The sequence below is a fragment of the Carcharhinus amblyrhynchos genome, chromosome 13, assembly GCF_965287045.1.
Source record: "Carcharhinus amblyrhynchos chromosome 13, sCarAmb.v2.hapA, whole genome shotgun sequence".
In the NCBI taxonomy this organism is placed as follows: domain Eukaryota; kingdom Metazoa; phylum Chordata; class Chondrichthyes; order Carcharhiniformes; family Carcharhinidae; genus Carcharhinus; species Carcharhinus amblyrhynchos.
In genome coordinates, this window is record NC_137336.1 from 61,783,407 (window position 1) to 61,917,395 (window position 133,989).

A 133,989-nucleotide genomic window follows, 5' to 3' on the forward strand; every position below is an offset into this window, starting at 1 on the left:
GTGGGCCTTGTGCAGTGTCCTGGAGTTTTATGAGTTTTAGGACTCTTTTGAATTGTTGGGGAAGACTGATTGACAGGTTGGGGTCAGATGGCTCCTTCACAGATGAATCCAAGGATTCACTTTCAGTTTGGCTAGTTAGAAGATGTTGGACCCCAGACTGCAAGCAGTGTGTTTCTGGGTCTCTCCCTGGCATTGGGAATTTAGCTCTTAGTGGCTGGCTACCTAGTAACTGGAGGCAAGGATTGGTCCTCCCTCTTGAAGTTGTTTGCTGGCTAAAAGCTAGAGGCCAACAGTGGCTCTATCACTACCTTGAGATGTGCTGGGAGCTCCAGGGAAGTCGGAGTTTCAATTCTCCATCCAAAGGAGTAAGTCACAGCAGTTGTTGCAAAGCCACAAGGTCCAGTATCACGTGAGCAAACTCACATTCTATGCTAAGCCTGGAATGGGGGTGCATGTTCGTACAGATGATTGTGTTGGAACAATGCATTGAGCTGTTATCGTTTACACAATATCAAGGTTGTTTTTTCTTGCTTGTCATTGGTAAAAGTTATTGATAATTATCTTACTTTATGTAGCTGTATTCTTATTCTTTGTTTGATAAAAGCTCCCTGGTGGGTCTTTGAATCATACCTGGAGTGAAACATCCTATGCTTGCCCATCTCAAACTTCAAAGTGTAACACTTATGATCCAGGCTGATGCCTGGATTATAACAATTCCCTCAAGCACAAAGAAAACATTCATTATATTCCCAGGAATGGAATTCCAGAAAGAAATTGAGTTGGCATTGGCCAAAATTCTCTTGTCTTATCCGCTGTGGGAATAGTAATGGGTAAGACAGAAAATTTGGTGGACCATTCAAAGATCCGTTGAGCTCGGGCGGAAATTTCCGGTCTTGGGGCATGTGCGGCCTGAGAATCACACCCATCGTCTGACAAGGGCTGAGAGTTAAAATTTTCCATCAAGTTCAGAGAGCTCTTGGTATTCATCTTTAAGCAGAGGGGGGATGGGGAGGTGGTGGTGTTGAACAAGAGCTCTGCACAGTTTTGATGTAACCTTCTTGAGGTCAAGTCCAACATCCCATTAGCCCTTTCAGCTATAATTTGTACCTGCCCTTGGGCTTTTAGTGGTTTCTATAAATGGACACCTAAATTTCTCTACTCCTCCACAGCTCCTCACTTCACATCATTTAGAAAATAGTGTGCAGCAACCAGGTTATGCAGGTCAGTGTAAATCACATTCCTTTCCTCAGTAAGACAATACTACTTACTCTATTTGAAGGTGTGGGCAGTGTTAACAGAGGATGTCTGTGAGAGTAAGATTACTCTATCCCTACATTGTAATACTGTTACATCGTCAGCACTTTTCAACTGCTCTTCCAGAAGAAGGAATTTAGAAAAGGTATTACTTACAATGATTTCTGAGCATCCTCATGGATTTAAACTTAATATGCTGAGGCAAAAGGTGATTCATACGCTAATCATAAATTGTCACTTAGTAGCACAGTAGTTGAGTATTGCTGAAAAAAGAGACATGCTGTCAAAGTTTTTCATTTTATACTCATCAGAACAGATGCAAGAATTCTAAATTTCAAAGAAAGCAACAATTTATGCTGCACATAAGAGTGTTGATTGATTGATAAAATTTAAAAGCTTGGACAATATGTCCCTTTTTTCAGCATAAAATAATCATAAATTATTTTCCCCCTCCTGCCTGCAAACGCCTCCCCCCACTCCCAATACTAAATAATTGTTAGCTTCTCTAAGTACTGAAAAACAAAATGCTCACAGCCATTCTATGTGAAAATCTTTTGATCCAGAGCTGTAAAAATGCATATAAGCGAGAGCTAGGTACCAGAATCTTTTAGTTTCACATGCTCCACTCCAGTGAGAATGGAGAATTTGATACTCAGCCAAATCCCCGTTCGCCAGAGAGGGACTGAAGAGTCCCAGCTGCAGAAGAGGGCAGAGAATTCTGGCCATGATATAGCCTGAGGAAGGGTTTTTGAATAGAATTCTGGTTTCAGACGACCAAAGGCAGGCTCAGGAAAAAAAAGACATGAGATTTCAGGGACTGGAAATTCTGCTATGGGCTGTAAAATAAATTGTAGAAGATTTACTCTGCCTAAGTTAAATCAGCTAAATCATTGATGAGATTAAACATGGTTTATTCATTATTTTATGTTGTTCTACAAAGATAATTACTGATCAAAATAAAATAAGTCAGAACAAATAGTTGGTAAGAGGATTAACAATAAATGAGTACATGCTAATTTAGTTTCCTCGACTCATTTTCAATCTGCAAAGGGGATTGAAGAAGACATTTACTTTGTGTTTGTTCATTATTGGTCCTGAATTTTTGATGGGAATTTTTTGCCTCTCAGTAAATTATGTGCCTGTGGGATGAGAAGAAAGGTTTAGTCATGATGTCCCAGCCATCATCAATGTGGGCTGGCTTGATAGCCCATCTAGCTATATCCTACCTGACATTTTTTTATGTTTTTACATTAACTTGGTGTGAAGCAGCTGAATAATTTGCATCAAGCCTTGGTCCATCAACTATCAATTCTAGTTGTCACAGACAATAGATGGACAAAGGGACAGATATCAGCCAGGATTTTCCCCAAAAGTTCTAAAAATTGGTAAAAAAAAATTTCTAAAAATTGGTAAAAAAATTTTTACCAATCAGAGCGTAAGGGCCGGATCTGGGCGTAATATGGATCCAAGCCCGGAATCCTATGTGCAGCACACCCATGCGCTTCTTGCCGGCTCCAATCCAATCCTCATTGTGGGGCGGGGCTTAGTGCTGCCGGAACAATCGGAACTGCGCATGCGCAGGTCGAAAAAAATCTGAAACAGCGCGCCCGGGGGATGAAAGAGAAAAACAGCAGAGAGTGTGGGGGGTGGGGAGGATGAGCCGCGATCGGACTCCCCTGGGAGGCAGACCGCCCCCCCTCTCCCCCGGCAGACACCACCCCGGATCTGACCCCCCTGGGAGGCAGGCCCCCCTCGCGATTGGATCCTCCCTGGAATGCAGGACTCCCTGGCAGAGCGCCCCCCCCCCCACCGGATCAGACCCCCTCTGGAGGCAGGCCCCCTTCGGCAGAGCACACCCCCAACCTACCTCGATCGCTGCTCTGCCTCCACCATCCTTCTGACCTGCAGTCCTTTGAGAGCCTGCAGCACCTTCCTGGCCTTCCGCTGGCGTCTGCTGGAAGAGGGGGGCGGGCTCAGATGGATCGCTGGTTGGAGTGGGGGGCGGTGGAGGATGGGCTTGGGAGAATCTTGCAAACTGAAATTAAACTATAATGTCCTAGTGAGCAATTAGTGACCTGTATGTCCCTGTAATCATGAGCCAGGTGCTCAAATGTTCAGAGTCATGTGGTGAACTTGGGAGATTTGTCCCTGTGGTGGAACTTGGTTGGAAATAAGATTCAAGGAGATTACTAAATCTGAGAAATCAACCATAGTGGAAAGAAGTTTGTATTGGCAACTCTTCTTTCACATTCCATGGCAGATGTGCCCCTACTTATGAATGTGATTTGCATGGGCAACGTTGGGTGCAGCTAATCTGCCTCTGGAGCGGCCTTGGATCCTTTCTTTCATCTTGTTTTCATCTGAACATTGTGCAGAATTAGAGGAATTCCCTTTGGAAGATCATTCAAAGTATCTATCCCCCCCATCCGTATTTTGAAATATTTTCCCAAATTCTTGACTGTCGGGTTTTTAGTTCCTGTGATTATAATTTTGACATAGTGCCTGCCTGTGCTCCCTGTCGCTGCCCAAGGGGCAAGGTGTCAATGCCCCGAGGGCATCTTGGCACTGTGCAGTCTGCATGGGGATGTGCCAAATGGGTGCAGCCTATGGGGGCAGGGACCGGGGTGACCAGTGGGGGAGGAAGATCCCCTTGATACTGTGCCATTAGGATCGATAAGGACGGGATGGAGGCCGGCAATTGGGCCGGACTGGGGGTGAAGCTTTGCTGGGAGGGGTGAGAGGTCTGCCGGGGGGGTTCTGCCTGAAGGGATTGGCACTGTGGGGGTGGAACTGGAGATCAGGGCAGTCCAGGGAGGTCCGGATCAGGTAGGGGGAGGTCAGGAATATTCAGGGGGTCCACGATTGAGCTGTGGGGGTGGGGTTGGGTGTCCCGTGCTGGCCAACGATTGAGCCTCCTGGGTGGGAATGGGCCTGCCCCCTGAAATTTAATGATCTCTGTCCTGGTGGTCTTTGCATTGCACAAAGTGTGGGAGACTCTAGTGTGAACTCTCACTACATGAAATATCCCAGTTTTTCCGCAAATTCAACACTTAGAATTTTTTTGGGATAATTCTGCCTGAAAAGTTTCGACGTCATGCCTCTCCTTACTGCAACACTGGAAAACTTCTCCAGTGATAGGAATGTGTCAGGGAGACAGTCCAACACACCTCTCCATCAATTTACTAAATTCTCCAGTCCTCATTCTCACCATCTATTGCCCTGAGTGTCAAATTGAATCAGAACTGCAGCTTCGTTTGTTGATAAGAGAAAGGGTTTAACCATTTCCAGCAGTAGATTGTGTGAAATTGGAAACCAACCAAAGAACTGAATATACCAAGAACATGTGCTGAGCCACTGTTGAGTGACCCTGAGCTGCACTAGTTTCTCACCAGGCTGGAATATAAAGCTATCCACAAGAGCTGTTCAGATGCTGAGTAATTTGAGTTGAACATCTGAACGGCACAATTCAGGTCAAGTTCAATCAAGTAATGACAAAGTTTGTTATTGAGAATATCAACAGGATGTGACTTCACCACAGAAGGCTGCAGGCAACAGATATAGTTCATACATTTATTAATTCTACAGAGACTGTTGCAGCAATTAATAGCGTCAGTCAAACAAATTAACAAATTACCACCATTCAGTTGTTTATACATTAAAAAAACTTCAAAGTGTTGTTAATTTTGAGATTTCTGGTTGTGCTTTTTGTGAATCTTAAGCTTATTAACATTGAAACATAGAAACTAGGAGCAAGGGCGGGGCACTTGGCCCTTCAAGCCTGCTCCACCATTCAATATGATCGTGGCTGATCATCTTAATGCCATATTCCCATGCTCTCCTCATACCTGTTTGTACCTTTAAAATCAAAAACAAACCTGTTCTTTTCCTTTGATATATTCAGTGACAGCCTCCACCGCTATCTGTGGTACAGAATTAAACAGGTTCACTACCCTTTGAGCGAAGGAACTCTTCCTCAACTCAGTCCTAAATGCTCTGCTCTATATCCTGAGACTGTGCTTCCTGGTTCTAGAATCCCCAACCAGGAAAAACATCCTCCCTGCATTTAGTCTGACCTGCTCTGTTGGAATTTTATACGCTTCAATCAGATGTCCACTCAGCTTTCTAAACTCCAGTGAATACAGGCCCAATCTCTCCTCCTAGGACAGTTCTGTCAATCATGGTATCAGTTTTGTGAACTTCCCCTGCATTCCCTCTACAACAAGTATCCCCTTCCTTAGGGAGGGATGTCAGCACTGAGGAAGCTCCTTCAAGTTCACACACACAATGGACCCGGTTTTACCGTCAGGTTGCACCTGTTTTCGGGTGCGAAATCAGGCATGATCTACACCCACCTCCTCATCGGTTCCCCTTCACCAAAAATGAACATGATCGGGATCGCGCCTGAAATGGGCTTGACGGTCATTTAAATGCATTTGCATGCATTTCAATTGACTTCATGGGTCGCATGCCCAACTTCACCAGCATTTCCCCCCTTTACCACTTCATTTGCCAATCCAGAATTGGTGTGAAACAGACATGCTCCATAAAAGTCTGATTTGAGCACTCCATCAGTGAGGGTTAGTGAGGAGGTAAGTGTGTGGCGTCTGACAGCTCTCTATTCTTTGCGGGTGTCCTTTTGTTGCGGCCATTTCTTTCTCGGGTCGGTGTGCAAGTGTGTGGGGAGAGGGGGTGGAAGGAATGTTACTCAGCAGCATGTCTGATGCCCAACTTGCAGCACAGACCCGGGACTCAGCACTGACTTCGGGTCTTTGTGGATGCTGCTGGGTCCTAGTGCACTCAGCTCACTTCCAGCTGAAGGATGTGCACAAAGCCCCTGCAAGTTCCACTGCTGTAGCCTCTCACCTTTGCAAGGAGCAGTGATTTTGGAGAACATGTGGCTGGGGGAATTAGAGGCGGGGCTGTGATTGTGGGGAGCATATGGCTGGGGGAATTGTGGGGGCTGTGATTTTGGGGACCGTGTGGCTGGGGGAATTGGGGGGGCTGTGATTTTGGGGAGCATGTGACTGGGGGAATTGGGGGGGCTGTGATTGTGGGGAGCATGTGGCTGGGGGAATTGGGGGGGCTGTGATTGTGAGGAGCATGTGGCTGGGGGAATTGGGGGGGCTGTGATTTTGGGGAGCATGTGACTGGGGGAATTGGGGGGGCTGTGATTGTGGGGAGCATGTGGCTGGGGGAATTGGGGGGGCTGTGATTTTAGGGAGCATGTGGCTGGGGGAATTGGGGGGCTGTGATTGTGGGGAGGATGTGGCTGGGGGAATTGGCGGGGGGGGCTGTGATTGTGGGGAGTGTGTGACTGGGGGAATTGGGGGGGGGGCTGTGATTGTGGGGAGCATGTGACTGGGGGAATTGGGGGGCTGTGATTGTGGGGAGCATGTGGCTGGGGGAATTGGGGGGGCTGTGATTGTGGGGAGCATGTGGCTGGGGGAATTGGGGGGGCTGTGATTGTGGGGAGTGTGTGGCTGGGGGAATTGGGGGGACTGTGATTGTGGGGAGCGTGTGACTGGGGGAATTGGGGGGCTGTGATTGTGGGGACCATGTGGCTGGGGGAATTGGGGGGGCTGTGATTGTGGGGAGTATGTGGCTGGGGGAATTGGGGGGCTGTGATTGTGGGGAGCATGTGGCTGGGGGAATTGGGGGGGGCTGTGATTGTGGGGAGTGTGTGGCTGGGGGAATTGGGGGGGACTGTGATTGTGGGGAGCATGTGGCTGGGGGAATTGGGGGGGGCTGTGATTGTGGGGAGCGTGTGGCTGGGGGAATTGGGGGGGGCTGTGATTGTGGGGAGCGTGTGGCTGGGGGAATTGGGGGGGCTGTGATTGTGGGGAGTATGTGGCTGGGGGAATTGGGGTGCTGTGATTGTGGGGAGTGTGTGGCTGGGGGAATTGGGGTGCTGTGATTGTGGGGAGCGTGTGGCTGGGGGAATTGGGGGGGCTGTGATTGTGGGGAGCGTGTGGCTGGGGGAATTGGGGGGGGCTGTGATTGTGGGGAGTGTGTGGCTGGGGGAATTGGGGGGGCTGTGATTGTGGGGAGCGTGTGGCTGGGGGAATTGGGGTGCTGTGATTGTGGGGAGCGTGTGGCTGGGGGAATTGGGGGGGGCTGTGATTGTGGGGAGCATGTGGCTGGGGGAATTGGGGTGCTGTGATTGTGGGGAGCGTGTGGCTGGGGGAATTGGGGGGGCTGTGATTGTGGGGAGTATGTGGCTGGGGGAATTGGGGGGCTGTGATTGTGGGGAGTATGTGGCTGGGGGAATTGGGGGGGCTGTGATTGTGGGGAGCATGTGGCTGGGGGAATTGGGGGGGGCTGTGATTGTGGGGAGTGTGTGGCTGGGGGAATTGGGGGGCTGTGATTGTGGGGAGCATGTGGCTGGGGGAATTGGGGGGGCTGTGATTGTGGGGAGTGTGTGGCTGGGGGAATTGGGGGGACTGTGATTGTGGGGAGCGTGTGGCTGGGGGAATTGGGGGGCTGTGATTGTGGGGAGTATGTGGCTGGGGGAATTGGGGGGGGCTGTGATTGTGGGGAGTATGTGGCTGGGGGAATTGGGGGGGGCTGTGATTGTGGGGAGTATGTGGCTGGGGGAATTGGGGGGCTGTGATTGTGGGGAGCGTGTGGCTGGGGGAATTGGGGGGGGCTGTGATTGTGGGGAGTGTGTGGCTGGGGGAATTGGGAGGTGGCTGTCATTGTGGGGAGAAGGCGGGAGCAGAGACCCCGGCAGTTTCATGCACAAGTGTCATTTGAATAGATGTCGGACAATTTGTACCGTCAATGTCTCCGCCTCCAAAAGGGGACAGTGCAACACTTGGGCAACCTGTGGCATTTCCCAGTCAGCTGTGCATACCTGTGTCAAGCAGGTTACAGAAGCCTTGTATGTCCAGGCTGGGCAGTACATCAAATCTAACCTGGACCAGACCCATCAGGAAGCCCAGGTTCCTTGGAGGTCTCTTCAGCTGTATCCTCTGACGACTCGCCTGAGCTGTCCTGACCAGGATGGGTGGATGCTGTAGGTGGGGCTTGTAGTCCAGAAGGCCCCAGGGCATCTGGATCTATCCCTGCAGCACAGGACACAAGGTTAAGTACAAGGGAGGGAGAAGGATCCAGGATGCAGAACACGTGATTCAATTTCTCTATTGAACATAGAACAAAGCACAAAGAAAATTACATCACAGGAACAGGCCCTTTGGCCTTCCAAGCCTGTAGCAACCAGGCTGTCCATCTGATTTGTATCCCCCACCCTTCTGGGGACCATATGCCTCTATTCCTATCCCATTCACGTAGCCATAAATTCGCCCCTTAAAGGCCACTATCATATCTGCCTCCTTGACCTCCCTGGAGGCGAGTTCCAGGCACCCACTACCCTTTCTGCGCAAATAAACATGTCTTATTCATCTCCTTTTAACCTTACCCCTTGCATTCAAAACTCATGCCCGGAGAAATTGTCTCAAAGTGAGTGGAGGGGTGATAGGTGCTCGCATCTTGACTGCAGCCTGACCATTCTGTCACTGACAGATCAGCCTGCATCTCCCTTCCCGTGGTAGCTCCAGTGCCCACTCCTCAAAGGAGTTGAGGATCCAAAGAATTGGCTCATCACCCCGTGTCTTCGCCATCTCTTTGATGTTATGTTCATTCTTCTCCTGAGGAGACCCAACGAGCCATGAAAGAAATGATAGTGTGATTCTTGCTGAATATCAAGTGGTGGCCCTTAGAAGGCAAGCGCAGTGGGACTCTTGTGGGGGATAGGAAGGAAGTGCTTGGGGATCAGGGGCTAGAAACATGCAGGGTGGATGGGAGCATCTGGGGGAGATTTGGGGGAAGATATTAGATGGGGATAAGCACTCACCCTTGCTGCCCGGATGAGGCCATTGACCTTTTTGTGACACTGCTTCCCAGTTCGGGGGCCAATGCCTCCCAGGCCGCATTTCCATCAGCCCCCCTGGATCTGTGTCCTCCTGGGAGGAAGAGGGTGTCCCGTCTCACCTCTGATGCATCCTGTAGCTTGCCCAGGTCACCCTCAGAAAATTGGATGGGGGGGTGGTGGGATGGGAGGCTGGTCTTGGATAGAGCAGATGAGCTGCAGGCAGTTTGGCAGAGCGTGCAAGTTACAAGCAGTTTGCTTGTCAGCATTGAGGGGAAGGCGAGTGAGCACTTGCAAATGTGCTGATGGGATGGGGGACGTGGGGATGGGGGTGAAGGAGGGCACGGGGGGGTTGTTGGGGGTGGGGTGGATCAGTGCCTCAATGACTGGGCTCAGGGGAGAGAGAGGGAGGCGTCATACAGCCATTAGAGTCCAGAGGAGATGGTGCCTTGTGAGGGAGGGTACAGGAGGAGGGGGAATCACTGTGCCTGATACCGGTCAGCTGGAGGGGAGAGGATGGATCTCTCTGCCTGAGATTCCGCTGCCACTCTGCTTGAGATCAATGGGGGGAAATGGGGTCTGCTGCCTCTCTTCCTGAGGTCAGTGAGGGGACAGAAAAGTCCGCTGCTCTCTGCTTGAAATCAGTGTGTGTGTGAGGGGGTGGGGGGGAGGGTGGTGGAATGGGAGGTCCACTGCCATTCTGCCTGAGACCACTGGGAGAAAGGGGGATCCACTGCCACTCTGCCTGAGATCAGTGGGCGGAAGCGGGGGGGTCCTCTGCCACCCTGTCTGAGATCGGTCGGGGGGAGGGGAGGTCTGCTGCCTCTCTTCCTGAGGCCAGTGAGGGGGGAAGGGGAGTCCGCTGACGCTCTGTCTGAGATCAGCGAGGGGAAAGGGGCAAGGGACTGCGATCGGCCTGAGTGGCGGGTGAGGGGAATAAGAGGATCAGTAATGTTGTGCGGGTAGGGCAATGGGGGCCAGGGAGAGGCACTATCCAGCCCGGGAGGGATGTAGCAGGGGAGCAGCATGCTATCACTTTTTTTGCCTGTACATGCGCAGTTGGAGGCACCGATTGGAGCTGCAGGGTTTTGGGTGCGTTAAGCCCTGCCCACAGGCTTGTGCAGCACAATTCGTAATCGCTGATATGTTTGCAGGCAAAGTGTATATGGGGGTGCTTCAGAACGGGTCTAAAAGTCAGATCTGAAACACTCTCAGTTTCACGTCCTTCCAGCACTAAGAATCAAAGTGATAAAATAGGGCCCACACTTTCAGCATTAACACTCTCAAGGCAGATACATTGAATTCAAAGCAAAAATCCATCTACATTGTCTTCATCGAAATTCCCAAGGGCAGGCAAACTACAGGTTACGTACAGAGAAAGGTTCCCTCTATGTTGTCCAATCATGCTGTCTACGAGCCTTCCCACCCCAGATTTAATTGGGGCAAAGACGAGAGTCCCCAGCTGTCACTCTCCCACCAAATTAAATGCCCCCTCCTGCCTTCAAACCCACACCAGGGGAGAGCATTAAACTCTGCCCATTGCTTAAGGGGAAGTTACATTTTCTAATCATAGCACTTTGTTTAATAAACAAGGTACAATTCATGCTACAACATTTCATGATGAACTGTAAAGGAGGCAGAACAATTGGCTTACTTTTTAAACTCTTCCTGCCTGCAACCCATGGTTCACACTTCTTTGCAGCTGTGGTAAGACCCAACAGCTGCTGAAAGTCTGGTCACCCACAAGAAAATGAGAAAACTTACCTGGGCAGGGCTTTTAATGAGCCCAAAACAATGACACTTGTCTCCTTCATAGCACCGGGTTGGTTCCAACGTGCATTCCCTCCTCATCCCTTGTGGTAATGGACAAGGGCAGAAATGGAGGGTGGACCTCTGGTTTCCTCGACAGGCAGCCATTTTTTCCTGGCTTTGCCTCCATTTTGCTTCAATCAAGCTCATGAAAATCCAGCCCTCGGTGTCTCTTTTCTAGAAGTAAGGGAAAATGCCACCCTCTACTAGTCCAGGATATACGTGATTACAGTTCTTCTGACAGGTTGACTATCACCTCACAGCCAGAGGGCCAATTTTACATCACCATTGCTCTTTTCACTGTGAAAATGGCAATTAGTCATAATTGACAAAGGGCCAGAGGCTTCTCCGTCCATTAGAGAGAAACAATTGTTTAGATATTGCTTGAGAGGTACTAGCGTGAGGTAAAGGAGTGAGGTAAAGATACCTCTGTGCACAACCGCAGCTAGTGCAGGGATTGAACCAATGCCACTGCTAATATTCTACACCCTAGTCTAGTCATCTCATAGAAATCATAGAATCCCTACAGTGCAGTATGAGGCTCTGTGAGCCACATCTGGCCTGTGGGCCCTGAACTGGACAGACCATGGAGAGCCATTTAGCCCATCGAGTCTGCACTGACCACAATCCCACTCAGGCCCTACCCCCGTAACCCCACATATTTATCCTGCTAATCCCCCTGACACTGGGGTCAATTTATCCTGGCCAATCAACCTAACCCACGTATCTTTGGACTGTGGGAGGAAACTGGAGTACCCGGAGGAAACCCATGCAGATATGGGGAGAACATGCAAAATCCACACGGACAGTGACCCGAGGCTGGAATTGAACCCGGGTCCCTGGTGCTGTGAGGCAGCAGTGCTAATCATTGTGCCACCATGCTGCCCCTGAACTAACTGACCCCAAATGGCTGTGATAAAGAACTTGAAAATGAACTTCTTCCCATCCTGGGGGGCCTACGATTTATACAGTTTATGTATGGTAAAGTTGAAATAGACTTCAAAACTGCACCACTCCTTTCCTCTCTCAGTTTTCTCCTTCTCGCAGAACCCACTGACGTTTGTAACAAGCAGCCACATTTAGAATCAGCGAATCACTATTTCCATGCCTACTTCTCTACAGTCTTCAACAATGATGAAACTTCGTCCTTTGCCTGGTCCATTCAAAGTTAGGACAGCACTGAGTCATTTTAAACCAGACTGATTGTTACGTCAGCAAGTACAGCAGCCAGTTTATACATTGCAAACCTGCAATGGATCAAAGAAAAGCCTAATTATAGAATCATCAGTTGGCCATTTAGTTATTAAACTTGCCCAGCCAGTCAATGAGATTGTAGATGATCTGTGATCTAACTCCGTGTGCCTTTGTTCCAGTCAACACTACATCCCAGTCCTTGGCTCTACTCTGCTGGCCTGACTGTAAAGCTTCTGCTGTGTTCAATATGTCTGGCTGGTCACCTGATCTCCAATGGATAGAAGATCTCTATTTTCCTGTCAATCTCTTGCAGCAAGTCCTTTAGTGCTGTATTGGAGAAGCTTAAAGCATGGTCTCTCCCTGTTGCATGGCAATAGGTGGCATAGTTGTTAGCACTACTGTTTCACAGTGCTAGGGACCCTGGTACAATTCTGTGTAGAGATTGCATGTTTCTCCCCATGTCTGCATGGGTTTCCTCCAAAGTGTTCCAGTTTCCTCCCACAGTATAAAGATGTGCAGTTTAGGTGGATTGGCTATGCTAAATTATCCCTTAGTGTCAGGTGGATTAGCAGGGTAATTGCTTGGGGTTACGGGGATAAAGCCTTGGTGGGATTGTTGTCGGTGTGAGCTCAATGTGCCAAATAACCTCCTTCTGCACTGTAGGGAATCTATGATTATTCAGCATTCTTCCTGCTTACTTGCCATACCTGCTCAGCTAAAATGCACTGTCCTTTTAAGAGATGCTTAAGCTTAAAGGCGCTAAAGCATGGCCTGTCCATTCAGGGCCCACAGGCCATATCTGGCTCACAGAGCCTCCTGGTGTGGTCCCCAGAGACAGTTCTTAAAATTCCTGGAAATGAAGTGGACTATTCTGTAAAGAACAGTATCTCCCAATCACAAGGCGCTCCTTTCCTGTCTGGAAGAGAAGCAGTCTGCGAGAGGAGGATCAGTCGACACCAAGGACAGTGAGTGTCCCCGGCAAAGGAAACATTCAGGGAGGGGAGGGAGAGAGAAAAGGAGAGACTGGCTAAGGGGCCAGTGAGGGAAGATACTGCCTGATTAGGCAGGGGAGGAAGACACTGTTGGACTGGGCCAGGAGAGGCTAGGTGTGTTGGCAGGGAAAGAGGTTACATAGGAAGGGAGAAGGGGATTGTAGTGTTTGTGGGCAGGAGGGAGTGGTGTCGTGTTGGTCAGAGGGAAATACAGTTAGAGAGAGAGGGGCAGTGAGTGAGTGAATGTGGATGAATGAGTGAGTGTGAAAGAATGAGTGAGTGTGGGAGAATGAGTGAAAGTATGTCTGGTTCACCCTCACCCCCCACATGCCAACACATAGTCACACTCATTCAGACAATGGGCAATGGTGAGTGAGTGAGCATAAAAACATTGAGAGGGAACTGGACACATTCCCTGTCCCACTGAAATTCTATTGGTGATCTTTATTGATGTTTTAAAATTATCAATTTATTGCTCTGATGTGGCTTTATTCCTGCTCAGCAAGTTGTTTCTTTCCCTCATACTACAAATTTATTTTGAAATTCATGTTCAATGCGCCAAACCTTAACTTTCTGAAATTTGATCATCAGGCCCATGAGTGAGAAAAAATGGAACCGTGTGCCACCCGTCAGCACTCCCGCTGCGAAAAGGTTAGACAAGCCTCTGCTAGAATTTCCCAAACCTGATGTCACTGCTGGAGTATGCAGCCACTTAGCTTAGTTCATGCTATATGCACCTTACAATCATGGTAATGAACAAGTAAAACCAAGACTGTGGTTAATTGCGCATCATCATCTGTGGACTTGTTTTTGGGGATTATCCCTTTCCCTACTCTCTTTAGAATAATGCTGTGGGATCTTTATACCTATCTGGAAAAGCAGATGGGCCTGAATTTAATATAGTAATGAGGTGATCTAGTCAAGCCTTGGGACAAACCTTGAAACCTAAAGCATCCCGTGCAAGTAGAAGTGTTACCCGCTAATGCTAGCACTCTTGGAGTTGCTGGATCTCCTTAATGTAATAAGAAGGTAAGTAGTTGTCCTGACCACTTAACATTAAAACTTTTTGGTATGTTTTGTCACATGTGAAGGCCTCCCCCTCCCTCTGCAAATCCTAGCCTGAAGTACAACTCAGCCATTACTGTCAACACTCGACGACAACTGGTCTTAGATTGACAGCTCAGTTCAAGGCTCCCATGCTTGTCATTTCATTCTAAGTCCCCCATTGTTAAGACCTTCTGCCTGATGAAAATTTCACGGGGGGAGAGGGTGAGGTTAGGGTTAGGGCTAGTGGAGTTAAAAATGAGGCCAGTCACATTCCATTTCTGAGCAAAATAGCAGGATATCAGTTGGAATGCAGCCAAAATATACAGATCAGATCTGGGACCTGGCTGCAATATGAGCCGGAGTCCTGTGTGGAGGAGTGGTGATGTCCTCCCCATACAGGTCAGATCATAGAATCCCTACAATTCAGAAGGAGGCCATTTAGCCCATCAAGCCTGCACCAACAACAATCCCGCCCAGGCCCTATGCCCGTAACCCCACATATTTACCCTACTAATCCCTTGAAACAAAGGGGCAATTTACCATGGCCGATCAACCTAATCTGCACATCTTTGAAATGGGGAGGAAACTGGAGCATTCAGAGGAAACCAACACAGATACAGGGAGAATGTGCAAACTCCACACAGGCAGTCACCTGAGGCTGGAATCGAGCCCGGTTCCCTGGCACTGTGAGGCAGCTGTGCTAACCATGTGCCACCATGCCGCCCTATAGATCTGAGAGACCTGCTCAGAGAATCACCTCAGGTATTTTGAAAGATGTTTTAGGTTTCCTTGTGGCTTGGGACCCCTTTTCCATGAGCTACCCCGAATCAAAGTCAAAACCCTTTCACTTCTCTGATGGCCTTCTAATTCCCACATTCATCTAACTATCCAGTTGGACTCACCCATCTACTGGCCAGGTGATGGTTTCCACCATGTTTGCCCAGGAATCTGAGGAAATGTATTCTAATATGGCTCAATCATTAAGATACCCTGGCCTTCACCTTCAGATTCCCTTGGACTTGCTGCACAATGTGCCTCTTATACTCTCTATCTGACACACCACACCCCTACACAATCTGGTACCATTTAAATGAGAATGAACCACGAGAAGTTTTGTAAACATCTGACTCGGGTAGAGTGTCACAGCACTGCAAGCGTCCAGTCCCTTTTAACATGAAATGAAGTAAGGGTGGCTCATGGGGTGAGATCACCACTTCCTCCTGTGGTCTGTTGCTATGACAGTCCTTCCTGAGGAAGAGTGACAGCAGTAATCTGGGTACGAGGAATCGTTAGAGAACGATAACTTCTATAGATTTGCCTCTCTCTTTCCAACAAGTCTCTGTTGAATCTATCAAATGTTCTAGATGAAAGACATGGCAGGATTAACAAAAATTACCCTCAATGGGAGGATGGTGAGTAGTTTTCGACGTGTTGGATGGTTTGCAGTGTGTGTTTTTGAAGATTGTGCATTCATTGAATTATATATGTTTGTAATTTTAACAGAATGGGTATGCCTGTCACTGATCTTTATCTGTGTTCAGCTTAAATCAACTTGGCTGTTACCTTTCTTATGTTAATGCAGACAAAGATAGTATGATTTGCAATAGCGCTGACAGTCACAGGAATGAAAATGCACCTGTGTTGACTGCAAAGCTCTTGACAATTGAATAGTTCTATTTCTGGGAAAAGGGTTTTGGCAAAGATAGACTGACCGAACCTCCGGAATATGGTCGCCACAGATCTCAAGACTATGGTTTGCAGTGCAATTTTAGTGCTGGCTAATAACATTCCTCTGATCTTTTTCACAATACTTCAGCTAAACACTAACATTGCACAGCACAACTCAAAACAACATGAGGATGAAATTTCTTCTACGCTTGTAATTTGAGGCAGAAAAAAAATCGCAGGGAATGTTATGTGTCCTAATCCATCAAACAATTTGTGGTCTGTTATCACTGAAATAATCCGACAAATTGTTCTGTAAACACAGGGTAAATGATTCCACGTCGAGCTGACACTCCTATTGATATAGAGCAGCTCACCTTTATATGACATCTCTAATATGATTGATCAAATCCTGAACTTTGGTGCAGAAGTTGAAGGTTTCAAGTCAACTTTGTGTGAGGTGTTGTGTCATAGACTCATATTGCAAAACCATGGTGGCAAGCACTTCTGCAACATTGCATTTGCACAGATGTGTCTAATTCAAGTTACAAGACTGATGCTGGAAAAGATAGACACAGTGTGAAAATATTAATGCACTAACGACTGTGTAGCTGGCAGACGTACCTGCCTTGCAGTATGTACCAGTTCCTTTTACAACTCTATTCCTCGTGTTGAGATGATTTCCACTACTAGAGGTTTTGTTTTGTTCCTACGTGTTTGCCACAAGATTAAGGTTAGTGAATGACATTGAGGCATGAAGAGTGACATGGCCAATAGTCACCCAAAGCAGTGGGACATTGAGAGTGTGCAGTGCACCAAGAAGGCTGTCAGCCACTTGTGCGGCTCCTTAACCCTTTATACAGGATGCGGTCAGATCTTCTGAATGAAAGCTCAGAGTCTGTTAGCTGCTGATGATAGAATTGAGTAACTCAGAAGGTATTTGCATATTCCCCATCAGAGGAAACTGTTTCTCTGCATTTACCCAAGCATTTTAAAGACCCCAATATGATCTAACTTCTCAACTAGGACAAATTTCAGCAACTTGGTGTTATAGAACAAAGAGATCTAGGGGTACATGTTCATAGCTTCTTGAAAGTGGAGGCGCAGGTGGACAGAATGGTGAGGAAGGCATTTGGCATGCTTGGTTTCATTGGTCAGAATGTTGAATATATTAGTTGGGGCAACTTGTTGAAGTTGTACAAGACATTAGTAAGACCACACTTAGAATGCTGTGCACAGTTCTGGTCACTCTACTATAGCAAGGATATTATTAAACCAGAAAGAGTGCAGAAAAGATTTATTAGAATGCTACCAGGACTTGATGGTCTGAGTTATAAGGAGAGTCTGGATAGATTGGGACTTTTTTCCCTGGAGCATAGAAGGCTGAGGGGTAGTCTTTTAGAGGTCTATAAAATAATGAGGGGCATAGATAAAGTAGATAGTCAACATCTTTCCCCAAAGATTGTGGAGTCTAAAACTAGAGGGCATAGATGTAAGGTGAGAGGGGAGAGATGCAAAAGGATCCAGAGGGGCAGTTTTTCACTCAGAGGCTGGTGAGTGTCTGGAATGAGCTGCCAGAGGCAGTAGTAGAGGTGGGTACAATTTTGTTTTTTAAAAAACATTCAGACAGTTACATAGAAATATGAAAATATAGAAGATAGGAGTGGGAGGAGGCCATTTGGCTCTTCGAACCTGCTCTGCCATTTATTAAGATCATGGTTGATCATTCAACTCAATAGCCTAATCCTGCTTTCTCCCCATAACCTTTGATCCCATTCACCCCAGTGCTATATCCAGCTGCCTCTTGAACACATTCAATGTTTTGGCATCAACTACATCATGTGGTGATGAATTCCACAGGCTCACTACTCTTTGGGTGAAGAAATGGCTCCTCACCTCCATCCTAAATTGTCTACCCTGAATCCTCAGACTGTGACCCCTGGTTCTGGATTCCCCCATCAATAGTAACATCCTTCCTGCATCTGTACTGTCCGGACCTGTTAGAATTTTATAAATCTCAATGATATCTCTCCTCGTTTGTCTGAACTCCAGCAAAAACAATCCTAACCTCGTCAATCTCTCCTCATACATCAGTTCTGCCATCCCCAGAATCAGTCTGGTAAACCTTCGCTGCACTCCCTCGAGAGCAAGAACGTCCTTCCTCAGAAAAGGAGACCAAAACCGCAAACAATACGCTAGTTGTGGCCTCACCAAAGCCCTGTATATTTGCAGCAACACATCCCTGCTCCTGTACTCAAAACTTCTTGCAATGAAGGCCAACATCCCATTTGCCTTCTTTACCGCCTGCTGCACCTGCGAGCTTATCTTCTGTGACTGGTGCACAAGGACACCCAGGTCCCGCTACACAGTCCCCTCTCCCAATTTACAGCCATTCAGGTAGTAAACTGCCTTCTTCTTTTTGCTTCCAAACTGAATAATCTCACACTTATCCAAATTATACTGCATCTGCCATTGATTAGCCCACTCACCCAATTTGTCCAGATCATTCTGAAGGATCTCTGCATCCTTGTCACAATTCACTCTCTCAACTAACTTGGCATCATCTGCAAACTTTGAGACGTTCCATTTTGTTCCCTCATCCAAATCACTAATATATATTGTGAATAGTTGGGGTCCCAGCACCAATCCCTTGGCACCCCACTAGTTTCCACCTGCCAATTTGAAAAGCACCCATTAATTCCTACTCTTTGCTTCCTCTCTGCCAACCAATTTTCTATCCATCTCAATACACTTCCTCCAATCACATGCACTTTAATCTTGCACGATAATCTCTTATGCGGGACTTTGTCAAAAGCTCTCTGAAAGTCCAGATATCCCATATCTATATGTTCCCCCTTATCAACACTACTACTTACATCTTCAAAGAATTCCAATAGATTTGTCGTGCATGATTTCCCTTTCATAAGTCCATGCTGACTCTGTCTGACCCTGCCACTGCTTTTATATGTAAATGCTCTGCTATAATGTCCTTGATAATGGATTTGAGAATTTTCCCCACTACCATTGTTAAGTTTACTGGTCTATAATTCCCTGTTTTCTTTCTACGTTCCTTTTTGAATATTGGAGTGACATTAGCTACCTTCCAATCTGCAGGGACTGTTCCAGAACCTATAGAATCCTGGAAGGTGACCACCAATGCATCCATTATTTTTAGAACTACATTCTTAAGTACTCCGGGATGTCAATTATCAGGCCCTGGGGATTTATCTGCTTTCAATCCCATCAACTTTCCCAGTACCATTTCTCTACTAATATTGATCTCTCTCGGTTCTTCCCTCTCACTAAATCTTGCATTCTCCAACATTTCTGATATCTGTTTTTTTGTGAAGACACATCCAAAGTATGTATTCAGTTGCTCGGCCATTTCTTTGTCCACTCTTATACATTCCCTCATTTCTGTATGTAGGGGACCGACATTTGTCTTCATCAACCTCTTTCTCCTACATGGGTAAAATGGGTAAAGAGGGATATTGGGCCAAACAGGGGCAATTAGGACTAGCTTAGTCATAAAACCTGGGTGGCATGGACAAGTTGGGCTGACGGGCCTGTTTCCATGATGTAAAACTTTAATTTGTATGAATGTTCCAGGGTAATTGCAGTCCACAGAACCATAGAACTCTTACAATGCAAAAGGAGATAATTTGGCCCATTGAATCTGCACTGATTCTCCAAAAGAGAATTTCAACCAGGCCCACAGTGCACCCCCATCACCACCGCACCACACACACACACACACACACACACACACACACACACACACACACACACACACACACACACACACACACACACACACACACACACACACACACACACACACACACCATCCCCATAACCCATACATTTATTGTAGCTGATCCATCTAACCTACACATCTTATATGAATGAGGCAGGAAACTGGCACACCGGGAGGGAACCCAAATAGCCACAGGTCGAAAGTGCAAACTCCACACAGACATATATAAGAGTAATAGTTCTCTTCCATGTAACAAATAATGGGTGAGATTTTCCAGACCTTCTCACCAGTGGGATTTTTCAGTCCTGCCAAAGGAAACTCCTTGGCAGTGGGACAGGTGAACCATGCAATACGCCATAGATGTTGGCAGGGCTAGAAGATTCCCCTGATGGCCAATGGCAAGCTGATCCCACCACTGGAAAACACACCACGGTGGGAGAGTGGGGCTGAAAATCCCAGCCAATTAGCTAAAATGGTTCAACATTTCAAAATCTAATTGTCATTGGGTAAATAGAACTTAAGAAAAATCAATTTAATTATTTGATATGGGATCTGAGTGACATCAACCAGAGGTTAATTTCTGCTCAAAATGTAAGATCCTTGGTTAGAATCATAGAATCCCTTCAATGCAAAAGGAGGCCATTCGGCTCATCAAGTCTGCACCAGCCACAGTCTCACTCAGGCCCTATCCCCTCAACCCTATGCTTTTACCCTAGCTAGTTCCCCTGCAACTAAGGGATAATTTAGCATGGCCAATCCACCTAACCCACACATCTTTGGAGAGTGGGAAGAATCCAGAGCACCCAGAGGAAACCCACACAGACACGGGATTAAAATATATGTCCTCCATCCCATTTTCGTCCTCAGAAGATGGGCATAACTGGTAAGACTGGGATCCATCTGTTGTTGCCCTGAGAAAGTTATGTTACATCTTCTTCAGGGATCCCTGGTAGCATGATTTGATGTAGTGAAACTTGCTGAACCACTTTGGAGGGCGGCCTGGCCTATACAGTCCAACACCAGCTCAGTTGGTGGAAGAGAAATGGCTGTATTTCCTAGTTCAACTAGATGCAATGTAAATTCCACTGAGGTAATCATTTTCTGCTTAGACTGAAGCGCCTACACATCATCAAAAACAGGAACAATTAAATTTGAAATAAACCCCAAGTTGACATTGCTTTTCTTGTTTTGTGTGAAGTGTGGGAAATGACCATCCATATTCATTATACAGAGGGGAATCCCAAATGTAAAAAATTCCATCACAACAAATTAATGCGCAAGATAGCCGGTATCTCTCAGTCATTGTACTCTGTGTGGTTGAGTGGGAACATCTGACCTTTTACCATTGACTTCTATTCTTTGTCTACGCTCAATGCTTTGGGAAATTTCTACACTGCTGACTGATTGATGCATTAACTTCTAACTACTGTTATGACAAATCGCCCATATCGTTTAAAGTGGAAACAAATTTATGCTTTTGTTTCAGTGCTTATGTCTGTGTACATATTTACGTCTGTGTCCATGTGTGTCTGAGTACATGTCTATCACTACGTAATTGTGTCTCTGTATTCATGTGCATTTGTGTGTATCTGTGAATGTGCGCGGTGTATGTGTATATGTGTGTGTGTATATGAGTGTGTGTGTGTGTGTGTGTGTGAGATTGTCTCTGTATGCGTGTCTGTGTATATATATTATGTGCATCTTTATGTACCCTTGTGTTTTTGTGTCTGTGTGTGACTGAATGGATGCCTGTGTACCTGTGTGAGTCTGCATCTCTGTTGATGCTGCATTTGTGCTTGCCTGTGTCTGTGTGCATGTCTGTGACTTTGTGTATGCATGGGATTGTTGATTATCAGCGATAAGGCACATTGTGTTTGAAGTAAATATAGTAAAAACAGGCTGAGCTGCTTCATTATGAAAAGGAAAACACTTCTTAATGACTGTATATGATAACTTGCTATTAAATAAAACATTTCCTGAGCATGTTTTGGAAATATTCCATTTTGATGCAGTTCCAGACCATAAGGGAATAGAATTTAAACATTCATATATGAACACGAGTCCATAATGAATAAGAGTAGGAATAGGCTATCGAGACTCTGGAGCCTGCTCCACCACACACATGGCTGATTTGAACTTGGCTTCACTTTCCTGCTTCTTCTTGACTTATACTTTGTCCCATAATGTAGCTGCTATTATGGAGCCTGTAGACTATTCTCACCAGTGACTTATTTTCCAGAATATTTCTTGTCTCCATCCAAACTGATTCTGCACCTTGATCTTCCCAGCCTAGATTATTCCTCAATATTGTACACTGGACTCATCTTTTATGAACATAGCTACCACCTCATCTCTTTATCCTTTCTCCACAATGCCAAGTACTCCGGAATCTTCAGTTTCCAGCCTTGGTCACCTTGCAACCTGTAACGGCCATCAGACCAAACCTATTCTTTTCTACTTGTACTATCAATTTATCTATCTTGTAATGAATGCTACATGCATTTTGGACCTAATTTACAGGTGCTCACTTTTATGTGCATGATCTATCCCTTTCTATTACACTCTGGTTATGCCATTATACATACCACTGCCCTGCTCCATAGACTTGTCCTTCTCTTTAAGTTTCTATATTTCCCCTCACCAGGAAAACTCCCATCTCCCCATGCTATTTTGCTTAAAACTCTACCAACAGCATTAATTACTCATTTTGCCAGGGAACTGTTCCCAATATGCTTCAAATAAAGCCCATCGCAAAGGAAAATCGTAGAATCCATAGAATCCCCCAGTGCCAAAGGAAGCCATTTGGCCCATTGAGTCTGCACTGACCACAATCCCACCCAGGTCCTATCCCCACAATCCCATGGATTTACCCTAGCTAGTTCCCTTCACACAAAGATTTAACATTTAGCAATTTAACATGGCCAATCCACCTAACCTCCATATCTTTGGGATGTGGGTGGAAACCGGAGCACTTGGAGGAAACCCACGCAAACACAGGAGAATGTGCAGGCTCACGGACAGTGACCCAAGCCAGGAATCAAACCCGTCTCCCTGGTGCTGTAAGGCAGCATTGCTAACCACTGTGCCACCGTGTTGCCCAAAAAGCCTTCTCTTTCCTCAATCCTAGTGCTGTTTCCCCATGAATTGAAAACCATTATTCCCACAACAGTCTTTGAGCCACACATTACATTGAAAGACAGCTTTTGGCTCAACTAGTTCATGCTGAGTTCATGTTCCACCCAACCCACATTCCATCTTTCCTCATTTAAATCTCTCATTCACCATCTATTCAATTCTCCCTCTATGCTTGACCAGCTTCCTCTTAAATGCATCTATTCTATTTGCTTAACCAGTTCCTGTGATCATGAGTTCCGCATTTTTACATATTGGGTTAGGACAGAGCATGTCGATACTACACTTGATCTTGGCAAAAGGCCAGTGTTTTTTTTAAAATTCCAATTCAAGCCAATCAAAACCAATTCAGAGTCTCACCAATTGAGACATTCCCAATCCAAGCTGACAAGACAGGGCTCTCACCTCCTGTCTTGAGCTTGATCTACATGATCCAAGCTGATTGGAGTAGGCATAGCTCCTCCTCCAAGGCTTGATCTCATTTGCATCTTAGCCAAAAGGCCGAGATGCCGCTTTAAAAAATTGCTTCAAATGAAGCTAAAATATAACCTGATGACTTCAACCAAGTGCAGCATGTCCATACTACATTTGATCTTAGCCAAAAGGCCAAGAAGAAAGGCCAGAGTACTGTAATACTGGAGAAACTCCATTCATTTACTCTCTTAATTTGCATTCTATCCATTCAATATCAAGGTAATATTGAAACCCCTCATGGTTAATATTCCCTAATTTATCTTCATATTGCTTCCTCTGTCTCCCTTCCACTATTGGATGATTTGTAGGCTTCACCACTTAATGTGGTTGATCTTTTATTCTATTTTATTTCTATTCGTAAGAATTCTGAAGTCAGGATACATCAGCGGAGGCCATTGAGCGGGCTCTCCGTTGGGCACTACAGCCTCCGCACATCTCCGGTTCCAAGATTTTTGGAATCATTAGCTCCATGTTGGAAATTGGCGTGGAGCTGGTTTAAATATTTAAATTGCAATTTCAACGTAATTAGTGGACCCAGGACTGAAGTCTCCCGGCCCTCTAACATCTCCCACCATCAGCCAGAAGTAGTTCCCTCCAGCAGAGTTTACTCCTGCTCTGCACTAATGGGAAATGGGTGGCTCGACCCTGATAACCCTGAACAGAGCCATGCAGGCCTCCCCAGGAGCTCAGGGGTAAGGGAAGAGTGCCTCCTGGGCAGTGCCAACCTGGTCCCCTGACACTGCCCAAGGGGCAAATGGCCAGGCCTCAGGCAACATCAAGGGGTGAGCTCTATTGGGGGTGGGGAGTATTTGGGGTATAATCAGTGGTGATGGGGGGACCCATTGCCACTCTGCCAGAGGGAGGGAAGGGTTGATCGGGGCTGGCCATCCGGGAGCGGAGGCAGTCAAGGTTGGTGGGGAGTTGGGGGGATTGGTGGTAGTGTTGGGTAGATGAGGGCTGGTTGGGGGGGGGGGGGCGGGGTTGCTGGGGAGGAGAAGCATCGGGACTTGCCCAGAGAGGTCCAGAAGGCCACTGATTGGAGAGGTGGGAGGGTAGGAGGGGCAGCAAAATGGGGTCGCAGAGCTGGCCAATGATCAGGAGGTCGGCAGTGCGGGGCCACTGCGCCTGTACCGATCTGTCAGCATGGAGATCGGCACATGCGCAGTGGCCTACTCAGCACTATGCTGACGGCCTCTCCATTGGGAATAGGCCCTGCCCCCTGATTTTCAGAATGAATCATGTTAGGGCATTCAGCAGTACTCGGAATGTGGAAGTTTCATTCTGAAAATCATGCTAAAATAGTCAGCAGGAGTTATTCCAATGCTGCACTGAGAATTTTATCGGAGAATCACCCCTTCTATTTTTGTATTGCTTTGAGCTGCAGCCTCTTCATTACCCTGCCAATATTTATTCCTATTAAGTACACTTCCCTTTTACCCTCCCTCTCTCAGACCACTTCTTATGCAACTCTTCCCTCACTGTGTCAATTCCCTCACGCACCAAAGCCCCTGAGTTAAGTACGATCCGAGTATTGACAGACTGGATGTGAAGAGGATGCTTCCTCTTGTTGGAGAATCTAGAACTTAGGGTCACTTTTAAAAATGTGAGTTAAAAATAAGACATAGATGAGAATGTTTTGCTTTTAGTGGGTTATGAATCTCTGGAATTCTCTTCCTCAAAAGGCAACAGAAGCAGAATCTTTGAAACAAAAACAGAAAATGCTAGAAAATTTCAGCATTTGTGGGGAGAAAATAAAGCCAACGTTTCGAGTCTAGATGACCTTCATCAGAGCTGAGAGCAAAGAGAATCAGCGGAGGTTTATACTATGAGGATGGTCGGGGAGTGCAGGGGGTTGGGGTGGTGAGGTGGAATGGGACAAAGGGAATGTAAGTGAGGATACAGAAGGATGAGGAAGTGCTAAAACGTGTTCACTAAGTGATCAGAATGCACGAATGGCTGAAGAGAGGTACAGATGGTTAAGGGACTGCCTCAGGAATGTGGAGGTTGCCCTGAAAAGGTGGGAATGGGTGGCTGGCAGGCGAGAAGGAGAGAATGGAAAGTGGAAAAATGGAAGTGAGAAAGAAGGATGATAAAATGGAGAATGAGATGAAGCAAAATGAAACAGAATAATTGAAAATGGGATGAAGGTGGAGGGGAGAGTCCATGCTCTGAAGTTGTTGAACTCAATTTTGGTCCTGAAGACTATAAAGTGCCCAATCGGAAGATGAGGTGCTGTTCCTTCAGTTTGCGTTGGGGTTCGCTAGAACATTGAAAAAGGCCAAGGAAGGACATGTGGACAGGAGAGCAGGGTGCTGTGTTAAAGTGGCAAGCAACAGGAAGGTCTGAGTCCTGCTTGCGGACAGACCAAAGGTTTTAGCAAAGTATTTATTTAGTCTATGTTTTGTCTCTTCAATGTAGAGTAGACCACATTGGGAGCAGTGAGTGCAAGGAGGCGAGGTATATTGGCGAGCCAGATTGAAGGAGGTGTATATGAAGCACTGCTTCACTTGAACAGAGTGTTTAGGGCCTGGGACAGTGAGCAGGGAGGAGGTAAAAGGGTAGGTTTTGCATCTTCTACAATTGCATGGGAAGGTGCTGTGGGCAGGGGGTGAGGTGTTGGGTATGATAGAGGAGTGGGCCAGGGTGTACCTGAGAGAATGGCCCCTGCGGAATGTTGTCAGGGGCTGAGGGGAAGATGTGTTGAGTAGTGGCGTTGTGCTGGAGTTGGTGGAAATGGCGGAGGATGATCCTTTGAATGTGGAGGCTGGTGGGATGAAAAGTGAGGACAAGGGGGGACCCTATCCTGATTCTGGGAGAGGAGACGGTGAGAGCAGTGGCCTGGGGGATGGGTTGGACACAGTTGAGAGCCCTGTCAACCACAGTGGGTGGAAAAGCACGATTGAGGAAGAAGGAAGACACATCAACAGCACTATTTTGGAAAGTGGCATCGTCAGAACAGATGCAGGGGAGGTGAAGGAACTGAAAGAGTGGAATTGAGTCCTTACAGAATGTGGGGTGTGAAGAGCTGTAGTCATGATAGTTGTGGGAGTCAGTGTGCTTGTAATGGATACTAGTGGACAGTTTATCACTAGAAATGGAGACAGGGAGGTCAAAGGAGAGAAGAGGTGTCAGAGATGGAAGGTGAAGGTGATGGAGGGGTGGAAATTGGAAGCAAAATTGACAAATTTTTCCAGGTCCAGGTGAGAGCGTGAAGTGGCACTGAAATAGTCATCATTGTATAGATAAAGGAGTTGTAGGAGGGGGCCGGAACAGGGAATACTCCACATAATCCATAAAAAGATTGACATAGCTGGGACCCATGCAAGTGCCCAAAGTCACACCTTTTATTTGGAGGAAGTGAGACGAGTTAAAGGCAAAATTGTTGAATAAGGGAACCTGATCAGCCATATTGGATGAAAGTGATGGAGGATGGGGATTGTTCAGAACTCTGTTCAAGGAAGAAGCAAAAAGATTTGAGGCCATCCTGATGGGGAATGGAGGTGTAGGGGATTGGGCATCCATGGTGAAGAGGAGGCATTTTGGGCCAGGTTGTTGATATGGTGTGGGGCATCAGAAGAATTATGGATGTACGTGGAAAGGGACTGGACAAGAGGAGAGAGCATGGAGTCAAGATAGGAGGAAATGGGTGCACTGGGTCAGGAACAGACTGATACGATGGGCCTACCGGGGCAGTCCTGTTTGTGAATTTTGGGAAGAAAGTAGAAGTAGGCTGTCAAGGTTGAGAGACTATGAGTTTGGAGGTTGTGGAGGGAAGATCTCCAGAGGAGCTGAGGTCGTTGACAACAGTGGCTTGATGTTTGGTGGTCGGGTTGTGGTCCAGGGGAGGTAGGAGGAAGTGTCTGAGAGTTGACACTCAGCCTCTGCGAGTAGAGGTCTGGACACCAGACAACAGCATCACCCTTGTTGGTGGGTTTGATGACAAGATCAAGGTTGGTCCTAAGAGACCGAAGTGCAGCAAATTTGGAAGGCGGCAAGTTAGAGTGGTGAGAGGAGCGGAGAAATTCAGATGGCCAATGTCATGCCGACACTTCTCGATGAAAAGATTGAGAGCAGGTAAAAGGATAAAGGGAAGAGTCCAGGTGGACAAGGAATGCTGGAGGTGGGTAAAAGAATCTGCTGAACGGGGTGAAGACTCTTGCCCAAAGAAGTGAACATTGAGAAAAAGAGGAGTTCAGCATCATGTTGAGCCCAGAATTCATTTAGGTGAAGCCACAAGAGTACAAAGGCAAATCCTTTGCTGAGTATGGAATGCTCAGCCTCAGAGAGGAGAAGGTCAGAGGGTATGGTGAATAAGTGGTAAGGGCTGGAGCTGGAGAGAAGGGATCCAAGGGGCAGGAGGAGGCAGAGGGTCCTAGATGGGTCAGCGGATCAGCGGAGATTTATATTTTGGCGGGGGGGGGTGGTGGTGGAATGGGACAGAGTGGATGTAAATGAGGATACAAAAGGCAGAGAAGATATTATAAAGTGTCCATATTCAAATCAGGGCGACTTTGAGAAAGAGAGAATTGGTGCTGCTGGAGAGAGATAGCGAGGGTGTGCGGCACTTGGCACTGAGCCTGGACTCAGGATGCGGCAAGAACAGCAGCTCACGGGGTGTTGTATGTCCTGGAGATACTTGTAATCCTGCATGGATTCTGAAGATGAGGGGTGGAACCTCATTTGGAATCCACGTGGAGTGAATCAGAGAGGAAGACAGACGCTGAGGAAGGGAAAATGGCTGTGAAAGTGAGTTTTGGTAAACACCTTGTCAAACACAAGGAGGGAAGTGGAAAGCACAGGGTGAAAGAGGCAAATGGAAATTCTGTCTGAGAGAAGATCAGTACTTCTTCAGGGAGGGTATTCCCAGAAGAGAAGTGGCAGTAAGTTAAATATTAAGATAAATGCAAAATGCTGTGGATGCTGGAATCTGAAAAAAAAACAGAAAATGCTGGAAAATCTCAGTAGGTCTAACAGCATCTGTGAAGTGAGAAGAGACCAAGGTTTTGTGTCCAGGAATACTCTTCTAGGAATACCTTGGTCAGAAATTAGAGCAAAGAGAATCAGCGAAGATTTATACTGTGAGGGTGGTGGAGGAGGGAGGGGGTGGAATGGGACAAAGCGGATGTAAATGAGGATACAAAAGGCCGAGAAGATGTTATAAAGTGTCCATATGCAAATCTTTGAATATTTTTAAGGAAGAGCGAGATAGATTATTGATTAACAAAGGGGTGAAGATTTATGGCCGTAGACAGGAATTAGGAGTTGAGGTTAAAATCAGATCAGCCATAATCTTATTGAATGGTGGAGCAGGCTCAAGAAGTTGGTTGGCCTATTCCTGCTCCTAATTTGTATGTAAGTGAGTACTCTGATACCCACATTTCATAAATGAATTTTTAAAAAGATGCAGAGAATGGAATCTATCCTTGGTCCTCTGTCATTATTTCATTCCATTTTATTACCCTCAACTTCAATGGCCACTAAGGAGCTGTGATCAGTTCCTACAGTCTATACTCTTGTCCACATAGACAATTAATGAATAGTAGCATGATCAACCATCTTAAAATTTCTACTTAATGAAGTCCTGTGACCAAATTGATGTGACGTGTAATGAACAAAAAAAACTTGACTCAAAATGCTTGGAAGGTATGACTCCCAATTAAATGCCCCCACATGCCAGTACTAGGGGGCAGCAGCGTCTGTGCATGACTACCTCTGCTCTGGAACCTGTACTCATCTGTGTGCAATTAATAGAGACCATTCGCCAAGTCCCTGTTGGTCCAGGTCTATTGTGAACCCTGCCAACGTGTCGTCACCTCAGCAAGGGGAGGGGGAACGGGCAGATTATATAATGCAGGAGGAGGGGATTGATAGATTGGGGAAGCTTGTTCCTAACCTTTCATGGTGGGAACCCCATTGGTGGTGGGACAGGGGCAATGTAAATGGGAAACCCCACTGGCATAAATGCTGCTTGGGGATTCTTCACTCCCAAAGAGTCTTCCCACCCGGTGAAAACGAGATGGAGAAACCTGGCCATTGAAAAAAGCAATCTTTAAAATGTTTGATTTTTTTTTCTCCTCATTTCCTTGTAATAGCATCCTGGAGATGGTTCTTTAATATCTGGAGACTGCAGGAAAACCTGCAGGGATTTTATTGAGGGATAGCTAATTGGTAAGGGATCAGGGAAATCTCACCTGTTCTTGTTTGTAATAGTGGCTCTGGGATATTTCACAGTAAGAAATCTCACAACATCAGGTTAAATTCCAACAGGTTTATTTGGCAGCACTCACCTGATGTAGGAGCTTCAGACTCTGAAAGCTAGTGCTGCCAAATAAACCTGTTGGACTTTTACCTGGTTTTGTGAGACTTCTTACTGTGCTTATCCCAGTCCAATGCCGGCATCTCCACATCATGGATATTTTACATCCAGATCTCACTTTGCCATCTCATACAAAGTAGGTTTGGTCCTTAAACAAGGGAGACACTTGGTCCACCCAAGTGAAGGTCTCTATGGACTCCCGGTGGGTGAATCAATGGATGGAAGGAGGTGGTAAATGTATTTGCTGTAATTTCAGAGGTGCCACTGCTAAAATAAGGACCCTTGTCTCTGATGGCAGGAGTAAAGTCTCATACTGGCATTGTGCCAGCATGTTAGAGGGCAGTTGTATTTCCCCTTTGTTATTTGTAGAAAGGATAAGCGAAGGTTTGGATTTCCCTTCTCGCTTCTGAAGGGAAGTCCCCTGATGTACAATATAAATAAAAATTATTTTGACTCAAGTCAGATCTTCCCTGTGGCTTAACACGACGCCCATTATTTCCACTAAAGCCAGTAGAGAGAAATATCGAGTACGGTGTACAGCAGTGGTTTCCCCACACGGTGAGTTAAGCTAAATGACCTTCTTAGGCCTCAAAGCACGTGGTCCATTGTACAATAAAACCTTTATTAAACCAGCTAATTGTTCATGTGTCTCAGGCCTGACCAAAAGTTCGTATAACGCGGTATAATGATCCTCTAAACAATAATCTCCTTTGTGTCCTAGCCAGATCATCAAGGCAATTATGAAATAAATTGCACCCTCAGAACATTCTAAAGCATTTGTAAAGTGAACGCACTATTTTGTAGGCCAATGCACAAGGCATTTCTGTTTACAGCCGAGATGAGATAAAGAGCTAAGAAATACATTTTTGTGGTTGTTGGCTGAGAGCGAGGAATGAAGGCCAGCACTACCAGGGTTGCTTCTGAGAAATGGTACCAGGGATGAGAGACTGGAAAAACTGGGATTGTTCTCTTTAGAGCAGAAAGGGTCAAAGAGAATTCCAATCAAAGTGTTTCAAGTGATGAAGGATTTTGATAGAACAGATTAAGAGAAGTGGTTTGCATTGGCAGGAATGTCAATAATTGAAATAAATAAATTTAACCAAATTGACTAATCAAGAAGAGAGATGAGAATTTTTTTAACACTGAGTCATTATGTTCTAAATCGCAAGAGGAATGAGAACACATTCAATAGTAATTTTCAAACATGAATTGAATATAGTGGGTGGTGTCTTTCTGTTTGTTTAATACAAACTCACCAACTTTCACAGGACTGGTAAATGGAATGTAGGTTTGATGTATTTGAATATATTGTGCAAGATTGTCTGGCAGAAGATTTACTATAAAGATTCAACAGTTATTGTTAACTGGAAAATACAGCTACAACTCCTTCACTTCACATTCTGTTAGCTAAACTGAAAACTCTTCTGAACAATGTCTGCTGGTTACATAGTTTACATCCCAGCGACTGACTTAACATATTGGGCAGGATTTTACAGCCTCACTCAGGCAAGGTCAAAAATTCCCACTTGAGGTCAATGGAGATTTCTGTTGTTGAACCCTCACCCGCATTGATTCCATGGCGGGTGAGGTGATATAGAGTTCCGGCCATTCTCTCTGAAAGAGATATCACAACATTGGGATCAATAATACAATGGTAATATTACTGGATTAGTAACACAGAGGCTCAGTCTAATGTTCCAGTGTCATGAGTCTAAATCCCATCATGACAACTGGCAGAATTTAAAATAAATTAATAAATCTGGAAAAATGCTAATGGCATTAATATTGATCATAAAACTACACCATTGTCGAAAAAGCCCATCTGGTTCACAGATGTCCTTCAGGGAAACTAGTCTACCTATGGCCTACCTATGAGTCCAGATCCACAACAATGTGGTTCACTCTTAACTGCCCTCTGAAAAGGTATGGCAGTGGAACTCAGTTGTATCGAATTGGTAAAGAATTAGCACTGCCAGTTTGAAGAAGGTGGTACATCACTACCTTCAGGTGGTGAAAATGCACTGATCTCACCAGTGAAGCTCACATCCCAAGAATGATTGCCACTCTGGCAGAGGAACTAAGCCCATTTCTTAGTCTATTCTCCAACCAATCTACAAAAATAGATCGTTTAGTTGTTATCACAGTGGTGTATGTGGCACCGTTCTGTGTACAAATTGTCTGTTGTACTTCCGACAGCCTAATAAAATAATACACTACAACAGTACTTCATTGACAGAAATATGGGTTGTTTCTTTTTATAGCTGTCACAGAGATATGTGAAAAAAAATACATTAGGAGTGATCTTACCTAAAATATTCCAAGTGCTGAACGAGTGTGAAAATGGGAGAGAATGTGGCCCATTTATTGGGTGAACTCCCAGATGCAATCATACAGCATTTAGGAAAGAAAGGCAATCTGTAATTCTTGACAGCAGGGGGAATGGGCAAAGGCTATCCACTGGGAAGCCAGTGGCTGAGCCTCAGGGTCAGCATTGCACAGGAACCCCAATCTCCCAATACACCGTGTACAGTGTGCATAGTGTACTGGGAGATCTTCTGTAACCACTCCACTCCCCCATACCCCTAGATATCGCAGCCCCTGCGGATCGCTCCCCCCTCCCCAGGATATCGCCCATCCCCTGATCACCGCCCTAGCCTACTGCAGCCCTTGATTCCTCCCATGGCCGATTGCTTCTCCTGATGCCTCTGGGCCCCCCCAGCTGATCGCCTCCCCAGTTTCCAACCCCCCCCGGCCGATCGCTGACCTCTGATTCCCCCCTCCCCCAGGCTGATCGCACCCGACAATGGAGTTCCCCCTGTCTTCCCTCCATGGCAGTGCCCCTGGCATGGACACACACCTTTTGAGCCCTGGCCCTTCAGGCCACACCCCCTCCCCTTTGACTACGTCCATTGGCAATGCCCATGGTAGCTACAATGATCTCCAGTCTGACCAACAAGGCCATCAGGTCAGGTCCACGCCATTGGGGACCAGACATGATCCTCATTGGTGAGATCCCCCACTGCAAATAAGTGAAGACAAGTGAGGACGATAGCATTCGGGACTCACGGTGCAACAGGTGGTCAGGAAGGCGAATGGGATGCTGGCCTTCATAGCGAGGGGGATTGAATATAAAAGTAGGGAGGTCTTGCTGCGGCTGTATAGGGCATTGGTGAGACCGCAGCTGGAGTACTGTGTGCAGTTTTGGTCGCCGTACTTACGCAAGGATATTTTGGCCTTGGAGGGAGTGCAGAGGAGATTTACTCGGCTGATACCGGAGTTGAGGGGGTTGAGCTATGAGGAGAGGCTGAATAAACTAGGCTTGTACTCGTTAGAGTTTAGAAGAATGAGGGGAGATCTCATTGAGACGTATAAGATGATGAATGGGATGGATAGGATAGAGGTGGAGAGACTCTTCCCGCTCAGAAAGGACAGTAGGACCAGGGGGCACAGCCTCAAGATAAAGGGGGGGCGGTTTAGAACGGAGTTGAGGAGGAACTTCTTCACTCAAAGGGTGGTGAATCTCTGGAATTCTCTGCCCGTTGAGGTGGTGGAGGCTGCCTCGCTAAATATTTTTAAGACGCGGGTTGATGGGTTTTTGATAAGCGAGGGGATTAAGGGTTATGGGGAGAGGGCGGGAATGTGGAACTGAGCCACGACAGATCAGCCATGATCTTATTGAATGGCGGGGCAGGCTCGAAGGTCTAGATGGCCTACTCCTGCTCCTATTATGTTATGTTATGTTATTTCTTATGTTCTTATATTTAAATAACCTCATGAATATTTAAATCAGCCTTGTGTCCTTCCCGGGTGCAAGGCTGATTACTCCAACAGAATGGGGCAGGTAACATTGTGAGAGGCGAGAAACCAGGCGTGAGCCTGATTTTTCACCACTTGCCCGATTTTACCAGCTCACCACACTGATCGATCAGCATAGTGAGCTGGTAAAATGGTAAAATCACCCCCACTTTAAGAATGCAGATTAAATGTTTGCACCCAGTGGATCCATACCATGAAGTCAATATGATCTTTTGAACTAAATGGTTACATGAAGATTTCCCTATGGATGAAGGCATTCCATTCAAGCGCATAAGTTAGGTGTATACAGAGTGCTACTTTAATCCAGTATCGACAACTTGGAGAGCTATAGAACATAGAACATTACAGCGCAGAACAGGCCCTTCGGCCCACGATGTTGCGCCGACCAATTAAAAAGCAATGACCCTCTAACCTAAACCAATCCCTTTCCATCCATAAACCTATCCAGGGATCTCTTAAACGCTCCCAAACTAGGCGCATTTACAACTGCAGCAGGCAGGGCATTCCAATCCCTCACCACCCTCTGGGTAAAGAACCTACCTCTGACATCCGTCCTATAACTACCCCCCCTTAATTTAAAGCTATGCCCCTCGTGCTAGCTTTCTCCATCCGAGGAAAAAGGCTATCACTGTCCACCCTATCTAAACCTCTAATCATCTTATATGTTTCAATAAGGTCCCCTCTTAGCCGCCTTCTTTCTAACGAAAACAACCCCAAATCCCTCAGTCTCTCCTCATAGGACCTCCCCTCCATACCAGGCAACATCCTGGTAAACCTCCTCTGCACCGTCTCCAAAGCCTCCACATCCTTCCTATAATGTGGGGACCAGAACTGCACACAATACTCCAAGTGTGGCCGCACCAGAGTTTTGTACAGCTATGCCTAATCCACACAGAGAAAGAGAAAACAGTTGTTTGAATGACATTGTTTCAGAGCATCAACAAGTATTATCACGTAAATAGACACATGGGAACCTTGTGTTTACAGATTAGTCTGTATAGTATTTGTGAAAAGAAAATGCTGAACCACTATCATGTATTGTTTAGGTTGCATTTAGAATAACTTCGGAATGCATCTTTGAAATGAAGGCATTATCAGCATGGCCAGCACTGATTGCCTTTTGTACATTTGTCCTGAGAGTATGGTCTCATTCTCTTTTTGGATCGTAGTAGTCCATGTGTTGCCAATGTTCCCACAATGCTGTCAGGTTGTGTATTTCCGGGATTGTGACCCAGTGATGATTAAGGAATGAGGATCAATGTGCCTAGGTTGGATGATGTGTGACTTGGAGGTGCTTGAGTTTGCATGAGTTGTTTCAGAATGCTGGAAACCCCAGGTTTAGAATATTGTCTTTAGTTCTGGCTACCTTACATTAGGAATGATGTGGCGATGCCTCCATTTCGAAGAAGGTTAAAGCCCTGGAAAGGATGTGAGAGGGATTCACTGAGCTGGATTTTCTTCCTTTATTCTTTCATGGGACGCGGGTGTAGCTGGCAAGGCCAGTATTTGATGTCCATCCCTAATTGCCGCTTGAACTGAATGCCTTAGGCCTGTTCGAGGGCTACTGGAGTGAACGACATTGCTGCAGCTCTGGAGCCACATATAGGCCAGGGCAGATTTCCTTCCCTAAAGGACATTACTGATTCTAGGTTTTATTAATTGAATTGAATTCTACCAGTTGCTATGGCAGGATTCGAACCTGTGTCTCCAGAGCATTAGTTTGGACCTTTGGATTGTGATGCAAATGATATTATCACCATTTCCCTGCCCTTTGGAGTTGGGCTAGGAGGTGGAAGGACTAGTACAATGAAGGTGGAAGGCAAATGGGAGAGGAACCCAAACAATTGCCGCCAACGATGGGAAGCTCAATAGTGAGACACTGGACAGATAATTCTGGAAATCAAGTTACGGGCCACCTTCGTCCAGCCCTGTCACTTGGGAAATTGCCAGGTAAACTCTAGTAGTACCTAATGGGCTTCCATTAGGGAGACTGCTCAATGTTCCAAGGAGGGGATTCCATATGACAGCAATTGCTTCTGCACCTATGATGCACTGCAGGAAGGTGCCCCCTACCCCCTGCCCAACCCCAATGGTGCCTCTCTCAGGCCCCAGTACTCTTAAAAGTAAAACTGAGCTTGGTTTCAAGGATCCCTCTCCTCCAACATGCAAGATCAGCAGTGGCCACCCCTATGTGTGGCACCACCGAGACTGCTAGCCCTCTGAGCCAGCAGCTCTGGGAGATGGGCTGCCATCCTCTGAATTGGCTGCTGCCAATTAAATGCTGCCCCTAGATCCTGCTGCCCATTAGCGCAGAGCTAGAGTCCTGCTTTTGGACTTTTTAACTGCCGCTTAGAATTTTTAGCTTATTAGTTACCTTCCAGGGATTTGAAGCTGATGGGGAAAGATAAGAAAAGTTGGAGTTTTCTTCATTATAGCAAAGAAAAGGAGCTCTGATGGAATCAGCCAAAATTTAATTTACTTTATTTATTAGTGTTACAAGTAGGCTTGCATTAACGCCGCAGTGAAGTTACTGTGAAAGTCCCCTAGTCGCCACATTCTGGTGCCTGCTCGGGTATACTGAGGGAGAATTAAACATGCAATGCATCTAACCTGCACATCTTTTGGACTGTGGGAGGAAACCGGAGCACCAGAGGAAACCCACACAGACACAGGGAGAACATGCAGATTCCACGCAGACAGTGACCCAAGCCGGGAATTGAACCCAGATCCCTGGTGCTGTGAGGCAGCAGTGCTAACCACTGCGCCACTGTGCCGCCCCAAAAATTAAGAGAATTTTGATAATGTAAACTGGAAAATCCATTGAATCGCTAGTAACTCGAGGGTATAAATTTAGGATTCATATTCAGAAAAACGCAGTATTTTTCATTTGTTTTTCACAGACGCAGAGTCGATCAAAAACATTTTTTTTAGTGACCCTCATGCAATACACCTCAGGTATTGAACTTGGAAAGACACTTCAAGGTCCTGAATCCCTCACATACACAAACACATCACAAAGGCCAGAATACCACTTGCTCTTCAAGATAGTGCCAAAGGACCATGGGGCTTCCACCTGAGGGAGAAGAGGGTTGGGGGTGGAGGGCGATCCACAATTTAACAAGATCTAAAAGGTGGCACATCTGACAGTACAACGCTCCGTTGGCACAGTACTGAAATGTCAGCCAAAGATTCGTCACTGGAATGGGTTTTTTTTGATCACACGGTTTTTCTGACTCAGTAGCTTGAGTGCCAGCGCAGAGCCAAGGCTGCTACTTCCAGAAACCTCCCTGTACGAGAGGCATGTACTCGAGTTTTTAGAGATGGGGGCCCATTCAGCACTGCTCGAATGGCCAAGATTACAGACCAGCACACATTCCAGTCAAGGTGGTTGTGCAATCCAGGCACAAGTTCAATAAATGCAGGATCAATAAATGCTGAAGAGAAATCCTCTGGCCGTTCACTCTGGGAGGATTCTCTGGTACTGTTGGCCCCCTCCCCTGCCGCCGCCCCCGGTGCAGGTTTCCCAGCAGTGTGGGTTGGCTTCTATGGGAATCCCATTGACAGCGGTTTGACCAGAGGATCCTGCCGCCAGCAAACAACAGGACCAACTCCCAGCACTGAGAAGAACTGCTGAGGGGAGGCCAGAGTATCTCGCCCATTGTTATCAGAGTGCTCAGCATTTGATCCAATTTACCAGCTCCCCTACTGAGCTTTGGGTCGGGGGAGTTCAAAGGCACGAAGCATCTGGGTTGAATACACAGGGAGAAACTGTTCCTGTTGACAGAAGGATTGACAGTCAGAGGAGATTGATTTAAGGTGATTAGAACTGATGTTGACATGAAGAATAAAAATGCTGGAAATACACTGCCTGGCAGCATCCATGGAGAGAGAAGCAGAGTTGCCTTTCATAGAACCCTACGGTGCAGAAACAGGCCCTTCAGCCCATTGAGTCTATCCCAACCACAATCCCTCCAAGGACCTATCCCCATATCCCTACACATTTACCCACTAATCCCTCTAACCTACACATCCCAGGACACTAAGGGGCAATTTTAGCATGGCCAATCAACCTAACCCGCACACCTTTCGACTGTGGGAGGAAACCGGAGTACCCGGAGGAAGCCCACGCCGACACGACGGGAATGTGCAAACTCCACGCAGACAGTGACCCGAGCCGGGAATCGAACTCAGGTCGCTGGAGCTATGAAGCCACAGTTCTAACCACTGTGCTACCATGCTGCCCCGACCTTTCATCGGAACTGAGAGAGGTTAGAGATGTAATAGAGTTTGATCAGGAGTGGGTGGGAAATGGGGGACAGGTTTTAACTGTGGCAGGATATTACATCCCACCAAAGTAAACGACAATCTAAATGGCTCAGCTGCCGGGGTGGAGGGAGAGGATTGGGGGTGGGGGGGGGGGGGCGGGGGGGGGCGGGGGGGGGGGGGTGGGAATGGAGACAGGCCATGACAGGGCCAAGATGTGTGGTAGGGTGGAAGAGAAAGTGAATGATGGGAGAGTTAGTCTCACAGAGCTAAAACGAATGGGGCAAAGAAAGAAACAAAGAAACTACAGATGTGCCTGGAGCAGGTGTGCGGCTGACTGAAAGAAAAAAAAGAGAAAAAAAATCGAAACAAGCAAAGAAAATGGGGGTGAGTCGGGGGGAGGCGGGGGCAGAGGTTATAGTCTGAATTTGTTCAGCTCAGTGTTGATACTGGAAGTTGCAAAGTGCATGACTGAACGAGAAACAATACCTCACCTTTCCATTCAGCACTTTACCGACTTCTGAACTCAACATTGATTTCAACTATTTCAGACCATAATCTCTGTGCTCCCCTCCCCCTCCCCTTTTCCTTGTTTGTTACGGTTTTTCCGTCTCATTTTTTTCCATCAGGCAGCTGCATGCCTGATCCAGGCACACCTTTAGTTTCTTTGTTTCTTTCCTTGCTCCATTCCCTTTGGCCCTTTGAGACGAGCTCTCCTGCCATTCACTCTCTTCCGTCTTATCACAAACCTTCCATTTGTCATGTTCACGTCCCCTCCCCCCGCATCCTCCCCACCTCCCGCCCACCCCAGCTCAAAACCCATTACACCTTTAATTTTTCCCAGTCCTGATGAAAAATTGTCAACCTGAAATGTTAACTCTGTTACTCCCTCCCCAGTTGCTGGCTGTACCCAGCAGATATTTCCAGCATTTTCTGTTTTTATTCCCATATTCCAGCATCCAGAGGCTGCTTTTCGAATGGTCGCTTAAGTTGCTGGTTAGGAATCTGGAAAGCATTGCCTGAGGATGTGGTAGAGGCAGAATCAATTGCGGCTTCCGGAGGAGAAGTGGACAATTATCAGAAGAGGAAAGAATTGCAGGGCTTTGGAGAAAAGGAAGGGCAATGGGTCCAGCTGCGTCGGGCCTCCAGAGAGCCAGCATCGACACCGAGGCTGAATGGCCTCCTTTCGTGCTGTAACCATTCTATGCTTTTAGGAGACCAGCTGGAGTCAGGAGTGCAAGTCTGGGAGTATAATAGGAGCTTTAACTTGGGGAGACTAGTGGGGGTCCACACTGTGGGTCGGGAAAGCAGCAGCAGACAGAGGGTCCATCAGTACAATGCTGTAAGTCAAAGGAGTGGTGAGGGGATTTGCAAATGTAACTTGGGGGTGATGGCCTGGACCGCATCCCCTCCCTCCACAACCCCCTTTCCGCATGTACAAAACAAGAGAACGCACCTCCCTATTGACAGAGTTGTGAGTCTTTCTGCTTTCCAGTTGGGCAGCACAGTGGTTAGCACTGTTGCCTCATAGCGCCAGGGACCTACATTCAATTCCAGCCTTGGGTCACTGTCTGTGTGGAGTTTGCACGTTCTCCACGTGTCTACGTGGCTTTCCTCTGGATGCCCTGGTTTCCAAAGATGTGCAGGTTACGTTGATTTGATACAGTAAATTGCCCCTTAGTGTCAGGTGGATTAGCAGGGTAAATATGTGGGGTTACAGGGATAGGGCTAGGTGGGTTGTCGGTGCAGGTTCAATGGGCCGAATGGTCTCTCTGCACTGTAGGGATTCTATGATTCTATGGTGTAGGAAGGAAGTGTGGCATTGAGATTGATAAGTCGGCAGAATAATGGTTGGAGTGTGGTGGGAAGTTATGTAATGAAACCTCCAGGAATATATTTAATCACAGTTAGCAACCCTCATCTACTATTTCTTGCCAATAGTGTGAAACGTGCAGACACTTACACATTATACATCTCTCCCAACTAATGTGAATGGAGGTTAAAATCAGAAGAGATGTAATGGATGTTTGATCCAATGTTGCTCATTTTATATTATTATTCAAATTCAAGATTACTGTCTGTTATGTTCAGAACTTAACAGTGCGTAGCATTGACAAGTTTCTGTCCTAACAGAGTCTTAAAACAAAAATATTGAGAAATATGTAACATCAGATATCAGTTTGAATTTATTTCCATCTTCTCTGTTTTGTTCTTTAATCTCTCTTGGGAAATTAATCTGTAATCCTATTACCTGTGGACTTTTAAGATCTATAGAATATTTTCACACTTGCATCACTAAGAAGCTTCTTGATTCTCAATTTGATGGTTCAAGCAATGGGGGCCCCAGAGACATTTGGTTATTTCAGCTTTTAGACTTATTGGTGTTGTTTCTAGAGACCATAAGACCAAATGAGATAGGAACAGGAGGACGCCGATTGGACCCCAAGCTTGCTCCACTGTTCAGTAGGACCATGGTTCATCTGACATTCCTCACTTCCCTGCCCTTTCCCCATAACCATTGATTCCCTTACTGATCAGAAATCTTTCTGTCATAGTCTAAAATATATACCTCTGTGGTGAGGAGATCCTCCTGAGAGAAGAAATTCCTCCATGTCTCAGCCTTAAATTGGTACCCTTTTTCTGGGATCATGCCCTCTGATCCTAGAGTGTCCCATGAAGGGAAACAATCTCTCTTCATTTACTCTGTCAAGCCCCTTTAAAATCCTATATGCTTCAATGAGATCACCTCTCATTCTAAATTCCAATGGGTAGAGTCCCAACCATTTTAAACTGTGTTCATATAGCAATCCCTCCATAATGTGTGTGATAACCCCATGATCTGCATAGGGAATCACTAATTGACCCCCCAGTTGGGATCATTGAACACAAGCTCCCTAGAGCTGATGAAGGGTCATCTAGACTCGAAACGTTGGCTCTATTCTCTCCCATACTCGCTGTCAGACCTGCTGAGATTTTCCAGCATTTTCTGTTTTTGTTTCCGAATCCAACACGGTATTTTGCATTTATGATAGCTGTTCCAATATGGTCACGGGACACAGTTAATTTAATTGAAATACATACTTTAAAGCTCTGCCCTTGAAAGAGTTATACTTGCTCACCTATTTGCTCACTTGGACATCAGTTGGCCACTGATTTAGCTCAAACTAAACTTTAACCGACCTTTGTTTCTAGTTTGACTTTCCCTTATGTTGCCTTCTACCTTCTCTCCATTTATTTCAGAACATGTCAGTCTTGCTCTTGCATGTAACCATGCCTGTGTAGCTTCACTCCTGTATCCATTCATTGCTTTTCACCCATGTCTCACATTCCCAATTGTTAAGCCTTTAAATGTCTAGTGAACCTATACCGCCAAATCCTTCTGCTATTCCACAGAACCACAGAATCCCCACAGTGCAGAAGGAGGCCATTCAGTCCATAGAGCCTCACTGACTCTCTGAAAGACCATCTTATCGAGATCCACCCCTTCATCCCAATTCCCCCTCTCCCCCGCCCCCAACACTATCTGTGTAGCCCATGCATTTACCATGGCTAATCCACCTAATCTAAACATCTTTGGACACTAAGGGGCAATTTAGTGTGACCAATCCACCTAACCTGCACACCTTTGGACTGAGGGAGGAAACTGGAGCACCCAGAGGAAAGCCACGCAGACAAGGGGAGAATGTGCAAACTCCACACAGAGTCACCCAAGGCTGGAATCAACCCTGGCTCCACTTTTCTTTGATTCAGTTTTTAATTATTTGTGTATAATTTTATTTACCAAAGTGTGCCACCTCACACTCAATGATATTGAATTCTATCTGTAACTTATTAGAACACTCTTCCTCGTATGCAGTCTTCCTTTGGACTTTCCTTTGGTCTTTAAAAGAATTACCTCTATCTCATGTTTTGGTGTCACCTGCAAATTTCAGCACCACTCCCTCCAAGCATCTATCCAAATCATTGACAGCCATGTGTACAGAAGTGGCAGCAGGCCCTAAGGATAGTACCCTCCGATTACTCTGCCCTTGGTTCCTACATTCTATTTTCCCTCTTATGATGAATCTGTAATTCAATTTGCTGTCCTCCCCCTGATTTCATATAATTTAACCGCTTCCACTCGTCTCCTGCGCATTATCTTGTCAAAGACCTTCCTGAAGTCCATGTGTAGTGCATCCATTCTGTTACCCCCATCTTCCATGTCTGTTACCTCCCCGAGCAATTCGATAAGGTTTATCAAACACTGGTACTGCTTCATTCAATGAGATTAACCGAGACCAGGGATCAAACCCTTAACGTTACTGCTCCACCCGACTTGGCACCACGCTCAAACACTCAGGGACCTGCAAACTATTTTTAAAAAGAACAAAAGCAAAGCCAAATATGATATAACAACAATTTGCATTTACATAGTGCCCATAACATGGCAAAGAGTGGTAGACAATACCAGAGAGGTGGGAGTATGCAGATATTTCAGTATAACAAAAAAGAGAAAAGATCATCTGACTCATTGACGTTCACTATCTTTATTGGCCTGTGACAGAAACAGTTATCTTTTCCAATGAGGGGAATTACTGCTGATATTTATAACTAGTATCTAGGGATCAGGTAGGAGTTGTGAGTTACGATGTTGGTGTGTACAAGTATACAGTCATGAATACTGTAAAGTCAAATTGGTTTAATCTTCTTCAGCGCTGTGAATGAAGTCTCTTATGTCTTTTTGATGTTCTTTTCTAGGCAGTGGCCATTTCAGACGGAGGTTAGTATACTTGGATGCAGACAAGCAATGGACAACACTTGTGGTAGGATTGTGAAACTTAGGTGTCAGATCACTGGATGTTAAGGGAGAAAACCTGTTAGAAACAGGTCAAAACATTGTCTCATCACTCCAGTTATCTGCCTTGTTCCTCTTGATATTCTTACCCAACAGCAATCTATGGATCTCAGCTTTGAAAATTTCAATTGGCCCACAACAACCACAACTTTCAGCTGTAAATTTCCGCTGATGTGAGAATATGCTTCCTCATTTTCATTCCTAAATGGCCTGACCCTGAATTTAAAATGGTGCACTAGCAGTTCTTCCCATTAAATAAACAATTTCTCTGTAAACAGAGACTTGTGATGGTGCTATATTTGTACTTCTTAGCATCACACCATCGAATACAGGGGAGCCTCTCAGATGTTGTATAAAGTACACTTCATTTCATCCTAGGTCTTGTTATGTGTCCAGTGCTGGATTATCCAGTAGATGGAGCTGGGTTCCTATGTTTGCAACTCCAGAGGCTTCTGTACATAATCCAGGCCGACACACACTAGTGCAGCAATGAGCAAGCAGTCACTTCTCTAATTCAGGAAATGCAGTGGTAAACATGTGGCAGCAAGATCCCAGAAACGATGATGAAGTGATGAGTAGGCAATCTGTCTTAGCAGTGTGGGCTGTGGGATAATTAATGACAGGAAACAGAGAACACTCCTTGCTCTGCTTCAATTAGCGTCTTGGAATGTTTCGCATCCAGCTGAGAAGGCAGACACAGCCTTGGTTTAACATTTAATCTGGAAGGTGGCACCTCACACAGTGCAACACTCTCTCAATACAGCACTGACGTGTCGATCTAGCTTTTGTGCCAAGTCTTTGGGCACAAAGGCTGGGCGAATGGGCCAGGAAATGGCAAATGGAATTTAATGTTGGCAAGTGTGAGGTGGTCCACTTTGGTAGGAAGAATGGTAGGAAGGACTATTACTTACGGGGCGAAAAACTGCAGCAGGCGACGGTGCACAGGGACCTCGGGGTCCTTGTGCATGAGTCGCAAAAACCCAGCTTGCAGGTGAAGCAGGTGGTCAGGAAGGCGAATGGGATGCTGGCCTTCATAGCGAGGGGGATTGAATATAAAAGTAGGGAGGTCTTGCTGCAGCTGTATAGGGCATTGGTGAGGCCGCAGCTGGAGTACTGTGTGCAGTTTTGGGCGCCGCACCTGCGCAAAGATATTTTGGCCTTGGAGAGAGTGCAGAGGAGGTTTACTAGGCTGATACCGGAGTTGAGGGGGTTGAGCTATGAGGAGAGGCTGAATAAACTGGGCTTGTACTCGTTAGAGTTTAGAAGAATGAGGGGAGATCTCATTGAGACGTATAAGATGATGAATGGGATGGATAGGATAGAGGTGGAGAGACTCTTCCCGCTCAAAAAAGACAGTAGGACTAGGGGGCACAGCCTCAAGATAAAAGGGGGGCGGTTTAGAACGGAGTTGAGGAGGAACTTCTTCACTCAAAGGGTGGTGAATCTCTGGAATTCTCTGCCCGTTGAAGTGGTGGAGGCTGCCTCGCTAAATATTTTTAAGACGTGGGTTGATGGGTTTTTGATAAGAGAGGGGATTAAGGGTTATGGGGAGAGGGTGGGAAAGTGGAACTGAGCAGCGACAGATCAGCCATGATCTTATTGAATGGCGGGGCAGGCTCGAAGGGCTAGATGGCCTACTCCTGCTCCTATTTCTTATGTTCTTATGTTTGGAACAGGGCCTGAATTTTTCAGTCAGAAGTGAGCGTGTTACCACAGAATGATGGCTGATACATTGGGGTCTCTGCTTGCCATTCCCACTTGGGCATTGCAATCAGCAATGCTGGGTGGAAGGTCAGGAGTCGGGAGCATTGTGGTCCCCTTTACACAATCATCCTATTGACAGAGAGAGATGGAAGACACAGAAACCAGGTTCAGGAAAGATTGCAATTAGCTGCCAAAGTAGAATGGCCACCAGGCATGCACCTTGGGGACTTGTGCATAATGAGTTGAATCCAGAGTTACTTCAAGGCAAGTGTGACTGGAGAATGGAAAGGATAGATACAAGGCCTGCAGGGGGTTAATTCAAGATGGAATTGTTCATTTTACTAATATAAAGTTAACGTCACAGAAGGAAAGCTGTTCTTGGTGTATTACTGCAAAGTTGGAAGCTTACTTTGGTTCTGGAGTATGTGAATTAAATAAAAGTATATATACATTTAAATGGACATCCTTGATGTCTGGAATTCCCTAAGCAGAGGATTAGAAGGACCTTGGGGTACATGTCCAAAGATTCCTAAAAATGGCAGGACACTTAGAAAAGCTGGTTAGTAAGGTATATGGGATACTTGTCTTTATTAGTTGAGGCACAGAATATAAGAGCAGGGAGGGTATGATGGAGCTGTGTAAAACACCCATTAGGCCACAATTAGAGTACTGCGCACAGTTCAGGTCTCCACATTATAGGAAGGATGTGATTGCACTTAGAGAGGGTGGAGAGGAGATTCACCAGGATGTAACCTGGGCTGGAGCATTTCAGCTATGAAGAGAAGCTGGTTAGGCTGGGATTGTTCTCCTTAGAGCAGAGAAGGCTGAGGGAGGGTTCACTACAACTGTAGTGCAGTGAAAGAGAATGGGCCAACCTTGGATCTGGCTGCAGGCGGCAGAGTTCTGTAGTTTAGCTCCGCTCCAGCGGGGAGCTTGCTGAGGGTGAGATGAGGGCTTTGCAGCAAGGAAGTTCAGTAAGAGTGTTCATTCAGTGACATAGCCTTGCCTAACCTCAGATCAAATGTTAATTAGGTCTGTGGTGGATCCATTGGTCAGAGTTAAATGAGTACTTTGTGTCAGCATTTACCAAAGAGAACGACTTAGTGGATGATGAGTCTGGGAAAGGATGTGTAGATAGTTTGAATCATGTTGAGATCAAAAAGGAGGTATTGGGGTTCTTGAGAAACGTTAAGTTGGACAAGTCCCCAGGGCCTGATGGGTTATATCTCTGAATGAGAAAGGCAAGGGAAGAAATTGCTGGGGCTTGAAAGAAATCTTTGTATCCTCACTGGCTACAGGCTACTCCCAAAGGAGTGGAGAATAGCCAATGTTGTTCCTTTGTTTAAGAAGGGTGACAAGAATAACTCAGCTAGGTACAGGCTGGTGAGCCTTACATCAGTGGTAGGGAAATTATTGGAGAGGATTCTTCGAGACAGGATTTATTCCCACTTGGAAATAAGTGGACATATTAGTGAGAGGCAGCATGGTTTTGTGAAGGGGATGTCATGTCCCACGAACTTGATCGAGTTTTTGAGGAAGTAACAAAGATGATTGATGAGGGTAGGGCAGTGGATGTTGTCTACATGGACTTCATAATGCCTTTGACAAGGTGCCTCATGGCAGACTGGTGCTGAAGGTGAATTGCATGGGATCAGAGGTGAGTTGGCAAAGTGGATACAAAACTGGCTTGGTCAAAGAAGACAGAGGGTAGCAGTGGAAGGATGCATTTCTGAATGGAGGACTGTGACAAATGGTATTCCTCAGTGGTCAGTGCTGGGACCTTTACTGTTTGTAATATATATAAATGATTTGGAGGAAGATGTAACTGGATTGATTAGTAAGTTTGCAGATGACGCAAAGGTTGGTGGATTTGCGGATAGCGATGAGGACCGTCAGAGGATACAGTGGGATATAGATCAGTTGGAAATTTGGGCGGAGAGGTGGCAGTGGAGTTTAATCCAGACAAATGTGAAGTGGTGCATTTTGGAAGGTCTAGTATAGATAGGAAATATACATACTAGTAAATATAGAGCAAATGTCAGAACCCTTAAGAGTATTGATAGGCAAAGAGATCTAGGTGTGCAGGTACACAGGTCACTGAAAGTAGCAATGCAGGTGGAGAAGCTAGTGAAGAAGGCACAAGGCATGCTTTCCTTCATTGGCTGGGGTATTGAGTTTAAAAATTGGCAAGTCACATTACAGCTTTATAGAACCTTATTTAGGCTGTACTTGGAATATAGTGCTCAATTCTAGTCGCCATACTATCAGAAGGATGTGGAGGCTTTGGAGAAGGTACTGAAAAGATTGGATGTTGCCCAGTATGGAGGGCATTAACTGTGAGGAGAGGTTGGAGAAACTTGGTATGTTCTCACCAAGGTTGAAAGGAGACCTGATAGAAGTCTACGAGATTGTGAGAGGCATGGACAAAGTGGATAGTCAGAAGCTTTGTCCCAGAGTGGAAGAGTCAATTACTAGGGGGCATAGGTTTAAGATGCAAGGGGCAAGGTTTAAAATCTGTATGTGGTTTTTTACACAGAAACTAGTGGGTGCTTGGAACTTGTTGCTGGGGGAGGTAGTGGAAGCGGATGCAGTAATGGCTTTTAAGGGGGGGTCTTGACAAGTACATGAATAGGATGGGAATAGAGGGTCTCTAGAAGGGTAGGGAGTTTTAGATAAGTTGGACACATGGTTGGTGCAGGCTTGGAGGGCTGAAGGGCCTGTTCCTGTGCTGTAATTTTCTTTGATCTTTGTTCTTTGACCATAGCTTGCATGTCATTGGAGAGCAGGCAGAAGAGGACAGTGACAGACCTTTGGGGGCAGCGGAAATGGAGAACATCCCATAATCCCTTGCAGCTGACAGAATTGAAGATCTTTGTTAGGACAATGAAGGCCATATACAAGGATTGGTTCTGTTCCCTGCATTTCCCTTGTTGCTGCCAGTGTATCCATTGTGCCCCTTAGTGGGCAGAATCGACATTGCGACTTTGGGAGGAGCTCTTCAGCCCACAGGGAGAAGGTGACTCAGGAGGACTCTTGCGATGCCCTTCATTATGGCCAATAGCAGGGAAATTCCTCTTTAGTTACTGCAGTTGGACTTGTCACCTTTCGTGAAGATGTCATAATTATTGCATTGAGAGTCCTGGTATGTTCTCCTCCTTCCACATAAATTAGGCCATGTATTCACACCAATAGTGCTTCCATGGGGATTCCATCTTCTCCTGATGCCCTGTTGTTCTTTAGCTGTCAGGTGTCCTCTTCCACCTCGTGCTCGATTAGAGTTGTGCTGGGACGGTGGTGGGTAGCAGGCTGTGGGATGCACTCCAGGACGCTCTTGTTGAAGACCGAGTCTCTGTAAAAGTCTTCAAAGTACTCCTTCCAGCAGATGCTGTCTGAATGTCTGTTCTTAATGAGCACCTCTTCATTCTTGCCTAATAGTGGGCTGCGATGTAACCCTGTGTGCTTGGGCCATAGGTAGTTTGGAATGTGCTTGAATGGGCAGCATGGTGGCATAGTGATTAGCATCGCTGTTTCACAACACTAGGGACTTGGGTTCAATTCCCAACTTGGGTCACTGTCTGTGGAGTTTGTGCACTCACCCCATGTCAGCATGCGTTTCCTCCAGGTGCTCCAGTTTCCTCCCTCAGTCCAAACATGTGCGGGTTAGGTGGATTGACTATGCTAAATTGTTCTTTGGTGTCAGGGAGACTAGATGGGATAAAAACATGGGGTTATAGGGATAGGGCCTGGCTGGGATTATGTTTGGTGCAGACCCAAACACCCTCCTTCTGCACTGTAGGATTCAACGATTCTATGAAACATCCTGGTTATCAGCTAACTGATGAATCTCCTGCACTTTCTCCATCCTGCTTTTCATCACTCTATGGGTGGCACAGTGGTTAATATGGCTGCCTCACAGCGCCAGGGGGCCCGGGTTCAATTTCTGGCTTGGACCACTGTCTATGTAGAGTTTGCACATTCTTCCTGTGTCTGTGAGAGTTTCCTTCCGCACTTCAAAATATGTGCTGGGTAGATGCATTGGCCAAGCTAAATTCTCCCTCAATGTACCCGAAGAGGTGCTGGAGTGTGACAACTAGGGGATTTTCATGGTAATGTTGCTGCAGTAAGTCTACTTGTGACACTAATAAATAAATTAAACCCACCACCTGTTCTTTAGGTTGTGGTTTTTTTGCTAAAGGACATTCATTAATTTGTGGCTTTTTACAAGTCACCTTTAATGGCATTAATGGGTATGGGGAGAAAGTGGGAATATGGCATTGAGGTAGAGTATCAGCCATAATCATATTGAATGGTGGAGCAGGCTCGAAGGGCCAAATGGTCTACTACTGCTATTTCCTGTTTTTTTAAATTTCTGGTTTATTATCTTGAAGCGCAGAATTCAAATTCTTAAACTATCAGAGAAGAATTGGAGCACACATTCTGTTAGCCCTATAAGATAACCATCGCACAGTCCCAGTATTTAGGTGTTGGTTCGAGGCTGATGAAACTACAGCAGGACTGTGAGACCTTGTTTGTTGAGAATTTGTGTGGCGCCTCAAGCTTTTTGTGTGGCTTAGCCACTGGTTTGAGAGGAAGTAGATTAGGCAGTTGCTACACAACCTTCACAAGACCACTTCCTAGATTCAATCTCCAAAAAGAAACGAACAATTTGAGTTGAATTCATAGGCCTCAGAAGCCTGGCCCACGACAACATTGTATAATAGAAACCGTGGATGAGGCACAGGTTCTGCTATGGACACAATGTGTTTTTTAAGTCATCTCATCCAGCCTGCCACAGAATTTTTATCATTTAATGTGGGCGGCATGGTAGCACAGTGGTTAGCACTGCTGCTTCACAGCTCCAGGGACCTGGGTTCGATTCCTGGCTTGGGTCACTGTCTGTGTGGAGTTTGCACGTTCTCCTCGTGTCTTGGGTTTCCTCTGGGTGTTCTGGTTTCCTCCCCCAATCCAAAGATGTGCTGGTTAGGTTGATTGGCCATGCTAAATTGACTGTAGATGCAAAGGTTAGAGAGGATTAGTGGGTAAAATATGTACGGATTGGGGGTAGGGCTTGGGTGGGATTGTGGTCAGTGCAGACTCGATGGGCCAAAGGGCCTCTTTCTGTACTGTAGGGATGCTATAGTGCAGTGGGATTCACACCTGGAACCCCACAGCATTGCCTTGGGTCTGTAGGTTTGTCAGTTCAGTGACCTATACACTAGGCCATAGAGATTATTACCACATGCACCAATTTGAGTTAAAACTTCTTGCACAATAAGGTAAATGTACTTAAAATACATATGTTTATTCACCAAAATTGACCACCGTTTCGTTAACAAGAGTTAAATACTTGGAATGATCAAAAATACATTTACAGACTGTTTTTCATCTACCAATTTTCTCATCAAATGTACAAAAAATTAAGGTTCACCTGCATCTGCCATGCAAATATGACTATTGAGATCGCAGGCCCAATAATGGTATCATTTGAAATTTATTAATCATGCTTAGTTAGCCAGCCCTGGATTCTCACTTAACCACATATGGCCAATGTATTGAATGTGGATAGCCTCGGGAGAAGATCAATCTGGATTCCTAACAAGAGGAATGATATTGCAGGGGGAATGGTTGGGAAGTTGCAGGTACGTTAACATTCCTGTGATTTTTCTTCAAAGTTGCACACAGCAGCATCCTGGAGATTGACCTTCAAATCACGGTGGCACAGTGGCTATCACTGCCACCTCACAGTGTCAGGGACCCAGATTGAGGAGGAACTTCTTCAGTCAAAGGGTGGTGAATCTCTGGAATTCTCTGCCCGTTGAAGTGGTGGAGGCTGCCTCGCTGAATATATTTAAGTCACGGGTAGATAGGTTTCTGATAGGGGGATTAAGGGTTATGGGGAGAAAGCAGGAAAGTAGATCTGATCCACTTCAGATCAGCCATGATCTTATTGAATGGCGGGGCAGGCTCGAAGGGCTAGATGGCCTACTCCTGCTCCTATTTCTTATGTTCTTATGGGTTCAATTCCCAGCTTGGGTCACTGTCTGTGTAGAGCCTGCACGTTCTCCCTGTGAACGCGTGGGTTTCCTCTGGGTGCTCCAGTTTCCTCCCACAGTCTGAAAGATGCGCTGTTAGGTGCGTCGGCCGTGTTAAATTCTCACTCAGTGTACCCGAATGGGCGCTGGAATGTGGCATTGCTCCTTCTTCAGATAAGTGGGAGTTCTGTTCACAAACTGGGCATATAAAGGTGCATTCCAACCATTAGTTTGTAAATTGAGTTTATATGCCCTGTTTGTGAACAGGACTCCCACTTACCTGATGAAGGAGCAGTGTTCTGAAAGCTAGTGGCTTTTGCTACCAAATAAACTTGTTGGACTTTAACCTGGTGTTATGAGGCCTCTCACTGTGTTTACCCCAGTCCAATGCCGGCATCTCCACATCATGATTCAATAAGATCAGAATAACTCAAATGCTTCAGTTAGATTGTTGGTGTGCACTACCCCCCTTCCCCCCCTAGTGCCTCTTGTATATGGTGGTCTATAATGGCTGCTACAGGCCATAACAGTCTGCAACAGCAGAGCTGAGGCCAGCAGCTGTGAGGCAGTGTCAAAAAGAAGGACTGTTTGTCCCAATAATTTCTGTCTAATTATGGAAGGAGTAGATTAGTCCCTTGCAATTCTTGAATAATTCCAGATATTTTCCTTCACACCTGATTTGACACATTGCTCAATTTGTACAAGCAACTCTAGGTCAAAGACTGTGTGCTGGTCCCATGCTGCCAAGTTAGAGCCAGCTTCATCAACAAAATTGCGTTTATATCGCAATTTTTATTTTGTGGCCAGAGATCTGGAAGGGCTGGAAGAGGTTACAGAGCAATGGTGGGCAACCTGCAGCCTAGGGGACACATTCGGCCCATCTGTGTCCTGAGTGTGGCGCATGAGACATTTGTTGACTGTTGCCCATGTGAAGTGTTGCTGCATTCCGCTAATTTCCATAGTTTTTTCCTACTGGTATGACTGATGTGATAGGCAGGAAAATTAAAGACAAGCAAAGTGAGGTGCATGCTAATTGCACACGACATTGACTGAGAGAGCCGTGCAGTCCCTCTGCAGCCTAAGTGTAAATACTTCTTTTGTCTTTACCATTTAATATTGATGACAGTTATATTAATATTTAAATAATTGAGTATTCCCAATGACATATTTTGAAATATTTAGCATGTAATAAATATATTTAATCTCATTCATGGGTCTTGGTTAGTGAACAAGCCTGATTTCAATCTTGAAGCCCACTGAGATGAAGGAGGGTCACTCACTAGCCTAGGTTGCTCATCACAGTTACAGAAATAGGGAGAGACAAGAGGGGATGTAGAAATTGAAACATGATGATAAAAATTTTAAATTGGTTGCTGGGAATTAATGCAGGTCAGCAAGCACATGGATGACATATGCGTAGAATTTGATGTGAATTAAGATGGGTTTTAAATAAAGTCTACAGACAAAGGGAGCATGGGAAAGGTAACTGATGCGGCTCTGTTACCAATCTACGTTCTGATGGGTTTAAGTTTATTTATTAATGTAACAAATAGGCTTACGTTCACACTGCAATGAAGTCACTGTGAAAATCCCCTAGTCACCACACTCAAGCGCCTGTTCAGCTACACTGGAATCAATTATTTCAAAATTTAGAGAATTTAGTATGGCCAATGCACCAGCACGTTTTTTGTACTGTGGGAGGAAACCGGAGCACCCGGACGAAACTCATATAGACACGGGGAGACACGAAGACTCCGCACAGACAGTGACCCAAGCTGGGAATCGAACCAAGTGCTAACCACAGTGCCACCGAGCTACCTCCCCATGGAAATGCAAGAGTGCAATCATGTTCCATTTGCAGCCTTATCAATGATTCATGCAAATTGGGAATGGCCTGATCCATTCTACCAATAGAAAGGTACCATGCATATGTTAATAAGAGTGTGTTAATGCTGGTGAAATGGTTAATGAAAAGTGAGACTGAGCACAAGGCGTACGGGAACTAGAGTCTCACTTCCTGTGAATTGAGTGGGGAAAAGGAGGAAGGGTTGTTTGGGGATTCTGAAGAGCACTCAGTGATCATGCTGGCGTGTGCTGAGATTAGCATGTTTAACTTAAAGCGTTTAAGATTCTTTAAAGGCCGATACAGTTTCAGGAACTCTGGTGAGTGCCAGTTTTATGTGTGGTCGCTGTGGTTTGGAGACAATAACTGATGAGTCAAGGAGTAATTTCTTCTTAACCCTCAAGCTCGGTGGAAAGTCATAGACTAAGAGAGTCAAGTTCTTGTGAAGGCTGGTCACTAGTCAAATTAGCTGGCTGGTGGGATGGGTGGGCTTCCTGTTCATGGGGCTTGATTTATCATTGACCTTGGTGGGTTTGTTCATGATTGGCAAATTGGTATTCTCACCAAGGGTGGGTTGGAAATGCCTACTTTTATAGGATTGATAAATGGCTGTTCTTAAAGGGCTCGCTACCTGAGGGATCGCTTTGATGTGATCTTCAGAAATAGGTTCCACCTTATGATAATCAGGTATTACCTGGCAGAGTACTTTTTTTAGTGCTGTTTTGGCAAGAAAACCATCTAAATGTTATGGACAGATTAAGGATTATGATGCCTGCATATCAAGCGGGGTTAGTTATCCAAGCTTCACCTGTCAAAATGGTCACAAAGGAAATATTTTACCCAGATAAATGATAAACCTGTTTTGTCATGATGTAATGCATGGTTGTACAAGTCACAGAGACACTCCACTGCATAATGAACACATTCAACCCATCAGCTTTATGCTGGTTCACTGTAGAGCAATCCATTGAGTCCCACTCCCTCCCCACCTCTTCACCCCCCACCCCCCCACCCTCAATCCTTGTATTCCTGAAAGTTTTTTCCCTCACGTGCACTTGCAATTTAATTTTGAAATAATTGATTCCAACATCCATGCTAGATGGCGAATTTTGGCTCATTACCATGCGCTGTGTATCTCTCGTCCAAAATCTTGGATCCTAAGCCCTGACCCATCATGGAAATTGCTTCTCTTTGTTAACCTTATCTAAACCTGTCATAATCTTATACACCTCAACCGAATCTCCCTTCTTTGTTACAGTTGGCTCAGATTACTCATCTTGTGTGCGATGCAGGCAATGAATGCAAGTGCTTACTACACTAGGGCTCAGCTGTACCTGGTTGCAATGTAACCGCACTTAGTACTGCTCATTGAAAACAATTTAGTGAATGGCCTTCCTCATCCATATACTTCAGCATTAAATCAAAATTATATTGGAAAATAGTAGGGGCCAATGTTCAAAGGCACCTCAGCACTTTGCTTTCTGTCAAAAGACCAACAGTAATTTGCATCTATATAGCACCTTTAACATCCCAGGAGTATAATCAGGTGGAATTTGATCCCAAATTACGTAAAGCCATATTAAGACATGTTACTGAAAGCTTAGATAAAGAGGTTTAAAAGGGTATTGTAAAGGTGTGAGAGAGAGAGAGAGACAAAGAGAGGTTTAGGAGGGGAAATCCAGACCTTAAAGCCCAGGTTGCTAAGTGCACTCGGTGGACCCAGAAGGGGGTTTGAAACTCACTTCCGGCCTTGATCAGCCCCGGAAAGCAGTCTCATGCTGGCTGTCCAATTAATGATATGGAGATGTCGGCGTTGGACTGGGGTAAGCACAGTAAGAAGTCTCACAACGCCAGGTTAAAGTCCAACACGTTTATTTGGCAGCACAAGCTTTTGGAGTCTCAGCCTCCTTCTTCAGGTGAGAAGGAGCATGAGACTCTGAAAGCTTGTGCTGCCAAATAAATCTATTGGACTTTAATCTACTGTTGTGAGACTTCTTACTGTGCAATTAATGTACAGGCAGTATGAAGTGCATGCTGGGAATTTCTCAGTGCTGCTGGGGAGAGTGGGAAGAGGGTGGCCACAGAGAAAGGGGAGGGTGTGAGCTGGTGTTCCTGTTGTGCTCGCAGCCACTGTGAAGTTGTCTCAGGGAGCTGCAGACCTGTGAAAAATAAATTGTGATGGAGAAGCTATGAAAAGAGTGCCTAGGCAGCACATTCAAACAGAAATCCCAGGCACAGGAACCTTTTTTCAATTTTATTTCAGCGCTGACATTTTATCCCACCCTGGATCAAGGTGGCAGCTAGAATATTGAAGCCTCTTGGCCAATCGGCTCACCCGCCAACCGCGTAAGCAGACGGGCCACATAAAATTGCGTTTAATTGCCCCCTTAATGGGCAAAGTTGCCCACTTTATTGTCGGTTAGTGATTTCCCAACTCTCGCTTGGGCCTGCCGACCAAAATATCACACGAGTGGAAGATGGCATTGAAACACAAGCTCAGAATCTTCTTCCATAATGTCACGCAATTCCGGTTTGGTGCCCGCTTATCCGAGCAGCATAAAATTCTGGCCAAAATGATTCTTCACAATCAGGTGCTGTATGCTCACATGGGTCCCATAGATGAATCCTTAGTGGATTTTTAAAAGCTAGAAAGTTATTTAATTTTTACAGCATCTTATTTTATCTCTTAGAAAAGTGTAAAAGCAATGCCCCGAGTGAGTTGTTTCAAGTGGAATGACTTTCAAAGTGGTGTACAGGACGATCCCACAAACAGCACCAATATAAACGACCAAGTGATCTCGTTTTGACAATGATGGCCCTGGGATGAGCATTGTCCAGGACACTGAGCTCACCTTCAGCTGGTGCTTTGGTGATTTTTACAGACACCTGAAATGGGAGGTTTGGCTGTGGTTTATTGTCAGATTCAGAGGATAATTGCTTAGTTTTGCACTGCAGTATCAATCCAAAACATTTTTTTCTGAGAATATATGCCATATTAAATGTCAGTGATTCAGGACAGAGAGCAAAACAAAAGTATTTTTATCCACATAGGGACATGAGATTGCAGAATGCACTGCCAAATCTAGTGATTGAAGCAAAGATCATGTCAGCTACTAAAGATTAAGTTAACTAGGAGTTTGATCAATGGGGGTGGGGGGGAGTGTGTTTGTGTGTGTGTGTGTGTGTGTGCGGTAAACATCATGGAACATAGGGGATTCATGCCAAAGATAACTCCAACAAGGACTGATTGGGCAAAACAGTCTTGTTTCATGCTGCAACTTCTACATGATTCAGTGTAAGAGAGAAACTGACCTCATAGTGTTCATTGGTTGATACTATGACTGGTTTTGTCTGTCTTGTGCTCAGTCTGAAGTATAACTACCAATTAATGTTCTCTGTTTTGTCTGAAGTTGGATTTTTCTCTTTACCAAGTGTCAGCCTCCTCAATTCATATGCCACTTGTAACAACCCATCAGGGTGATTTCTTCCCAGTTGCTGCTGTGTTCAGACAAGTTGCTGAACTCTAATGCCTCAGTGTATTCATGATCAGAAACATTGGAGTCTGGATCTTAATGAAAACCTGAAATGGGAGGTGGGGTGGCAGCGGTGGTGTGGTAGTGGATGGGTGCTGAGGAGTAGGGATGTGATAAGGGTAGTACAGACCAAAAATGTGAAGAAAAACTTGAAGTTACAGGGATTAATTTTTAGGCATCTCACAGTGATGATGGACAATAACTCAAGCTGAGGACTCAGAAAAGGAAACTGGAGAAATTACCACCTTTTTTGTTTGAATCTGAAGTGACAGATATTAGAACTGGGGAATAGGACACTTTCTATTTGCTGTGGGGGGTGGGGGAGTGCTCTGGTATGCGAGTATCAGCATCAGACATGCTCAAACAAGAAATTGGAGAGGAGGAATTTACATTCATATATCCGCTGCCTCAGTTCATCCAAAATGCTTTATATAGCCATTGAAATACTTCTAACCTGTGGTCACTCCTGTAATGCAGAAAACGAATTTACTTACAGAAGACCCAAGAAGCAGCAATGAGCTAAATGATTAGTTGAGCTATTTTTGATGATGGTTAAAGGGTAAATGTGGTCTAGCTTACAAAGAACTCCTCTGCTTCTCTTTGAATAATGCTGTGGGTCTCTCAAATCCACTGGGAGGACAGGGGAACTGGATTTTCCAGCCCTCTCGCCCCAAGATTGGAAAATCTCAGCTAAGGTCAACGGACCTTTGCATGAACCTACCTCGCCCGCTACAATTCCTGTGGTAAGCGGGATGGGAAAATTCTGCCTAGGATCTCCATCTGACAATTGGACCTGAACCCATGACCCTCTGAATCAATGGGGAGAGCATTACTGCTAAAACAAGGCTAATGCCTTATCTCAAGTCAAACACAGCCCTCTGTACTTCGCCCAAACTTTAAAGGAACACTCCCAACAACATTCATGTGAATTTTTTTCCCCATCAGCAGCACTGCAGCGAAGTGGGATACTTCATACTCCGATTGACGCAGACGTCAGGAGTGACACATATTTCTTTTATGTCAATTGGTGCCAAATAAGGCCATTTTGTCCACTAGGCCCAGGCCTACAAGGGACTCGATTTAGACAATGGAGAAAATCCCTTCAATATATAATTGTTAAATGGGCTGATGTATGGGAACAGTGAAGGCACTGCCCTTCATTGGTACAGGGGTCTAGTTTCAGACTCTTGGCATATATGTTCTTGGTTTGATCTCAGCAGATTCCTCTCTGTTTCTGTGGGGCCTATGATTTAACGCTTGGTGCCCATATGGAGATGCAATTGCTATCATTACATATAATGTAGGAATTTTATAATTCTAATAATGCTCATGATTTAGAGATGCTGGTGTTGGACTGCGTGGACAAGATGAGAGATCAGATAACACTAGTTATAGTCCAACAAGTTTATTTGAAATCACAAGCTTTCAGAGCGCTGCTCCTTCGTCAGGTGAATGGAGCAAGATGCGCAGACACAGCTCCACCCCCCCCGCCCCTTTATTTTCCTGCAGCGGACAATGGAGGAATCTCCCTATCCTGCCGGGGCTTTGCATGCCCCCCCACCCTCCGCCGTTGGTGGGACCAGAAGATCTCACTGGTGGAAAGCGCTTGAAAATTTCATCCCCAGTGTTTGATCCTTAGGATGTGGCAACAGCACCCCAAGCAGTCTAATGGCGCCATGCACTTGATGTATATTAGTGAATGATCTTCACATGACATTTCCCGTAATGTTGTTGCTGAGCTGCAATGGTGTGTAGCCAGGCAACATTCTGCCAAGTAGCCATCTGGAACCTCTGGAACGAGATATCCCGGAACATATCGTTCTGGGATAAGTAATGTGTGAGACAGCCACACAAAGAAATTTAAAGCAGCCATGCATTTTAAAAAGGTCTCCAGGCATAGCAACTAAATATCAGAGGGAATATTGAATTCCCACATGGAACTCCACCAACATCTTATGCTGCTCAATACACCACACCTCCATCAAGTATCCAGACGCACTCCCTAGCAGGCAGGACTCACACCCATCCCATCCTCACCCTTTAAGGGAGGAGGTGATATATTGGAATTTCCACTGGGCTTGTAATCTGGAGACACAGGAGTTAACGCTCTGGGGATCTGGGTTCACATCCCACCAAGGTAGATGGTAAAACCTGAATCTGGAATTAAAAGCCCAATGATGACTATGAAACCATTATTGATTGTTGTAAAAAAAATCCATCCACTTCACTGAAGGCCTTTGGGAAGGTAATCTGCAAGCCTTGCCTGGTTTAACCTACAGATGACACCATACATATCCACGGCAACGTGGTTGATTCTTAAATGCCCTCTGAAATGGCCTAGCAAGCCACTTCAAGGACAATCAGGAATGGGCAATAAATGCTGTCCCAGCCAACAACACACATATCCCATGAATGAATAAGAAAACGACAATGACCAATGGTGCCAGCTCACACCCACCCCTCATTGCTTCCACATACATCCAGCTATGTCACGAACATAACCTAATCATAATGTCATGATCCTAGACTAGATTCCCAAATGCTTGGTACAATTCAATCAAACAATGTTTTGTATAAAGCAGACAAAGTTTGAAATTCAAGGAAGTTGCTAAGAGAATAAAGTCACAAGATCCTATGGTTTTCGAACAAACAAAAATAAACTTTACTATACAAAGTTAGAAAGATAAAACAACTTACGTTTTATACTCCAACATTCTGGGTTGCTGAGAAACATGTAAATCAATAGACTGGTCAAGCAGGTGGTAAATGTGACCAAGATATATTCCATGGATTTCTCAATAATAATGTAAATAAACACTATGAGTCAACCAATCTTCTTGAAACTCCATCTCTCTCTCTCGAGGGATTCCAGTCTTTACCTTCAAAGATTGTGCCCTAGAATTCTCCCCAAAAGTTGCTCCAATTTGGGCAACCTGAACGATGGCCCTCTTTGCCGGATTTCAATCTCATCTCCCAAGACTCTGTTCACCTAGATTCCCATGTGTGCCCTCAAGCTCCAACTTATTTTCACAACCCCTGTGCCAAACAGAATACTATTGATCCAAAGGGTTACCATCACCCTAATGGCCCATAGCTCAGAGTTGCCAACTTTCTACTGCCTTCTTAGATCTTCAGAGTTACTCTTGAGTTCTCTTCCATTACCAGGATTTCTGCTGAGACTGCTTTGATCAGAATAGTGCCAAAACAATTGTTTCAGCACATCCAGCACCTTTAACCTTGAAGAACACCATAAAGACTACATAGAAAGTGACTAGCAGTGCTGTCTGACATTGCAAAACCTAGCTAGGTTTTTATAGTGTTGCAAATGAACGTCAGGCCCAATGAGCCTTTGTATTGACAAATTGACAATGTATAAGGATCAGTTCAACCAGTCTGTGTTCGCATTTAGTGTCCATGCAAACATCCCATCCTACCCACTCTTCCATTAACCCTTCACCCTCTTTCCCTTCAAGCACCATTCATCAAATTGTCAATGTTGAAGTCATTTTTGCTTCAACCATTAATCCTGGAAGTGGATTTCACTGCTTGACAGCTCTCTGTGTGAAGAGGTTTTTCCTGTTCTCAGTTCCAAATCTCTGACATCCAATTATCCATGACCCTTTATATTAGGCTTTTCGATGTGTGGAGCCTGTCTGCTTCTATCTTCCCTGATTTATTCCTTTGCTTGGTTTTCTTTACAGTAACTTTGGATTAAATATGTTGAAACCATGTTTGCTGATAATCAGTTGAAATCTCTGTGAAATTTCCCACATTGTTGTTGGGTAAAGATATTAAAAGATACGGCAGAAAAGCGGATAAATAAAGTTCATATCCAGGTTACATATGATCCAACTCAAAGATTGGGGCTTGAGGGCATGAATGGTTCTTTCCTTCCTGGACCTTTGAGATACTGTATCTAGCATACAGCTGCATACATTCAGTGCAAGTTCCATTTATAGAATTGATGGGTTTTTTTGCGCAACTTATGCTTTGATATCCGAAGACGATAACATGACTTAATCTCCACAGAGTTGAACATCACTGATGTTGATGGTTGTGGAAGTGACCAGAGCCTAAACAGCAATGCCAGCCTTCCCAATGTTCAGAACAGTGTGTGTTATGCTGAGCGATCAGTGGCCAGCTGGGCAGTGTCCTTTGAACGGCTTCTGCAAGATCCCGTTGGCGTGAAATATTTCACAGTAAGTATTCACCATTCAGCACATTTGCCGCAAACAGCCATGACTTGCGGGTCTTTCTGGAAATTAAGGATAACCCAGCTTCTTCTCAACTATCTTTTTTCAGCTGCCTCACCCACCACCGACCCCCCCCCCAACCGCTGTTCATCATTCTGTGTTGTGTGTCACTAAGACAAACTAGTCATTCTCTGCTGTGTCCCCTCTTTCCCCTTTCTCTCAATAAGTCAACTTTAATTACAGTCTCTTTATGGCCTAATCTGTTTCCCTCCTTTTGTATCTCTGTCAGGTTTCTTTCTCATAGCCCACAGGCTGACTCTGGCAGGGCCTAAAGCTCTTTTCTTTCATCTCCTTCTACCTACAGCCCTACATTAGTGGCTGCCTAATTCAGCTGCCTAATTCCCAAGCTCTGGAATTCTCTCTCCAAACCTTTCCTCCCTTTTTCTATCCTCTCCTTTTTTCAATCCATCCCTCAAAGGCCATCTTTATGTCAAACCTCCTAATGTCTCCTTCTTTGGCTCATTAACCATTTTGTTTCATTGATTGTAAAGTGCTTTTGGACATCTTAGAGTGGAAAGAGATACTATGTAAATCAGGTGGGAAGTTGTCCAATGTTCAGGGTACATAACAACTGTGCGTTGTCTATGATCATAGGAGAGGGTCATTCTGGAGACCCTTCTTATTGCTGATTACATTGGATTCATTCTCAGAATGTGAGTTTCTCTGGCAAGGGCAACATTTATTGCCCACTTCTCATTGTCCTGAGAAGATTGTGGTTATTCTTGATGTGCAGGTAGCAAGCACCTTTGATCCATAGAATAGAATCCCTACAATGCAGAAGGAGGCCATTTGGCCCATTGAGCCTGCACCGATTACAATCCCACCCAGGCCTTATTCCTATAGCCCCACATATTTACCCTACTAATCCCCCGGGACTTGGATCAATTTAGCATGGTCAATCAACCTAACCTACACATCTTTGGACTGTGGGAGGAAACTGGAGCACCCAGAGGAAACCCACACAGACACAGGGAGAATGTGCAAACTCTACACAGACAGTGACCTGAGGCTGGAATTGAACCTGGGTCCCTGGCGCTGTGAGGCAGCAGTGCGAACCACTATGCCACCATGCCACCCATTTAATTGAATAGCATATTAGATCATGTACAGGGCAGTTATGCATCAACCATATTAGTGTGCGGCTGACCAGATAGGGTGAAGTTTCTTTCCCTAAAGAGTATTAGTGAGCCACTTAATAAAGTATTGTGGCCACTTTTGTTGATTCCCCCAACTTCTCAATTAGCAGATGAATTATTTTAAAGCTCCGTTCAAATTGTTAATTTACCACAGTGGGAACTGAACTGCTATTGTTTTGATTATGGGCGGGATTTTCTTTCAGACTGAGGGGCATCACTGAGAACCTTTGGCTCTCCAAGTATTCCCGTCCTGCTCATGACGATGCCTGCCTCTATCGAGATGGGAAATCTCATTCTTCAAGTCTAGTAATTTTTACAGTAACCTTAGATTATCCTACTATCCTGCCTGTATGTCTGAATATGTTGGACTAATTCACATAGGTTGAGAAATATCTGAGGCATTTTGCTGAATACTGTGGAATTTTCAGAAGCATTTCAAGGATTAACCATAGTGTTCACCGAAACTGCCCCAAGAGCAGTTGTCATTGAATTGTAGCAGCGACTGTTCCATTGGCAACTCTACTGAAATGTCTTGGTTTTTTTCACTTTTCTTGGTAGCTGTTATCAGAAAATCTACTAATAAGAAAAGGTTGATTGGGTTAAGTTTTTTGCTATAGGAAAGAGAAGGCTGAGGACTTAACTCATAGGGACCTCTAACCCTTGTGAAGGAAGTTGATAAGTTAGAAGTAGAATAGATCTTTTTCTTGTCTGGGAGAACAAACCTAACCAATATAAACATGAGATGTTAACCGATAAATCCAGTAGGAAATTCAGATGAAGCTTCTTTACCCAGTGTAGTTAGAATATGCACCTCCATACTACAGTCAGCAACTAATTGGCCACCTGGAGATCAGGCCTAATTGACAGGCTTGACTTGCAGTCAGACAGGGAGATTCTGGGAAGGCACATTGACCTTGGTGGTTGTAGTAGGGCTGGTGGTGGTGGTGGTTGGGGTGTAGGAAGGGGGATGGGGGGTGCAGTTGCATGAGAAGGAGTGGTGTGGTTTCACCCTTGTGTGGGGTTAGGGCTGTTAATTGGGCAAAAGAAGAATATCGTGGACGCTGGAAGTTTGATGGTGGAATGGTTATGAATGGGAGGCATGAAGAATGAAAGGCCTGAGGGAAAGATTGGAGAGCTCAGACAGGTGGTCAAAGATCTCAGGGAAACATAATGGGCCTTTCGAGGGGGTTTGGAAGCCTCAGGATGCAGTGAGGGCAGTGGCCTCAGTAGAGTAAGTTAATAGGTGTGAGGGGAGCTTGGCAGAGTGAGGTGCCACTTAGTGTGGGAGAGGATGCCCTACTGCAGGTAAACTGTATTCAGCAGGGGATCAGAAATGACATTCATCCCCTGGACCTGGCTGCCTATTGCCTCTCTGTGGCTGACAGGTTCCCCAAGGCCCAAGAAGCCCAGTTAGTTAAAGTTAAGGTTGAAATGGTATATAAATATGAGGCATATGTTAAAAATTACCAACCTGCCTTCTGGGACTGGATTGGCTGCACTCACCACCCCCTCTGCTTAAAGATCCCCAGCCCACCTTTCCTTCATCAATACTGGAATTGGATGAGTTGAAATCTGGATTCAGATTTTTAACACTTCAAGCTCCCACCCGACCTCTTTTGGGGTCAGAATTCTACTGACTCGAGAATAGTTTTGTAATAAAGCTGAGGTGCATCTAACTAATAAATTCATATTTGTCTGGTAGGAAATGAAATTAGTCGGTGGTGAGTCATTGTCATATGATATTGGTGGGATATTTTTTCCTGCGGTGAAAAATAGTTTGTGTACTTGTGGGAACAACTTCAATGCTGGGAAAGATTACATTTTCTAGAACTTCTCATCTTAATCAGAAATTCCCAGAACGTGTCTAAAAGGCAAGCCAATTCAAAAGAGTGCCAAATTGGACCAAGATATTGGTGAGTGACATATGATGGAGACCGGGGGGTGGGGTGGGGGGTTGCACAGCCAGATTTTGTCTTGTTCTTTGGGGAAATGTCCTGACTCCACATAGTGGAATGGTATCACTCCTGACTGGACACAGTGTAGCAGAAAACTACATCACCCCTCCTCACGCAACCACTAACCCCCCACCCCAACCATCAGCATCACCCCATCCACCATCACCCATCCTGTCTGGGTCAGGGCTCGATGTGCCTTCACAGAATCCCCCTGTCTGACTACAAGCCAAGCCTGTCAATTAGGCCTCATCTCAATTGATTGCTGACATTCTGCTTCACTCCTGATTTCTGCATAGTGTCGACTCTAAACCTTTTTCACTTCTGGTAGAGAGTAGAACCATGAATTTGGATCACTCCTGTTCCCTTTACAGTGTAGGACTCAGACATCTCTCTGACCTTTGTTTTTAATCTTAAAGCTTATTTATTAGTGTCACAGGTAGGCTTATATTAACACTGCAGTGAAGTTATTGAGAAAATCCCCTAGACACCACACTCCGGCGCCTGTTCGGGTACACTTAAGGGAGAATTTAGCATGGCCAATGCACCTAACTGGCACTTTGTTCAGACTATGGGAGGAAATTAGAGCACCTGGAGGAAACCAGTGCAGACACGGGGAGAATGTGCAAAGTCCACACAGTGACCCAAGACGGGAATTGAACCTAGCGCTGTGAAGCAGCAGTGCCAACCACTGTGCCACCACGCCACCCTGTTGCTCTGTGAATGATGTCTCTGTGAAACACTTGAGGATGTTTTTCTATAGTAAAAATGCTATAAAAATATAACTTGTTGTCATGATAGCTATAGTGCCAGTTGCTATGTTTCTGGAGAGAGGAAGGTGCTAAGGGATATCAGTGAGGTTGAGTTGACCCAATACACCTTTTCCATAATAACTGCAACTGTCTCCTCTTTCCTTAGGAGTTTTTAAAGAAGGAATTCAGTGCGGAAAACATATTATTTTGGCAAGCTTGCGAACGTTTTCAACAGATCCCACCAGATGACTTGGACCAAGTAAGTGTTGGCCGATTCTATTTTCTCCACAAGCATTCTGTATGTCTTCAACTTTCTTCTGTCTTCCAGAAGGCAGTAGCAGAGATAGAGTAGTCTATTTGCTGTTTGGCCCCCATGTATTCGCCTGAATGGACAGCGATCATGCCCAAATTTGGACCATGAGACCGCTAATTTCCTGTTTGATCCAATGACGAGTGGTCCTCAGCAAAGTGGGACTTTAATCTGCCCTTGCCTAACTTCATAACCTTTGACCCTCAACTCTGAAATTGGGGGTCAGTTAATTTTTTTGGGTGGACAGTGATGCTCTTTACAGAAGCCCCCAGTTCTGGGTGGGATGTGAGAGTAAGGTGGGAGAATTTCGGGTGGTTAGCACTCCTGCCTCACCTTGCCAGGGACCCAGGTTTAATTCCGACCTCGGGTTACTGCCTGTGTGGAGTCTGCTCGTTTTCCCCACGTCTACGTGGGTTTCCTCCGGGTGCTCTGGTTTCCTTCCACAATCCAAAGCTGTGTGAGTTAGGCGGATTGGCCAAGCTAAATTGCCCCTTAGTGTCAGGATGACTAGCTAGGGTAAATCTGTGGGGTTAGGGGGATAGGATAGAATTGTTGATGGTGCAGACTTGATAGGCCGAATGGCCTTCTTCTGCACTGTGGGATTCCATAATTCTACAAACAGAAGAAATGATAGACAAAAAACGGTCTACTTAGCACACCTCTTACTACCATGATAGTTGACAAGATGGTGTAGTAGTAAGGCTACTGGACTAGTAATCGAGAGCTAAAACTCTAGGGATACAGGTTTAAATCCTACCACAGCAGCTGGTGGAATTTAAATTCAATTGCTTAATTCAGCTAGTTAATTACGAAAAAAATCTGGAATTAAAACTAGTCTCAGTAATCATGACCACGATTACTTCAATTGTTGTAAAAACCTATCTGCCTCACCCATGCCCTTCAGGGAAAGATATCCACTTTCCTTCCCTGGTCTGGCCCACCTGTGACTCCAGATCCACAGTAAAGTGATTGACACTTAAATGCCCTCAGACGGCAACTGGGGAAGGGCAACAAATACTAGCGGCTGAACCACATTCCATGAAAGAACATTTAAAAATGATTAATCTGTTGATAGCAGAATGGACAGCCTTTTCCTCCAAAGGTATGCTACATTTAGCACAACTTATTCATATTCTGAATCACAAATCATTGCTTTCTAAAATAAAAATCTGTTTAATTGGTATTTGAATGAATCAGTGCTAGGTGCTTCCAATATCTCACAGAAACCTGTACAATACATTAACTGCTCTCTCCCTGAACATTACGCTAGATGTAGTGCCATTCAGTATGGTGGGAAACATGGTGACCAGACCCACTTAATCATGAGGGGGCACTAGAGTCAGTCTCTCAGAGGTAACAAAACCTCCCCGGATTAAGTCGGAGTGGGGGAGGAACAGATGGGGATTTCTTGGCCACCTCCAATGGAATATCAATGAGACGAATTAATGAAGCAATCAACACCCATGATCACTGAGCCCAGTGCAGTTTAATGTGGGATTAAGTGCAGAGCTTTCCCACATCTTCTGAAAACTGCCCAGCAAACTGCTGCCTTTGTCCATGAATACCACCCCCCAACCCCCTTCCCCTTCCCCATCCTGTCATCACTCACCTATGGCTTGGCGTCCCTTGAAGATGCTGGGCCTCTGTTGGATGCAATGCCAGACCCTGCCACTGCAATGTCCAGTACTGCATCCCGGTGGTTGTGGTGGCCGAGAGGCTCTGATTGGTTGGTAACTCTGGCCGGGCAGGACTTTCACTGCCGGGGACCTTAATCGCAGAAATGGTGGCTACGTATGTGCCTGGATGGCATTCAATTCTCTCTGAGCTCCCACACAAAACTGACAGGGAGTTCCTCGCTGTTTTCCGACCTGCTGGTGAGACCCCTGCTGGCCTGACAAAATCCTAACCATTGAGTCTGCTGTTTAATCTCGATTCCCATTGATTGGCCAGTCAATTGCTTCTTAATGAATTACACTGCAACATCTAACCTTTCAGACTTGTAACCTTCAAAGATCTCTTATGATTCACAAGCAAAACATGCGAAAAATCATAAATATGAAAGGAAAATGTCTGAAATGCTCCTCAATCAAAATCACACCTCTGGAAAGAGAAACAGTTCAGGTTGAGGAACTTGCATCAAAACTTGGAACACAATGCAGGAAAATGGGGGAAGGGTAGAAGTGGAGAGGCGGGGGGACAGGTGTGACAGGGAGAGGGGAAGAACAAAAGGGAACGTCTGCATGAGGCCGGAAGAAGAGATAAGATGACAAAATGTATGGTGGTCAAGGCAAAAAGAGATGGTAATGGAACAAGAAACGAAAGATGTGATTCAGGAAATGTGAACAGGAAAAGCAGCATTATTATCAACAGATGCAATCTAAAAGTAAGAAAAAGCAAAAAATAACACTAAAACAAAAGGTGCAAAGGCTATCATCTGAAATGACTGAACTCAATGTTGAGTTTGAAAGTTTGTAAAGTGCACAATCAAAAGATGAAATACTGTTCCTCGATCTTGCATTTAGCTTCGTTGGAACCATATCGGATGTCAAGAGCAGAGAGGTCAGAGTGGGGGTAGTGGGGAGAATTAAAATGACAAGTGACCGACAGCTCAGGGTCACACTCTTTGGACTGAGTGGAAACATTCCACAAAGTAGTCATTCAATCTCCATTTGATCTTGCTGTTGTATTGCATTTTGTGCTGTGAACATCGAAGTACACTAAGTCGATAGAATTACTACTAAACCACTGCTTCACCTGGAAGAAATGTTTAGGGCCATGGACAGTGAGAAAGACAGAGCAATTAGAGCAAGGACAGCATCACGCAATAGGTCAAATGGCTTAATTCTGCTCCTATATCTTATGGTCTTATGGTTTCCTATGCTTGCATGGGAAGGGGACAGGGTGTTAGGGTGTTTGAGGCAAGGACAGTGTGTCGCCTTTGGAATGCTGAGAAGGGAGAGGAGGTGAAGGCCTGTTTGATGATGGCTTCATGCTATTGGTATCAAAAATGGCACAGAATGATCTGTTGAATGGAGACTTGTGAGGTGAAGAGTGTGGCCTGGAACATAACTGCACTTTTGTGGGAGCAGGAAAAAAGCATGAGGAGAAATGTTAGAAATGGAAAAGAAATGTCAAATATGGTGTGGGAGTGGGGGGAGGAATCCTCAACAGAAAGTAAAAGGGCATATGGATAGCATTGGTGTGAAACACTGCATTGTCAGAACAGATATGTTGGAGTTTAAGAAATTGGAAGAATGGGGAATAGTGTCTTCCAGCTTGGAAGGAGAGTGTGAGGAGTGTAGCTGAGGTAACTGTGAGAGTAGCTGGACTTATGTTTCTTAATCATATATTTTATATATTCCTTTAATCACTCACATATAGCTCCCTTCATTACATGACTGATACTGTGTTGACTCTTTTCTTTCTGTTCTTGTGTTAAGCTTTCAAAGAATGCTAGTGAGATCTACAGCACGTACCTGTCCAGCAATTCCCTCAGCCCCATCAACATCGATAGACAGGCACAACTGGAGGAGGACATTCTCAATGACCCCAAATCAGATATGTTCAAAGCACAACAGCTTCAGGTACGCTCTTCCAGTCCTTCCAACATGTGATCAAGTGTTGAACTGTCAGCAATCACCTCTGGTTATGAAAACATTTAGGACAACCAGATGCTGTGAGGTACTAGCCCTAAAGTGTAGGATATATAAATGCAGGAGCCAGCACAATGGCAGCACATGATTATCCATCACTGGGTAAATAATCGTAGGCTGAGGGCTCTACCTAAGTCATCTCTGGTATTAGTTCACAGTCTTAGAGCCAGTATCTTCAGGAAGAGTTTGTCTGGGAAACCTTGACTAGTCTTCATGCCTCCAGGATGGGACATGCCAACTATGCACAAAACCAATTTCAAACCTGAAGATAAGCACAGAGAAACTTCTGGCCCAAAGTTTTAAGAATCTGAAGATGGTAGGAGCAAGCAAAGACAAAGTGATGGTATTTATATTTGTTTCAACTTGCCAACACACTCAACAAAATATTGGATCATTTTGCATTGCTTGTTTGAAAGCAATCCTTGGCTATCTCTGCTGTTTTAAATAATCAGCCAGCATCTATCCTATTGATCTAGATGTCAGCCAAAGCTCAGTGGCAGTATTCCCATCTCAGAATCAGATGTTCATTAAGCCAACCTCTATTCCAGAGACTTAGAACAGGATTTTCCGGCCTTTCCTGCCAGCAGGATCTTCCGGTCTCCCTGAAGACATCCTCCACCCAATGGCAGGCTCCCTAGCGGCAGGGCGGGTGAGACATACAAAAAGTCATAGACTTTGGCAAGACTGAAAGATCCTGCCAGTGGGCAATAGCAAACTGCCTCTGCTACTAGAAAACACACTTGCAGAGCGGCTAGAAAATCCTGCCCATTAATACATCATTTCAATAGAGTTTACAGTTCAAAATGAGCGAATACTGTACTGTAGGAGATACCATGCTTTGATGCAATGTTAAACTGAGGCCTTACCTCACCTTTCTGGTGGACTGCACTGTTTTGCAGAAGAGCAGGAGGTTTAACACACTCTGATAAATATTTTATCCTCAATCAGTATCTTTAAAATTGGTTATCTGGTCATTTGTCACATTGCTTTTTGAGGGAGCTTGCAGTATGCAAATTGACTGTCAGGTTTCCTACATTACTACAGTGATTACACTTCAAAAGCACTTCAATGATTCTATAAACATTTGGGACATTGAGAGGCAGTGAGATACCAGCCCTATAAAGTGTAGGATATTTAAATGCAGGATGCTTCCCTGCTGCCATCAGGTGTTTGAGTGAACCTACCTCTACACCCTAGCTATGACTGTAACACTACATTCTGCACCCTCTCATTTCCTTCTCTATGAACGGTATGTTTTGTCTGTATAGCACGCAAGAAACAATACTTTTCACTGTATACTAATACGAGTGACAATAATAAATCAAATCAAATCAAATCAATGCCAGCACATGATTATCCATCACTGGACTGATAATTGTACGCTGAGGACTCTAGCAAAGCAAAAAAAAACTCTGCATTGGTTAGTTAGATTTTTCTTTTCCTGTGGAAGTCATTTTAAGAATCACAGAATCACGCAGCAGAGTGGGGCTTTTGGCCTGTTATGTCTGTTCAAAGGATCTAATTAATTCCTCCCTTTCCATTGGCCTGTCCTCAAAACATGCAAATTTTTCTCATTTAAGTATTCATCTAATTTCCATTTGAAATTTTTAGTTGAAGCTGTTTCCACTACCCTTTCAGACTGCTTGTTCCAGATTATCACAAATCTTTGCATTTTTTTCATCATTGTATCTTTATTTCCTTTTTTATTTACCTTAAGTCTGCTTTCTCTGCTTGAGAACTTTTTAAAACTGGAAACTTTGAAACTGTTTCTCATTACTCTATCAAATGCATGCAATCTTGAAAACCATAGAAACCCTACAGTACAGAAAGAGGCCTTTCGGCCCATCGAGTGTGCACTGACCACAATCCCACCCAGGCCCTACCCCCAATCCTAACATATTTTACCTACTAATCCTCTCTAACCTATGCATGTACGGTCAATTTAGCATGGCCAAACAACCTAACCCGCACATCTTTGGACTGTGGGAGGAAACTGGAGCACCCAGAGGAAACCCACGCAGACACAAGGAGAATGTGCAAACTCCACACAGACAGTGACCCGGGAATTGAACCTAGGTCCCTGGAGCTGTGAAGCAGCAGTGCTAACCACTGTGCTACCGCGCCGCCCAAAAACCTCTATCTATTCTCTTCTTCACCTTCACCGATGCTCTCTGTCTCTCCTATGCATGCCCCTCTAAAACTTTGTCACCATTATTAATCTATAACTTTCTACTCGTGCTAGAAAGCGATAGCCGCAGAATTATAGAATCCTACTGTACAGAAGAAGGCCATCCGGCCCATCAACTCTGCACCAACCACAATCCCACCCAGACTCCACCCCCATAACCTCACACACTTATCCTAGCTGGACACCTGACACTAAGGGGCAATTTAATATAGCTGGAAACTGGAGCACCCAGAGGAAATCCATGCAAACATGGGGCGAACATGCAGATTCCACACAGACAGTGACCGAAGCTGGGTCCCTGGTGTTGTGAGGCAGCAGTGCTAACCACTGTGACACACAGGATTTAGAATAATTTAATGCATGCTTATTTCATCTAGAAAACTTGAGTGGAGAAGGTCAGAGGTCAGGGGTGGAGGGGTGAGGAGGGTGATTCAGGAGGTGGAGAGGTCAAGGAATTGAGAGCATGGGGGTGAAGTGGTCATCGGAGGAAGGAAATTGGTGTTAGTTGGGTTGGATCATCATGTTGAGATAAGTTGAGTCATGAAGGAGTTGGGTCACAGGGGTGGGGGCAGGGGGAAGAGTCAGATCCTGGTTGTGGGGGGGGATGCGTAGGTGTAATCCTTAGCGGGAGGTCATGTTGGTGAAGAATACCGAGGGAGGTAGGTAGTCTGTGGAGGGGTCCCATCGGGTGGCCAGCCTGGCATTTGCAGGAGTTACCCAGATATTGGAAGAAATTTTAATTCTTCTGACTTTTTCAGAGTAACTATTGATGTAAGCCTGATGGAACCATCTGGAGTTTGCCATCACTTTATAACTTGCTAAAATTAATTCTCCACCAGTAAAATAGTTTTCAATCTACTTGTTCCATGTCCTTTACAACAGTTATTCTAAACTTGGCAATATTATGATCACTGTTCCTCAATTTTTCTTCCATTAAAGCATGCTTCACTGTACTCCCCAGATTGCTTCCTTCTTCACTGAGCTGCAATCTAATTTATCAAAAAAAATTCTTGTACACATTTCAGGAATTCCTTCACTCTTGATGTCCTTTAAGTGGTCTTTAGTTGGAAACCCCCCATTATTGCTAAAGTTCCCCCACCTTTCTGATATTTGCCTCCAAATTTGCTCCCCCATCTACCTCCCAGCATTTGGTGAACAATGATGTGCAGCCAGTAGCATAATAGCTTGTCTGTGCGGGTGCTCCAGTTTCTTCCCACAATCCAAAGCTGTTAGGTGGATTAACCATGGTCAATGCATGGGGTTATGAGGATAATGGGTTGGGGGTGGGGTGATGGGCCTATGTGGGATGCTCTATTGGGGAGTCGGTACAGATTCGATGAGACAAATGGCCTCCTACACTACAGGGATTCTATTCTACTATACTGTTCCTTAATTCTTCCATTAGAATTTTCTATTTACCGCACTACATTATATTTCTCCCTCTATAGATCTTTAACCTGATGAAATTTGACAGCTACACACGTTTTGTGAAGTCCCCCCTTTACCAGCAGTGTGTGTTAGCAGAAGTTGAAGGTCGACCTCTACCAGGTAGCAACGCACAGAGAAGAAGCCCAGCCTTAGAGCACAGACAGGACAAGGAGACTGTGGGCTCCTGCGACTCCAAGAAGGTAAGGTCCAGTCACTAACAGGGGATAATGGAGAATCTGACACAGCCTCTAACTACCCTTACTTATTCCTATTAAATTGATTTTCAAAATTAAAAACAGTATTATCCTCTTTGGTGCTCCAGTTTAATTTTATGCAGCATGTTTGTTGCATATTTCACTTTAACAGGTTCAATTCTACTCTGCCTCATTTAGGTATACCAAAACCTTGGTTCTTGCCACTCTATACCTTAGCTTTGTGGAGGGCAGGGTGTGTTACAATAAGAGTATGATCTGGAGGTGCTGGCTTGGACTGGGGTAGGCATAGTAAGAAGTCTTATCACACCAGGTTAAAGTCCAACAGGGAGAGGAGCCTGATGAAGGAGCAATACTCCGAAAGCTTGTGATTCCAAATAAATTTGTTGGAATTTAATCTGGTGTTGTGAAACTTCTTACAATAAGAATAGTGAGAAGTCCATATCATGGAAATGGAATTTCCTTATGTGAATAAGTGGCTTGGAGGAATCTCTTACCCACCGAATGGGCGAGACTGAGCTGGGATGTGACATTTTGCAGCTTGCCCCATTAGTTAGATTTGTTCACATCTGTTTTGTTTTTGCGGACTTTCAGTGGAAAAGGTGAGTTCATAGCATGAGTAACAAGGCAGCTCTGGTATTTGTGAACAACAGGGCAAATGGTGTATCATCTTGACAGATGAAAAATAAGGGCAAGGATTCTCGCATCACTGTTCGAGCAGCGCAGCGGGCTGGGAGGCACCAGCAAGGATCCCGTAACAAGGTTCGCGACCAGTGTTAACGCTGATCGCGATTCTCCCAGGCACATTTTTTGAGCATAATCAGCTCTGTGCCGGAAGTGCTTCCCTTCAGTGGTATTTACGACTGCTCCCCACTAACAGGGAACAGGCATCCTGACCCCGCTGGAGGGAGCAGAGACTATTGAGGCCCCACCCCAGGAGGTTGTAGGAAGGGGCTTCCCAATTGGGCAGTGCCAGTTTGGCACCCTGGCACTGTTCAAGGGGCCAATTGGCACAGCCCACCGGGCACATTGGCAATGCCCACTGGGCACCAAGCTGTGCCAAGGGGGTGGGGCCAGAGGGGGTAGGCCATACTGGGGACACAGGGCCGATTTGGGGGGAGGGGGGGCAGTGATCGGTGGTAGAGGAGGGTTGCTGCAAATGTGCATTGGGGATCAGTGGGAGAGAGAGGGAGGCGGTGATCGGGGCTGGCCGTCGGGGTGGGGTGGGTGTGTTGGGCTTGCCGGGGTGGGGTAGGGAGGTGGGTGGAGTCGGGGCTGGCCTTTGGGGTCGGTGATTTGGGACTGTCCGATGAGTCGGGGCTGGTTATCAGTGTTGTGGGGAGGGGTTGGAGCTGCTGAGGTCGGGGGGGGGGGGTGGTGGTGGAGGAGCAGAGGGTTGTTCTGGACAGGCTGAGGGTTTTTGGGGGAGAGATCAGGGCAGGCCAAGGGTGGAGGGACATAGGGACTGGCCTTGGGAAGTTCAGGAGGCAACAATCGGGGGTAGGGTGTCAGCAATCAGGGGAGTTGCAGGCTGGCCAGCGATTGGGAAAGTCAGCGATCAGGAGGTAGGCAATGGGGTGGGGTGGGTGGGGGCTACTGCGCACGCGCCGATCTCCACTCTGACAAATCAATGCATGCATAGTGTCCCATTCAGCACAATGCTGCCTGCCGCCCGGACAGGAATAGACCCTGCCCAGCACTTACCAGAGTGCTGAGAAACTCTGCAATGCTCCGAGGGTTGGAGATTCATCCAAATACACCCAAGTATGTAAATATGGCCAAAAATTGGGCAGGAAATATTCCCTTCTCCTGCACATTGGCACTGAGCCTTTTTTTTGGGAGAGTCCCGCCCAAGGATTGAGAGATAATGAAAAAAGGATAAATTAAAGTGGGTGAATTCAACATCAAATCATGTGCAGAAAAGAGAAATAGGGAAAAAATGATTGGATTAAGAGAGAAAATGGAAAGGAGGCAGAAAAAAAGAAGTGGGAAAAAAAAGTAAAAACTCAAAATTTGAGTTTTAAAATCTCCAACAACTATTCACAACCTGAAGGAATGAGAGTCCATGTTTAAAATTCATATCTCCCTGGACCAGAAGTTGATTGATAGATATTAACAAACATCAGGCTGTTAAAAGGTACTTACACTTTTAGTTTCTGGACACAACATTCTGGGCCCTATTTTACAAAAAAGTGGTAAAGTCAGTGTGAGGCCATTAACACGATCCGCGCCCGCGTCCACGCAGATTGCCACTTTACCGCAACCCAGGAATGGCAGCAATTTGATTTGCCCCCAGAACGGGCGCAATGGCGATTTAAATGCATCTGCATGTATTTAAATTGAATGAATTAACTGCTCGCCCAACTTTATCAGCATTTTCACCTTTACCACCCTGTTTGCCGATCCGGATCCACGCCGTAATGGACCTGTTAAATAAAAGTCTAATTGGGCGCTTCAGCTTCTGAAGAGCGCGTTCAGAGCTTCCAACAGCTCCCTGACTCAGATCACTGGTGGGGGAGGAGGGAGACAGGTCAGATCATTCTCTGGTGGGGGGTGGGTGGGGAGTGAGGCCAGATCGTTGTCTGGAGGAGGGGGGCGGGTGGGTGCGGTTAGTGAAGCCGGACCATTCTCTGGGGGGGATGAGTGAGGCCACATTGTTGTCTGGGGGTGGGGGGGGGGGGGGGGGTAAATGAGTGAGGCCAGATCATTGTCGGGGGAGGGGGCGAGAAGAGGGGAGATGGTTAATATGTAGCTCAGGCGCGGGTGGGTGTGGGGGCAGGTGGAGCTTTTGCGGGGGGGAGGGCAGATAGATCTCTGGTGTGGGGGGCAGATGGATCTCTGGTGGGGGCGCGGGGCTTGGGGCTGGGGGGGTTCCACTGCCACTGTGCGGGCGATCGGTAGGGGGGGAGCAGGAGTAGCGACTGGCCTGAGATGTGGTGGGGAATGGATAAGGGAGACAGTGATGTGTATGGGTAGTGGAGGGGGAGTAAGGGGGACAGTGATGTGTAGGTGGTGGGGGTTGTTGATAAGGGGGACAGTGATGCGTGTGGGTAGTGGGAGGGGGTGGATAAGGGCACAGCGATGTGTGGGCACCATCACTCCTGCTTGCCACTCCCAGGCCACTTTCTGTGGCCCAGGAGTGATCTGACACGAGCGCGCTTTTTCAAATTTTTTCCCAACTGCGCGTGCGCAGTTCAGAGCTCCGATCATTTCGGCCGCGCTAAGCCCTGCCCATGGCGCGAATGGGACTGGAGGTGGCTGAGAGCGTATGGAAGTGCCTGAAAGCAGATTTCTAAATCGGATCTGCATTACCCTCAGATTCAGCACTTAGAATGAAAATGGAAAAATCAGGCCCTCTGTGGTGCGTTTAATGTAGATTTAATCTAACACAGCCACTTACGGAAATGCATCACTGATACTGTTTGGAAATGCATAAATCACCCAGCAGTTTGTGATGCTTCACAGTTCACCACTGTGCTGTGATTGGATGAATCTCAAGAAGTTGGGCAAGCATACCATAGCTTATTTCCATACTGGGTTTGTTTTTGCAGACATTCCATCAGGCAGCTGATTTAACTGGTTTATTGAACCTTTCATAATTTTATTTGCTGTGGGGAAGTGTTTTTTCTACCTCATTATAGTACTCTGGCTGATTTGCACATTAACAATGATGTGTGTTGTTCATAACCCTCTGTTTACTCAGCTACATCTGGCCCATGTCCTTGTGGTACACATTGGACTGCACTCAGACATGGCAGATCAGGCATTGCAATGCTTATACTTCCTGTGAGGAGGCAATAAATAACCATCATGATGCATCTCTTACTGTCCTTAACAGAAAAAGAAGCTGAAGTCAGGAAAGTCTTTCAGCGGCATCCCACAGGACAGCTATGACAAAAAAGGAAATACAGAAAAACAGATTCGGAGGAGTAAAAGCAAGCAGAATCAGAAGAACGAGAAAAGAGATTCCTTTGGAGGTTAGGCTTGAAAAATCTACCCAATAATTGAAATGTAATATTGTGTAGTATGGGTTGCAATACAATATAAATGGTGACAGTGGTTCAATAAAATGTAATGGGTTGCAATGTGATTCAATGGACTGCACTGGACTGCAAAGGGAGGTGATGTTGTGGTGGTTTTGTCACTGGATTACTAAGGGTAATACTCTGGGGCCCAGGGTTCAAATCCCACCACAGCAGATGATGAAATTTGAATTCAATTTTTAAAAAAATTGGAATTGTAAAGTCTAATTAATGATGACCACCGTTGATTGTCATCAACAAATACCCAGCTGGTTGACTCATGTCCTGAAGGGAAAAGCATATGCCATCTTTACCTGGTTGTACTTACCTGTGACTCCAAAGCCTCAGAAATGTGGTTGATTCTTAAAATGCTTTCTGAAATACCTGGCAAGCCATTCAGTTTAAGGGCAATTAGGGATGAGCAATACGTGCTGACCCAGCCAGTAACCCCTAAATCCCATGAATGAATTTTTAAGAAGAGTTATAATGAGGTACAATGCAGTTTAATGGGGTACTACAGGGTTCAAAGGGACTTTCTCATTCATTAAAGACCTTGCCCCTATAAAGTAAATATGTTGATATCTCACATCTGGTATGTGAGAGGATCATTTACTTCTGACTTGTAAGTATATGTTTTTCCCAATTTTCTGCCTCTTCATTCCTCCCTGAATGGGGTAGCCCAAACTGGGTTTCAGTTCCACAGGCATCAACTGCCCTTGATACCCTGCCAATACTGTCTTATGAATCATTTAAGACATAGCATCCTATTCTTACTCTGCATACACATGACATTGAACTGATCTTGAATTCTTCCAGCAACAACGGTTGACAATAACATGTTGTGCACTTCACTGACAGTTCTGTTGCTGTCTTGGAATGGGAACCATAACAAAGAAAATATATCTTATTTGCCATCTTAAACATCCAATCCCTTGACCTGCACTGTGCACTATCCCGCTAAGTCTTCTTCAACAGCACCTTCCAAACCAACAGCTTTCACCATAAACCGTATGAATATTGTCACCTCCAAGTTCCCATCCTAGTAACACACATCTCTGATTTGAAAATAAACTATCGTTCCTTCATCGCCACTGGGTTAAACCTCTGGAAATTTCCTAGGCCCAACTATCTTCAGCTGCTTCATCAATGATCTTCCTTCCATCATAAGTTCAGAAGTGGATTGTACAATGCTCAGCAACACTCAGGACTCCTCAGATACTGAAGCAGTTGTCTACCCAGATTTCAGGTGTCTTTGCCCTGCTAGGTGGTAATGTACATGGTTTTGGAAGGTACTGCCTCCGGAACCTTGGTGAACCCCTCAGTGCATTTTGTAGATGGCACACACAACTGCCACAGTTGTTGGTGGTGGAGGAATTGAATGTTTGTGGACAAATGTGAGATAATGCATTTTGGATGGTCTAATACAGATAGGAAATATACAGTAAATGGTAAAACTCTTAAGAGCATTGATAGGCAGAGAGATCTGGGTGTACAGTACACAGGTCACTATAAGTGGCAATGCAGGTGGAGAAGGCAGTTAAGAAGGCATACGGCATGCTTGCCTTCATCGGCTGGGACATTGAGTTTAAAAATTGGCAAGTCATGCAGTAGCTTTATAGAACCTTAGGCTGCACTTGGAATATAGTGTTCAATTCTGGTTGCCACACTACCGGAAGGATATGGAAACTTCGGAGAGGGTACAGAAAAGATTTAAAAGGATGTTGCCTGGTATGGAAGACATTAACTATGAGGAGAGGTTGGAGAAACTTGGTTTGTTCCCGCTGGAATGACAAAGATTGAGGGGCGACTTGACAGAAGTCTACAAGATTATGAGATGCATGGACAGAATGGATAGTCAGAAGCTTTTTCCCAGGGTGGAAGAGTCAATTACTAGGGTCATAGCTTTAAGGTGCAAAGGGCAAAGTTTAAAGGAGATGTACGAGGCAAGTTTTTTACACAGAGGGTGGTGGGTGCCTACAACCCGCTGCTGAGGGAGATTGTGGAAGCGGATACGGTAGTGACTTTTAAGGAGTGTCTTGACAAATGCATGGATAGGATGGGAATAGAGGGATATGATCCCTGGAAGGGTAGGGAGTTTTGGTTAAGTCAGGCAGCAGGGTCGGTGCAGGCTTGGAGGGCCGCAAGGCCTGTTCCTGTGCCGTAATTTTCTTTGTTTTTGTTCTTTCTTCTTTGTTATCTAGTTTGTTGAAGTTGAGATTATCTAATTTGTTACAGACCAAAGATGGATCCATCTTGTGGGCTATGCAACTTAACACTAATAGATATGTGCTTCACTCACTCACCCATCACGGAAGTGAACTGATGCTACTTGTAACTTGATCGAGATCATATTAAAATATTTTATATTGTGACTAACAATCATCTCTCTCTCTTTTTAGGGGACTTTGTGGAGAGTAATGGTTTCTCCCTATCTCGCCGTGAGTCCCAGGGATCTGTATATTCAACAGCCAGTGTGGAGTTGGGTTTCCTCAGCTCTCTACAAGCCAGAACTGAGGTACGATAAAGGCGAAGCAAAGAAATCTGTGATTGGGGTTACCCATTCAAGCTGCACAAATCTTCAAAAGATGTTACAAATCGTCCACTTTAAGTACAATCAGTAATTGGACTGGGAACAGCCAAGGAAGAGCAGAGCAGCCAGCTACATGACTTGTTGGTTTTATAGTTGCGCAGAGATGAACCTTGAAGCCATTTTGATTTACTCAGTAAATTCCTTGGTTTCTCAGCATTTCAAACAGCAGTTGCCCCCGAGAAATGTCTGCTTAGGATCTGATGTCTTGCCACTTAAGTGTGTCTGTCCATAGGAAATCTCTAAAAGAGAACCAGTAAAACCTGACAAATATTAGTACTTATCTGAATTGGTCTTGTGTGCCTTAAAATGGAACTCCAGTTTGGACCAGTACCAGTTATTTATAAATGTTACTGCTTATACTGCAGGAACATCATTAGCACTTTACAAGTGATTTCTCTCAATGCCCACCTCAGATTTTTTAAGACCATTAGCAATCTTTTTTTGCAAAACAGTACTTTTTGTTTATCACATTTAATGATCTAGTGACTGACTAATCTGTGAAAAACTTTTTCAGTTATTTATCAAAGGTCAGTAGGTGTTCCTTACAGTTAATCCAACCTTTTATCACCGGAAGACAGATCACCTCTTCAGGTATCACAGAATCATGGAATGCTGCAGCATAAGAGGACATTCAGACGATTAAATCTGTGACAGCCCTTTTTGAAGTAAACTCCAGTCAGTTAAGCTCCCCGGCTATTTCTCCATATCACTGCAATGTTTACTTCTTCACATTTTAGCCCAATTTTCTTTCAAAAGTTATCTTCAAAGTTGCATCCACAGGCAATGCAATTCCAAAACCCTCACTGCTCAGCATGTTAAAAAAAAACAAGGTTTCCTCTGGGTATTTTGTCAATCAACTTCAATGTGCTGTTGAAAGATTACTGCTTCTGCTGAGGTAACTAATCTCAGCTGAGGCAATACTGTCGAGCTACGGCTCAATGTTCCAGGCGCCGGAGAGGAAATACTCGGCTGTGTTTTGCTGCAGCATTCAGTTGTAGTGGTGGCCTGAGCTCTGGTACCTGTCAGAAATGAAGAACATGTAGATGTTCATTGTCCAGACTTATATGTGAAGAGTGGACACTTGGACAAGGTCGCCAGAATTTTACCACTCACCCACCACGGGAATCGGAGCAGGCAAGGGGAGGTCAATGGGAAGGTCCATTGACCTTGGGTGAGACTTTACAGTTTTGGGATGAGTGAGGCCATAAAATCCTTCCAGTGTCTGTGAATGGACTAAACTCTCCAAAATGCTGTCTTAATTAGGTCATAGTGCACAGCAAGCAATAGGGCATAAGAACTACCTCTCACATTTTCTTCCCTTAATTGGAATTTTTCTGGTTAAGTCCTTCTTCACTTAAAAACAAGTAGTCCGTACTTGCAATTGGATGACGGGTAGTCTAGGCAAAAACTTTTGTTATCAGTGGAGGCTGTGGTGACAAAGACTATGAAATGAGATGGGTTTCAATGGCTTTCTTTACCTATATCCATCTTCTGATCTGGTGATTTATTTTCTATGGCAAAGGAGATGGTGATAACACATTAGACAGTAGATTGTGTTCAGTTGCTGATAGCTAAATCTGGTTTGTGACATTGGTTTTTGCAGTTACAATTTAAAGAAAACTGAGGTATTAGAATGCCAAGTGCAAGTTCTTCCACTATCTTGATGGCAGCTGTCCGCCACATGGATGATGAAGAAGCTCGGACACGTTGGACGGCAGCCAATAGAAGGCATTGCCTCGAGGCAGGGTGTTTTACCGAAATCTCATAATTGAGCCTGCGACAACTTTATTCATCTGATACCTGAACCATGCCTTCAGTCCACCGTGATGGTGTTAACAATTGATCAGAAAGTTTAGCTTTACTGTTGAAATCTAAAGCAGGTAGACCTGACAACGAGAGCAGGATTTTTTTTTCAAGTTCTTTCCCAAATAAACCCACAGGTCAGTGCCTCAGTAGGCAGGGTGTCCCTAAAAGAACAAGATAACAAGCAACCCTGATAAGCTGCACAGTGTCAGGCTGACGCTTGGGCCTAACTTGAGTGTCCCTACTACTTGGCTCTGCCATTCTGTGCCTAGGCTGCCTGGGCTTGGGTAAGTGGCATGTGCCACTGCAGGGAGCAAGTGTGCATTAACTACCATCGAACTGTAGAACAGTTATGGTACAGGAAGAGGCCATTCAGCCCATCGTGTCTGTGCTGGCCAAAATAGAGAAAAAGGAAACTACTGCTCATTTTAATATCACTTTTCAGCACCGGATCCATAGTCTTGCAAGTTTCTGCACTTCAGATGCAGATCCAGGTTCTTTTGAAATGAGTTGAACGTTTCAACCTCACTTTGGACAGTGAATTCCAGATGTTCACCACCCTCTGGATAAAACTGTTTTTCCTCATGTCCCCTCCAATCCTTCTACCAATCACCTTAAAAATCTATGTCCTCTGGTAAATGATTCCTCAGCCAGGAGAAACCTAGTGAGCAAATAGAAACAACAGCATTTCTATTACAAGCGTCCATAGGCATTTCATAATCCTACACCGAGCCACAAAAGGAGATATTAGGAGAACTAAAGTCTCAGACAGAGTTAGATTTTAATGAGGATCTTATAGTTGAATAGGGAAGGGGAGAGATTTACAGAGGCAATTGTAAAGTTGAAGTTCCAGCTGGCTAAGGGGGTGGTCACCACTGGTAGGTTAAAGACAGTTGGCACTGCATAAGAGTTCTGGGTTAGAAACTTGTAGGGCTTGAGAAGCTTTGAGAGAGAGAGAGGGGAAGGGAGCCCAACTGATAGTTGTGGACTTATCATTTGCAGTGAAGGGATTCCAAATGTGGACAATCAGGAGGGAAACTGCACGCAGATGTGTTGCAGCGGAGTTTTATTGTGTTGCTCTTGATTGCAGAATGAACGACCGAGCCCGGAAGTAGAAAAAGAAAGGAAAGTCAGATACTGCTGCGTTTACCTCCCTGACAAAACAGCCTCTTTAGTAAAGGTTCAGCCTGGCTTGACCATCCGAGACTTACTGACTGGCGTATGTGAAAGACATGGGATTCTTTTGGCTGCCACGAGTGTCTACCTGGCTGGAAGTGAGAAGGTAAGTTGGTGTTTAACACTTTAACAACTGATTGATTTCAATGTAGCTTTCCTCACTGACCTCATGGCTGAGTTATTGACTGTTCTAGGCTTCAGTTACAGCAGAAGGCTCTAGATCAATTCATTGAAATAGCAATAGACCAACTGCAGCCACTCGACCCTGTTCTATAATTCTATCACATCATGGCTGACCTGTACCTGAAGTCCTTTTATCTGCCCTTTCTCCAAACCCTCAAAGTTAAAATTCTCATCATCCAGCCTCATAACCCTCCAAGATATCGGCATTCCTCAAATTCCGATTTCATGAGCTTCCCAGTTTTAATCGCCCCCAACACTGATGTCCTTGCCTTCAGTGCCTAGCCCCTAGGCTACCTCCCTAAGCCTCTCTACATCTGTAATTCTCACCTCATTTAAGATGTTCCTTAAAATTCACCTCTTTAGCACCAAGAACGACAACAACATCTGTAACCAAAATTTTGATCACCTGCCCTAATCTCTCCTTTAGTGGCTTGTGGTGTCAAATTTGGACTCCTACTGAACACTTTGGGGGGAATTTTCCTGTCCCACTCGCCACGGGAATTACAGTGGGGTGGGGTTTGGTGGGGGACCGTGCAAAAGTCCATTGACCTTGGGCGGGACTTTCCAGTTTTGAGGTGAGCGTGGCTGGAATATCTCGCCCTTTGGCTGTTTTAGTAAGGACTTTCACAAGAATGAAGAACAGATTGCCTTTCCAGGCTATTCAGGTTATCTTTTCCTGAAAACAGTACAAGTTCCTATCTGAGTGGAGTTCATATAGTTTTTCATGTTATATTAAAAACAGTGCATTGATGGAGGAAATTAACTTATATCATTGTTAAAAATACCATATAGACTCATTTTTTTTTACATTAATGATACTAATAGCAGTGGTTGCGACAGAGCCTGAATTATTTGAGTCTACTACTCCCACTTATGTGGTATTTGCATTCAATCAGTTAGCTTTCCCAACATATTTTGGTAGAGATTTGAAAACCAGTTTAAGCAGAGAATGGTTCGAATGTGGGACTCACGAGTTGAGGTGAAAAGCGAAGATACATTGAAGGGGAAGTTAAGTAAGCGGATGAGGGAGAAAAGAAGTAAAGGGTTAACTGGGGTGGAATGGAGACTTGTGTGTAGCATAAAATCTGGCGCAGAGAAGTTGGGTTGAATGGCGTACTCCTGTGCTGTAAATGCTACGTAAATCTGGGTTTTAAGCAGTTTGGACAGGCTCTACAACTCTGTTGAAAGCAAAGTACTGCAGATGCTGCAGTCTGGAACAAAAATAGAACATTTTTTGTAACTCTGTATTGATTTAACACATTGCTTTCACTTCACAGTGAAGTGGATGAGAAGCATCAGCGATGAAGGAAGTTACACTCTTAGTTTGCACTACCACAGGAAGTAAAAGCGGTTTTATAGTTTAAAAAAACTGATTTTGCGAAGTCAAGAGCATTTTATGACCACACGGCATTTTTTTTTTGCATTTAACCAAGTTTCACATGACTTTAATCCATTGATGCCTGTTCTCTGTCACAAGGTGTTATGTCAAATTAAGTTTATTTATTAGTGTCACAAGTAGGCTTACATTAACACTGCAATGTGGTTACTGTGAAAATCCCCTAGCTGTGACAATCTGGCACTTTTCTGGGTACACTGAGGAAGAATTTAGCATGGCCAATGCATGTCTTTTTGGTCATGCAGACGCAGGGAGAATGTGCAAACTCCACACAGACACTGAGTCAAGCTGGGAATCGAACCCCCGTCCCTCATGCTTTGAGGCAGCAGTACCAATCACTGTGCCACCGTGTCACCCCGAGATGTGTACTCCAGAGAAACCTAGCCATAGGAACAACTGGAGGTCATTCAGTCTTTTAGCTCGATTCCATCATGCTCTTGAACTCCAGATAATAATCTGTCAGTCTCAGTTTTGACAGCCTTTTGAGAGGGGGAGTTCCAGACTTCTGCTTTCCATTAGGTGAGAAAATGTTCCCTTATTTCATCCCTTAATAGTCTCGCTCTGATAATTAGATTATAGGCTAGATTTTCACCATGGAGGCCAGAAGTTCGAGACAGGGAATCTCCCAGCAGACCCAAATCCATGGAAATTATCCCTGCACAATCTTTGCTCCAGGCATGATGGGGTCAGATGTCTGGAGGCAGATGGATAAGTGTTGAGGAAGTCTTGTTAGAAGCCAGGTCTCAATTCTCTGAGATTTTTCCCCATTTTTATAAAAGGCTGTTCAGGTCTCCAGCCTCATCTCTAATCCTCACTTACCCCCACCGCCCCCACCCTCCCACCCATGTCACCTCATACTCCCACCTCACATCCCCAAGGCATCTCCTTGCCACCTCATACATGCCAACTTACACCCCATGACACCTCATACCACTGTGGCATCTCCATACTCCCTCATAATCCCATGCTAGCTCTGTGCCGCCTCATTCCATCTCCATAGCCATATACCCGCGGCAGCACAGTGGTTAGCACTGCTGCCTCACAGTGCTAGGACCCGGGTTCAATTCCAGCCTCAGGTCACTGTCTGTGTGGAGTCTGCACATTCTCCCTGTGTCTGATGGGTTTTCTCCAGGTGCTGTGGTTTCCTCCCACTGTCCAAAGATGTGTGGGTTAGGTTGATTGGCCATGCTAAATTAACCCTAGTGTAAGGGGGATTAGTAGGGTGAATATGAGGGAATAGGTCCTGGGTGGGATTGTGGTTGGTGCAGACTCAATGGACCAAATGGCCTCCTTTTGCACTGTAGGGATTCTATTCTATTCTATCCTATCCATTTGGGACAGACCTCAAAAGCTCTGTGGAGATTAAAAATTTTTCTAACAATCTAAGGAACCTCTCATTCATACACACTTGATACAGAAAGAAAGGCTACATGAAATCTATTTCAAAGATTATAGATCCTTTTAAGTGGTCAATCTCTTGTAAAAAAATAAATAAACTCCTATTCAGTAACCACATCAAAGACATCTAATCATTTAATAGCCTCTTAAAACTGTCAATTAAACCATGAACTCAGACCACCCACTGAGATGAGTAATTTTGGAGTTTTTGAAGTGCATCCAAGAAGCATTTGTAATGGGCTCAACTGTAATAGTAGCCCTTGACAAAAAGTCAGTTGAAACTGCAGTATGCAATGTCAATGTTGTTTTTCTAAGCTACAACAGATGGCCTGTCTAGCAGGAGTTCTTTTTCTTATGCTAACTGACAGTTCATTCTTTTTTGTTTCATTTTTAAAGAGCTGAGAATTAAATAACTTCAAATCATGGAACAAACAAACCTATCTGCCCTTTAAGAGCATTTATGTCTTCTCCATAAATTCATGACATCTACTCTGCGAGTTAAGGCCTTTGGAATATCAAAAATGGGGTCTGTTTGAACTCAGCATTAATTTCAAATGCCCCTGCTGAGTTTGTGTTCCCTGCCTGTGTGATTCTCATCCCTCCTCTTCCCCCTGTGGTTAAAAAATGACTAGCCTTGTGTGACTCCCCCAACAGAGGAAATAATTTTACTATTCTAGGAGTTGGGAATTGAAAAATGGTTGCTTTGTGGACACCTATGGCTTCACAATGGTGGGCTGTAAGTGTGAATTGTTTCAGTCAGAGACAGGTTGCCTGCCATACTGGTTGAGGAGAAAGAAGTGATGTCCTCCCAGCTCCAAATTAAAGGACACCCTCAATCAATATTGCTTCCAGCCACCTTATCCCCCATCTTGACAACCTGAACTCCCCAACTCATGTGCCTAAGGCCTATGCCTATAAATAAATGAAAAGTTACATCCCTAGACTTCTCCACATCTCTACCCCCCTCTTCTCCTTTAAGACATTTCTTAAAACTCTCTTTGATAAGATCTTTCGCCATCTAATTTCCTGATATGGCTTGTTTTTTAAGACTCCTATGCAGCACCTAAGGACTTTTAGTTACATAATTATATAGTTGTTGTCACTAATTTGTCCATATTTCCAGCAGCCATGCTAATGGGGTTCAGTGTTCTAATTTAAGATATATCCATTAATATCTAATGAAGAACACTCTTCCTAGATCTCCAGTCATTCATAATTTAAATAGCACAACACAGTGAATGAGAAATCTAAGTAAAAGATGAGTTTGCTGGGGCTTCATTGATCTGATTACAGGTACTTAAAAGGGCATAAAGTGTTGCAAGAAACAAGAGCAGATGAGGATATAAATATATCTAAATTCCTCTGGTTAAGGATCCAGAGTTTGCCACTGAACCGTTGCTGTTGGTCTTTGTATGTCTGGGCAAAACTTTTTGGAAAGACATTCCAATATGGAGGGAAAGGCGATCGCAGCTAGCTCCCATCCTATTCTCTATTCCCAACTGAAGCTAAGCCATAGATTAGTGATCAGGAGCAGAAGCCCCAGCAATTGCATCACACGACTCCTACCCTTCCTATTTTCCTTCACCTCAAGAACATCCGACATATGTCACTGCCACACTACTAACCATCACCGGATGTGACACCAGTTAACTCAAAGAGCAGGGTTTGATTCCAAAGCCCCCTTGGTCTTTAGACCTCTTCTATCCCCACTGGACAAACCAACTGAGACAATGGAGGAATCCCAATCGTAAGCACTAGCCATTTGCAAAAGCATATTGCAAGATTTGAGCATTTTGTTATGTTATCACCTCTGTTTGGGAGGTGTAAATAAAGTCAGCTTAACAATGGCTGCCTGAAGTTGAGCTCATGTTGATGTGACTCAGTGTTGTTTATAGCCTGATTTTAAATTTCAGAAGCCCCTCGTCCTGGATCAGGATAGCATAATCTTGTGTGACCAGGAAGTTCGCGTGGAGAAGAAAATACTGTTTGAGTAAGTGTTGCATAAGATCAGTTGACTATTATCAGACATTGTTAGTAATAAAACTGGTCAGCAAAAAGACTGGAGAGACCTTGGGGAAGGTGAAGAAACTGGGCTTGGTAACATCTGTTTCTTGGACATTACAGGTGGGATTTTTATGACCTTGTTCGTTGAGATTGTAAAATCCCGCCCGAGCCCAACGGAGATTTCCGTTCTGCACGCCTCGCCCTCCTTGATTCCAGGGTGGGCGAGTCGGCAAAATTCTGGCCTACACATATATCCTTAAGGACAGTTGACTGGTTTGTGCTATGGAGCAATGCCAACAGTGTGGGTTCAATTCCTGTACCAGCAGAGGTTATTACTCAACCTTGCCCCTTGCCTGAAGTAAGATGATCCTCAGGTTAAATCACCACCAGTCACAGCCGATGGTCATCTGGGACTATAGTGACTTTACCTTTTATATGCTTTGTGTTTTAAAATTGAGCCTGTGGCATTTGTATTCACAATTCTATTGCAACACGTCACATCCCCGGTGAGGCTGTTAGTCCACACGTACTTCACCTCTGCCAGCAGCTTACAGAACAGGCAGATTGTGATGCAAGCTGATTTGATACCAATGTGCCATTTTGGAGTTCGGTGCTCTAGCTAATACACTCACTTAACCTCACTCGACTAAACATGAGTCAAGGAGGGAGACCGTGACATAGTGGTAATGTCTCTGGATGACTAATCCAGAGGCTGAGGCTAATGTTCTGGAGACAAGAGTTCAAATCCCACCATGGTATATGGTGGAACTTAAACTTCATAGAAAAAGATTCTGGAATTGTAAGCTGTCCTCAATAATAGCGATCATGAAACTATCATTGATTGTTAAAAGAATCTCATTTGGCTGACAAATATCCTTTAGGTGAGGAAATCCACCATCCCTATCCTGTATAGCCCAGGTCCACAGCAATGTGGTTGACTCTGAACTGACCCACTGAAATGGTCTAGTGAACAAGTTCAAGGGCAATTCAGGATGGGCAACAAACGCTGGCCTTTCCAGTGACACCCACTATGTTATTTAAAATGATTACCAACTACTGTTTGCTTGTTGATTTCTTCTGGCTGTTACTACAATCCTGTTTAAGGCTTTCCTTATGTTGATTGTCCTGCTATCCTTAGCCTCTTGCAAGGTAAGCCTATTCCCTTGAAGCTATTGCTAGCTGCAAAGAAAATCTCGCATTGTCAAACAAATATTACAAGAAAATTGTACTCACAAATGTAATATGATTATATTAGGTTTTGAAATAGCTCTGTCTTGGCCCAGGGAGAATTTGATAAGGTACTCAACACTTATATGTCCAAATATGGCTGACTGCTGACTAAATTCTCACAGTGAATGGTTTAAAGAAACCTTTTAAGCAGAAAATAAACTATAATTTTGAAAAGAAATTGCCTTAACTAAGAGTGGTCTTGATGCATAAGGTTTCCATTCATAAAATTTCAGACTCTAGACAGGCAGCTGGCTAATCTTGCTGAAGGAGATTGGCCAAAATCTTTCAGACATTCCTACCTGTGGAATCTTCTGGTCCCGCTGTGGGTTACCCCCAAAAGTGGAAGGTGCAAACAATAACAAAACCCATTGACGGTGCCTGGACTGGAAGATCCTGCCACCAGCCAATGGCAAGCTGCCTCCACCGCGAATTTGGCTGTGTTTACTCTGTACATATTGGCAACAATTCAAATTAGCAGCCATTTTTATGTCAAGACTTTTGGCCGGATTTTACTGGCATGCCTGCCCCAATTCTGGGGGCGGACAAAGCTCAGAGGCATTCTCTGTTGGCCTCAAGCGGGATCGTACGAACTTTGGGCAGACGTGCTGGTAAAATTCCGCCCTTTATATCAAGTTGCTAGTGTTATCATGGTAATAGGGGAGGCCTCACAGCGCCAGGGACCCAGTTGTGATTCCCGGCTTGCGTCGCTGTCTGTGCTGTGTCTGCACGTTCTCCCCATGTCTGCATGGGTTTTCTCTGGGTGCTCCGGCCTCCTCTCACAGTCCAAAAGACATGCTGGTTAGGTGGATTGGCTATGCTAAATTGTCCCCCAGTGTACCCAAACAGGTGCCAGAGTGTGGCGACGAGGGGATTTTCACAGTAACTTCATTGCAGTGCTAATGTAAACCTACTTGTGACACTAATAAATAGACATAAAGAACTTAATTTGGAATGGAAACCTTCAAACTTTAAATTTCCCCATCAAATGCATGAGTTCTTTAGCACTTAATTGTTTCAAGTTCCAAAGGTTCAGAGGGAGTGCTGTGACAGGTGCTGCGGGACTTTTTGCTGACTTTATGGATTTTGCACAAGTCAGTCACTCCCAGACATGGGTGCACGGGGCAGCCTTCCCCTTCAGATCAGGCATGGCTGGGAAAATGAAGAGAGGCCATACAGAGCAAACCGCTGGAAGAAGGAGGAAGAGGACAATGAAGGAGGGGAAAGGAAGCTGCAACTTACATACCCCTTTTCCGATGGGACACGGTAACCGTAGCCCAAATTTCCTTGATCAAAAGTTCCATATTCCTTAGCTTCCCTCTGTCACAGATATGGTTCTCTTCACCACAAATCTTAATTAAAAACTAACACAAAATATGCATTCCAAATCAAATTTGTAAATGAAATCATGCCTTTGTCATGCCAAATGAAGCAAATCAACCTTAAATTTTACCTTAATGTTTGTCTTCCCTGTGCCTTTGCCTCTCCTATAGTGTTCCAATGCTATTTTATTATGATTGAAACATGCCTTATTGTGAGGCTGCTGATTTGCAATGGAGGAGACTGCAGATGGTCCTGCAGGGTGCCATGGCACAGTTCCAAGCAAAGAAGCACCACCTTGGCATTTGTGGCAGTAGGCTGGGCTGGCTGACTGACAGGCTAGTTAAACAAGGACGCTGGCCAAGTGGCAGATGTAGGATTGCAAATGCTGTCATTGCTGAGAGAGGACAGCAGGGTAATTGGCAACATGGAATCACCACTGCTCCTTCGGGACAGGGTCTCAGCAATCCGAGTAATCCTGTGCAAGACAGATTGTAAAACCCTACAAGCCCCGTTATACACTATAACCTGCAACCAAAGATGCAGCAATCTGAGCTTACAAGATAGCATTCTGAACTTCCGCAGTTACACTAGGACTTTTGGCGGAAGCTACTTATACTGGAATGGAACTGCAGTATCGTCTATCAGAAACCCTGGCATAGTTGAACCCACAAGTGTGTTGACAGAGTTGGCCACATTGCCAAAACAGATAGGCTCCAACATCTGTGTAAAGTTCTTTGCCAATTTGCTGCCAGTGTCCTCCTCATTTGAGTGGCACTATGGTTAGCACTACTGCCTCGCATCTCCAGGGACCTGGGTTCAATACGAGGGTAGGAAGAAGCGAGCAATGCAGGAATCCTCCTAGAATCGGGCACTCTCAAACTAATGCGTTCAACATTGGGCAGCACGATGGCACAGTGGTTAGCACTGCTGCCTCACAGTGCCAGGGACCCGAGTTCAATTCCCGTCTTGGGTTATTGCCTGTGTGCAGTTTGCACATTGCCGCCATGTCTACGTGGATTTCCTCCGGGGGCTCTCGTTTCCTCCCACAATCCAAAGATGTGTGGGTTAGGTTGATTGGCCATGCTAAATTGCCCCCTAGTGTCCTGGGATGAGTAGGTTAGAGGGATTATTGGAGTAAGTATATGGGGTTGCAAGGATAGGACTTAGGTGGGATTGTTGATGATGCAGATTCAATAAGTCGAATGGCCTCTTTCTGTACTTTAGGGTTTCTATAATCCGAATGATAGACAATGAATGAAGGCTATTTAGCAGATTTCACACCACCGTTTTGGTGTGTACAATGTTCATCAGCCATTTTTTATTGCCTAGTACGCCACTTGTCCTTACTGGAGACCTCTGTTGTGTAGCTCACATGTGACCTCAGCTTCCAGAGATCTGGCACCTACACTATTCTTGTCCCTTGAAAAATTCTGCCTCACCCTTCCTTCTTCCAAAGTTCTCTCAAATCATGGACCATCTCGTTAGATTGAAGAATCAGTCATGTCACATCTGTTGTAAGGTTCTTGGGAAGAAACAATAATGTCCAGCAAAATGCCTTCAGAATCAAGACTACATGAATGGTTAAACGCATGGATTCCTTTATTTTCTAAGCCGCTTTGCATGTCATAAAGAAAATAATGGTGGACTTGCATTTATATTCACCCTTCTCAGTTGCAATGTCCTTTACAGTCAATGAAGTACTTTTTTAAATGTAGTCACTGTTTTAATGGAGGAAATGTGACTGCTAATTTTCACCCAGCAACAGTGCGGTAATGACCAATTAACCTTTTTTATAATGATGTTGATTGAGAGGTAAACATCGGCCAGAATGTCAGAGAAAGCTGCCCTACTCTTCATTGAATAAATGGGTTTTCTGCAACCATCCAAGAGCATAGCCTCAGTCCAGGCTCTTATCTGAAAGGGAGAGGTAGCTCTGACAGCTGGTACCCATTTTAGAGGGTGAAAGCACATTGATGTGCTTAAGACTCGGAGTGAGATTTAGAATCACAGAATCCATACATTGCAGAGGGAGGCCATTTGGCCAAATAAGTCTGCACCAACCACAATCCCATCTAGCCCTTATCCCCATAACTAAGTATTTACCCAGCTAGTCCCCCTGACATTAAGTGGCAATTTAGCATGGCCAATCAACTTAACCTGCACAACTTTGGACTGTGGGATAAAACCAGAGGACCCAGAGGAAACCCACACAGACATGGGGAGAATGAGCAAACCCCACACAGACAGTGACCCAAGCTGGGAATGGAACCCAAATCCCTGGTGCTGTGAGGCAGTGGTGCTAACCATTGTGTCACAGTGCCACCCAACTTTGAACCTGCAACTTTCAGACCCAGAGGCAAAACAGCTTCCAACTGATTTGATTTGATTTTTGATTTTGATTTATTATTGTCACATGTATTAACATACAGTGAAAAGTATTATTTCTTGTGCGCTATACAGACAAAGCATACTGTTGATAGGGAAGGAAATGAGAGCATGCAGAATGTAGTGTCACAGTCATAGCTAGGGTGTAGAGAAAGATAATGCAAGGTAAGTCCATTCAGAAGTCTGACAGCAGCACGGAAGAAGCTGTTCTTGAGTTGGTTGGCACATGACCTCAGACTTTTGTATGTTTTTCCCAACGGAAGAAGGTGGAAGAGAGGATGTCCGGGGGCGTGGCGTCCTTAATTATACTGGCTGCTTTGCCGAGGCAGTGGGAAGTGTAGACAGAGTCAATGGACAGCTGATTTGCACGTTGGTTTGTGATGAGGATGTAGTGCCTCTTCCCTGACACTGGGAGTTGAGATTGGTGAATTTGCTCACCGGTTTGTTTTCCAAACAGTGGTGAAAGGGAAGTAATGTTAAACCTTGACTTCGGAGTGGGGGGTAGTTTGCTGGCTGTTGACTTTCACACGTTCACCATCTTTCACTCTGATTCCTTTTCAGGTTGGAACTCGTTCCAGTAAATCGGAAACTTTGGGTGACGGCTAAACCTGCCAAAACCGTGTCTGAGGCTTTGGAGCCATTTCTGATCAAATACAACTTAAAAACCGAGGAGGTGGAGGCGAGAATTGTACGTATTAACACAATTAAATGAAAGAACTTCATCTCTGTAGAGCCTTTCATACGTCCTCGGGACATCCAACAGCGCTTCTCTGCTCGTGAATTATTTTTAAAAAGTAGTCAATACAGGAAACGTGGTGGCCAATCTGCTCACAGCAAGATCCCACAAACACCAATGAAGTAAAGATTCGGTGTTGATTGAAAGAGAAATATTGTTTAAGAAATTGAGGGGGGCTTCCTTTCTTTGAATGGTATCAGACGATCTCTTATTTCCAATTGAAAGGGCAGAAGAACCTTGGTTTAGCATGCCATCAGAAAGGCACAACTGACAGTGCAGACATCCCTCAGTATAGCTCTCGAGTATCTACCTTGATTATCATAGAAAGAAATCATAGAAACCCTACAGTACAGAAGGAGGCCATTTGACCCATTGAGTCTGCACCGACCACAATACCACCCAGGCCCTACCCCCATATCCCTACTCATTTACCCACTAACCCCTCTAACCTACACATCTCAGGATACTAGGGGGCAATTTTAGCATGACCAATCAACCTAACCCACACATCTTTGGACTGTGGGAGGAAACCAGAGTACCTGGAGGAGACCCATGCAGACATGAGGAGAATGTGCAAACTCCAAACAGACAGTGACCCAAGCCGGGAATTGAACCCAGGTCTCTGGAGCTGTGAAGCAGCAGTGCAAGCCACTGTGCTACCGTGCCAACGCCCAATTATGTGGTCAAGTTGCTGAGTTGGCTCCGATTCTGATTCAGTGGGATGATTACAGGCATTGAACACAAAAGACGTTTAAACCACTGGGAAAGAGGTGCTTTAGAAGCTGAAGCCCTTTATCTTTGCAGCCTTCATATTAATCTATCCTCTTGGCAGGTATTCCTCCTCAAACACTTTCACAGAGAATCATAGAATCCTACAGTGCAGAAGGAGGCCATTTGGCCCATCAAGTCAGCAACAACGACAATTTCACCCAAGCCCTATCCCCATAACCCCATGCATTTACCCTAGCTAATCCCCCCTGACACTAAGTGATAGTTTGGCATGGTGAATTCACCCAACCCGTGCATCTTTGGACTGTGGGAAGAAACCTGAGCAACAAAGGAAACCCAAGCAGACACAGGGAGAACATGCAGACGCCACACAGACAGTCACCCAAGGCTTGAATTGAATCCAGGTCCCTGGCCTTGTGAGGCAGCCCAGTGCTAACCACTATGCCATCGTGCAGACCATGTGCCACCATTGTTCACTTTGAAGACTGCCATCCTGCAGTGCCACTCTATGTGGAACCAATCAGTCAGTGGAGGAACTAAAATTGCTGTTTTACTTATGCTGTACATGGTTGACAATGATAAATGAAAAACAACTACATTTAGGACAACTACCTATGCACTAACATACTGTTAGCTTCCAAGCTCCAACTTGTATACTAACTTCACCAGTTTGCTGGTTACTTATTGAAAATTTGAACATTTAGAACAATGACTGACAGGAAAAGACAATTTCTATCCAGCCTGAGTCATTCAGTTAGATAATTTATTAGTGTCACAAGTAGGCTCATATTAACACTGCAATGAAGTTACCATGAAAATCCCCTCGTGGACAAACTCTGGTACCTGTTCGAGTACACTGAGGAAAATTTAGCATGGCCAATGCACCGAACCAACATGACTTCCAGACTGTGGGAGGAAACCAGAGCACCCGCAGGAAACCCATGCAGACATGAGGAGAATGTGCAAAGTGCACACAGACAGTGACCCAACCTGGGAATCGAACCCAGGTCCTTGATGCTGTGAGGCAACAGTGTTAACCTCTGTACCACCATGCCGCCCCAATTGTTACACCTTGTGGCAGTAGCAGTGATCTGCCTGAGATCTGGTCCCTTGCTTTTGGTCCCTTGTCTCACGCACATTCCTCTTGCACAAAGGAGCCTTCCATTTTCAATTTCAGTGAGCCATGCGACTAGTGAAAATAATTTATGAGGCGGCTTCCCATTATCATCCTTGTGTTTACAGTTAAGAAAGAGCAAGACATCTTCCTGAAGGATTTCCCCTCCAACCCACTTCTGTCCCTTCAGATTCCAATTCTAACCCCCTCACCACCAGAAACTCACCCATTGGCCATTATTCATCACCCTGAGCATGGCCCCTAGACCTGGGTCAATGCCTGGACATACTCTTTTTCACCTTCTTCCGTCAGGAAAAAGATACAAATGTCTGAGGTCATTTACCAAACGACTCAAGAACAGCTTCTCCCTGCTCCCAACAGACTTTTGAATGGACCTATTACATATTATGCTGATCTTTCTCCACACCCTACTTTTAACTGCAACACTATACTCTGCACCCTCTCCTTTTCCCCATGTGCTCTGTGAACGGTATGCTTTGTCTGTATAGCGTGCAAGAAACAGTACTTCTCACTGTGTATTAATACACATGACAATAACTCAAATCAAATTAAAAGGGCAGAGTGACCAACACCTGAAGACCCAAACCACCTTGCTACCCTGTGGTGCCTTCACATGCTCCTTAGCCCCAGCTCTAACCATGCAATCACCTGGGAGGTGTCAACATCCAGGTTAAAAAAAACACAAGTTCATTTGGAAGAAAAATCTGGGAAGTTTCTCTTCCAACACACCCTCCACTCCTCCCACCCAACACCTAGGTGATGAAAACTAGTTGTGGAGATTATTCTGGGGCTGATATTTCTGTATGGATCCTACCTTCCCTAAGAGGTGACCTAGCCTGAAACATGTCCAGCTCCTGCACAACTCTTTAAAAGAAAGCCTCAAAATGTTCTCAATAAAACTGCAACATTCATTCAGATCCTCTTACAAAAGTGTTGTTGCCACTTGGTGGAGTAGTTTTAACCAAAGCAATTGGAATGGTCTGGTGAAAAACTACCTTTAATCTGTGTTATACAGAGTGGAGCGTCCCAGTCTTTGAAGTTGGATGTCACAGTATCCTGCCTGGAGAATCAGCGAGTGATCCTGGACAAGAAACCTGAGCAGGGTACGTCTGACGCAGGGTGCTTCCTCCCTTCGTTTTTTCTTATTCTTTCATAGAGTGTAAGCAAATCTGGCTGGAGCATCATTTATAGCCCATCCCTTATTGTTCTTTAGAAGATAGTGCTGAGGCGCTATCTTGACCTGCTGCATATCATCTATTTTAGGTTCACCCATTTTGCTGTTAGAGAGGGAGTTCCAGGATTCAGGCACTGTGAAGGAATTGTGATGTATTTCCAAGTCAGGGTGATGAGTGACTTGGAGGAGAACTTTCAGGTGATGGTGTTCCCATGCATCTGCTCCCATTGTCTTTCTAGAAGGTAGATTTAGAGAGTTTGGAAGGTACTGTCAAAGGAACCTTGATGAGATCCTGCCGTGTATCTTGTAGAGTTCGCACTGCTGTCACTGTGTGTCGGTAGTGGAAGGAGGAAATGTTTAGGTGGGGTGCTGATCAAGCCAGCTGCTTTGTCCTGGATGTTGTTAAGCCTTTCGGTTACAAAGCAGAAATCAGCCACTTGACCCCTTAGGTCTGCCCCATCTTTCAATTAGATCATGGCCGATCTTCTACATTCTTGATATCTTTAATAGCCAGAAACCAATCAATCTTGATGTTGAACATAATCAATGACTGAGCTTCCACAGAGTGCTGGGTTAAAGAATTCCAAAGATTCACCATTCTCTGACTAAAGAAATTCCTCCCATTTCAATCCTAGATAGCCTACCTCTTATTCTGAGATTGTGCACCCTGGTTCAAGATCTCTACCGCATCCCATCACCACTCCCCAGTACAGCCAGGGGAAACATCCTTTCTATGTCTAACCTGTAAGAATTTTGTATGCTTCAACGAGATCACCTCTGATTCTTCTGAACCCCCGCGAAAGTCTCCTCAATCTCTCCTTACTGAACAATCCCACCATCCCAAAAATCAGTGTGGTGAATCTTCATTGCACTCCCTCTGTGGGAAGTGTATCCTTCCTTGGATAAAGAGACCAAAGCTGTAGATAATACTCCTGGTATGGTCTCACCAAACCTTTATACAGCCATAGTAAGGCTTCTTTACCCCTGTACTCAGGATAACTAAAGGCTAACATGCCATTTTCATTCTTGTTTATTTAACCTGCATGTTCACGCTCTGTCATTTATGAACAAGGACATTCAGATCCCTTTGGTTGGCAACATTTCCCTGTCTCTCACCATTTAAGAAATGCTCTGAATTTCCACTTTACCTACCAAAGTGGATAACTTCACATTTATTCACATTATGTTCCACCTGCCAGAATTTTCTCCTCTCTCCTTTCCGGGGTGTAGACTCTTGCTTTGAGTTTTGCTTTTCAATGCTGCCTCCCCACACTTCAATATTGAAGCTTCACGCTTCAGAGGAAATGGGCGAGGTACTAAATGAGTATTTTGCGTCAGTATTCACCACAGAGAAGGACTTGGTGGATGATGAGTCTGGGAAAGGATGTGCACATGGTTTAAGTCATGTTGAGATCAAAAAGGAGGAGGTATTGGGGGTCTTGAGAAACATGAAGGTAGACAAGTCCCCAGGGCCTGATGGGATATACCCCAGAATACTGAGAGAGGCAAGGGAGGAAATTGCTGGGGCCTTGAGAAAAATCTTTGTATCCTCACTGGCTACAGGGGAGGTACGCTCAGTGTGAAGTATCACAACACCAGGTTAAAGTCCAACAAGTTTATTTGGTAGCACAAGGCACTAGCTTTTGGAGCACTGCCCCTTCATAAGTGAGAGGGAGTTCTGTTCACAAACAGGGCTTATAAAAACACAAACTCAATTTACAATTTAATGGTTGGAATGCAAATCTTTACAGGTAATCAAGCCTTAAAGATACCGACAGAGAGAGGGTTAAGTACAGGTTAAAGAGATGTGTATTGTCTCCAGCCAGGAAAGTTAGTGAGATTTTCTAAGCCCAGGCAAGTCGTGGAATTACAGATAGTGTGACATGAACCCAAGATCCCGGTTGAGGCCGTCCTCATGCGTATGGAATTTGGCTATCAGTCTCTGTTTAGTGACTCTGCGTTGTCGTGGATCATGAAGGCTGCCTTGGAGAACGCTTACTCAAAGATCAGAGGCTGAATGTCTATGACCGCTGAAGTGTTCCCCAACATGAAGAGAACACTGGTGATTGTCGAGCGGTGTTCATTCATCCGTTGTCGTAGCGTCTGCATGGTTTCTCCAATATACCATGCCTCAGGACATCCTTTCCTGCAATATATCAGGTAGACAACATTGGCCGAGTTGCAAGAGTATGTATCATGTACCTGGTGGATGGTGTTCTCACGTGAGCTGATGGCATCTGTATTGATGATCCGGCATGTCTTGCAGAGGTTGCTCTAGCAGGGTAGTATGCTGTCGTGGCCATGTTCTCCTGAAGGCTGGATAGTTTGCTGCGGACAATGGTCTGTTTGAGGTTGTACAGTTGTTTGAAGGATGGTCTCAACTGGGATCTTGGGTTCATGTCACACTATCTGTTACCCCCGCGACTTGCCTGGGCTTGCAAAATCTCACTAAACTTCCTGGCTGGAGACAATACACATCTCTTTAACCTGTGCTTAACCCTCTCTCCACTCACATTGACTGCACCTTCAAGACTTGATTACCTGTAAAGTCTTGCATTCCAACAATTATTTTGTAAATTGAGTTTGTGTCTTTATATGCCCTATTTGTGAACAAAACTCCCACTCACCTGATGAAGGGGCAACACTCCAAAAGCTAGTGGCTTGCGCTACCAAATAAACTTGTTGGACTTTAACCTGGTGTTGTGAGACTTCTTACTGTGTTTAACCAAGTCCAACGCCAGCATCTCCACAGTACAGGCGAGGTCCCAGAGAACTGGAGAAGAGCCAATGTTGTTCCTTTGTTTAAGAAAAGTAGCAAGAATAATCCAAGTAATTACAGGCCAGTGAGCTTTGCATCAGTGGTAGGGAAATTATTGGAGAGGATTCTTCGAGACAGGATTTACTCCCATTTGGAAATAAGTGGACGTGTTAGTGAGAGGCAACATGGTTTTGTGAAGGGGAGGTTGTGCCTCAGAAACTTAATTGAGTTTTTTGAGGAAATGCTGAAAGTGATTGATGAGGGGAGGGCAGTGAATGTTGTTGAACATAAGAACATAAGAACATAAGAAATAGGAGCAGGAGTAGGCCATCTAGCCCTTCGAGCCTGCCCCGCCATTCAATAAGATCATGGCTGATCTGTCGTGGCTCAGTTCCACTTTCCCGCCCTCTCCCCATAACCCTTAATCCCCTCTCTTATCAAGAACCCATCAACCTGCTTCTTAAAAATATTTAGCGAGGCAGCCTCCACCACTTCAACGGGCAGAGAATTCCAGAGATTCACCACCCTTTGAGTGAAGAAGTTCCTCCTCAACTCCGTTCTAAACCGCCTCCCCTTTATCTTGAGGCTGTGCCCCCTAGTCCTACTGTCTTTTTTGAGCGGGAAGAGTCTCTCCACCTCTATCCTATCCATCCCATTCATCATCTTATACGTCTCAATGAGATCTCCCCTCATTCTTCTAAACTCTAACGAGTACAAGCCTAGTTTATTCAGCCTCTCCTCATAGCTCAATCCCCTCAACTCCGGTATCAGCCTAGTAAACCTCCTTTGCACTCCCTCCAGGGCCAAAATATCCTTGCGTAAGTACGGCGCCCAAAACTGCACACAGTACTCCAGCTGCGGCCTCACCAATGCCCTATACAGCTGCAGCAAGACCTCCCTACTTTTATATTCAATCCCCCTCGCTATGAAGGCCAGCATCCCATTCGCCTTCCTGACCACCTGCTGCACCTGCAAGCTGGGTTTTTGCGACTCATGCACAAGGACCCCGAGGTCCCTCTGCACCGTCGCCTGCTGCAGTTTTTCGCCACGTAAGTAATAGTCCTTCCTACCATTCTTCCTACCAAAGTGGACCACCTCACACTTGCCAACATTAAATTCCATTTGCCATTTCCTGGCCCATTCGCCCAGCCTATCTAGATCCTTCTGCAGACTCTCCACACCCTCCGCACAATTTGCCTTTCCCCCAATCTTGGTGTCATCAGCAAATTTCGACACCCTGCACTCGGTTCCCTCCTCCAGATCATCTATATAAATGGTAAATAGCTGAGGCCCCAGCACCGACCCCTGGGGCACCCCACTAGTCACCAACCGCCAATCCGAATAGCACCCATTGACCCCCACTCTCTGCCTCCTATTTGACAACCAATCCTCTATCCACGCTAACACCCTACCCCCAACTCCATGTCCCCTGACCTTCTGCAATAACCTCTTGTGAGGTACCTTGTCAAACGCCTTCTGAAAATCCAGAAAGACCACATCCACCGGCTCTCCTCTATCCACTGCCCTAGACACATCCTCATAGAACTCCAGTAAATTTGTCAGACACGACTTCCCTTTAATGAAACCGTGTTGCGTCTGCCCTATCAAGCAATTCCCTTCAAGATGCCTCGCAATTTCCTCCTTAATGACGGATTCCAACATTTTACCTACCACAGACGTTAAACTAACCGGCCTATAATTCCCTGCCTTTTGCCTGGCACCCTTCTTAAACAACGGCGTAACATTAGCCGTTTTCCAATCTTCCGGCACTTCCCCGGAATCCAGCGACGTCTGGAAAATAACCACCAAGGCATCCACTATAACCTCCGCCATTTCTTTCAGAACCCTCGGATGCATTCCATCCGGTCCTGGGGACTTGTCCACAATCAGCCCCTCCAGTCTGTCGAGCACCACCTCTCTAGTAACAGTAATGTCATTAAGACCCTCCAGTCCTACCACCTTTCCATCGCTAACACCCGGCAAATTATTCACGTCCTCCTCCGTGAAGACAGAAACAAAAAAGTTATTCAATACCTTAGCCATATCCCCATCCCCTACCACTAGGTCCCCTTTCTCATCCTCTAAAGGACCAACGTTCACCCTAGCCAGCCTCTTCCTTTTTATATATTTATAAAAACTCTTGCTATCCTTTTTTATATTAAGCGCTAGCCCAGCTTCATAGCTTCTCCTACCCTCCTTTATCAACTTCTTTGTCAATCTTTGTTGACATTTAAACCTTTCCCAATCCTCTTCTCGCCCACTGCTCTTAGCTACTCTAAATTCCTCCGCTTTTAATTTAACACTTTCCTTCACCTCCTTCGTTATCCACGGCTTATTACCTCTCCTCCTACTGTCCTTTTTGACCATCGGAATAAATTTCTGCTGAGCACCAAGAAAGATCTCCTTAAAGATCCTCCACTGCTCCTCAGCAGACCTACCTTCCAACGCGCTCCCCCAGTCCACATTCGCCAATTCTTCTCTCATCCTACCATACTCCCCTCTATTCAAACAAAGGACGCGTGTCCGGGAACCCACTTTCTCCTCCTCCATCTGCAACAGAAACTCCACCATGCAATGATCACTCTCTCCAAGAGGATCCTTCACCGCAAGGTCCCTAATTCTACCCGCCTCATTACATAGCACCAGATCCAAGATAGCTCGCTCCCTCGTCGGCTCCAACACACACTGCTCAAGGAAATTATCCCGGCAGCATTCCAAGAACTCCTCCTCGAGCCCACCTCGTCCAACATGGGTCGACCAATCAATATGCAGATTGAAATCTCCCATAACTACTGCCGTCCCATTCCTGCACGCCGCACTTATTTGCGTGTTAACAGCCCGCCCCACCTCCAGATCATTATTCGGGGGCGCCATGGACTTCAGTAAGGCCTTTGACAAGGTGCCTCATGGCAGACTGGTCCAGAAGGTGAAATCACGTGGGATCAGAGGTGAGCTGGCAAGATGGATACAAAACTGGCTTGGTCAAAGGAGACAAAGGGTAGCAGTGGAAGGGTACATTTCTGAATAGACAGCTGTGACAAGTGGTGTTCCTCAGGGATCAGTGCTGGGACCTTTGCTATTTGTAATATATATAAAGGATTTGGAGGAAAATGTAACTGGTTTGATTAGTAAGTTTGCAAATGACACAGAGGTTGGTGGATTTGCGGATAGCGATGAGGACCATCAGAGGATACTGCAGGATATAGATCAATTGGAGACTTGGGCAGAGATATGACAGATTGAATTTAATCCAGACTAATGTGAGGTAATGCATTTTAGAAGATCTAATACAGATAGGAAATATACAGTAAATGGCAGAACCCCTAAGAGTATTGATAGGCAAAGGGATCTGGGTGTACAGGTACACAGGTCACTGAAAATGGCAATGCAGGTGAAGAAGCTAGTCAAGAAAGCATACAGCATGTTTGTCTTCATCAGCCGGGATATTGAGTTTAAAAATTGGCAAGTCATGTTGCAGCTTTGTAGAACCTTAGTTAGGTTGCACTTGGAATATAGTGTTCAATTCTGGTTGCCACACTACCAGAAGGATGTGGAGGCTTTGGAGACGGTACAGAAAAGATTTACCAGGATGTTGCCTGGTATGGAGGGCATTTATTATGAGGAGAGGTTGGAGAAACTTGGTTTGTTCTCATTGAAACGGCGGAGGTTGAGGGGAGACCTGATGGAAGTTACAAGATTACGAGAGGCATGGACAGAGTGGATAGTCAGAAGCTTTTTCCCAGGGTGGAAGAGTCAATTACTAGGGGACATTACTAGAGTCAGTTACTAGTAGGTTTCGTCTGGGTGCTCCGGCTTCCTACCACACCGCAAAGATGTGCAAGCTAGGTTGTTTGGCCATGTTAAATTGCACCTCAGCGTCAGGGCGATTACGAGGGTAAGTATGTGGGTTACGGGGTAGGACCTGGGTGGGATTGTGGTCAGTGCAGGCTGGATGGACCAAATGGCCTCCTTCTGCACTGCAGCTTCTATGACCTTATGACTTCTTAAGGTGCAAGGGGCAAGGTTTAAAGGAGATGTACGAGACAGATTTTTTACACAGAGAGTGGTGAGTGCCTGGAACTTGTTGCTGGGGGAGGTAGTGGAAACGGATACGGTAGTTACTTTTAAGGGTTGTCTTGACAAGTACATGAATAGAATGGGAATAGAGGGATATGGTCCCCAGAAGGGCAGGAGGTCTTAGTTAAGTTGGGCAGCATGGTCGGTGCAGGCTTAGAGGGCCGGATGGCCTTTTCCTGTGATGTAATGTTCTTTGTTCTTGATACCATGTGATATGCATCCATTAAAAAAATGACTCTCTTATTATTGGTTTGCAAGCCTCGGGAGTGACTGAGGAAGTGGCTTTCGGAGGATAAGCCTCCTTGTCTATTCTGTGTAGATTAGCATATTAACAACAATCTATGTCCGAAGAGGCATTGTATAATGTGTCGTCCTCAGGGTGCAAACCATCTGATTAAAGTTTATTTCTTAGTGTCACAAGTAGGCTTACATTAACACTGCAATGAATTTACTGTGAAAATTCCCTAGTCGCCACACTCCGGCACCTGTTCAGGTATACTGAGGGAGAAGTTAGTATTGCCAGTGCACCTAACCAGCATGTCTTTCAAACTGTGGGAGGAAACCAGAGCACCCAGAGGAAACCTACGCAGACATGGGGAGAACATGTAGACTCCACACAGTGATCCAAGCCGGGAATCGAACCCTGGTGTTGTGAGACAGCAGTGCTAACCATTGTGCCTCTGTGACACCCTAAATCTATTAAGGCACCACTGAGATCAGATTATCAAGCTGAAAATTGATCAAATTTACTCCCCCCCTGTCTTGCCTGCCTCCACCATCACCTCGTCCTCAAGTCCTTACCCATGCCCTTAACTCTCTCATGTGCAGCATTGTATCATTCTCAACTATCAGGCAAAGTAGGTGGCCCCCTGTCAAAGTCAGCAAGGACTCAAAATATCCCTATGCCTGATGGGATAGCAGGTTGATGGGCAGCTCACTCTAGCCAAAGTATAGTATACAGTATTCTTGACTTGGATTGTCCTTTCTCACATTGCCCACTGACTTATGTTGAAGCCTCTTCTGGAGTGAAGGGGTTAACCCTTTCATCCCCCTTCACAGTTGCAACTCCCCATACTCCCCAATTCACCACTGGCAAGCAATCTCTGAACAGCTCACTTGGCATGAACCATGCAAAATTGAATTAAATATATACTTATTTAGTTTCAAATTCTTTTTTTTTCATTAAAGGGCTGAAATCCCTGAAAATTGTATAGTTGTAGTTCAGATTAAGGTAGTATTATGCCAACCAGGATTAGATTTAAATTACTTTAATGTCCCAGCCATTGACTTCAATCCAGCTTTTAACTCTTATCTCTTTTTGAACATGCCTAACTACAACATTTTTTGTATGTTCAACAAAACAACAAATCCCAGTTGGACACACAATATATACAAGTCACTGATTAATATTCATTCATTTGCAAACCAATATTTGTGAGCAACCTGATTGATTTGGCATGTGTACGTTTGGGAGATGTGCCTGATTATTCCTCCTGGACTTCAGCATTTCACTGTGATGCTAACCCTTTCTCTCATCCTGTTCAATGAGGTTGAATTTATATAGCGGCAGTCGTGATCTCAAATCCTTCTTAAATACACTCAGTGACTTGACCTCGATGGTGTGCAGAGGTAGAGAATTCCACAGATTCACCACTCTCTGAGAGAAGACCTTTCTCCTCATCTCAGTCATAAATGGTGTACCCCTTATCCTGAGACTGTGACCTCGTCATTCTAGATGCAACCTTCCACCTCCCCTCTCAGCCCCCTCTTCCTCCCCTCTCCCCACCCCACCACCAGAGGAAACAACATCTCGACATCCAACCTGTCCAGCCTTGTTTGAATTTTATATGAGATGAACTCCAGTCAATACAGGTTCTGTCGAACCAGCCTCTCCTCATACGGCAATCCTATCATCCTAGGAATCTGTTTGGGATTATACACAGAAAGCAGGGAACCCGTAGTTAATTCTCTGTCCCTGAGCCTAGGGTACTGAGATCCATCAGCACAAGAAAACAGTTGCCTAGCTGAGGTCAGGTCAGTGCAGCTAAATGTTTGGAACCTCTGTGGTCTATAGAGATGCTTCCAGACGGGTCAGTGCGCTAACTAACTGAGGCATAGAGGTCATTGTGCTCTGCATTTAAGAAACAATGCACATCTTTCTGTGACTCAAATAGCAGGCTGGTGAGCTGCTTCTTATTGTGTGTGAGTCACCAGATAGCAGCAGTAAATGCTAAACAACCAATTGTAAATAGGGTTCCCACGGAGCTGACCTTTTACTGGCCAGATTCAATCACATCAAAGTTTTCTGTGGCTGTATTAACTTGTCGCATTCAGCTATTGAATTCTTTTTTATCGCCTATTTCTTCCCAGAGCCTTAATCCATTTAGGTTTCAGTGAGTTTTAGTCCAGGATTTGATGCGGTGGGGATTCATCTTGTGCATGACTAAATTATAAACTGTAAATTCAGGACTGATCTTATGTTGGCTGTCGCTGCAAACTGTGCCTTTATTTTTTGCAGTGATTGACATGGCTGCATGGTGGGTTCTAAGTACAAACTACTGTGATCTTAAAAAGCATTTCTTCATTTATTGTTCTCTCAGATAGTAGGCGCTGGTAAAGATCAATGGCTGTAGCAGAGTGCTGGAGGTTTATGTAGGATATGTGAAGAGGATGGGGTTCCCTGTCAATGTGCAGTAAAGTCTTGTGGTTCACAATCTGCTTTTTCCACTGTAGCCCCAGGAGCCTTTTTCAAATGTTGCCATATTTGATAAATCTTTCTTACCCTCTCTAAATTCTACAAGAAACCATTCACAACTCCTTTCGTTCCACCTTGTGATTCTTGTCCCAGTATTACCACCTTTTAATCATTTAATCACTCCTTCTCTCCTCAAACCTTTTTCCTCTGCTGACCACTTAGGCAGGGAAAAGTCATACCCTACCCACTTTCATTCGCCACTGTAGAAAATATATCAGAATTAATGGCAACTTATGGAAACTATAAATGAGAGGTATGGACAGAATGGATAGTCAGTCTTTATCCCAGTGTAGAAATGTCAATTACAAGTGGAAACAGCTTTAAGATAAAAAGGGGGAGGGGGGGGAAGTTTAATGGAGATGTGAGAGGCAAGTCTTTACCACAGAAGGTGATAAGTGTCTGAAATGCCTGCCAGAAGAGGTGGTAGTAGCAGATACAATAGCAACATTGAAGACACAACTTGACAAATACATGAATAGACAGGGATTAGAGGGATATGGACCGTGTAGAGCCAAAAGGTCTTTAATTTAGAAAGGTGTTATGTATTGCTGCAGACTTGGTGGGCTGAAGGGCTGTTTCTGTGCTGTACATTTCTTTGTTCTAAATGTAATAAATATATATGCATTTAATTTTTTTATTAATGATATAATCATGCTACTAGTTCACTGAAAAGACAAGAGTATAGACATGATTATTATAAACATTAATACCATTAGAAAACACATTTGTTTGAAACATTTTCAAATGTATTATAAAGTTATCACAATTATCTTGTTCTAAGTTTATCTTACATGTGCAGTAATCAAAGAAAATCAATAATAACATAAATCTTGCTTATAAATCTACATTGTTGCTGCAATCTGCAACTCACACCACACACAGGGGAGCTGGTCTGGTTGTGTGATGTCACACAAGCATTGGGGATGAGGGTTCTGATCCGTTCTTTTGCATGGCAAGAAGTCTGACAACACCAGGTTTAAGCCTGACTGATTTATTTGATAGTAAACTCACAAACTTTCGAGGTTCCCCTCTTCGTCAGGTGAATGCCATGCCTCAGCCATGGCATTATGGGACACCTGTGCTGCATGGGCCACATTTTAAGAATGAATGCTCTACTCTTACATCACGCAAACCAGCCTCCCATTCATTGACTCTGTCTACACTTCCCGTTGCCTTAGCAAAGCGGCCAGCATAATTAAGGACCCCATGCACCCCAGACATTCTCTCTTCCACCTTCTTCCTTCGGGAAAAAGATACAAAAGCCTGAGGTCATGTACCAACCACCTCAAGGACAGCTTCTTCCCTTCAGACCATTGAATGGACTTACCTTGCATTAAGTTGATCATTCTCTGCACCCTAGCTATGACTGTAACACTACATTCTGCACTGTCTTGTTTCCTTCTCTATGAATGATATGTTTTGTCAGTGTTGCGCGTCCCCCACTTTGTTTCTAGCTCTAAATTTGTTTAAAATTTCTTCACTTCCAACACTTTCCCATTCTAATTAATGGTCAATGACCTAAAACATTAACGGCTTCACTTCCTGTATATGTCCAGCCGTCTTGAGTCTTTTCCAGTTTTTTGCAGTTTAGTTTCATATCTCTCAAGTTATCTTCTTGGAACAAAAACTTACGCAAACAGATGAACAAGGAGCAGGAGTAGACCATTCAGCCCCTCATACCTATCCCACCATTTAATAAGATCATAGCTGATATTATGGTAGCCTCAAATCTGCATCCTGCCTACCCCCAATAACTTAAGATCCCATTGCTAACTAAGAACCTATCCACCACTGGCTTAAAAATATTCAAACATTCAGGGAGAGAGTTGCAGTAACTCAGGATCCTCTCACAGAATATACTGTTGCCTCATCTCCATTTTAAATGGGCAACCCTTTATTTTTAACAGTGACTCCTATTTCTAGATTTCCCCACAAGAGGAAACATCCTCTTTACATCTACCCTGTGAAGACCCCTCAGGATCTTAAGTTTTAATTACATCACCTCTTATTCTTCTACACTCTTGTGGATACAAGCCAAACTTATCCAACCTTTCCCCATAAGTCAACCCACCCATTTCATGTATTTGTCTTGTAAGCATTCTCTGAATCGCTTCCAACTTTCACTTTTGTCCCCCACATTAAACAATGGTCTCTTGATTCTGTCTGATCCTATTGTAAATATAGTTATATTCATTGGCAAGAAGGCTATCAGAGAATGTGTTAAACACTTCAAGTTGCTTTGAATTGAACAGCAATGATAGGGCAAAATGACAAAGGTTAAAAAGAGTTGAATTTAGGATTGATATCTGGATGTACTTTACGCAAAGAAATGTCAACACATAGATTGGACTCTAGGTTAGGTCATGGTGGTGAAAACCTTGGGAGCATTAGAGGACAAATTGAATGTTGTGGTGGAAGGTCCTACCAGCTGCACTGACTCACAAATGGATTGAGAAGCTTACCTTATCCATAAAAATACCATCAACTGCAAAGCAGCCATAGTAAGAAACAACCAGTATCTTGCTGGGTGCTTTCTAACCATTAGCTTTGTTTCCATTGTTCACAGGTGGACAAGAGAAGAAGAGTTCCAGCCAATCGCCCACATGCCTTGTGAGTACAGCAGAATCTTCCTTCCTCAAATGAGCCGCCATTAAAGGCACCTTTGCATTAGGAATGAGTGCCCTGCTCCAAACACACCATTTTTCGAATATCTGTTTGAACGACAGTTGCAGACCACAACAGCTTGCATTTATGTAGCACCTTTAACAAATTGAAACACCCCATAGCATTGCAATGGAGGGTTATTAAACATCTGGCAGCATAAAACATAAATAAATATTAGCACAGGTAACTCAAATTGTGATCAATGAGGTGGCTTTTGAGGAACTTAAGGAAATGGTTTTTCAGCCACAGGGTTTCAGCTGGTGCGGGGGAGGGGTGGTTCTGGAACTCACCAAGTGCAAGGGGCAGATGTCGGAATTCTCCGGCCTTGCCTGCAGGTGGGATTTTCCAGTTCCGCTGCAATGAATGGAATTTTGACTGAACTCCAAATTCTCAATTCTTGCTAGCAGCGGTGGTGGGGTGTACAAAATCAAAGAATTCTAGCTAGAAATGCTCAACTCATTTAAAAGATGTCTGGATAAGCAGCTCAAGAGCTAGAACCCACAGGACTACAGACCCAATACTGGGAAGTGGGATTTGGCTAGGTGGCTTGTTTTTCACCTAGCACAGACAGGATGGATCAAATGGCCTCGTTCTACATCATAAACTCTCTATGCTTCTATGATTCAACACTGTGAATGGCTTAAAGGAAATGAGGGAGTTAGAGAAATGTAGAAGCTTGGAGTGGAAATTCTATAGCTCAAGGTTCAGGTAGTTGGAACTGCCAGTAACAAAGTGAAAAGGGTGTTCGAGAGATTAGAATGGCAAAAGTGCCAGTATATTGGAGGTTCCAAAAATAGAGGGGGGCGGGGGGTGGGATTTTCCTGCCTGCCTGGGAATCGTAGCGGGTGGGGAGGATGGACCATGCAAAGGCCTGTTGACCTCAGGTGGGATTTCCTGGTTTTGGGGTGAGCGCAGCCAGAAAATCCTGCCCAAGGAGAGGTGAGACTATGAAGGGGCTTGAAAATAAGGATGAGACTTTTACAATTGAGTTGTCGCCTTTGTCAGCTTAGTGAGTAACAAGATTGATAGGTGAATGGGACCTGGTGTGAGTAAGGATTGGCAGCAGAGTTTGGGAGGGACTTAAGTTTTACAGTCAATGGGAGAATGGCAAGAGGAATTGGTATTGTAGCATTATGATCAATCCAAACTCTGTATGCCACTCTCTACTTGGAATACAGGGACACTGAATCTATCCTCCCCCCCCACCCCCAAATGATATTGGAGCTGAAGCAGTAGTTTGGGAGGGTCAAGGGGGTAAAGTATATTAGATCAAAGGTACATTGATTTCTTCAAATGTCTCATCCACAGAAGCAGCAGGAGTCTTCCACACGCTTACAGGAAACCTTGGAGAGTCCCTCCCACTCATTGCAGACGTCAAAGAGAAATCGTGTTAAAGGAAAATATGAAGGGAGGAAGGATGTATACCGCAAGACTTATGATGTGGAAGGTAAAGCAGACTAATAGGAATTAGTTACTTGTGATAAGAATACTTGCCAGTTCCCTACACCTTAAGGGACAAGAGTGGTAAAGGGAGAAACAAAGTGGGTTTGAAAGGGGGAGGAATGGAGTGGTTTCAGCCATGCAGAGGATTATGAGTACTCTCTGGGTCTGTACTCTTTCGAGTTTAGAAGGATGAAGGGGAATATCACAGCTATACTGCAGGAGGACACTTCAAAGGACTCATACAGCGAGGCAATATGGGTAGAGCTCAAGAAGACGATGGGTGTAGTCACAATGTTGGGGGTTTACAGGCCACCCAATAGCCAGCAGGAGACAGAGAAACGGATATGTAGGCAGATTTTGGCAAGGTGTAAAAGTAACAGGATTGTTACGGTGGGAGATTTTAACTTCCCCTATATTGACTGGGACTCACTTAGTGCTAGGGGCGTGGATGGGGCAGAGTTTGTAAGATGCATCCAGGAGGGCTTCTTGAAACAGTATGTAGACAGTTCAACTACAGAAGGGGCCATACTGGACCTGGTTTTGGGGAATGAGCTCGGCCAGATGGTTGATGTTTCAGTAGGGAGCAGTTTGGGAACCGTGACCACAATTCAGGAAGCTTTAAGTTACTGATGGATAAAGATAAATGTAGTCCTCAAGTGAAGAGGCTAAATTGGGTGAAGGCTAATTACAACAATATCAGGCAGGAACTAATGAATGTAGATTGGGGGCAGGTGTTTGAGGGCAAATCAACATCTGGCATGTGGGAGACTTTCAAGTGTAAGTTGATAAAGATGCGGGAACGACATATTCCTGTAAGGACAAAGGATAAGAATGGCAAGTTTTGGGAACCTTGGATAGAGATATTGTGAGCCTAGTCAAAGAGAAAAAGGAAGCATTTGTCAAAGCTAGGAGGCTGGGAGCACATAAAGCAAGTGTGGAATACAAGAAAAGTAGAAAGAAAGTTTAAGCAAGGAGTAAGGAGGGCTAAAAGGGGTTACAAATAGTCATTGGCCAGCAGGATTAAGAAAAATCCCAAGGCTTTTTATACATATATAAAGAGCAAGGGGGTAGCCAGGGAGAGGATTGTCTCACTCAAGGACTTTGGAGGGAATCTATGCGTGGAGCCCGAGGAAATGGGTAAGGTATTAAATGAGTACTTTGTGTCAGTATTCACCACAGAGAAGGACTTAGTGGGTGATGAGTCTGGGAAAGGATGTGTAGATAGTTTGAATCATGTTAAGATCAAAAAGGAGGAGGTATTGGGGTTCTTGAGAAACATGAAGGTAGAGAAGTCCCCAGGGCCTGATGGGATATACCCCAGAATACTGAAAGAAGCAAGGGAGGAAATTGCTGGGGCTTTGAGAGAATCTTTGTATCCTCACTGGCTACAGGGGAGGTACCAGAAGATTGGATAATAGCTATTGTTGTTCCTTTGTTTCAGAAAGGTAGCCAGAATAATCCAGGTAACTACTGTCTGGTCAGCCTTACATCAGTAGTAGGGAAATTATTGGAGAGGATTCTTAGAGACAAATTTATTCCTACTTGGAAATAAGTGGACATATTAGCAAGAGGCAACATGGTTTTGTGAAGGGGAGGTCATGTCTCACTAATTTGATTGGGTTTTTCGAGGAAGTGACGAAGATGGCTGATGGGGGTAGGGCAGTGGATGTTGTCTAATGGACTTCAGTAAGGCCTTTGACAAGGTCCCTCATGGCAGACTGGTGCAGAAGGTGAAGTAGCGTGGGATCAGAGGTGAGCTGGTATTTGGATACAGAACTGTCAGAGAAGACAGAAGATAGCACTGGAAGGGTGCATTTCTGAATGGAGGGCTATGACAAGTGGCATTCCTCAGGGATCAGTGCTGGACCGTTGCTACTTGTAAGATATATCAAGGATTTGGGGGAAAATGTAACTGGTTTGATTAGTAAGTTTGCGAACAACACAAGAGGTTAGTGGAGTTGCAGGTAGAGATGAGGACCATCAGAGGATACAGCAAGATATAGATCGGTTGGAGACTTGGGCGGAGAGATGGCAGATGGAGTTTAATCCAGCCAAATGTGAGGTAATGCATTTTGGAAGATCGAATACAAAATAGGAAATATACAATAAATGGCAGAACCCTTAAGAGTACTGATAGGCAGAGGGATCTGGATATACAGGTGCACAGGTTACTGAAAGTGGCAACGCAGGTGAAGAAGGTAGTCAAAAAGGCATACGGCATGCTTGCCTTAATCAGCCAGGACGTTGAGTTTAAGAATTGTCATGTCATGTTGCAGCTTTATAGAACTTTAGGCTGAACTTGGAATATAGTGTTCAATTCTTGTTGCCACACTACCAAAAGGATGTGAAGGCTTTGGAGACAGTACAGAAAAGATTTACCAGGATGTTGCTTGGTATGGAGGGCCTTAGCTATGAGGAGAGGCCGGAGAAACTTTGTTTGTTCTCACTGGAATGTCAGTGGTTGAGGGGCGACCTAATAGAAGTCTACAAGATTATGAGAGGCATGGACAGAGTGGATAGACAGAAACTTTTTCCCAGGGTGGAAGAGTCAATTACTAGAAGGCATAGCTTTAAGGTGCAAGGGGCAAGGTTTAAAGGAGATGTATGAGGCAAGTTTTTTTACACAGAAAGTAGTGGCTGCCTGGAACTTGCTGCTGGGGGAGGTAGTGGAAGGGGATACAATGGTGACTCTTAAAGAGCCATCTTGACAAATACATGAATAGGATAGGAATAGAGGGATACAGTCCCCAGAAGGGTAGGGGGTTTTATTTAAGTCAGGCAGCATGGTTGGTGCACGTTTGGAGGGCCGAAGGGCCTGTCCCTGTGCTGTAATTTTCTTTGTTCTTTGTTCGTTGATGAAGGGGGATTTTATTGGCACTTATAGGATACTGCAAGGCCTGGATAGAGCAGACGTGGAGAAGATGTTTCCATTAGTAGAAAAAACTAGAACCAGAGGGCACAATCTCAGACTAAAGGAACGATCCTTTAAAACAGAGATGAGGAGGAATTTCATCAGCCAGAGAGTGGTGAATCTGTGTAGGCCAGGTCACTGAGTGTCTTAAAGACAGAGATAGATAGGTTCTTGATTAATAAGGAGATGACGGGCTATGGGGAAGCGGCAGGAGAATGGGCATGAGAAAAATATTAGCCATGATTGAATGGCAGGGCAGACTCGATAGGCTGAATGGCCTAATTCTGCTCCTATGTCTTATGATCTTATGTAGCTACTATTATTGACCAATTGCCAGGAGGATTTATGAGTCAGTTGATCAATGGTGGAACATAGGAGATGGGGGATGGTGGGAAGGGAGTGTGGTGGTGGAAGGGGGGTAGGGGGGGAACAGGCCATGTGATGCAATCTCTTGGATTACAATCCAATCCAACTAGCTTTGACAAGCTAAGGTCAAAGGACAACAGGGGAGTGTAGAGGACTGGACAACAGCTGGTGGAGCACAGAGAGAGAAGGAGGGTCTTTGAGAATTGTCAGATCAACTGGTGCAAATACTGTGAACTTGAGCTGCACTTGCCAAAAGCTCTGATGATCAAAACAATGAACTGTTTTGGTGATTGCCCCTTTAAGGGCAACACAGCAGAATAAGGGTCACATAGCCTGTGCGACCATCTAGGCCTATGGAATCAACCCATGGGTTCTTAGGCAGAGAGACATTTTGAGAGATAGCTACAGTCTTGGGGCCGATGTACAATTCTTATTAATAAATATATTGAGTGGGATTTTACAGCCTTTCAAATCTGTAAAATCCTGCCCGAAGTTAACAGATCCTGCCTGCTCAGATTCTCATGGCAGGCAGGATGGTAAAATTCCGGCCATTGTGTTTTCACTAATGGGGTCTGTGAAAGTGCATTTTTACAAGTCAGCAGGCCTTATGCGCGGCAGTTGTGGAAATGCCCCTGTTAAACTCTGTAGCCCCTTGGATGAAGCAGCTCTGATCAAATGCTCTTGACTCACCTTCAGGAAGGGAGGGAATCAGAGGTGGAGGTAGTCACCTGTACACCAGTGCCACAATGTAACTGCAGTCTTGCCCTTCCTTTGCAGCACTGTTTGAGATGCTGTCAAAGGCACAGAGCTGCCGTGCTGACGATCAGCGAGGCCTCCTGAAGAAGGAAGACTTGGTGCTTCCAGACTTTCTGCAGCTTCCTGAGGAACTGGCTGGCATCAGTCTTCAGCCGTCCGAGTCGGACACGAGGACAGAGAAAGGCTCAGGAAAAGGTACGACTGAGAGTGGGAAGATCCCGGGAGTTCTGAATGAAGAGCCAGCTCCGAATAACTCCACCTCGCAGGACACACAGCAGGAAGCTTCAACAGAGGGGAAGAGTCTGAACTCCCATGTGGCCTTTCAGTAATGGGCGAAACAGTTTAGTCATGGCCTACAGAGCCGGAAGGCCAACTTTGAGCAGCTTCTCCAACTCTTCCTGTTTCCCCATGATGGGAGCAGGGAGCCGAGCTCAACAGGAGAGGAATTCCCAATCCCCGGTGAATTCCAATCCACCAACACTGCCAATTCCTTTGGCAAAATGCCTGCTGATAATGCTCCTGTGGTGGCGGGACTCCATTTCCTTTCCGATGGGCTGAATGGCCTCCTTTTGCGCTGTATGACTCTATGAACTCTAGGTTTCTAGGCACTTTACAGAACCCGAGCTGTGAAAGAAATAATATTAAAATCTAAGAAATATTGGGAGTCTCAGGATTGCAATGGCAGAAAAGACCACCGTTTATGAAGGACCCTCCTTTTCATGATTTCTCTCCATTCTAATATCCCGCTAATGCTGCTGAGTGCAATGAACCTGAATTAGTTGAACTCCAAGGAGGACCACGCTCGGATTTTACTTTGAAGCCATTTGGAGAAATGTGCCCTTGATCAGGAAGGCAGACTTAAACTGAGAGGCACTGGATCAAAGATGTGACTGGCCGGTCCTAATTTGTACTGTTTCCTGGATATTTCTAAAGTGACCTCAGTGGGCACGTTTATCCACTCTCGAATTTGTTTACATTTATCTATTGTTCTTAGTGTTGTGTGTCTTTGCATATTCTTTTTCCAGTGCATCTAAAGACTGTGGGACTCAGGAAATTTCAATGAATGTCCGCATCCGAGTCAGGATATGTACACAGGGTATGGGACACCATGTCAGTGAACCAGGCATTGACTTGCAATCAGTGATTTGGGGGATGTAGAATCGTTATGCGACAACCTGCAGTTTAGTGTGGTAGAAAACACACATGGGGGGAATTTCCCCATCCGTCCGCCTCAGGTAGAAGGCAATGGGACAGACCATACAAAGATCCATTGACTTTGGACAGGATTATACAGTTTTAGGGCAAGCGTGGCTGGACAATGCTGTCCACAGAGTCCATATGCAGTGAAAAAGTTTCTGTGTGGATCTGATCCAGTGGCTACAAAATAATGCCACTGCCCTCACAGAAAGGCTAGCTTGTTTCACTATTTCAGCAGCCTGTGACTATAAGTGGCCTTTCTGCATCCCTGATGTAAACGGTTGGTTCCATATTCACAACTTCATTCCCAAGTCACAACCAGATGGCCATCTTTTCAGTAAATGTTGTCTATCAGCATCTGTCAAACCTGAGATATAACCTGTGTCAATCTTACTGTTAGTGTGGCTTTCTGAGAGGATTTTCAGGGGCAATGTGTCAATATCGTGTGGCTGGTTTTGGGGCTGGCTGCTCATGTCAGCTCTGTGGTACAAATGACTGGACTTTGCTGATGACACAAAGCTATATGCATATCAGGAAGGTCAATGGTTAGCTCATTCCAACTGACTCACAATGCAACTGCTTGTTACACCTGTGGAACACAAGGCAGAAGAAAGAAACAGACAAGGCTATTGGAATTACCCTTCACAAATCAAAACTTTTGATAAAAATGTGGTTGTGAGCGTTAAATATAGAAGCTTTTGTTTAAACATGCAATGAGGAGTGGCCACAGCTGTGGATAAATCTGTGTCTCTATGGGTGCGTGCATGTATAAGTGCACATATGTATGCATGTGTGTGTATGCGTGTCTGTGTTCACCTGTGCATGTGTGCATGTGTTTGTATGTTGTTGTTGTGTGTGCCTACACATTTCTCCATGTATGCATATATGTGTATGCGTGTGTGTGTGTTCATGTGTGCATGCATGTGCACATGTATGTACACATGGGTTATTGTGTTGTGCCTGTTCCTGTGTGCATATGTGTATGTTTGCAGGTGTGTATGTGTGTGTGCACATGTATTTGCATGGTGTTGCTGTGTACGTGTGGAGCCCTGAGTGTCTACCCATGTGTGCATGTTGCTTTGTGTGTGTGTCCATGGTTGTCTGTGAGCACGTATGTTATATCGTGTGCCTGTGAATGTGGTTGTGAATGTGAGGGTGATTTTCACAGCCTGCTGCACTGCTGGGATATATCAACGGAGTTTGGTTGGCAGGCTTTCCGTTGGGTGCTCAGGCCTCTATGCATCCCCCAGCCAAAGATTTCTAAAGACATCAGCCCCACATTGGAAATCTGATTGCAGCAGGGAAATCTTCATTTTCATTTTATTATCAGATCCTGGACTGAAGTCTCCGGGCCTGCTGACATCTCCCCTCATCATTGGGAGTGGTTCATTCCGTTGGGTTTTGCAACTGCTCCTCACTAACAGGAAACAGGAATCTGACTCCGATGGAGAGAACAGAGGCCATTGAGGCCCACCAGGGGTAAGGGGAGGGTGACCCTTGGGCAGTGACAGCCTGGCATCATGGCACTGCCCAAGAGGCAAACTGGCAATACCCAAGGGGCACATTGGCACTATCCGCTGTGAATGGAGCAGTGCCAAAGACATAATGCCAGGTGTGAGGCCTATTGGGTAGGCAATTGGTAGGGGTGTGTGGGTCCCATTGCCCCACTGCACTGGAATTGGAGGCGCAGGGAGGGAGGACAATAATTGGGGCTGGTCATCTGGGTGCGGGAAGTGGGGGGGGTGGTCAGGACTCTTGAGGGGAGTGGTGGGTGGGAGAGGGTGGGACTGTCAGGAGAGGGAGTTGGCTGCTGGTGGGGATCAGGGAGATCAGGGCTGGCCGAAGGAAGAATATTGGTGCTTGCCCAGGGACGTCTGGGAGACGAGCGATCAGGGTGGCTGGGGGTGGGGGGTGAGCAATGGGTTGTTGAGGAGCTGGTCAACAATTGGGAAGGTCAGTGATCGGGAGAGCGGCAATGCAGGGCCATTGAGCATGCACCGACCTTGGCGCTGACAGGTCAGCGCATGTGGCCCACTCAGTGCTGTGCTGCCAGCCTCTTGGGTGGGAATAGGCCCTGCCCCAGTTTTTCAGAGGGAATCCCGCTACAGCAATCTGTAATGCACAGTGTCAGAGATTCATTCTGGAAATCCCGCTAAAAAAATCAACGGGAATTACTCTCGTTTTCATGTGTTTGGGGACTTTGAATTTTTTGGGGAGAATCCCGGCCTGTGTGTTTCTGAATACATCTGTAATTTTGTGTGCTCATGTGGTTGTTGTCGATATGTTAGTACTTATTTGTATGTGTGTGCTCGTGAGTGTGCTTTTTGAGTGTGCTTTTTTGAGTGAGTGTGTATTGGTGTGAGTGTCTGTGGTTGTGAGTGTGCGGTTGTGTGTGTGTTTCTGAGTCTTGCGAATGTGTGTTGATGTGAATGTGCATTGGTGAATGTGCGTTGCTGTGTGGTTGTGAGTGTGTGTTCTGTGTGCTTTGTGAGTGTCTTCCTGAGTCTGCTGTGAATGTGTGTTAGTGTGAGTGTTGGTGAGCGTGCATTGTGAGTATGTGTTGGCGAGTATTTTGTTGATGATTGTGTGTTAGTGTATATTGGTAGGTGTGTTTTGGTGCATGTGTGTGTGGTTGTGAGTGCATGTGTTTGTGAGAATTTTGAGAATGTGTGTTGGTGTGAGTGTTGGTGAGTATTTGTCGTATGTGTTGTCAGTGTTTATTGGAGTGTGTGTATTGTTATGAGTGTGTGTTGGTAAATATTTGTTATATGTGTTCTCACTGTTTGTTAATGAGTGTGTATGGTTGTGATGTGTGTTGGTGTGAGTGTGTTTGACGAACATGAGATTTCACTTTGTTCATCGAGGCAGGAACTTATTGTTCATCCTGAGCTTCCCTGAAAAAGTGGTGACAGATATTCAAATACTGGAAGTGACTTAATATCGCTGAGTGCTTTGGGCCTCTTCAGCGCAAAGTTATCATCGTGGGATGAGAGTCATGTTTGACCAGACTGCGACAGCAACCTTCCTTCTCTAAATGGCACTTGGGTTTTTATGACAATCCAGTAGTTTCAGGGTCACTGATGCCAAATTTATTTTTCAGATTTTGTACCAGTTTTAATCTGTATCCTTGTTCCAAACTGATTCCATGTCAACATTAGATTTTGTTTCAACGATATAAGATAAAACTGGAACATTAGACGTACTCAGTGAGGGTTAAATAAGGAGATATGGGGAAGACGAATTACAGCAGTCAAACCCAAATAAAACCAATTCTTCTTCCAACCCTAAAAATGTTTTTTGTGAAGCTAGTTTGACAGGACCTTTATCAGTGGCACTGACTGCTATTTATTTATTCCCATGCTCAGAAACTAATTTACTTTAAAGTCTGTGAAAGGACTGCCCAAGAGAGATAACTTCCCAATGAGTAACTGTTGACACTTGTAATCCGGTGCTTTATTGTATACATTGTTTATTGATTGTAATTCTAAGTAATAGCACACCTTGTTCAAATTTCTCTTGCAGAAAGTATTAAAGCTGAATTACTCACCATTTTAATATTGCTGTTAATCTATGTGCCCCATTATTGCCCTTTCTTTTGAATTGTTTTCAGTCTCACAACCTTTTTGGTAAGCTTAGAAAATAGAGTACCGCTCAAAAAGAGGTTGTTGAATACTTTTGTCTTATTCTTGTGAATGGCCTGATGAATGTATCAAATATAAAGGAAACAGCTATGTATATTTAATGAGAAGACTTCTCATGAATTATAAATTGTCTTTCTCACATTTAGCATTCTTGCAAACGTCCTGATGAATTCAAGTTAAAAAGCTTCCATGCGTCTTTTTCCAGCAATATTTAAGTTTTGTGCTATCAAATTACCAATTGTCTGTATTATTGTTTTTCTCTTTTCCATTTGTCTAGCTCCATCTCTATCATCTCTCGCCAATATTTCGATCTTTCTTTTTCACACTTTCCTTGTCAATCTCTGTCTCTGTCGCTGTCTGTCTCTCTCAGTCTCTGTCTCCTATCTCTTTCCTTTTTGTATGTCTCTCCCTCAACTACCTGTATCCTCCGTCTCTTTCTTTCAGTCTCTCTGTATCTCACCATCTCTGTATTTTATATCTCCCTCCCTCTATCTGTTTACCTCTTATATCTTTGTCTTGTCCCTCTCTTAAATTGGAACATTGCATGTGTTTACAGATAAAAGTGGGAAACTAGGAAGTATAGATCAGTTAGTCTAATATCTGTTGTCAGGAAATTTCTAGAGATAGAGTGATGGGACACCTTTCAAACCTTTTGCTGGTGGGAGGTAGTCAGCATGGATGTGTAAAGGGTAGATCATATCTGATGAAATTGATTGATTATTTTGAAGAGGTGATCAAAGTATTTGACAGGGAATGTCTCTGGTTATTAGATATTGGTAGGAGAGAAGGTAAGGATAATTAACAAAACCTGAAACCAGCTCTGATGACCAAGATCAGGAAGGGACAGTTAGAATTTCTTTGGCACGTAATAAGAAATCATGATTTTAAAAGTCTGATGGTAAAAGAGATTGAGGTAGACAAGGAGCAATATTTTTAAAGAATCTCATGGCACTAATTAACCTGCCCTCAAGGATATTGGCCCAAGACGTGTTCAGGTGGATCCCACTAATCTTGAATGGCGACCCTCCCCCACTCACCCTCCCACAGGACTGATTCTAATGTCCCAGGAATGTGAAAACCTCTCACCTGTACCATGACTCCATAGTCATGCTTTAACATGCCATATCCTCCTAGCACACAGCACAGAGAGTAATCCTGGGATTATTCCTTTGGAACTTCTATTTTTAAATTCTTAAATCCTTCAACTCTGATTGTAGGCCTTCAAATCTCTTACTCTGTAGTTGTTGATTCAGACATGGACCACAACAAATGATTTATTCCTATTTCTGATGTTCTTATGATTTCTGGCATTCTTACTCTCCCCTGGAGAATGTTCCACACCTTCTCCATGATGTCCCTTCCCCTGGAAGTAGAGGCAACATATCATACGGGGTCTCTCATGGCAGCAGAACCTCCCACCTAACCACCCCCCACTTTTCATTAGCTAGTGAAATCACACACTTTGCTCTGCAGTCCTTCACCCCAGGCTCAAGTCATCATCCTCATTCATATCATGGAATCATAGAATCCCTACGGTGTGGAAGGAGGCCATTCAGTCCATCAATTCTGCACTAACCATGATCCATCCCTATTCCCGTAAGTCCACATATTTACCTTGCTGATCCCCCAGACACTAGGGTCAATTTACCATGGCCATGGCCAATCAGCCTGAAGCACACATCTTTGCACTGTGGGAGGAAACCAGAGCACCTGGAGTAAAACCCACGCAGACACAGGGAGAGCATGCAAACTCCACACGAACAGTGACCTGAGGCCGGAATTGAACCCGGGTCCCTGTGTTGTGAGGCAGCAATGTTAACTAACCACTGTGCCACCGTGCTGCCCAATGTTGATCACATCAGTTTGAGAGTGCCTGACTCCAGAATGATTCCTGCACTGCTTGCCTTTTCCTACCCTTCCTGGTGACTGGCCAATTACTAATTTTTGAGCTCAGTTCAGACACTGTGTGACCATTCTCTGGAATCTCCAATTCTGGACACATCCAGTCATCCAGTCTTTCGTTAAATCCAATTGCTTCTCAAGCTCAGACATCATCAAAGTTCAAATTGCTGGAGGCACTTGCAGCAAAAATGGGTCTCTGGGACAGGTGAAGTGACCTTATGCTACCATGCAATGCTGTAATTGCAGGTTGTCGGTCATAGCTGTCCCCTCACAATCTGATTAGAAACTTAAAATAAACTCTTCAGCAACAAAGTGATTATTAACATAATTGTTCTTAAGTAGGTCTAAACCAGACGGCTTTTGTTCTCTTCACTCATCAAACCTGTTTCCAATTCTGATGCGAGCCTGACCTGATACATTCACAATTTCTGTTTCCGTAGCTGTTGCCAGACGTATTGAGCATTTCAAGCAGTTTCCTATTTCAAATTTCCAGTGTCTGCAGCATTTTTGTGGTAATTTTAAAATCAAGGTTTTGCGGGACCAACGTAGAACAGCAATCTAGGGGATAATTCTGAAATGGGCTTGATTACAGTAACATAAAGTACATGATAACTTGAAGAGTCAGGCATGCTGACAAATAGTAACGCGTAATCCTTCACGTTGAGAATAAGTTCATTTTTGCAAAGCACAGTGAGGAGCAACTGTATCTCTTTCATTTTCTGTGGGGCATTTGACATCACACATTTAAGAAGACAAACTGTCAATGGGTTTTTTGCCATCAGTGGGAAATGTCCACTTACTTCACAATTTAATTCTTCAGCAGCCCCTGCCAACTCCTTGTCCATTTAACAAAGAAGTGGAAACTGGGCGGATCTTTTTCACTCTAAGCATCCGCACAGAAAGTCGACAAAGTTAAATGAATAGGCTTCACAGAGCCATTCCCTGCAAAAGAAAGCTGAAGAGAGGAAATTGGACAGCCCGCAGCTATCGTTTCTAAAAAGCTTTATTACTCTGGGTACTGGGGATTCAAGGAAAAAGAATTGAAGGAATCAAGATCAACCATGCCGACTTAACTCTTCCATAGGATTGGAAACATTTGTCAAAGCTTGGCAATTGGGGAAGAACAGGTGAGGGAACTGTGCATCCTTGACTCTTCCATATCATTCCAAAGTCAGGGCGATCTTACCGGCTCATCACACAGATCGATCGGCACGGCAAGCTGATAAGATCACGGGAGAGATGATAAACCGGGGGTGACGGTGCGATGTCTGGTGGTGGGGGGAGGATTGACAATCTCCCAGTCCACAATGTACTGTTGACATAGTGCACTGGGAGATCAGGGCGCACGCACAATAATCCCCTCTAACAGTTTCCCATCTTGAACGGACTTTGCCCACTTCCCCTACAGGTGAGAATCACACGTTGCCTCATTTTAAGTATCGTAAGATATGAGCTGGAATTCTACTGCCCTGCCCGTCATGGAATTGGAGTTGGCAAGGGACGGACAACAGAAATGCCCGTTGACCTCGGGCAGGAATTTCTAGTCGCGCTCGAGCGAGACTGTAAAATCCCACCCGTGATTTTTTCTGTTGCCGAAAGAAATGGGTCTGAAATTCTGTTTTCACACTCATTCGGCATTTAGAATTTTCTTCTGTAAGATCAAAACAACCCCCTCAGCCCCAATCTTTACGAATATCCTGAACTGGAGTTCCGACTCCTGGTCAATTCCTGACCCAATTCCCTGATTCCTGCTGGCTGCCTAAACCGCAGTGACCTCTGTTGGTTTTGTAACCTGAGGCCCATGCTGGTGCCTTGACTAAAACCCTGATTCCTATTGCTTTCTTAACCCAGAGATCTGGCTCCTGCTAGTGTGCAGACCCAAAGCTCAGACCAACCTTAAGCTGCATCAGAGTGGCGTCAATGATTAGTTCTATCTGAGACCTGCCAGCCAGATGACATCTAATAAACCAAATGGAGTAAGAACACCCAGTCTTGAATAATTAAACTAAGCGTCTGAGCTGATCTCGAAAATCGAAAGCCCAACCAGCAGGCAAGCTCTTGGGGCAAAAGAATGAGATAAGAGAAAGTAATCAAGGGTCAACCTTATGGCTGCATTCTTCATTGAATTAGTGTCGTCTGTATTCCACTGATGGAGTTGCCTGCTTCAGGTATCCATGGCAACCTTCATGCAAAAATTTCTTGCTCTGGAGCTTTGTGACTCAAGTACAATTATATTCATCAGCCATTATTGTCAGAACCCTACGTGAGACAGGGGTGCTTGACAGCTTAATTCCTAGTTGGCTGAACCTCCTGTGTTTTATAATTGATAAGCAGAAAATTAAGCACTTCAGTGGATATTGCTGCTCACATAAATTCTCAGATGTTTATGATGAGTGTTCCTTCTAGACGCGAGGCACATTAACTGTCACGCTGCCTTCAGTGATTCACAACAATGAACATTAAGTCAATCATTTAGATTTTATTGGCTCTGCACTTCAAACCTCGAGATTCATCTTGTTTCTTTTCCCAGTGTGGCCAACATCCCCATGCATTTTCCTAGTCGACTCATAGTAATGCTGTGTCTATCTGGTGTAGCTTTGTGGAAGGTATTGTGCTTTTGGCATCGGACTAGTATTCCAGAGACCCAGTGTATTGTTCTGGTGGTCCAGGTGAAATCTAAATTCAATAAAAATCTGGAATTAAACGTCTAATGATGACCATGAAACCAGTGTCAATTGTCAGAAAAGCCCATTCATTAATGTTCATTAGAGAAAGAAATCTGCCATCTCTTACCTGTTTTGGCCTATATGTGATTCTAGACCCGCAACACTGTGATTGACTCCTAAATGCCTTTGAACAAAAGCAATGAGGGATGGGCAATAAATACTGGCCTACTTAGCAACATCCACATCCCATGAATGAATGAAGAAAAACCCTTACTGCCCAAGTTTGAGGACACATAAATGTCCACAATTACACCCCTCATTATCTGAGAACAAGTTAACATATCCCAAGACTATGCATAAGTAAGAGAGTAAATACAATAGGGGCAGCACGGTGGCACAGTGGTTAGCACTGCTGCCTCATAGCACCAAGGGCCTGGGTTCAATTCTGGCCTTGGGTCACTGTCTGTGCAGTGTTCGTACATTCCCTCTCCATGTCTGCTTGGCTTTCCTTCGGGTGCTCTGGTTTCCTCCTACACTCCACAAAGATGTGCACGTTAGGTTGATTGGCCATGTTAAATTGCCTCTGAGTGTGTAAAGACGTATAAATTAGGTGGTTTAGCTATGGTAGGCTATGGGGATAAGGCAGATGGAAGGGTCTGGTGGGGTGTCCTTTCAGGGTGCAGACTCAGTGGCCTCCTTCTGTGTTGTAAGGATTCTATGGGTTCTATAGCATCTCAGAATAGTAGCATAATTGACTTGGTTGAATTGGGAGTGGCGGGATTTTTTTTAATGACTGACTTACTCAATTACATTACGATAGCTAAGAATCAATCGTGGTGGCACAGGAATGGAGTCACATGTAGGCCAGACCAGTTAAGGAAGCAGCCAGCATAACCAAGGACCGCACACACACTGGACATACTCTCTTCCATCTTCTTCCGTCGGGAAAGAAACACAAAAGTCTGAGACACCAACTGACTCAAGAACAGCTTCTTCCCTGATGCTATCAGACTTTTGAATGGACCTGCCTCATATTAAGTTGATCTTTGTATGATTTTAACACTACATTCTGCACTCTCTCTTTTCCACTCTGCGCATGGTCTGTTTTATCTGTACGGCGCACAAGAAACAATATTTCCTACTCTATACTAATGCATGTGACAATAATAAATCAAATCCTGAGGCACTAATGAACCAATTGGGGGTTTTAAATAACTGGCAGCTTCACAAGCACTTTTACGGGCTATCAACTTTTTATTTCTAGTCTGTGAAAGTGGATTCAAATTCTTAACTTGTCAGAACAAGTGTCTTTCTACTTCTGTGAGCTTTCAGGTCACAATGTTTTGATATAAGCAACTTTAAGAAAAGGAATTATCGAATAGAATTTGAACTCTTACATTTACGATCAGTGTCCATTTCAAATTTTCCATTTAGTTTCCTCCTCTCTTGACTCTCATTGGAGTGAGGTCCATGGGCAATAATATCTTCAGTCGCTCTGTGTGTGAGCACACACACAGCAAATCATCAAAACATGCATAGGAGCTAGAATGAAAAGGAGATGGAGAGATGTTTTGGTTTGATTGAGTCTTTGTCTGACCCCAGCTACAGCATTGTTTTTAGTTCTAGGCAATGCGAATGAAGAAGGAACTATGGACCATGCAGAGGGCTGCACTTCAGATTGAGGCTTGAAAGGTGGTTCCAGACTCTTGCCTTGTATTTCCTTGTGCATGGAAGTCTGATGGGCGCCCGATTGAGGTACTTGATTGTGGTGAGATATTGAACTCAACACCCAAGGGTTGAAGGGGATGAATGGAGTCAACTGGGCTTCCTGCTCTTGATCCTTATTCCAATGATCCCTGTGAGAATAAGCAAACTTTAGGCAATTGAGGCATTCATGACGTAATGGAGAAAAACTATTCCTTCTGGCAATGCAATGTATAACAAGGCGACATATTTCAAGAGTCAGTTTAAGCCACAGAGAATGGAAATGGGGAAGCACTTGTTTCACATAAAGAACAGTAGCAATGTGAATGCTGTCCCCAAGAAGTGAGGATTTTGGGTCAATCGGAGTTTTCAAGAGCTGGATTAACATAATCTTGTTCGAGGAGAGAATTGAGAGATACAGAGTAATTGCAAGTTTGAGATGCAGAATAGAGAAAAAAACTTGATGGGCTGAATGGCCTATTCCTGTTTCTCCTTCAGACAATGAATGTTGGCAGACTGTTTGTGCAGGCCGCATACATTGCCATGGCAGGTACAACCATGTATCAGGTCTGCTGCTCCACCTAAGGAATATAGCTCAGGCCCAAATTCGAAAGGGCTGCCTCAGACCCACACCTGCCTTCATACACCCAATTCCATCCAAGTTGCTGTTCCAGTATGACATTTTTATATTTACAACCTGGACATCTAGATATCTCTGAGGATGAGATTGTTAACAAGTGCAACTCCATGCCTGACAGTTCCTGTAGGCCCTCTGTATTCAGGCATAGATTCATAGAATCCCCACAGTGCAGCCCATTGACCCTACACCCACCACTATCCCGCCCATTTAGCCTAGCTAAGCCCCCTGATGCTAAGGGGCAATTTAGCATGGCCAATCAATCTAGCCCGCACATCCTTGGAGTGTGGGAAGAAACCAGAACACTTGGAGAAAACCCCCACAGATATGGGGAGAATGTGCAAGTTCCACACAGACAGTGACTGAGGCTGGAATTGAATCCAGGTCCCTGGTGCTGTGAAGTAGCAGTGTTAACCATTGTGCCACTGTGCTGCCTACAATCATTCACATAGAGCTTGTACAGAGAGCAGACACAGGAGATTCATTCTGATTCTAAAGTAGCACTAATCTGAAAAGAAGTCTGCAACAAAATAGGGCCTCAACCCAGTGAAAATGTATTTGGTTGCGCCACATAGAGGTAAAAGCGCAATATGATGGTATCAGGTGACCCTGTCTGGTTTAGGACTAGGCTGTATAAACTAGAAGATCCATGGTTTGATTTTCAGCCTGCACTGAGTTAGCTAGGCTGAGCCAGGGCGACGAAAGGACAATACATTTAATTCAGCATCAAGGGCTGAAGGAGGTGAATGGAGTCAACTGGCATTCCTGCTCTTGATCCTTATTGCAGCGACCCCAATGAGCAAGGGCAGGCTTCAGGCAAGAATGACAATAGACTAGGCCCTGAAGCATTTTATGCTTGATCAGTCTAGGAAAGGTCACTGCCTTGGGAGCGCGGGGAAGAAAACCAGCAATGAAAAACAAAGTACGGGGGAATGACTCAAAGCTTGTTCAGAACCAATCAAATCTACCCTTAACATTGCAAGATTTATTCAACTGTCCATAAAGTAATGTGAAGCGACAATGAAGAGGCACTCATTCTTCTTTAATCCTCACTTACAGAGTCAGACAAGCACTGTCTAGCACAGAGAATTACCTTGAAGAGATTTAATTATATTGTCGAAAGATAGGCAAAGCAAGGGGAAAGATTTGAAGGCTGCTCATTAATTCTTTAAACATCGTGCTTTCCTGACTGAAGAAGTTACATTTTTAAACAATATGTATGTTAACATTTCTAGAAATAGAAATGACTGCACTGTTTTTATCCTCCTCCCCTTGAGATGCTGAGTGTTCCTGGAAAAATGGATCGTGCCTGCTTCAAGTGAGTCAAAATAGTGCACCTCGATGGGATATATGACGAGGAAAGGTATCAAAGCCAAACCTGATCCTGTCCATTTTCATACGCTATATCTTGTGCACCTTAAATGACTTAAAATTCTCATCCATGTTTTCAAATCTCTTTCTGGCATCACCCTATGGTATCTGTTAAATTCCTCCAGGCTTAAAACTCAGCAAGATGTTTGTGCTCCTCCAGTGCAGGGATATTGTATATTATAACATTACCATTGACTAGAAACTCAACTGGACTTGCCACATAAACTCAGTGGCTACAGGAGCAGGTCAGAGGCTAGGAATACTGTGGTGAGTAACTCACCCCTGACTCCCCGAAGCCTGTCCACCAACTACAAGTCAAAAGTGTGATGGAATACTCCCCACTTGCCTGGATGGGTGCAGATCCAACAACACTCAAGGAGCTTGACACCAGCCAGGACAAAGAAACCCGCTTGATTGGCACCACATCCACAAATACCCACTCTCTCCACCATCAATGCTCAGTAGCAGCAGTGTGTACTATTCACAAGATGCACTGCAGAAATTCACCAAATGTCCTTAGACAGTACCTTCCAAACCCAAGACCACTTCCATGTAGAAGGACAAGGGCAGCAGATACATGGGAACACCACACCTGCAAGTTTCTCTCCAAGACACTCACCATCCTGATTTGGAAATACATCATTATTCCTCTGCAGTTGCTGGGTCAAAATCCTGGAATTCCATCCCTAAGCCAGTCCATGTGCTGGCTTAATCTGCAGCACGTGGACTGAAGTGTACAAGAAGACAGCTCAGCACCACCTTCTCAAGAGCAACTAGGGATGGGCAATAAATGTTGGCCAGCTAGCATTGGCCATGTCCCACAAATGAATAAGAACAGGTACCATCATGAGATCACTAGAAGAAAAGTGTTCCATGTAATTGAGATCTTATTTTCACTTTTGCCTCTGAGTAGAGCACACATACAGACACACACCCACACACACACACGTACACAAGCGTACATTCACACACAGCTCTGCAGCTGATATCTTCAACCTTTCTACTATCTATAAATGTTCTCGTCTATCTATTCTAAATAAATCAACCCACAACACCTTAACTTAGTCCATTATGAGTGGTTGGTGCCTTTAAATCAGCATAACACAACACAGCATTGCACATTCCTAAGTTTCAACACTTCAGCTATGCCTCTAGTGCCTTGGGCCTAAGCTCTGGAATTCCAACGCTATGTCTCTCTTTGCCAAAATATTTGGTCATCTTTTCCAATATTTTTCCAAATGAATATCAGTGTCAAACTTTGTTTGATAACACTCCTGTGAAGTGCTTTAGGATATATTAGTCAGTTAAAGTGCTATATAAATGCAAGTTGTTTTTGCTTGCTGGATTTTAGTCAAGAATAGGAACACTGGGAAGGCAGGTGGGGGGCGGGGGGTGTGGATTTCAACATTTTCCTTCTCCATTTGGATACCAATTTGATTTCCCTTCTGCAAAAATGTGATTGACTATGGTTTGGGCAAAGGTGGTATCCTCATAACATCCCTCAATTCCCTTGGGTTATGGAATGGGAAAACCTTTGAATACTTCCACTATCCAAAGTGTGGGGCCCAGGAGAAGGAAAGGCCGTGAAATTGTTGGGTCATCCAACCCCCACCCACTGAGGTCAACTGGTTTGTGCATACTCGGGGGCTGGATTGCTCTTCGTGAGGGTTGGACAGGACTTTGGCTAGCTATCTTTCCCTAGGCCCAAGAAATTCAATCAAGAGTCAATAATGGAGTCATGGTTTGATTCTCACCAGCAAGTGGACAATCACAGTGCTGCAACATTAGAAGGGCCACAAAGTTTAGAGTGGAATTTCTGACTGAGAGAGAAGCACATAAATACAGAATCACTGGTGGATGGAAGGGAAATGGGCTGTGAGGACAGATCTAGTCCCCAATCCTCTGTTCTCCTATCCATTTGCATATGCCAGGTGAGTAAAGGAGCAGCCAACAGCAACCCATGGAATTGGGTCTAGGTAAATTCAGGCCTGAGGTGATGAGATGGCTTTAGGCCCATTTTACATCCTTTGCCTCTGTCTTCACATACAAGAGCAGAGAACAATCCACCCTGCACTGCCTAATCTTCTGTGAGGGCCAATTCCTTGATCCCAACTCCCAACCACAGGAAATAGCTACAGGACTAGGTAATTTGGCCCTTCCTGTCTGTTCTGCCATTCAATTAGATTATGGCTGATCCACTACCTTAACACCATTTTCCTGCACCGTCTTCATATCCTTTGATAGCTTTAATGTCTATAAATCAATTGCCTTCAACATTATAATAAAGCATCCATTGGCCGCAGAGGTAGAAATTCCAAAGATTTACTTCCCTTTTGCTGAAGAAATTCCTCATTATCTCAGTCCTAAATGACCTCTCATTCATCAAAATCCTAGAGAATGTGCACCCAGTCTCCTCAATCTTTCATTGTAGGACAATCCTATCAGCGATCAGTCTGGTGAGCCTTTGTTGCACTCCCTTTATGGTAAATATATCCTTCCTTAGTTAAGAAGATCAAAACTGCACACAATATTCCAGGTGTGGCCTCAACAAGGCTCTATACATTGTAGTAAGATACCTTTACTCCTGTTTTCAAATTCTCTTGTAATAAAGGCCAACATGCCATTTGCTTTCCTAATTGCTTACTGCATGTTAGCTTTCAGTGATTTATGAACAAGGGCATCCTGGACCCTTTTCACATCAATACATCCTAGTCTCTCACCATGTAAGAAATACTCTGGGGTTGGAATTCATGCCAGTGGGATTTTCCCAAGCCACTGCAGTGAACGGAGATTTGGCATGCCACCAAAATTCTCCAACCTCGCTGCAGTGGGAGAATGGCATGAATGAGTGGTAAGATTGTGTCGTCTGATTCCTGCTTTTCCTTCCAAAATGGATAACTTCACATTTTTCCACATCATATTTTGTCCGTTATGTTCTTGCCTACTCACATATGATTGGGTGGATGTGTTCCTGGAAGGATGCACCACATGAACATTCTGCCTCCAGCTGTCTCACCCACACACTCCTGCCATTGCTGATTCAATGACTGGAATTTTACCGGCACGTCCGCCCTGAAATTTGAGTGGGTGAGGCTCGCAGGACAGCATTCACTGTTGGCCTTGGGCAGAATCTTATAAGCCTCAGGAGGGTGAGGCAGTAAAATTCCAGCCAATATATCTATTCCTTGTGGGACATCGTCTCCCCACACCAGATATGCAATTGGATAACTTTTAATTATCAGCAAATTGATTTCTTTTTAATCTTCGGTATTTTTATATGACCAAAATGTTGAAAGAATATTTTGGAAAATTGCTTGCAGCAGTTTCCTGGTGATTAGTTGTTTTAATTCCATGGGTGGAATTACTATATTTTTGTCTAAGTGTGAGCTCAGGTGAGAAATAGTATGGAGCATGCTGGCAGCACAGCCAGCTTTTCCCGCCATACTTTCCAGCACGTTGGCAGAGCGGGCTCATTTATCATCATACATCATAGATCATAGAACCCTACAGTGCAGAAACAGGCCCTTCGGCCCATCGAGTCTGCACCGAATACAATCCCACCCAGGCCCTATCCCCATATCCCTACACATTTACCCACTAATCCCTCTAACCTACATATCCCAGGACACTAAGAGGTAATTTTAGCATGGCCAATCAACCTAACCCGCACATCTTTGGACTGTGGGAGGAAACCAGAGCACCTGGAGGAAACCCATGCAGACACGAGGAGAACGTGCAAACTCCATACAGACAGTGACCCGAGCCGGGAATCGAACCCAAGACTGTGGAACTGTGAAGCAGCAGTGCTAACCACTGTGATACCGTACTGCTCCCACTGTGCTACTGTGCCGCCCATGGTAGAGGCAGCCTCACCAGCAACATCAGCTCTCCAGGTGTCAGAGCGCCCTGACCTCCAGCATTAAAAATCAACATTACAGACCTCCCCATGGACATGAGGATCTCTCCCCAGCCGCATCACAGACACAAGTAATGTCCATCCTCTAGAGCACCCCAGAGGAACCTCACCAGCACTGCCCATTAGCACTGCCCCCGGCAGCCAGGCTACTGCACAGGCATATCCCCCACCTTGGGGCTGTACTTACCTATGCACTCCCAGAGTGCTCTCTTTGGCTGGTTCACATTGTTCGAGATCTGTCCCATCAGTGAGAGGGAAAGTCCCAATGTGGGGGAACAATGCAGTAGGGAAATTTGTCAATATGATTTAAGTGTACTTTTGTGAGTTTTCCTACCTGCCTGGGTAGAAATCTAATTATGTCAATGGGAAGGTCAATGACAATTCCGTCATGAGATCCCGCCAGCCAAGTTTTCGTTTTTGGCCCCTTGTGGTATTTTACAGCACCATCCTCTTTTGCATCCGTGTTTGCTGTGAGCAGAAAATCCTGGCTCTTGAAGCTCCAGGGCAAGGCTGGAGTGTTGGCAACCCTAGTTCTCAACAGAGTTCAAAAGGAGATCTCTACCAATGTCTTTACCTCCAAAATCTCCCTGTAAGAAAAAGAGGCTGGGGAATCAGTCTCTTAGAAAAGGCCAGCATTGACGAGGTATGGAGCAAACCCATTACGACCAGACCATGCTGTGGGTGAATGTCATTTGGAAAGATATTTGCCCTGAGCATTTCAATTTAATTTGATATTAACTGTGGAATCAGGTATAGCTGGTGGCAGTGAGATGGAATTAGTCAGCGTGAGGCCCTTAGTGTGACCTGACATCATGGAATTGACGACATAGCTTGTGTTTGATTTTATATTGAGCTTTCTCAAAAAAAATTCTCAGGATGTCGGCATGGCAATTAGTGCGAGTATTTATTGTCTGTCCCTAACTGACCTACAAAGCTGGCTTGGGAGTATTTCTTCATTTGCAAACAGTTAGATACAACTAAATGGTTACTAGACTATCTCAGAGAGCAGTGAAGCATTAAGGTGTAGGACTGGAGTCAAATGCAAGCCCCAGACCAGGAAGACATTTGATAAAGAGACTATCAGCAAAAATGAGAATGCCTGTAATTGGAATGAGCCTAGTGGCAAGTGGATTAGCAAATGTGGCAAGAACAGTCGGACTGGTGTGTGTGTACTCCAATTAATGGGGATGTGGCTATACTAAGGTGGGATCTGTATTACATTCTTAATTTTACATTGTATTTACAAATGACTTAAATGATCCAGGATCAGGGATCCAGAGCCATGGATTTAAATTGTTTTTATTCATCCATGGGATGTGGGCATCAGTGGCCAGTCCAGGTAACGGCAACTGATTTCCTTCCCCAATATTAATGAACCAGATGGAGTTTTTCCAACAATCAACAATGGTTTCATGGTCATCACTAGACTTTTAATTCCAGATTTTTATTGAATTCAAATTTCAACATCTACCACAGTGGGATTCAAACCCAGGTCCCCAGGGCTTTACACTGATTTGATTCGATTATCGTTACATGTTTTAGCATGTAGTAAAAAGTATTGTTTCTTGCCTGCTACAAAAATAGATCATATCATTCATAGAGAAGGAAAAAAGAGAGTGCAGAATGTCATTTTACAATCATAGCTAGGGTGTAGAGAAAGATCAACTTAATACAAGGTCCATTCAACAGTCTAATGGCAGCAGGGAAGAAGCTGTTCTTGAATCGGTTGATATGTGACCTCAGACTTTTGTATCTTTTTCCTGACGGAAGAAGGTGGATGCGAGAATGTCCGGTGTGTGTGGAGTTCTTAATTATGCTGGCTGCTTTTCCAAGGTGATAGGAAATGTGGACAGAGTCAATGGATGGGACACTGGTTTGCATGATGGATTGGGCTACACTCACAACCTTTTACAGTTTCTGGCAGGCTTGGTCACAGCAGGGGCCATACCAAGCTGTGATACAACCAGAAAGAATGCTTTCTATGGTGTATCTGTAAAAGTTAGTGAGAATCGTAGCTGGCATGCCAAATTTCCTTAGTCTTTTGAGAAAGTAGACGTGGTGATAGTGTTGGCATGGGAGGACCAGGACAGTTGTCAGTGACCTGGACACCTAAAAATTTGACACGTTCGAGCATTTCTACTTCGTCCCCGTTGATGTAGATAGGGGCATGTTCTCCTTTACACTTCCTGAATCTCCTTCATTTTGTTGACATTGAAGGAGAGATTAATGTTGTCACACCAGTTCTCTGGATTTTCTGTCTCATTTTTGTACTCTGTCTCGTCATCGTTTGAGATCTGAAGCGCTATGGTGGTGTCGACAGCAAACTTAAAAATTGAGTTGGAAGGGAATTTGGCCACACAGTCATAGGAGTATAGTAGAGGACTGAGAGCACAGCCTTGTGGAGCACCAGTGTTGAGGATGGTCATGGAGGTGCTGGTGCTTACCCTGACTGATTGTGGACTGCTGGGTTAGGAAGTTCAGGCTCTAGTCGCAGAAGGAGGAGCTAAGGTCCTGGCCATGGAGTTTGGAGATGAGTTTCATAAGAATAATGGCGTTGAGGGCTGAGCTGTAGTCAATAAATAGGAGTCTGACATAGGTGCCTTTGTTATCTAGGTGTTCCATGGTTGAGTGCCAGTCAGGGAGATGGCATCTGCTGTGGACCTGTTGCGATGGTAGGTGAATTGTAGTGGATCCAGGCAGTCCAGAAGGCTGGAATTGATTCGTGCCATGACTAACCTTTTGAAGCACTTCATAATGATGGATATCAGAGCCACCTATCGATAGTCGTTAAGGCACACTGCTTGGCTTTTCTTTGGTACTGGGATGATGGTCGTCTTCTTGAAACAGATAGGTCTCTGGGTCTTTGGATTATTCGTCCAGCAACAATACCACTACACCAGTGCCTTGACTACACTAATTTAACAAAGATTTGATTTGATTTGATTTATTATCATATCAGTATACAGTGAAAAGTATTTTTTCTTGCGCACTATATAGAGAGGGCATACCATTCACAAAGAAGGAAATGAGAGAGCGCAGAATGTAGTGTTACAATCATAGCTAGGGTATAGAGAAAGATCAATTTAATGCAAGGTAGGTCCATTCAAAAGTCTGACAGCAGCAGGGAAGAAGTTGTTCTTGATTCGTTTGGTTTGTGACCTCAGACTTTTGATTCTTTTTCCCAACAGAAGAGGTGGAAGAGAGAATGTCTGGAGTTCAGGGGGTCCTTAATTATGCTGGCTGCTTTGCCGAGACAGTGGGAAGTGTAGACGGAATTAATGGATGGGAGGCTGGCTTGCTTGATGTAAGCAATGATGTAGATGGGAGCAGAGATTGCAAAGAGATACTGATAGATTAAGCAAGTGGGGGAACCTATTCAATATGGGGAAGTGTGAGATTATCCACTTTGGACCAAAAAGATTCTGGTATGTTTTGAAGTGGTGAAAAATTCAGAACTGTAGAGAAGCAGAAAGAGTTTGAGGATCATTTTTATTTGATTATTGGACATGAGTAGCATTTGACACAGCTAATGTTTATTTTCTGTGCATGATTGCCCTTGAGAAGGTGGTGGTGGTGAGCTGCCATCTGGAACATTGTAGTAATGGGGTGTAGGAACACCCACAGTGCTGTTGGGTAGAAAGTTCCAGGATTTTGACCCACGACAGTGAATAAAAGTCAGGGTGGTGTGTGGCTTGCAGTGGAACTTGCAGGTGTTGATGTTCCCATACGCTTATTGCCTTTGTTCCTCTTAGTGGCAGAAGTTAAAGATTCAGGAGAATCATGTACGGGAGTCATTAGAAGCTCATGGGCAGGTAGAATAAATAATAGAAAGGTTAATGAAACACTGACCGTATTTCAAGGAGGCTGGAATATAAAAGGGAAAGAATTGTGTGTGGAATCAAGTACAGACCCCACTGGCTTGAGAGAACCTTGTTGATGCACTGCAGCAACTCACCAAATCTTCTTTGATAGCATCTCCTAAACCCGCAATCTTAGACAACTGAGAAGGGCAGCAGACACATGGTAACACCACCACCTACAAATTTCCCTCTGAATCACTCACAGTCCTGATTTGGAAAAATATTCCTTCATTGTCAATGGGTAAAAATCCTGGCACCCCTCCCTAATAGGATCTATACTACATTCTCAACTTTTCATTGTAGTTACAAATGAATTAAATGAAGGGCTCAGGAGCCCTGGATCCAATTTTTTTTTGTTTATCCATGGGATGCGGGTGTTACTGGCTGGGCCAGCATTTATTGCCCATCAGACACATTGCTGTGAATCTGGAATCACATGTCGGCCAGACCAGGTAAGGGTCTACCAGCACCATATGGACTGCAGTGGTTCAAGGAGGCACAACACTTTCCCAAGGGAAATTAGGCGTAGACAACAAATGCTGGCCTAGCCAGTGACACCCTCGTCCTCTGAATGAATAAAAAATAGATTAGAGGAATTTGAATGCCGGGTTTGCAATGAGATCTTCTTGAACTTGAAGGTGGCGTTGGTGAGCGGGCACAGATAGGTG

General features: G+C 44.9%; 1 protein-coding gene across 1 annotated transcript; it reads left to right on the forward strand.

The window, feature by feature from the left end:
- Positions 1–15,536: 15,536 nt before the first annotated feature.
- Positions 15,537–112,800, forward strand: LOC145351302 (regulator of G-protein signaling 14-like). The gene is made up of 15 exons (XM_080200927.1): positions 15,537–15,575; positions 42,324–42,345; positions 59,562–59,731; positions 63,792–63,884; positions 67,376–67,519; positions 71,225–71,380; positions 75,255–75,393; positions 77,838–77,953; positions 80,922–81,113; positions 85,898–85,974; positions 91,485–91,611; positions 94,539–94,642; positions 94,787–94,859; positions 108,260–108,398; positions 112,449–112,800. Exons 1-15 carry the CDS (start codon positions 15,537–15,539, stop codon positions 112,754–112,756), a joined length of 1,899 nt encoding a protein of 632 aa, XP_080057053.1. The 3' UTR covers positions 112,757–112,800.
- The last annotated feature ends 21,189 nt before the right edge of the window (positions 112,801–133,989 follow it).

Bases quoted from the DNA above. Each gene is read 5' to 3' on its own strand.
- LOC145351302 (XM_080200927.1), top strand. From the start codon at position 15,537: ATGGCAGGATTAACAAAAATTACCCTCAATGGGAGGATG. The intron at 59,732-63,791 runs GTAAGTATTCAC...CTCTTTCCTTAG, and splicing joins TTGGCGTGAAATATTTCACA to GAGTTTTTAAAGAAGGAATT. The intron at 91,612-94,538 runs GTACGTATTAAC...TGTGTTATACAG, and splicing joins AGGAGGTGGAGGCGAGAATT to AGTGGAGCGTCCCAGTCTTT.